Source organism: Erpetoichthys calabaricus, chromosome 2 (genome assembly GCF_900747795.2).
Source record: "Erpetoichthys calabaricus chromosome 2, fErpCal1.3, whole genome shotgun sequence".
In the NCBI taxonomy this organism is placed as follows: domain Eukaryota; kingdom Metazoa; phylum Chordata; class Cladistia; order Polypteriformes; family Polypteridae; genus Erpetoichthys; species Erpetoichthys calabaricus.
In genome coordinates, this window is record NC_041395.2 from 341,224,430 (window position 1) to 341,368,608 (window position 144,179).

Below are 144,179 nucleotides of genomic sequence, written 5' to 3' on the forward strand. Positions count from 1 at the left end.
CTTGGCACTTTGCACTGCAATTTCACTTCACACATATACTTCAGTACAGGTCATCTATCTGAAGCTAAGCCTGTTCAGGCCCCGCAAAGTAATTAGACGGGAGACCATCTAGGAAAAGCTTGGGTTGCTGCTTGAAGAGGTTTTGGTGAGGCCAGCTCACCCTCTGGGCTGTGTGTGGATCTCAATGCCCCAGTGTAGTGACAGGGACACTGTGCTGTAAAAATGGTACCGTCCTTCAGAAGAGATGTAAAATCAAAGCCCTGACTCTCTGAGGTCATTAAAGATCCCTGGGCATCCTTCGTAAACAGTAGGGTGTATCCTGATGTCCTGGCTAAATTACCCACTGTGGCTCAGTTATTCTGGCCCCCTAATCATCCCTTATGTCTAATTGGCTATCTCCCTCACCACTTCACCACCTAACAGCTCATGTGTGGTGAGTGTACTGGCGCAAACATTGCTGCCGTTGCATAGTCCAGGTGGATGCTGAACATTGGTGGTGGTTGAAGTGGCTTCCCACTCCCTATGAAAAGTGCTTTGAGTAGTGAGAAAGCGCTATATAAATGTAAAGAATTATTATTATTATTATTATCCATCCATCCATTTTCCAACCCGCTGAATCCGAACACAGGGTCACGGGGGTCTGCCGGAGCCAATCCCAGCCAACACAGGGCACAAGGCAGGGAACCAATCCTGGGCAGGGTGCCAACCCACCACATATTATTATTATTTGACGTGAAAAGGTATAAACTACATGAGTATTGGAATCATGAACAAAGAAATTAATATACCATATACTGTATACTCACATTTAAGTTGTCCCGCAGATAAGTCGGGGCTTAATTGTATTTTATAATGTCAGTCGTTTAAGTCAAATGCGGAAAACTCAAGCTATTGGTCCAAGAGATTATGATATGCTAATGCCCACCTGAGAGAGTAACCGTGGAGCATACAGCCTTTTTTCTCCAGCCGGGCAGCATGGTAATCAGCTGTGAAAATGCACAGTGATACTTTGGAAATTTGATACTGTGCCGTGAAGTTGAGGGTACATCTTTTGAATAATTGCGTTCAAAATTCAATCTCCCAGCTACACATTTCTTTCACTATCTTCAAATTAGAAATTTTGTTAAACAGAAATTACCCGATTTCCCCCACCTCGCACCCTCCACAACGCTGGAAAAAATACTGCTCAATTTCGAGGAATTAAACACCATTTCCACATTATATAAAATCTTATTAGAGTCCCTACCTTTCAAAGATCCAAGAGGACATTGGGAAGAAGATCTCTTAATCAATATATCAGAAAAGGAGTGGAAGGTAGCAAAGCAGAGAATTCATTCGAGTTCCATATGCGCAAAGCATAGAATTATTCAACTAAAAATTATATATCGAGCTCATCTGTCTCGCTTAAAACTGTCCAAAATGTTTCCAGGGCAAGATCCAACCTGCGAGCGCTGCAACCAAGCTCCTGCCTCACTAGGTCACATGTTCTGGGCCTGCACCAAACTAACATCGTTTTGGACCAAAATTTTTAAGTGCCTTGCAGACAGCCTTGGGGTCACAATCCCTCCTAACCCACTAACAGCTGTGTTTGGTGTTCTTCCAGACGGACTTGAATTGGAGAAGGACAAGCAAACTGTGATTGCATTCACTACACTTTTGGCACGCAGACTTATTCTGTTAAATTGGAAGAATCCTAATTCTCCTCTGATAAGTCAGTGGGAAACCGATGTTTTATATTATTTGAAATTGGAAAAAATCAAATTCTCAGTTAGAGGATCTGTACAAAATTTTTTCAAAACCTGGCAGGATTTAATCAATATTACTTTAGAATAAGAGAAATAACTATTACCGCATTTAATCCCCTTCTCCATCTCTTATTTACATAGATATTTATTTCTCCCTTTCTTTTGTTTATTGTTGTCTTATTAAAAAGCCCTAAGCAATTGTCCTTCGGCTAAGCTCTCCTTCTCAGGGGTGGGGTTTGATTTGTCTTCAATTTTGTTGGGTTATAAATTGATCTATTTGTATGGAATGACTACAATGAAAATTAATAAAATAAAATAAACAATGAGGGTAGTCAAGTTACAATAGCTATCATCTGTAATCCCTAGTCATGTAATGTTGCCTCTCGTCACCTTGAGGATGTCGCTTCTGCAGTCGTTAAACGTGACATGCTCTCCAACTGGAAATTGTGTAGTGTGATGCCCGTCATGGTTTCCTAATTTTTGTGAATATGAAGAATGGAGAAGAAGATTACCGTATATACTCGCGGATACGTACTCCCGTGGATAAGTCAGGACTTGATTTTACCATATCATTTCTGGTATTATAATGTTGGTCGTATAAGTCGAATGCGGAAAACTCATGTTATTGGTCCAAGAGATTATGACATGCTAACGCGCCCCTGATAGAGTAACCAAGGAGCACATGGCCTTTTTATCTATGTATTGTGCCTACGTGACCACACGGTAATACCTGAACTATTCGAAAGGAACGTTTGCACTGTTTTGTATCTCACCCCCTCATACACCTTTATCGTCAGAGCATCCCTAAATCTACGATGGAGTGTTCGATCAGAAGAAAATATGAAGCTGGTTTTAAATTAAAAGTCGTTGAAGTAGCGAAAGAAATTGGTAACTGCGGTCCTGCAACAAAATTCGATGTGTCTGAGAAACTGATGCGAATTTGGAGGAAGCAAGATGATGTAAAAAAAAAAATTTTGAATTCAGGGTCTGATTTTATGATCAATTTTTCGGGTTTCAAGATCTGACTTGTACGCGAGTGTATACAGTATTTACCATCCGGGACGTCATATTACTTTTAATTTAAGTTGCACTTTTCTTCTTATGTTTCCAGAGTTCAATTCCAGGTATTTAATTGTCCTACTTCATAAAACCTTTAACTTAACAAATGCAGGCAATCAGCCTACGCAGGTTTGTCAAGTGAAAATGATTCCACAAAGGGAAAATGAAAATGGCCACGGTATGGTATACTTGTATATTTATTTGTCATTCTTATGCAGTGGATTCAGAAACTCCTCAGGCTCCTTCCTTTTCTGCACACTTCATTTTAAATGGAGAAATGTGAACTAATCTGCACTGAAACACCCAGAATATGTTTTCAAAAAAGTTTGTAAATTCTTTAAAAATCAAAAACTGAACTCTGTCCTTTCCTAGAAGTTGTCACACTTAAGGATATTTGGTGATGGGAATTACCCACCGGACCAGGGGTTGGCGCTGTGTACTAATGCCTCTTCTTCTCCTCCCCACTCTGCAGAATGGAAGATTGACAGCCACTCCATCTATGATGTCACTCTCGTGTCCGTCTGCCTGGATCCTCCCCTTCCTGCCTCTTGAATTTGTAACCCGGAAATTGGCCATTTTGTTTCAGTTCCATTGAGAACTCCTGTCTGAAAAGATGACTTCACGTTTATTGTGTGGTTACGTTTCATCTAATTATACAGGGTCACCATGGTGGTGCCCCAACTCCTTATTTTTGTTTGTGTCCTCTTTTCACACCCTTATCTGTGGCACTCCAAATTGCGCTCAGGTGGTATTGTTTGCTTTAATTCTCCTGGAGATGTTTCTAGAACTTGACTGGAATTGAATGGAAAGGCCTTTGTTCAGAAAGGCACATATGTACCTGTGCACAGAAGGTCCAACAATTCACCCTGCATGTCAGGACATAAGCCAAGTCCAAGGAACTCTCTGTAGACCTCTGCGACCAAATATTTGGTGATGCGTCAATCAGGGCAAGGAGGGGATCAAACCATTTCTAAAGCTTTCAATGATCCCAGCATCACGGTGGCCTTAAAACAGTAGATGGAAAATGAAAGAAGTTTAGAACCTAGCTAGAGGTATCCATCTGACCACACTAAGAAACCAGGTCAAGAAGGCCTTTGGTTGGGTAGGTTGACCAAGAACTTCATGGTGTGGAAGAAATTTATGGACAAACTGGAATTCCCCAGTTTAGGCAATAAAACACAAAGCATCCATCATGACATGTGAGCAAGCCACGGTACAACTGTGAGACACGCAGCACTCGCCGGCTACAACATAACAATAATAATTTCCGGAACGTGCTGTTACGTTGTCATTCATTTTACCCACTGTCTTTCTTTCATTCATATGTTACGTAGGCACGTACCTTTTATCTTCGGCAATCTCATTCTCTAACCAGGCCTCAGGAGCTAACCAGCGTAACACTGTCCACCACCCCTTTCGTTATTCCAGCACATTGTTGACATCCGTGAGTAACAACAACGTACTAAACTGGAAGGTGGTCTACGCATGCGTGGAATTTGCGGACAAACAAAGATCAAGATCCAAATGAAGATTATATATAAAGATTAGTTAATTTAAAGCACAACAATTTGTTTAGTTTGAATGTCTGTGTTTTGAGGTGTGACTGGAGTACTACAGTCTTCAGTAGTGTAAGCCTGGAGGAGATTCTTAATGCAATGCCTATGTTTTAGCTCTCTCTCTACTGCCATCTAGTGCTTCTTCTTCTAATTCATTCGAGGACAAACAAAGATCAAGATCCAAATGAAGATTATATATAGAGATAGTTTCAGGTTGCTTAAGGTGCCACAATTACAAAACAAATGTATTTCCAGGGAGCTAGCGACTCCTAGTGGAAAACAGTCACTAAATAGTGAATAATAAAATAACAGCTTCAGCCTTTAAACATAACTTCAGAAGATAAAATGTGAAAACTTGAGCACAAACTCAGCAGATAATAAAGCTGGGCTCCTTTTAACAATTACCTGGTCACCTGCCAGGTGCAATTCGAACCTGTGTGAAAATTCAAGTCTTTCGGAGGTCCCTCTCACAGAGCTTCAGATATCCTCTACTGAGATATGGGAACCTATTGGAAGGACGACCATCCTGGTGGCACTCCATTAATCAGCCATTTATGACAGAAGATACTCTTCAGTAATAGGCATATGGCAGCATTCTATGGTGTAATTGCACTCCTAACCAGGAGCTGGCGCTGTTGCCTAATGTCTTTTCTCTTCCTCCTTCTACAGAAGCAGTGATTGACGGTCACATCTCCAATGATGTCACTTCCGGTTCACAACCAGATAAACCCGACTCTTCCGGTAATCCCAAATGAAAACCGTCTCCGAGGCCATCTTTGATGGATGAAGAACATTTCAAGTCTTCATAAAACAATTATTTTTGATTTTGTATTTAATTTACAGACTGCCAATTATAACCATTTTTTTTTATTATTACACTGATCTGAGGAGAAAAAAATTAAATTCCTTGGACAGAATTTCAAGCTCTATGTTTGGTAAAGATCACGCAGTGCCTGATACCATTTCTACAGTGAAGCATGGTGGTGGCAACATCATGTTATGAGAGGTTCTTCTCAGTGGCAGATACAGAACTGAGGGATGGATGAATGCAGGCAAATATAGAGAAGTCCTTGAAGAAAACCGTGCAGAAAGACGGGGGGCGAAACTTCACCTCAAAGCATGACGATGACCCAAACCGTCGCTGAAGTGCCTTCTGGGCATTGTTTTTAATGTTATGTTTTTTTCCCCCAATCTTGGGTTGGCATGCTTTGCGGTGCCATACGTCGCCCATACGTTGGGCTTGCACTGTACCGGATTGGGTACTTCATGTAGGGTTGAAATACAGTCTTATGAAAAAGTTTGGGAACCCCTCTCAGCCTGCAAAATAATTGACTCTCCTTTCAACAAAAAAGATAACAGTGGTATGTCTTTCATTTCCTAGGAACATCTGAGTACTGCTGTGTTTTCTGAACAAAGATTTTTAGTGACACAGTATTTAGTTGTATGAAATTAAATCAAATGTGAAAAACTGTCTGTGCAAAAATGTGGGTCCCCTTGTCATTGTGCTGATTTGAATGCCTGTCACTGCTCAATGCTGATTACTTGCAGCACCAAATTGGTTGGATGAGCTCGTTAAGCCTTGAACTTCATAGACAGGTGTGTCCCATCATGAGATATAAAGGTATTTAAGGTAGTCAACTGCAAGTTGTGTTTCCTTCCCTTTGACTCTCCTCTGAAGAGTGACAGCATGGGATCCTTAAAGCAACTCTTCAAAGATCTGAAAATAATGATTGTTCAGTCTCCTGGTTTAGGAGAAGGTCTACAAAAAGCCATCTCAGAGGTTTAAACTGTCAGTTTCAACTGTAAGGAATGCAATCAGGAAATGGAAGGCCACAGGCACAGTTGATGTTAAACCCAGCAGGTCTGGCAGGCCAAGAAAAATACAGGAGCGGCATATGAGCAGGATTGTGAGAATGGTGACAGACAACCCACAGATCACCTCCAAAGACCTGCAAGAACATCTTGCTGCAGATGGTGTACCTGTACATCGTTCCACAATTCAGAGCAATTTGCACAAAGAACATCTGTATGGCAGGGTGATGAGAAAGAAGCCCTTTCTGCACTCACACCACAAACAGAGTTGCTTGTTTTATGCAAATGCTCATTTAGACGAGCCAGATTCATTTTGGAACAAAGTGCTTTGGACTGATGAGACAAAAATGAAGTTATTTGGTCAGAACAAAAAGCACTTTGCATGACAGAAGAAGAACACCGCATTCCAATAAAAACACCTGCTACCTACTGTCAAATTTGGTGGAGGTTCCATCATGCTGTGGGGCTGTGTGGCTAGTTCAGGGACTGGGACCCTTGTTAAAGTTGAGGGTCGGATGAATTCAACCCAATATCAACAAATTCTTCAGGATAATGTTCAAGCATCAGTCACAAAGTTGAAGTTACGCATGCAGGGGTATGGATATTCCAACAAGACAATGACCCAAAACACAGTTCAAAATCTACAAAGGCATTCATGCAAAGGGAGAAGTACAATGTTCTGGAATGGCCGTCACAGTCCCCTGACTTGAATATCATCGAAAATCTATGGGATGATTTGAAGCAGGCTGTCCATCAAATTGAACTGAACTGGAGAGATTTTGTATGAAGAATGGTCAACAATACCTCCATCCAGAATCCAGACACTCATCAAAGGCTATAGGAGGACAACGTCTAGAGACTGTTATATTTACAAAAGGAGGCTCAACTAAGTATTGATGTCATATCTCTGTTGGGGTGCCCACATTTATGCACCTGTCTAATTTTGTTATGATGCATATTACATATTTTCTGTTAATCCAATAAACTTAATAACACTGCTGAAATACTACTGTTTCCATAAGTCATGTCAGATATTAAAAGGAAGTTGCTACTTTGAAAGCTCAGCCAATGATAAACAACAATCCAAAGAATTAAGAGGGGGTCCCAAACTTTTTCATATGACTGTATCATAGGTCTTGAGACCGAAGAACGGAGAAGGTTCAGGGAGAGTTTAATTGTTGTTTTCCTGCTTATTCCTGCACTGTTAGGTTCACCCACAAGGCAAGAATCAACCGTGAATGGGATGTCAGACCATTTCTGGGTGTAGTCACCTATAGCAGGACCCTATAAAATTACCATTCAATGAAACATTTGGATTGTGAGAGGAGAATCGGAGGAAAGAAAAAACAAAAATGGGCACACTGAGAACATGCAGACTCTCACATTGATCCCAGAGCTGACAGGCAACAGTGCCAACCACTGTGCCACTCCTAGATGGCGCGCTCAGTGACCTGTGATGTGTTGAATTGCACGAACACATAAAATCTCCTAAGTAGTGCCAGGGATTCACCGAGAAGGAATAAAACCAGGAAGTTGACACAAGTTAAGGATTTGTGCTTTGAAATCCGCTGTATCCCCGGTAAATCGTTTTGTGCTCTTTGAAGTATTTCTTAGCCTTAGGCAACCATTCAAAACCAAGCTTTTAAATTATAAAACCTGGCATGAAGCTGAAGCTTGGAAATACAGCTGGATGAATCGGCTGACTTACTTCACGGCAACACTTACATGCCCTCCAAAGTTTTCCACCATTAATTTCATTCCACTATTGGATGTCTGGCGCTGTGTTCCTTCTCTTGTCAGAGCAGTAATAAAAATAACTATCATCGTGGCTTCCTGCCATCATAATGATGCAGGGGTTAGTGCTGATGGATCCCCTCTACAAATCCCAGGTTTGGTCATGTAGACTTCAGGAAGCAGGATCAGGACCCACTTCAATTTATATTTGCGGAGATGCTGTTGAGAGGGTGGAGTGGTGACCATCACTGAACACCTGAACAGGGCACAGCACATCGTCAAGAAGGATCACCAAAGCTTTTAACTCCTTGGATGTCCAAGGAAAAGTCTGGATGCCTCCAGAAAAAGAGAGACTGTAAGACAGAGAGTGGGGGAAAGAGATAGAGAGGGTGAGTAATTGGGAATGAGGGGCAAGTAAGAGAGAGTGAGAGGGGGAGCAAGAGTGATAGGGGCAGGTGAGATGGAGAGAGAGAGAGAGAGAGAAATAGAGGGGCAAGAAATACAGAACAAGACAGAGAGAGAGAGTATGGAGGGAACAAATGAGAGACTGGCGGATGAGTAAGAGAGAAAGAGGATGAGAAAGAGAGAGAGAGAGCGAGAGAGAGAGATAGAGAGAGGAGGCGAGCAATAGAGAAAGAGGCAGAGAGAGAGAGACACAGGGGCAAGTAAAGAGGTGGAGAGGGAGAGAAATAGAGGAGAAGAGCAGTTAGAGAAAGAGGAAGAGAGAGCTAGCGAGAGGTAGGGAGGGAGAGGGGGAGAGTGAGACAGAGAAAGAGAAAGGGAGAAGAATAGAGGGGGTCAGTAAGAGAGAAAGAGGATGAGAGAGAGAAAGAGGGAGAGAAAGGGGTGAGTGAGATGGAACGAGAGAGAGAGAGTGAGAGAGAGAGAGATCAAAAGCAGGTGAGAGGGCAAGTGAGAGAGAAAGTGGGGCAAATGAGAGAGGAAATGGGGCAAGTGAGAGGCTGGGGGGGTGAGTAAGAGAAGAAGAGGCTGAGAGACAGAGAAAGAGAGTGGGGGGGGCAGGTGAGAGATAAAGAGGGTGATAGAGAGTGGGAGAGAGGGATAGTGGTAAGTGAGAGACTGGGGGGTGAGTTACAGAGAATAAAGTTGAGAAAGAGAGAGAGGGTAGAGAGAGAGAGAGAGATAGTGTGAGCGAGAGACAGGGGGAGAAGAAAGAGGGACAAGTTAGAGATGAGAGAGAGAGAGGGGGTGAGTAAGAGATAAAGAGGCTGAATCAGAGGGCGAGAGAAAGAGCGCAGGGATGGGCAAGTGAGAGGCTGAGGGGTTGAGTAAGAAAAAAGACAGAGAGAGAGAGAGAAAGAGAGATGGGGAGAGTAAGAGACAAAGAGGATGAGAGAGAGGGAGAGAGAGACACACAGTAACTCTAACCAGGATGAATCAGAGAGGCTATCAGTTCTCGCAGCCTACTCACCAGAGCTTTAAAGATGATTTTATAGACTATGTAGAGCAGAGTCATGGGCCTCCACTTCTTTATGTCACATAAGTCTCCAGGCTTAGGCAAAAGTGTGACCACTGCTCTCTGACAACTTATGGGCATCAGTCCCATGACCTGACTCTCCTGAAACACAGGTCAGATCCAAAAATATTCCAAACTGTTTGATAAAATTTGATAGAAATGCCATGCACTCTTGGAGACGTCCATTTATTTAAACTCTCCATGGCCACCATAAGCTCCTGAAAAGATATATTGTCTCCCTGTAGCAGGATTCATTAAGTTCAGATCCCTGATGCTGCCACCTGCGTATTTGGAGACACTTGTGAGGTGCTCTGCTCCTTCATGCCCACTCAGGTGTATCAGGGAACAGCGTCTGGTGATACCACCTCTGTGTGGTATCAAGTCTCAATCCAGACTCTTCTCCTATGTCTTTACTAGTTGGTGGTACGAGCTGCCCACTTCCATCCATACTGCTGACTCCCTCATTGTATTCAAGAAGTGATTGAAAACCCATCTGCTCTGAGAATATCTGTCTAATTGATTGGAAAAAAAACTTTTCTCCGTGAAATTTTATATTGTTGGTTAATATGTTGTGTGGCGTGCGATCAGGGTCCTTGTCCGACCAGGACGCCACTATGATGTAAGGACCATGGGAGAGGACATATCCAGGACAATACCACCTCTTGAACACGAGAAGTCACCCCCTGGCAGTGGCCATGGGCCCCAGCAGGTTTGAGCTTCTAAGCTCCAAACCTGTGGCCCTGATGTAAGCCAGGGGTTTTGCCCTCACGTGTTCTGGGTGAGGAAATATCCTTTCCCGGCCACCCGCCACATTTGTTAGATTCAAATTTAGTTGCTTTATTGATTGTAACCTATGATTGTAAATGTATGAGATATTATATCTTTACATTTGTGGCAATCAGCTTTTGTTACCTGTCCTTCTACACTTGCTGAACAAACTGGCCCCAGTGCTTGGTTGGACCCCCTTTTGCCTTCAGAACTTACCTCATTTGTAAGTCGCTTTGGATAAAACAGTCGGCTAACCAAATAAATGTAAATGTAAATATTGTGGCCACCAGAGGGCGTTTCAGCCGCCCAAACCCAGACACGGACAGACGCAGGCACAAGTCTTGTTACCCAACACTGTTTTATTACTATGGGGAAATGCATTTGTCTCGTTCCCCACTGCACACAGCACAGTACAAGCACCAATTACACAACACATTGTCCTGCACAGTCCTCTGGCAAGCTTCGTCCCTCTTCCTCCTGACTCTGGCTCCCCGAGTGAAGTGAGGCTTTTATGATGCTCCAGGTGGCTCGATAGCCAGATCTGGCATCACTCGCAGGTGTGGTGGAAGCCCAGTGTAAGGCTCCCCATGCGGTTCTCCCTGGTGGCCCCCACGAAACCCAACAGGGCTGTCCCAAATTCCAACACCCATGAAGCCTTGCTGGAATCCATGGAGCCACTGCAAGCCCGGATGGGGTTGATTGCCCTCTAGTGCTCCGGGGGAGGCAGTGTCCTGTGCACATCCACTCCCCCAGTCCTTCCCATATACAGTCATATGAAAAAGTTTGGGAACCCCTCTCAGCCTGCATAATAATTGACTCTCCTTTCAAAAAAAAAGATAACAGTGGTATGACTTTCATTTCCTAGGAACATCTGAGTTCTGGGGTGTTTTCCGAACAAAGATTTTTAGTGACGCAGTATTTAGTTGTATGAAATTAAATCAAATGTGAAAAACTGGCTGTGCAATAATGTGGGTCCCCTTGTAATTTTGCTGATTTGAATGCCTGTCACTGCTCAATGCTGATTACTTGCAACAGCAAATTGTTTGGATGAGCTCATTAAGCCTTGAACTTCATAGACAGGCGTGTCCAATCATGAGATATACTGTAATCCCTCCTCCATTGCGGGGGTTGCGTTCCAGAGCCACCCGCGAAATAAGAAAATCCGCGAAGTAGAAACCATATGTTTATATGGTTATTTTTATATTGTCATGCTTGGGTCACAGATTTGCGCAGAAACACAGGAGGTTGTAGAAAGACAGGAACGTTATTCAAACACTGCAAACAAACATTTGTCTCTTTTTCAAAAGTTTAAACTGTGCTCCATAACAAGACAGAGATGACAGTTCCGTCTCACAATTAAAAGAATGCAAACATATCTTCCTCTTCAAAGGAGTGCGTTTCAGGAGCACAGGCTGTCAGAGAGATAGAGAGAAAAGCAAACAAATCAATAGGGCTGTTTGGCTTTTAAGTATGCGAAGCACCGCGGCACAAAGCTATTGTAGGCGGCAGCTCACACCCCCTCCGTCAGGAGCAGACAAAGAGAGAGAGAGAGAGACAGAGTTTGTTTTTCAATCAAAAATCAATACGTGCCCTTCGAGCTTTTAAGTATGCGAAGCACCGTGCAGCATGTCGTTTCAGGAAGCAGCTGCACAAAAGATAGCAACGTGAAGATAATCTTTCAGCATTTTTAGACGAGCGTCCGTATCGTCTAGGTGTGCGAACAGCCCCCCTGCTCAATCCCCATACGTCAGGATCACAGATAGTCAGCGCAAGAGAGAGAGAAAGAAAAGTAAGTTGGGTAGCTTCTCAGCCATCTGCCAATAGCGTCCCTTGTATGAAATCAACTGGGCAAACCAACTGAGGAAGCATGTACCAGAAATTAAAAGACTCATTGTCCGCAGAAACTCGCGAAGCAGCGAAAAATCCGCGATATACATTTAACCCTTTAACCGCCAACTCCCTAAATATTCCCCACGCCAGGCGAAATCTGAACAATTTTTGTTTTTTTTACTTTTTTACATTTATTCAAGCAGTATTGACCACTAAATGTTGTGCAAGTTCTAGAAATGGGCAAACACATACAACTGGAGTACCAGTTATCCATCCAAATGGTGTACCCATTGTCCAATAGTGGTAGGGCAAGGTACACAACAATTTTCTCTGAAAGTCCAAAGTCCTTACATTCATCTGGCAACACTGCTGAAATACTACTCATAGGATCCTCTTTGCCAGTGTATACACGAAATCTATAAATGTAACCTGAATTCTCAGCTAAGCAAAACATCTTGATACCAAACCGTGCCCTTTTCAATGGTAGATTTGAAATGTTTCAAATAAATGGTCAATCAAAGGACGTAGCTTGAACAAGCGGTCGCGGTTTGGATCTTTCTTATCTGGCTCATTTCTGTTGTCATTCAAATGAAAGAATTTCAGCAGCAAAGAGAATCGGTTACGTTTCGTGATAGCTGCAAAAATATGTGTTGCATACATAGGATCTGTAGACCAGTACATCTCAATATCTGGTTTTCTGATTATTCCCATCAACATCAAAATCCCAATGAATTTTTTCATTTCGTTTTCATCAGTGTCTACCCAAGCACGAACACGGGAATGTGGAGGTAAATTGGGATTTTTCTCAATAAACTGTGCTGCATACAGATTTGTCTGATGAACAAAATGTCTGATCAAATCAGGTGACACAAACAGCTCATAAAACTGCTCAGCAGTGTAATTGTTTACATCAACAGTAAAGCCACACGTTGCCTCAAACGGATGCAGAAAAGGTAGTTCACCTCGGGCAGCAGTCCAGTTGAGATGCTGGGGATACACCCACTCATCGCCGTCATCCGATGCGCCTTCATTCACAGTATCATGCAGCGCACGTTGCTGCTCATCACTGTCGCTAAAATCTTCTTCAGAACTGCTACAATCATGATCAGAATTATCCAAAATCGCCTGCAAAGCCTCACTTGAAGTCAGTTTACGTTTCGCCATATTCACAGCTGTCACTTCCGAATCACGTCACATAACCGGCCAAAACAACCACAGAGTTGTCGAAATACAATGTAGTAATAATACCCACGCCAAACCGTCAGTTATACTACGCGCCAGGCATTCATATAACCATAGGCAAATGTGCCGGATAATTCCGGCAGTATGGCGTTAGCAATAAAACAACGATGCCGGATATATCCGGCAGAGGGCGGTTAAGGGGTTAAATATGCTTACATATAAAATCCGCGATGGAGTGAAGCCGCGAAAGGCAAAGCGCGATATAGCGAGGGATTACTGTAAAGGTATTTAAGGTGGTCAATTACAAGTTGTGCTTCCTTCCCTTTGACTCTCCTCTGAAGAGTGACAGCATGGGATCCTCAAAGCAACTCTCCAAAGATCTGAAAACAAAGATTGTTGAGTCTCATGGTTTAGGTGAAGGCTACAAAAAGCCATCTCGGAGGTTTAAACTGTCAGTTTCAACTGTAAGGAATGGAATCAGGAAACGGAAGGCCACAGGCACAGTTGATATTAAACCCAGCAGGTCTGGCAGGCCAAGACAAATACAGGAGCAGCATATGAGCAGGATTATGAGAATGGTGACAGACAACCCACAGATCACCTCCAAAGACCTGCAAGAACATCTTGCTGCAGATGGTGTATCTGGACATCGTTGTACAATTCAGTGCAATTTGCACAAAGAACATCTGTATGGCAGGGTGATGAGAAAGAAGCCCTTTCTGCACTCACACCACAAACAGAGTCGCTTGTTGTATGCAAATACTCATTTAGACAAGCCAGATTCATTTTGGAACAAAGTGCTTTGGACTGATGAGACACAAATGGAGTTATTTGGTCAGAACAAAAAGCGCTTTGCATGGCAGAAGAAGAACAACGCATTCCAAGAAAAACACCTGCTACCTACTGTCGAATTTGGTGGCGGTTCCATCATGCTGTGGGGCTGTGTGGCTAGTTCAGGGACTGGGGCCTTTGTTAAAGTGGAGGTTCGCATGAATTCAACCCAATATCAACAATTTCTTCAGGATAATGTTCAAGCATCAGTCACAAAGTTGAAGTTACGCAGGGGTTGGATATTCCAACAAGACAATGACCCAAAACACAGTTCAAAATCTACAAAGGCATTCATGCAGAGGAGAAGTACAATGTTCTGGAATGGCTGTCACAGTCCCCTGACTTGATTATCATTGAAAATCTATGGAAAGATTTGAAGCAGGTTGTCCATGCTCAGAAGCCATCAAATTGAACTGAACTGGAGAGATTTTGTATGAAGAATGGTCAACAATACCTCCATCCAGAATCCAGACACTCATCAGAAGCTATAGAAGGACAACTTCTAGAGGCTGTTAGATTTGCAAAAGGTGGCTCCACTAAGTATTGATGTCATATCTCTGTTGGGGTGCCCACATTTATGCACCTGTCTAATTTTATTATGATGCATATTGCATATTTTCTGTTAATCCAATAAACTTAATGTCACTGCTGAAATCCTACTGTGTCCATAAGGCATGTCAGATATTAAAAGGAAGTTGCTACTTTGAAAGCTCAGCCAATGAGAAACAAAAATCCAAAGAATTAAGAGGGGTTCCCAAACTTTTTCATATGACTGTACCACCCTCCCAGCTGGAAAAAGTACACGGCCATCCATTTCATCTGGTATATGAGCGATATGGAGGAGAGACAGACAGGTGGATATGAAAGACACTTCAGGGCTGATGTCAACTTTTGTCGAAATTCAGGGGTAGAGGATGGTATTCAGCTGCAAACTGTGACCAAACTCGCCATTACATTTTAAGTTTGACTTTCTTTGCTAGAAGGAAAATTAAGTAGCTTTGTTGATTTAACCTCGATTCCCTGTTTGAGTAGCGAACAGCTAACAACCTCAAAAATGACATTGAGATCAGGCGAGAGTCTAAATACGTCATAGAAGTTTTACGTATTTTTGCTGAATCGGACTCTGACTTGTCAGACTTGGAATTTGATGCAAGTGATCAGGAGATGGACATTGAATACGAAAGTGAGGTACCAACATCAGCTGACCGGTCCTAGTTGATCGTGATGTTGAACACGTTTGTGTAGCTGATGCGCCTACGGTAGCGTTTGCCTAGGAGGACCACCACTTATGATGACAAGACCATATTGCATCACACTGCAACTGCCACCACCGCCCACCGGCTGTGTGAAGGCAGCCAGCCCAATGTGCATTCCAGCTGGCCATTGAGGTGCCCCCGTGCAGCCACTGCCTCCAGAGATGCCGAACATGTGCCAACAGCAACCACAGCATGCAGCAGCAGATGTTTTATGTTGCTTTCTGTGTGAAACCATTACTTTGTGTGCGTTTCAGTCCTCAAAGAGTTAAAATAGGAGGCACCATATACAGCCTTGGCCAAAAGTTTTGAGAAGGACCCAAGTGTTGGTTCTGGCAAAGTTTGCTGCTTCAGTGTTTTTAGATCTTTTTGTCAGATGTTTCTGTCGTAGACTGAAGTAGAATTACAAGCATTTCAGAAGTGTCAAGGGCTTTTATTGACAATGACACGAAGTTTATGTGCAGAGTGAATATTTGAAATGTTGGCCCTATTTTGTTTTTCATGACCTCTGCAATTTGTCCTGGCAGGCTGTCAATCAACAAGGGAAGGTCTACAGGACGGTAGTGAGGCCAGCTATGTTATATGGGTTGGAGACGGTGGCACTGACCAGAAAGCAGGAGACAGAGCTGGAGGTGGCGGAGTTAAAGATGCTAAGATTTGCAATGGGTGTGATGAGGATGGACAGGATTAGAAATGAGGACATTAGAGGGTCAGCTCAAGTGGGACGGTTGGGAGACAAAGTCAGAGAGGCGAGATTGCGTTGGTTTGGACATGTGCAGAGGAGAGATGCTGAGTATATTGGGAGAAGGATGTTAAGGATGGGGCGGCACGGTGGCGCAGTGGTAGCGCTGCTGCCTCGCAGTTAGGAGACCTGGGTTCGCTTCCCAGGTCCTCCCTGCGTGGAGTTTGCATGTTCTCCCCGTGTCTACATGGGTTTCCTCCGGGCGCTCCGGTTTCATCCCACAGTCCAAAGACATGCAGGTTAGGTCGATTGGCGATTCTAAATTGGGCCTAGTGTTTGCTTGGTGTTGGTGGGTGTGTGTGTGTGTGTGTCCTGTGGTGGGTTGGCGCCCTGCCCGGGATTGGTTCCCTGCCTCGCACCCTGTGTTGGCTGGGATTGGCTCCAGCAGACCCCCGTGACCCTGTTTTCGGATTCAGCCTGTTGGAAAATGGATGGATGGATGTTAAGGATAGAGCTGCCAGGGAAGAGGAACAGAGGAAGGCCTAAGAGGAGATTTATGGATGTGGTGAGAGAGGACATGCAGGTGATGGGTGTAACAGAACAAAATGCAGAAGACAGAATGATATGGAAGAAGATGATCCGCTGTGACAACCTCTAACGGGACCAGCTGAAAGAAGAAGAAGAAGGCTGTCAATCGACTTCTGGGTCAAATCTTGACTGATGGCAGTCCATACTTGCATAATCAATGCTTGGAGTTTGTCAGAATTGGTGGGTTTTTGTTTGTCCACCTGCCTCTTGAGGATTGACCACAAGTTCTCAATGGGATTAAGGTCTAGGGAGTTTCTTGGCTGTGGACCCCAAAATTTCAATGTTTTTTTCCCCAAGCCTCTTAGTTCTCACTTTTGCCTTATGGCCCGGTGCTCCATCATGCTGGATTGTTCATTGTTGGTCACCAAACTGTTCTTGGATGGTTGGGAGAAGTTGCTCTCAGAGGATGTTTTGGCCCCATTCTTCATTTATGACTTTTACATTCTTTTGGCACTTTGCATGCACCTCACTTCTCACTACAAAAGACTCTTGTGTAGCAAACGGCGGTGAGCAACACTAATGACACAGGTGAAGACATCGAAATGAAGCAAACACCATGACTCCGCAATGTGCAAGTGAAACACCTCAGCAACGGAGGGTGAGGCTTGAAGTTTTCACTAAAATCATTGTCTATCTGGTGGTATTTTCTCAAGACAAAGATTAATGGGACAAATATGCCAGCAATACGGCTAAGATGGGGTATTACCAGTATCTTCTTATGAAACCCAGTGGGGCAGCAAGCACAGGTGGGTCCACATCCTCTGAACTGGGTCATTCTTAAGGTTTAGCTGATGCCACTCCATGTTCACCAATACAGTAAAACTGGTAGGGAGTCTTTGGGTTGTTTTGTCCCAAAAACCACACACAGCTAGTGTATTACATATTTAACGCTATCCACCACTAACGGGGTGAGGTCATGAGGTGGAGCCTATAATGGTGATGATCTGTCAATATTATTCCATCCATTCATTTTCTAGTCGATTTATCCACTTCAGGCGTTTATTCCGGCAGCACCGTGCAAAAGGTGGAATTGCTCATTAATCCATCCATCAATCAGTTTTCTACTGCATATCAAAGTCTGAGTTTTGGGGGGCAGCAATCTAAGTAGATGTCCCACTTTTGGCTTCCTATAACTCATCTGGTGGGATACCAAGGTGTTTAATCTCTCCAGCATAATCTGGCTCCGCCCCAAGGTTTCTTTTCCCAGTTGGGTATCCCTAAAATACCTCTACAGGAGAGGTGTCATCCTAATCAAATGCCCGGATCACCTCACATAGTTTCTTTTGATGTGGAGGAGTAGCATCTCTTCTTTGAGGTCCTCCCGAATGGCAGTGCTCCTCACCCTGTCTTGTCTCTAAGGTTGAGCACAGGTGCCTTGAGAAAGATGCCACTTGTATCCACAATCTAGTTCTTTCAGTCTCTACCGGTGGTGGTTCCTACTGGTAGGGACCAGAAAGGACACAAATCTGTGAATACGGAAACATCTTATAAATAACCCTGACAGCATTAATTTTTTCATTCCATGCCATAGTTATAAGTTTATAAGGTTACTAATTGTGCTACCCGTCCAAGATGGGTTGCAATCTCAGTACTCAATGTAGACTTCAGCATTAACATTTGCAGGTCACTATCTATTGGAATGTATTTTGCAAAGCATGTTGCGATAAAATGCTTTGCACTTGACATTCCAGCAGATGGCGCATCACAAACATTCCAACATCTGTTGGAATGACAAATGCAATGCATGTCTTTGTTATATGGCATTTGGTATGGGATTCGTAAAGGCAGTGATAATGTTTGTGATGCACCATTTGTTGGAATGCATTTTGTCACTACGATTATTTGTGATGTTTGATCTGTTGGAATGATGGTGACTTAGCAACTGGACAGACACACAGATAAACAGGTGGATTAGAGTTACTTGTACAGTGTGCAACAAAACTACCACACGAAAAGCAATACACATGTGCAGCACCTCATTGTGACTGGGACAGCCAAGTCAGAAGTTTTCTTTCTTTCTTTTTTTAAATTTCTGTTTTTTTACTCATTATCTATCTATCTATCTATCTATCTATCTATCTATCTATCTATCTATCTATCTATCTATCTATCTATCTATCTATCTATCTATCTATCTATCTATCTATCTATTATTTAATGCCTTACACATCTATCTATCTATCTATCTATCTATCTATCTATCTATCTATCTATCTATCTATCTATCTATCTATCTATCTATCTATCTATCTATCTATCTATCTATCTATCTATCTATCTATTATATAATGCCTTACACATCTATCTATCTATCTATCTATCTATCTATCTATCTATCTATCTATCTATCTATCTATCTATCTATCTTAAACTCTTGCTTAGTTGTGCTAATCAATGATAATTCTTTGTCATTGTGATCTGTAAGCATATTTGATTATTAATTTTGTTATTAAATAAAATGTATTTTTCTTATTATAAAATAATGTTGAAATAACCAAAACTATCCATCCATCCATTTTCCAACCCGCTGAATCCGAACACAGGGTCACGAGGGTCTGCTGGAGCCAATCCCAGCCAACACAGGGCACAAGGCAGGAACCAATCCTGGGCAGGGTGCCAACCCACCGCAGGACACACACAAACACACCCACACACCAAGCACACACTAGGGCCAATTTAGAATCGCCAATCCACCTAACCTGCATGTCTTTGGACTGTGGGAGGAAACCGGAGCGCCCGGAGGAAACCCACGCAGACACGGGGAGAACATGCAAACTCCACGCAGGGAGGACCCGGGAAGTGAACCCAGGTCCCCAGATCACCCAACTGCGAGGCAGCAGCGCTACCCACTGCGCCACCGTGCCGCCCATAACCAAAACTAGATTTTAGAAAAACATGACAGAAACTTCCGGAGATCACCATAAGTCCGAGAGTGTCCCTGCTGGATCATTGGTCCTGATGTACAGTAAGTGTAGGGTCATGTGGGTGTATCAACATCCATGAGCAAAAAGCCCACCTTGGGTGGGCTAGCAGGTCATCATGCACACGCTCTCACACAAACCCACAATTTCTGCTTTGGAATAAGTTGGTGGGAATGGCAACTAACCTCCAGGGTTCATCTTTGCAATATGGGAGCAAAACTGAAGACCTTTGAAAATATTATCACCTTGAAAAACTCCAGTCTGACCTGACTTTATGTACTCAGCATTTGCTGACTACTCTCCTCTCTAAACTGGATGGGGCAACTTCTGGAAATGGATGGACAAACGGAACACTAGAGCAGGCAGAGGAGGAGGAGGAAAAGCTGGGATTTTTCAAGACCCTCGCTTCCTTTTGAACACCGCATCATAAATAACAGTCTGTGGATCCTTCAGCTCTCCTACACATTCCGTCAGAGTGAAATATGTGCTGCAGATTTATTAGCTGAAAGCTTGGGGCCCAGCAGGTTTTTCTTTACTTTACCTTTTTGTTTTATTTTTTTTGCACGTGTTCTGCTCTCTCTGTTAAGGTCTTATGCTGCAACCAAATCACCCCCTGGGCTTATGATAAAATTCAACCGAACTATACACTCACAGGCCACTTTATTAGGCACCCCATGCTAGTCCTGGGTTGGACTCCCTTTTGCCTTCAGAACTGCCGTAATTGTTCATGGCGTTGATTCAACAAGGTGCTTGTGATATTCCTCAGGGATTTTGTGTCCATATTGACATAACAGCATCACGCAGTTGTTTCAGATTTGTCAGCTGCACATCCACAATGCGGCTCTCCTGTTCCACCACATCTTAAAGGTGCTCTACTGGATTGAGATCTGGTGACTGTGGAGGCCATTTGAGTCCAGTGACCTCATTGTCATGTCCAAGAAACCAGTCTGAGATGATTTAAGCTTTGTGACACAGCATGTTAAGGAGCCATCAGAAAATGGGGACACTGCGGACATAAAGGGATGGACATGGTCAGTGATAGTACTCAGGTAGGCTGTGGCATTTAAACTATGATCAGTGGGTACTAAAGGGGGCCAAAGTGTCCAAAAAAATATCGACCCCAAAACATTACACCACAAGCAGCCTGGACCATTGATACAAGGCAGGATGGATCCCGGCTTTCATGCTGTTGACACCAAATTTTGACCCTACCATCAGAATGATGCAGCAGAAATTGAGACTCATCAGACCAGGGAACACTTTTCCAATCTTCTATTGTCTAATTTTGGTGAGCCCATACCAATTGTAGCCTCAATTGCCTGTTCTTAGCTGACAGGAGTGGTACCCGCTATGGTCTCCTGCTGCTGTAGCCCACCTGCTTCAAGGTTTGACGTGCTGTGTGTTCAGAGATGCTCTTCTGCACACCTCACTTGTAACGAGTGCTTATATGAGTTCCTGTTGCCTTTCTATCAGCTCAAACCAGTCTGGCCATTCTCCTCTCACCTCTGGCATCAATGAGGCATTTTCACCCAAAGAACTGACGCTCGCTGGACATTTTTCTCTTTTTCGGACCATTCTCTGTAAACCCTAGAGATGGTTACGTTTGAAAATCCCAGTAGGTCAGCAGTTTCTGAAATACTCAGACCAGCCTGTCTGGCAACTGCAACCATGCCACGTTCAAAGTCTCTTCAATCACCTTTCTTCCTCATTCTGGTGCTCTTTTTGAACTTCAGCAGGTGGTCTTGACAAGGTCTACAGGCCTGAATGGACTGAGTCACTGCCATGTGATTGGCTGATCTGATATTTGCGTTAACAAGCAGTTTAGCAGGTGTACCTAATAAAGTGGCCAGTGAGTGAATATAAAGAATGTTATTTTTTTTTTCTGTGTGTGCATTTGTATCTTTTAGAATGGAAGACTATTTGGGGCTAAATGAAATGAAATCTGAGGTGCATTATACATTAATGTTGGCATACAAGAGTGGCGTTTGAGTGTGGCAAGCGGGGCAACCGCTCCAGGCCCTGCTCTAATAAGTCTATATGTTTAACCTTTTAACCGACAACTCCCTAAATATTCCCCATGCCAGGAGAAATCTGAACAATTTTCGTTTTTTTACTTTACATTTATTCAAGCAGTATTTACCTGCTGAAATACCTGCTGAAATGTTTCAAATAAATGGTCAATCAAAGGACGTAGCTTGAACAAGCAGTCACGGTTTGGATCTTTCATATCTGGCTCAGATAACGGGCAGCAGTCCAGTTGAGATGCTGGGGATACACCCACTCATCGCCATCATCCGATGCGTCGTCATTCACAGTATCATGCAGCACACGTTGCTGATCATCATTGTCGCTAAAATCTTCTTCAGAACTGCTACAATAATGATCAGAATTATTGTCCAAAATCGCCTGCAAAACCTCACTTGAAGTCAGTTTACGTTTCGCCATATTCACAGCTTTCACTTTCGAATCACATCACGTGATTGGCCAATACAAGCGCAGAGTTGTCGAAATACAACGTAGTAATAATACCCACACCAAACTGTCAGTTATACTACGCGCCAGGCATTCACATAACCACAGGCAAATGTGCCGGATAATTCCGGCAGTAAGGCGTCAGCAATAAAGCTACGATGCTGGATATATCCGGCAGAGGGCGGTTAAGGGGTTAATATGTCACTATGCTTTGTATAAATATTTTATAAATCTGCTTTTCTTTCTACTCACATGCACAGCACAGGGGTTCATCATTTAGAACTGCTAGGCAAGCATTAGAAGACAAGAAAGGGACAACTGCGAAAATGGGCATTGCATACTATTTTTGTGTGTCAAAGTCAGCATGAAACTGTATCCTTTTTGCCTTGTTTGGAATGGCATGATTCACCAAAGTGGGGGACTGCACATGAAGAAAGAGTATAAAGACTTGGCACATTGCCCGGTACACCTTTGAAGCCGACGGACGAATGGGAAATAACAATCCGGAAAATCCTTCCAACGCAGTGATGAAAATGGCAGACTGTATACATCGAGCTCCCACTCCTGAACTGGGTACTTGCCATTGGCTTTCTTCGTCTGTTATGCCGCGTAAGCCGTCGTTAAAGAAAGCTAAGTTATTTCTCCTATATGATTTCTTACCACCGTATCACAAAAAGAGGGGTATCACCTTTTTATATCATTTCTATATACATTTGGGTTATGTAACACACTGCAATTACAAAACAACTCATTCCAACAAGGGAGCCAGCCCCCTCTGCTGCATACACCTACACCTAAGGGAGCCCCGCTTTTGAGGTCCATGCGTCCCGTTCGAGAGGATTTGTCATGTTATATTCTCCAGTATATTGTGGGAAACAGCCCGGATACAGACAGGTTGACATTGTTTTAATCACCACACACATTTATTTACAACTAATATTTACAAATATGACACACACAACCCAGTGCCACAGCACCAATAACCCCAAAGTCCAGGTCTCTTTCCTTCACCGCCTCCACTCCTCTCATCCGATCTCCATCCTTCTTCCACCCGACTCCAGCCCTCAAATGGAGGGAGACGGCCCCTTTTAAGTTCACCCGGACGTGCTCCAGGTGCCTCCTGATGAACTTCCGCCGGCACTTCCTGGTGTGGCGGAAATACCGGCTGCGCACCTGGAAGCACTCCGGGTGTCCCTGGTCTTCTTCCCCCCAGCACTTCTGGAAGTGCTGAGGGTCAGGGCTCCATAGGCATTGGCGTGTCCCCTGGCGGTGACCAAGGGCCCCTATAGGGTTGAGCTTCTAAACTCTGTTCCCGTGGTCCCCAAAGACACCAGGACGGTCACCCCTTCATGGTCTGGAGGGGGCGCAGTAACAGCGTTTGACATCCATCCATCCATTCTTCTTCCAAGCCTGCTATATACTAACATTATTAAAAACTCAGCCATGTTTCGGGTCACAGCGGTCTTGATGGCAAATCTAAAGATACCAGTAACAGCGGACTACACGATAACGTGCCGTGAATACACTTGACTTATAGTTTTCCTCCTCTTTCTCTGTACGTTTAGCCTTCATTTGCTCAGAGGTTGATGTGCTTGTTCCTTCCTGAGCAGCTCTTCTTTAATCCACCCTAACAGGACGCTTCTTCTCTTCTTTCGTCGGCAATTTTTCGTGTTAAAACTGATTAAGTTAGTTGTTGTGTTGCAATTACTTAGTACGTTTTTCTTAATTTTTCACATAAGCCGGCACTTAAGTCTTCAATCTGCCTGAAGAATGATTTAAGATATGGTGGTAGGGAATGAGAACGGTGCCCATATGCATGCGCTGCATGGCCGCCCTGCTGCCTGCTGCCAAGAGTGGATTCTACAATAGAATAAAATAAAAATACAAAGAGTAATAAAAATCATCACCCCGAAAGCCATAGTAGATGTCACGTAGTATATGTGTACCAAATTTCAGGTCAATACAGTAGTTCAAACAGTTTACGAGCTACAGGTGATTTAAAATCCTGGGCAGATAAACGAACAGCCACGGTAGTGTATTATATAAGAAGATCACCGAGCACATAACAACCTGAAAGGAATTTCAACTGATTTGTACCTACAGACGTTGTTTTTTTACTTAGGAACAAAACCAATTAGATGGATAGTGCTGCAGAGTACAGACTTTGTCACCATTGTCAATCATTTTGTGCTTAGGCATGCACACATCACCGATCGGGAGCTGACCCTTTATCCCAGCATTCCAAATACGTGTCAAAGCCGTGTAGTCTCCAGGAGTACACTGCGTGATCCTCTTGGAAATCCTTCAATAAAGACAGCATGTCTCTGCTGAGGGATCAGTCACCAGTTAGCAGTGGATTTTTGTGCCATCATTACACATTTTCCAGCTCTATAAGGTGTGATCAACAGGAGGTGCCGTCGAGCCACAAAGACAGCTATGGGATAAAATTATAAACTTTTTTTTAGACAAATAATCTCTGCACAGCAATACACTCCTGTCTTCTTCTTTATGCTACTCCTCTCAGACGAGTCTATCCCATCACCTCTCTAGGTTCCCTTTTATTTTAGACCTGAGAGTACCCCTGGTGCGAAGGCACTGCTTGTTGGAAGCACTTCATAAGGAAGTCTCATAAAGTAGGGAGTTTAACTCTGTGAACAAGCCATAACCCTCACAAGCTAATTAAGGTCTGAGACCTTGGGAGATGTTATCTAAGACCATAGATATCTTGGGGTGCCCAAACTTTTGCTCAGTGCCCCTTTCCTTTTTGCGCTGTACAATTGTACAAAATAAGAACAATACAATACAATTCAAGAACATGCTAAAAATGTGTCATCTTTAACTTTATGCCTTTTGGTGATCAGTTCATCTTCTGCTCATTTAACTATTCACAGTAACAGACATTTTAAGCAAAGGGGGCCAAAACGTTTGCATGCCACTGTATTATGTGTGTGGTCTCATATAGCGAAGGTAGGTGTTAAGGCCAGCTGGGTTATCACTTTTCCTTCTTTTCTATAAACATATTTCATAGAGTCAGACAAAGAAGGTGACATTAGTTCGTAAGGAGGTTAGCGAGTACAGATAGAAACCCTTGACGCATATTTTTAGGAAGTCACCGCACACTGAAGAAATTCCAAAGGAGTGGAAAATAGCAAAAATTATTCTATTATATAAAAAGGGTGACCGGCAGATCTAAGAACAGTAAGCTTAATGTGCATCTCTTGAAAATGAATGCAAGCAATTATAAAGGATAAGACTGAGTAGCACATGGCAAGCACAGTTAATCAGCAGCTCTAGTCAGGGTGTGCCAGACTAAAGTCATGAGTCTTCAGCCTGAGATTGAAGGTGAACCTCTTATGTTAGCAGGCAGACCATTCCACAGCTTCGGGGTCCTGTAACTAAAAGCTCAACCTCACACTGTTATTTTATTAATCTTTGGAGACTTAAATAGGCTGGAATCTTAAGATCTTAATGTGCGCTCTGGTTTGTAACTAATGATAAGCTCGGAAAAGCAAGCAGGACCTCGTCCATTTAAGGTTTTGTAAGCTAAAAGGAGGATTTCGAAATCAGCCCTAAACTTAACTGGAAGCCAATGCAAGGACTTGAGAACTGGAGTTATGCGTTAATATTTTCTGCTTTGTATAACAGTTCTTGCAACAACAGATTAATAAGAGAGATTGATTTTTCTTTCTATTTTCCATTTCCTTGTACTGAGAAGTCAAGCAAAATGACCCCTTTTATTGGTTAACTAAAAAGATTACAATATGCAAGCTTTCGTCTGGAAAGTTGTCAAAGGGGCCTGAGTTGCATATTGTAATCTTCTACTTAAGATTCCAAGGATTAATAAATTAACAGTGGGAGGTTAAGCTTGTAGTTACAGGGCCCCAAAGCTGTGGAATGGTCTCAGGCAGAAGACTCAAGACTTTATTCTGGAACACCCTGACTAGAGCTGCTGATTAACTGTGCATACTGCATTTCTGTTTGTCATTTGTACGGAAATATAAGTAATACAATATTTATAAACTGTCACTGATCCTCTGTTCTGTTTCTTTTCTCGGTGTCTGGATATGGCAATTGGTGCAACTGCTCTACTGAATTTGGAAGAGTCATCTCGGACAATGGAGCATTGGAATCGATGGATGGAGAGATCCTTTAATCAGATTGGCTGGAAAGGGGCGGTTGAAGGAAAGGGGCGGATTAGAACCATGAACTAACTTTTTACTTACTCGTATGCAAAGTATCGGGAAAATAGTTGTAATCGTTCAAAAATTTGACTTCGAGATTTTAATGAATCTCAACATTTTAGACCTCCCTGAGTCCGAAAATAACATTTTTGGAATTATGTATGTGTGTGTGTGTGTGTGTAAACACGATAACTTAAGTACGCTTTCACTTATGTCAACCAAATTTTATTAGGTTCAAAACGTAGATTTGTAACAACTTTTGAGCTATTTCCGCTACTTTACCTTTTATTTATTCATTCTGCTGAAGCAGTGGTCCATGTCGACTCCTATATGACTGCATGCCATTCTACTGAAACCCAGAATTACCCAACTCCTACTGTATATGACTGCATGGCATTCTGCTCGGGCAGTGGTCCATGCCGACTCCTATATGACTGCATGGTATTCTGCTCAGGCAGTGGTCCATACCAACTTCTGTATGACTGCATTGCATTCTGCTCAGGCATTGGTCCATGCCAACTCCTATATGACTGCATGGTATTCTGCTCAGGCAGTGGTCCATGCCAACTCCTACTGTATATGACTGCATGGCATTCTGCTCAGGCAGTGGTACATGCCAACTCCTTGTTGACTGCATGGTATTCTGCTCAGGCAGTGGTCCATACCTACTTCTGTATGACTACATTGCATTCTGCTCAGGCAGTGGTCCATGCCAACTCCTGTATGACTGCATGGTACTTTGCAGAAGCAGTGGTCTAGGCCAACTCCTACTGTATATGACTGCATGGCATTCTGCTCAGGCAGTGGTCCATGCCAAACTCCTATATGACTGCATAGTATTCTGCTCAGGCAGTGGTCCATACCAACTTCTGTATGACTGCATTGCATTCTGCTCAGGCAGTGGTCCATGCCAACTCCTATATGACTGCATGGCATTCTGCTCAGGCAGTGGTCTATGCCAAACTCCTATATGACGGCTTGGTATTCTGCTCAGGCTGTTGTCTATGCCAACTCCTTGTTGACTGCATGGCATTCTGCTTAGGCAGTGGTCCATACCAACTTCTGTATGATTGCATTGCATTCTGCTCAGGCAGTGGTCCATGCCAACTCCTATATGACTGCATGGTATTCTGCTCAGGCAGTGGTCCATGCCAACTCCTATATGACTGCATGGTATTCTGCTCAGGAAGTGGTCCATGCCAACTCCTTGTTGATGGCATGGCATTCTGCTTAGGCAGTGGTCCATACCAGCTTCTGTATGACTGCATGGCATTCTGCTCAGGCAGTGGTCCATGCCAACTCCTATATGACTGCATGGTTTTCTGTTCAGGCAGTGGTCCATGCCAACTCCTATATGACTGCATGGTATTCTGCTCAGGCAGTGGTCCATGCCAACTCCTTGTTGATGGCATGGCATTCTGCTTAGGCAGTGGTCCATACCAGCTTCTGTATGACTGCATGGCATTCTGCTCAGGCAGTGGTCCATGCCAACTCCTATATGACTGCATGGTATTCTGCTCAGCAAGTGGTCCATGCCAACTCCTATATGACTGCATGGTATTCTGCTCAGACAGTGGTCCATGCCAACTCCTTGTTGACTGCATAGCATTCTGCTTAGGCTGTGGTCCATACCAACTTCTGTATGACTGCATGGTATTCTGCTTAGGCAGTGGTCCATGCCAACTCCTTGTTGACTGCATGGCATCCTACTCAGGCAGTGGTCCATACCAACTCCTGTATGACTGCATGGCATTTTGCAGAAGCAATGGTCTATGCCAACTCCTATATGACTGCACGGTATTCTTCTCAGGCAGTAGTCCATGCCATCTCCTTTTTGACTGCATGGCATTCTGCTCAGGCAGTGGTCCATGCCAACTCCTGAATGACTTGATGGCATTCTGCTCAGGGAGTGGTATATGCCAACTTCTATATGACAACATGGCATTCTGCACAGGCAGTGGACCATGCCAACTCCTGGATGGAAAGGAAAACCCTTTGCAACAAGCTCCAACTCTCTGCTGTCCTCGTGAATTAAGTACATCGACTGGGGGTCCGTTTGTTGGGATGCCAGACAAAAATGCACTTCGCCTCAGGCAGTATTATTCAACGCGCCGGCTCAGGGTTTTAGAATTTTTGTCATTTTCCTCAATACTCCAATTTGAGGTACTGAAATCAGATATTTTTTCCCGTTCTTCACTTTTCTCTAATATAAGATACAGTCCTCCATTTTATTTTTCCTCTCCTCCCAAAAGGTTCCATCCCAAAGTGAGATAAAGCAGGTGACATTAGTGGAATACTACAAGGTGTAAATCTTTGTAGTTTTTTCTCCCCATTTTTTCTCTTTTCCTCCCCAGTCTGAGGTGCAGGCCTCCGATTTTGTTTTCCCATTAATGTCTCCTCTCCGAGGTTCTATCCCAGAGCAATTTCAGACTGCTACTTAAGCAATTGCTCCAGCTAATATTTAAGTTTACCGCACAGCAGGCTGTCTAATCCCGGAGGATAATTACCACAGCGCTCTGTCAAGGCTGAGATGTGCATGGAAGCACAGGGCCTGCATGAGAGTCAGAGCTCTGCGGTCTCAGCCTGAGTGGATGCCTGTTTTCTTTAATGGTTAGCATTTATGGGAAACTTCGACTCTGTGCCCATATGGAGTCTGCTGGAGAGGAGCTGGCTGAAAAAGCAACGCTGCTTATGGTGCCAAGTCTCAAATCAAAGGCAAAAAAATATTCATTTCCCCATGAGGGAGGTAAGTGGGATTTTTGCGAGGGCCAACAAGACCCTTCCTTGAGGTTCGTGAACAACAGGGAATAAAGCAGTTCCATCACAAACTCCATTTTTTTTAAATTTTTGTTCTTGGAGGGTCTGTTTGCCAGCTGCTGAAAATAGAAGTTAGTAAATCTTGATGATTTAATTCCATTTTTTCTTTTCTTTTCGAAAGTCTTCTCACAGAAATGCTGAAAAAATTGTGAGGGGCTTCTTCCTGGTGTGGGATAGGAAAGCCTCTTTGAGTTTCACATGAGGGTTTTGACGGTCAATCCCGACTCGATTTCACCCTGACATTCCAGGTTTGCACCTGTCACTCAACTAACTACATGCAGATAAAAACGAGAGGCCATCACATTTGTGCCGTCAGCTAATGCAAACATCTCCTGGTGTTCTATGTGAACCTTTTTTTGAAAGTCATCCGGGTGTCCACTCCAACCACTTGGTGCCCTGCTTTCTTTCACTTGTCACTGACACTATGGCCTGGCTGGCACCCCGGATGGGACTAATGATTCCTTACATAGCCAAGATACCTTCATAATGGAAGGACATGGACAGTCGGACATCCCGGCTAATTTAAGCAGGTTACAAAATTATTAATATACAGTATCTCACAAAAGTGAGTATATCCATCCATCCATTATCCAACGTGTTATACAGTATCCTAACTACAGGGTCACGGGGGGGGTCTGCCGGAGCCAATCCCAGCCAACACAGGGCATTTAGGAAAGAAGTCAGGAAGCACATCTTTAGGCAAAGCATTTTGGGAATCTGCAACAAATTACCAAGTCATGGAGATGAAGCAGAAACCTTGACAACCTTGAAGAAGTTTGTGGATGAAATATTGGGACAGCTTAGCTATTAGCTGAACAAACAAGCTTGATGGACTGAATGGTCTTTTTCATTCAGTTCTTCATTCATTCATTCATTCATCCATCTATCCATTCATTATCCAACCCGCTATATCCTAAAACAGGGTCACGGAGGTAAGCTGGAGCCAACCCCAGCCAACACAGGGCGCAAGGCAGGAACAAACCCTGGGCAGGGCGCCAGCCCATCACAGGACACACACACACAACCACACACCAAGCACTCACTAGGGAAAATTTAGGACCGCCAATACACCTAACCTGCATGTCTTTGGACTGTGGGAGGAAACCAGAGCACCCGGAGGAAACCCACTCAGATACGGGAAGAACATGCAAACTCCACGCAGGAAGAACCTGGGAAGCAAACACAGGGCTCCTTACTGTGAGGCAGCAGCGCTACCACTGCGCCACCGTGCTGCCCATGGTCATCTCTCATTTGTCAAATGTCATATGTTCTAATCTAAGGTAATTTACTATTAAATCCACCAGCATGCACCTTACAGTGATGGTGACAACACCATTATAATTTTGCTTTGCATCCCCATAAACTGTAACCAAATGTATTTATTTTTAGGTTATTGAACTAAACTGATCAGCTCACAGAGTTCAAGGAAATTAAAGTTTAATAATTAGCTCTGAATATGTATATGGATGAAATCTTGGAACAGCTTATTTATTAGCTAAACAAGCAAGCTTGATGGACTGAATGGTCTTCCTCTCATCTGTCAAATTCTAAATGTTCTGGCTTCTACGTGGGCAACAAACATGGTGATTAACAAGAATATTTGGGTTTTGCTTATTGATTGTGTTATTTTCATTTTTAAATTGCTATTTTTAAAGCAGCACAGTTGCAACCATTTTCTGACATCTCACATGTGTCATCATGTGTTTTACTGTTTCTAGGAGCAGTTGCCATTCATGACACAGAAGTTACACAATGTGTTACTGATCCATGTGAAATCCCCACTGAGATGGCTCTGCTCACTGTTGTCGACATGTCAGGTTCAGGCACTGAGAGACTGCTTTGGAACTACAGACTGGGATATCCTGCAGGGATCACATAGTGAGAATATTGAGGAGGTTGTTGACTGCACTACTGACTACATCAACTTCTGTATGGACAGTGTAGTTCCAGTAAGAACTGTACGCTGCTATGCTAACAACAAGCCATGGATTACAAGTGACATCAAGGGCCATTTGAACCAAAAGAAAAGGGCTTTTAAAAGCAGTGATCAGCATGAGCTCAAGCGCGTGCAGAAGGAACTCCGAGTACAGCTCAGGGCAGCGAAGGAGCAGTACAGGAGAAAGCTGGAGCAGAAGTTGCAGAATAACAGCATGAAGGAAGTGTGGGATGGGATGAAGATCATCACTGACTGCAGCTCGAAGTGGGGTGCCACCATCGAGAGAGACGTGAAGAGAGAAAACCAAATGAACAACTTCTTGAATAGGTTTGACCACCCTAAATCACTCACCTCGGAGTACTGCACCTTCCACCCATCCTTCTGCTGATACCAGCATAGGAGAGACATCCCCACCCACAATTACAGCAGCGCAGGTGAGCAGAGAGCTGAAGAGACTTCATGCCAGCAAAGCAGCGGGTCCAGATGGAGTATCGCCATGACTGCTGAAGGTCTGTGCGTCGGAGCTGGGGAGTCCTCTACAGTGCATCTTCAACCTGAGCCTGGAACAGGGGAGAGTCCCGAGGCTTTGGAAAACATCTTGCATCACCCCAGTCCCAAAGGTATCACATCCTAGTGAGCTGAATGACTTCCGGCCTGTCGCCCTAACGTCACGTGTGATGAAGACCATGGAGCAGCTGCTGCTTCACCACCTGAGGCCACAGGTTTGCCACACCCTCGACCGTCTGCAGTTCGCATACCAGGAGAAGGTGGGAGCGGAGGATGCCATCATCTATATGCTACACCGATCCCTCTCCCACTTGGACAGAGGAAGTGGTGCTGTAAGAATTATGTTTCTAGACTTCTCTAGCGCCTTCAACACCATCCAACCTCTGCTCCTTAGGTACAAGCTGACAGAGATGGGAGTAGATTCATACCTGGTGGCATGGATCGTCAACTATCTTACAAACAGACCTCAGTATGTGCATCTCGAGAACTGCAGGTCTGATATTATGGTCAGCAACACAGGAGCGCCACAGGGGACTGCACTTTCTCCGGTCCTGTTCAGCCTATATACATCGGACTTCCAATACAACTCGGAGTCCTGCCACGTGCAAAAGTTCGCTGACGACACTGCTATCATGGGCTGCATCAAGAGTGGGCAGGAGGAGGAGTATAGGAACCTCATCAAGGACTTTGTTAAATGGTGTGACTCAAACCACCTACACGTGAACACCAGCAAAACCAAGGAGCTGGTGGTGGATTTAGGGAGGCCCAGACCCCTCATGGACCCCGTGATCATCAGAGGTGACTGTGTGCAGAGGGTGCAGACCTATAAATACCTGGGAGTGCAGCTGGATGATAAACTGGACTGGACTGCCAATATTGATGCTCTGTGCAAGAAAGGACAGAGCCGGCTATACTTCCTTAGAAGGCTGGCGTCCTTCAACATCTGCAATAAGATGCTGCAGATGTTCTATCAGACGGTTGTGGCAAGCGCCCTCTTCTATGCAGTGGTGTGCTGGGGAGGCAGCATAATGAAGAGGGACGCCTCACACCTGGACAAACTGGTGAGGAAGGCAGGCTCTATTGTAGGCACGGAGCTGGACAGTTTAACCATCTGTGGCAGAGCAACGGGCGCTGAGCAGACTCCTGTCAATCATGGAGAATCCACTGCATCCACTGAACAGGATCATCTCCAGACAGAGGAGCAGCTTCAGCGACAGACTGAGGAGATCGTTCCCTTCCCCACACTATGCGACTCTTCAATTCCACCCCGGGGGGTAAACGTTAACATTATTCAAAGTTATTGTCTGTTTTTACCTGCATTGTTATTACTCTTTAATTTAATATTGTTTTTGTATCAGTATGCTGCTACTGGAGAATGTGAATTTCCCCTTGGGATTAATAAAGTATCTATCTATCTATCTATCTATCTATCTATCTATCTATCTATCTATCTATCTATCTATCTATCTATCTATCTATCTATCTATCTATCTATCTATCTATCTATCTATCTACCGTCTTTTTCCGAAATTAAGACATCCCCCGAAAATAAGCCCTATCGAGATTTTCGGAACTTTTTGTAATATAAGCCCTCCCCCGAAAATAAGCCCTAGTTAAAATAATGTGAAAAAAAGAATTCGTTAAAAAATGCTGTTGATTTATTAAGTATGTTTAGCTTCCCTAATACTCGTATTTCAGAGAAATGTTTGAAATAAAATATTCCGAGAAATTCATTGTTTACCTCTACAGTTCGTTTCAAATTAATTCTTGGAATTTATCTTAAAAATACAACATAAGGCAGCATGAATACATAAATATTGTGTCCGCTCTGCTCTGCTGTGTTGTACTGCGTCGCGCGTATCGCAGAGTATGGTCGAATGAGGTGGGGAGGGGGTGGAGGGGGGCATGTATATGCGGAATGCGACGGAACGTGTCGTTGGCGCACACTATAAATAATTGTTCGTTAAGGCAGCAGTCTACATTAAGCGACAGTGCAGATACAGTGTTTGTGCATTTCAGTCTTGTAAGTCTGATTATTTCCTCATACGTAATTTTATTTTTTATAAAGTGAATAATTTTTAACCGCAGTTAAAATGAGTACAAAACGAAAGAGCTATTCCGTCGAGTACAAAAAGGGAATTGTGGAAGACTCCAGGGGTGTAAATCTTGATTTATGACGATGTTCCAGAAGAAGATGACATGACTGTAATTGAATCAATTTTAATTTCTGTATTCTGTGTAAAATAAATAAATATTAAATAAAAATATATAAATATACTTTTATTTTTGTCCTCCCCCGAAAATAAGCCCTAGTGCGTATTTTGGACCAAAAAAGAAAGTAAGACAGTGTCTTATTTTCGGAAAAAGACGGTATCTATTCACATTTTTATAATTCCTGAAATATGTCAAAAACATTTTTTGAGTCTTAATATATTTTAACTGTGCTATTAATAATATATTTTTAACTTTGCTATTAATCTTTTTTATAATATTTTTCACCGTTTCATTTTTGTGTTTAAGTCTATCTTTAAAGTGTGTACATATACTGTATATATATGCATTTTAATTGTTTTATAGTTTGTTTGATTTTTAAACTGTTTTCTCTTCCATTTTTAAATGTAAAATTATTTTGCAGTTGTTAAAATATATTTTATTGCATGCCTTCCTTTTCAAATTTATATGGTTTGCGGTCTTTCTTGATATTTTATTTATTTTTAAGCTGTTTTTTGAAAAATTCTTACTACTCACTTTTTTGATGAAAGTTATCTTTGATGTATTTATTTATTCATTTATTTTTAGTTGTTGATTTTATTGAAATATGCTTTAACCTTTTGTTTGTTTTTGGACTTTTAAAAATTTTTCTGAATTTTTAAAAAATATGATTTCTTTTTTATTTTTATTGTTTTCCGTTCATGTTGAAAAATTTTACGCTTTTTTTAAAATTTCATTGCTTTGGAAGTTTTTAAAAATATTTTTTAATCTTCCTTTTTATTTTTTTATTATTTTGGGACTTTTTAACTATATTTAAACCCTATATCTTCTTTCTTTCTTTTTTTAGTTTTTCTAGTATGTGTTCATACCATTGTGTGCATATACATGAGGGACGCTCAAAATGTTTCTGCACTTTTTGCATTTTCACTGGAAACAGTGAAGGCGGGAGGAGTAGTAATCGGGCATTAAGAATTTGTATGATGCTAGGAAGATTGCATCGCAAACGAAGGTGACTATGTAGAAAAGTGATGTAGTTTGTTTTTTAAATCCTTAATAAATAGTTAAAAAAAGTGCAGAAACTTTTAGAATGTCCCTCATATATTTATTTATGAGCTTCTGTAAAATCCAAATTTCCCCCTAAGACAAATGATCAATATATCTTTTATTAGTGCCTTTCCTATCTATCTATCTATCTATCTATCTATCTATCTATCTATCTATCTATCTATCTATCTATCTATCTATCTATCTATCTATCTTTTTCCCTGATTCTGCATGTTGCTGCTCTCCATTTAAGTTTGTGATTTGCACCTCAGATTCCTTACCAGCAATGACGATTCTTCCTGTAAGTGACAACATTTACATTTACATCATTTAGCAGACGCTCTTATCCAGAGCAACTTACAACAGTGTTTGTTAGTTTTTTCGCATACCCCTTGGGGTTAGAGCGCAGGGTCAGCCATTGTACAGCGCCCCCTGGAGCAATTACAGGTTAAGGGCCTTGCTCAAGGGCCCAGCAGAGTAGGATCTCTTTTGGCAGTGACGGGGATTCGAACCGGCAACCAGTGCAGATCCTTAGCCTGAGAGCCACCACTCCGCCCGGTCTTCATTGTCGTCTTCTTCATTGATCCTGTTGTCCCTCAGGGATTCAGAGCACACAAGTTCCTGATAAGCCTTCTGCTAAGACCTGATGATGAGCCTCAGAACTGGAAACCTAGTTGTCCCTTTGACGTGTCATACTAATAAGCACCTGACTGGTACTTTGACGTCTCTTCACTGGAGCTCATCAATGTTCTAAAATGTGCAAGTAAGTAATCTGGCATCCAACTTTCATGTTCTCACCCACCAAACAAACTTGGCCTCACCATGGAAAGCGTGCCCCTTTCTCTAGCAGGTAAATTTTATTGGGTTGCACTCCAGATCCCGCTCATGACCGCTCATCCACTTCACATTCTCCTCTTCTCATGTGTAATGGCCGGGACGCCAACAGAGTGGAAGGACCAGGGGAGAGGGCATTGGCGAGGCACTACCTCCCCAAATCACAAGAGGGTGGCTGTGACACTATGGATTCCCGCCTGGCATGTTGGGAGCTGGAGTTTGGTGAAGCCCTGTTGGGGCCGTCAGGGGAGCCACAGAGCCCTATAGAGGACCTCCAGCACACCTGGGAGTGATTCCAGGTAAAACTGATGAGCCACCTGGAACACTCTTGGGACCTGAATAAGAGGAGCTGCCTCACTCCATTGAAGGGCCAGAGTTGGGAGGAAGAAGACAAAGCCTGAGGAGAAGTGGAGGCAGTAAGAAGAGACTGTGTATTATAATAATAATAATAATAATAATGCATTTTATTTATAGGGGCACTTTACATTAGCAGTAAATCTCAAAGTGCAAAAGTGTATTGGTGTGTTGGTGCTGGTGATTGTGTACTTTAAACTGTAATAAACCAGGTGTTGTGTTAAACCTGTGTCCTGCCTGTGTGTGTCCGGGTTAGGGTAGCTGTACGCCCCCTGGTGGCTTCACACATGTTATAACCCTCCTGTAGAACAGAAAACTCTGGATTTATGAATCTGATGCTTTACGGCTCACCACAGACTTTAACACCGACTGCCTTATTGGCATTAAAGTGGCTGCTATTAAAAATGGGTGTGCCCTGTGCTGAACTCGTGTCCCATATAGGATCAGGCCTGCCGAAATAGATGAGCCGTCACTAAACAAATGTTTGCAGACAAACAGCCTTCCCTTAGAGGAAAAGATTTAACAGCTCGTCATGAAGACTTCAACATGCACACAGCCTTCTGCCAGACGTACCCGCTTTGAAATTGCGGGCATCCCGAGCCAATTAGATTGTGGTTCCCTTCTAAAGTGGAGGCGACATGTTTCAGGCTCTTTCTCGACTGTTGTACTCTTAATAAATTAGCCAACAGCTTGTTGTCACGCTCTGGAGTGTGGGCAGAAACAAAGCGCTCTCCTCGCCACACAGCGTAGGCGGGACGGGACGGGGCGGTCGTGAAATGACTTGAAGATGTTGTGGTTGTGAAAAGACTCTAAAAACTGAGAATTTCTGAACATTAAAGATCTTCATTGGGTGTGGAGAAGGAGCAAAGCCTTCTGGCAAACAAATGGCAGGCAAGAGGCAGCAAAAGCACAGCCAGCAAGATGTGGGCACGGCCACCTACAGTGGTACAATGGGGCTGCCAGCAGGCCTTCTTCTTGTCACATTCTAAAAAACAGGAGTACCAAAGGAGGACAATTCTGGAATGGAACTCTAAAGAAGCAGCTAAAAATATGAGGTACATTAGTGAGTATTAAGGTCGTGTGCACCTTTAACATATCAGGGTTCCTCTACATTGGACCGCAAGTCCCATTAGGGTTGCCAACTGGCTCAAGAAATCTCCATCCTGCTACCTCATATTGAGATACCTACATTGTATTCAGAGAATATCAATTATTATTATTATTATTATTATTATTATTATTATTATTATTATTATTATTACTGTGGCATGCAAAAGTATTCAATCCCCTTGAAAGTCATCCTAATTTTCTGCCTGACAAAAGATTTGTACACATCTTTATCCATTCATTATTTTAATGTGAAGTCTTCTGCCGTAACAATACCTTTCCAAAGTCCAAGTAAGTCCAAGTCCAAGTCCATTTTCTGAAGATATCTCTCTATTATTAAAAAAAAACTTGGGACGATATGATACTTTTTTTCCTGCGATGAGACGTGATCTTTTGAAGAGAGACAAAGAAACACTTTCACGTCCTGCGAGACGGTCAAGTCACATCATACTTACAACCTTTGGAAGCAAGTCCCGCGAGACGGTGACTTTTGCAAGTCACGCCCAACTTTCAACCATTTTCAAACAAGACCACGGTCATCTGGATATTCAGAACGGTTCTTTATACAGCCTCCAGTATTATTAAAAGAACAAGAAAATATGAACACATAACATCAGTTCTTAAATCCTTACACTGGCTACCAGTTAAGTTTAGGGCAGATTTCAAAATCCTCCTTTTAACATATAAAGCATTAAATGGCCGAGGTCCGGCTTACTTGTCTGAACTTATCATGACTTACAAACCAGAGCACACATTAAGATCTCAAGATGACAGTCTGCTTATGATTCCAAGAATTAATAAAATAACAATGGGAACTTTTAGTTACAGGGCCCCTAAACTGTGGACTGGTCTGCCTGCTACTATAAAAGATGCCCCTTCAGTCTTAGCTTTCAAATTCCGGCAGAAGACTCACTACTTCAGTTTAGCACACCCTGACTAGAGCTGCTGATTAACTGTACATACTGCATCTCTGTTGTTAGTCATTAGCACTAAAACATAAGTAAGGTGATAGTTAGAATTGGATACTAACCCTCACCTATTCTGTTTCTCTTCTCGGTACTCAAATGTGGCACTTGGTGCCACGGCCCACCTGTCAAGTTGTTTTGCCTGCCTAAGGAAAAGTCATCCCAGATGGAGGATCGCAGGAATCGTGGGAAAGAGGGGTCCTGTCATCGGATTAGCGCTATTTCAGCTGTGGAATGGCCAAATGGGGGAGGCAGCTTGATGGCTGAGGTCTCCAGGACTCTAAACAAATCCAAGTCATATTATGTGATATCATCTACTGTTAAATTCTACTCCGTACTGGTAAAATGTTTATTTTTATACTGTATTGAGGATCTGTTCTGTTCTGTGTATTGTATTGTATTGACCCCCTTCTTTTTGACACCCACTGCACGCCCAACCTACCTGGAAAGGGCTCTCTCTTTGAACTGCCTTTCCCAAGGTTTCTTCCATTTTTTCCCTATAAGGGTTTTTTTTGGGAGTTTTTCCTTGTCTTCTTAGAGAGTCAAAGCTGGGGGGCTGTCAAGAGGCAGGGCCTGTTAAAGCCCACTGCGACACTTCTTGTGTGATTTTGGGCTATACAAAAATAAATTGTATTGTAATGTATCTAACCTCTCAGTTGTTGGAAAGCTTTTGTACTTCCTGTACTCTCAGCTCTTACAAATGTTATAAAGTAGAACGTCATAAAGAATTCAAAAACGTTGGCGCGAGTGATACACATGCAGAGTAGATTAGAGATAATGGAAGTCGGAAAATTCAAAAGTCTCAAAAAATAATAGTAAAGATTGCATTAGATAGATAGATAGATAGATAGATAGATAGATAGATAGATAGACAGACAGACAGACAGACAGACAGACAGACAGACAGACAGACAGGCAGGCAGGCAGGCAGGCAGGCAGGCAGGCAGGCAGGCAGATAGATAGATAGATAGATAGATAGATAGATAGATAGATAGATAGATAGATAGATAGATAGATAGATAGATAGATAGATAGATAGATAGATAGATAGATAGATAGATAGATAGATAGATAGATAGATAGATAGATAGATAGATAGATAGATACTTTATTAATCCCAAGGGGAAATTCACATACTCCAGCAGCAGCATACTGATACAAAAAACAATATTAAATTAAAGAGTAATAAAAATGCAGGTAAAAACAGACAATAACTTTGAATAATGTTAATGTTTACCCCCCCGGGTGGAACTGAAGAGTCGCATAATTTGGGGAAGGAACGATCTCCTCAGTCTGTCAGTGGAGCAGGACGGTGACAGCAGTCTGTCGCTGAAGCAGCTCCTCTGTCTGGAGATGATACTATTTAGTGGATGCAGTGGATTCTCCATGATTGACAGGAGTCTGCTCAGTGCCCGTTGCTCTGCCACGGATGTCAAACTGTCCAGCTCCATGCCAACAACAGAGCCTGCCTTCCTCACCAGTTTGTCCAGGCGTGAGGCGTCCTTCTTCTTAATGCTGCCTCCCCAGCACACCACCGCGTAGAAGAGGGCGCTTACCACAACCGTCTGATAGAACATATGCAGCACCTTATTGCAGATGTTGAACGACGCCAGTCTTCTAAGAAAGTATACTCAGCTCTGTCCTCTCTTGCACAGAGCATCAGTATTGGCAGTCCAGTCCAATTTATCATCCAGCTGCACTTCCAGGTATTTATAGGTCTGCACCATCTGCGCACACTCACCTCTGACGATCACGGGGTCCATGAGGGGTCTGGGCCTCCTAAAATCCACCACCAGCTCCTTGGTTTTGCTGGTGTTCAGGTGTAGGTGGTTTGAGTCGCACCATTTAACAAAGTCCTTGATTAGGTTCCTATAGTCCTCCTCCTGCCCACTCCTGATGCAGCCCACGATAGCAGTGTTGTCAGCGAAGTTTTGCACGTGGCAGGACTCCGAGTTGTATTGGAAGTCCGATGTATATAGGCTGAACAGGACCGGAGAAAGTACAGTCCCCTGCAGCGCTCCTGTGTTGCTGATCACAATGTCAGACCTGCAGTTCCTGAGACGCACATACTGAGGTCTGTTTGTAAGATAGTCCACGATCCATGCCACTAGGTATGAATCTACTCCCATCTCTGTCAGCTTGTCACTAAGGAGCAGAGGTTGGATAGTGTTGAAGGCGCTAGAGACGTCCAGAAACATAATTCCTACTGCACCACTGCCTCTGTCCAAGTGGGAGAGGGATCGGTGTAGCATGTAGATGATGGCATCCTCCGCTCCCACCTTCTCCTGGTATGCAAACTGCAGAGGGTCAAGAGTGTGTTGGACCTGTGGCCTCAGGTGGTGAAGCAGCAGCCTCTCCATGGTCTTCATCACGTGTGATGTCAGAGCGACAGGCCGGAAGTTGTTCAGCTCACTAGGACATGATACCTTTGGGACTGGGGTGATGCAAGATGTTTTCCAAAGCCTCGGGACTCTCCCCTGTTCCAGGCTCAAGTTGAAGATGCGCTGTAGAGGACTCCCCAGCTCCGACGCACAGACCTTCAGCAGTCGTGGCGATACTCCATCTGGACCCGCTGCTTTGCTGGCACGAAGTCTTCTCAGCTCTCTGCTTACCTGGGCTGCTGTAATTGTGGGTGGGGATGTCTCTCCTCTGCGGTAGGTTGGCACCCTGCCCAGGTCTGGTTCCTGCCTTGTGCCCTGTGTTGGATGGGATTGGCTCCAGCAGACCCCCGTGACCCTGTGTTTGGATTCAGTGGGTTGGAAAATGGATGGATGGATGGATTTCTCTCCTATGCTGGTATCAGCAGAAGGATGGGTGGAGGGTGCAGTACTCCAAGGTGAGAGTGGGTTAGGGTGGTCAAACCTGTTAAAGAAGTTACATTAGCGCAAACACACGGAAATTATTACTCTGTAAAATAACACAACAGCGAAAAAAGATCAAATAGTGTTTGAGCATGTCTGGGGGAGAAGAGAGACAAGGCAGTGAGACAAAAGGGCAGCTGCTGTACAGGCTTTTAAAAACCGTCGCCCGAGATGCAGATCACGTGGCATGGCAGCAGCAGCAAGCCAGCAGCTGATTGAGCAAAGAGGAGGTAAAAAAATGTGTTTGTTCCCCATTGTATCACCGTTTAAGAGGGGGTTTTGGAAGAGCGACCAAGTCTCCTTAGGGTGCGTTCAGCCCCCCTCTTCACAACGGTGCATAGTGCTGGCTGCGGAGGGAGAGGAGCAGAGCCAGCCCTAGACAATTTCGGGCCCGAAGCAAACTGATACCGCGGCCCGACCCATGCAGCTAGGGGGTCCATGACAGAGCTCTGGCCGTCAAGCGATTTCCTGCATTCTGAGCTGCAGAAATGCGTTTCCCCAGCATGTACAACCATCACTTTTTGACGATTTCTATTTGACACTGACAACCGTAACCGTAACACACTGACAGGAGCCAAATTTGCAGGCTGTCAGTGCAGACTGTCGTACAAGGCCCTGAGTGAAGGGTATGCGTGATGGAGGTCGGAGCGGGCCCGCATAAATGTCTTTAGTGATGATACATTAACAGATAAAGCTACATTTTAGCCAGCTTTTGCTGTTTCCACCAGGCAGCACATGGAGGTAAATAGCTAGGCCAAGCAGTTTTTTTTTGCTTTTTATATTTTTTATATATTTTTTTTATTTTATGAAGAAAAGATCCACATTATTTTGTTTTTACATTTTTTATTCGGTTTTAAAGCTTGTTTTCATACTTTCGAGATATTCAGATTTCCGTGTAAAATAACTTACCAGCAGATATTGAAATCTATTTCACACAAAAGACACTTTTCAAACCTTGGCACTGGCAAACTCATGAATAAGTTCAGAATAATCAAGAGATTCGACTATCTCTTGCTCAATTGAAATCAATGCCAGACTATTCAGACGTTTGAGGCGTCATCGGCTTCTTACTGCTCGGAATCGGATACAGGTTTGTGGGGCTTGGACGGCGTTGCGGTATCTTGGACTAATGGAAGTTCAGTCCTGGTGCTAGTGCTGCTGCTGCTGCTAGAGCTAACCATTTTCGCCCTCCGCAGCAGCGTTGTATCACAAGAAAAAAAAAAAACCTTGGGCGCAGTGGGCCCCCTCCAGCTGTGGGCCTGAAGCGGTCGCTTCGTTCGCTTCGCCCTAAGGCCGGCTCTGGGAGGAGCAGGGGTTTGTGAGCGAAGCAAGCAGGGGCCAAAGTCCCCTAGTTTAACTGAAGAAGAAAAACTCCAAAGTGAGTGTTTGCCTAAGTATTCAAGGCCTACATATTCCTTCTTTGCCGAGAAGCCTTTTGCTGCATTAACAGCCTTCATTCTTTTGGGGTATGTAAGTATGTCCCAGTTATGCACATTGTTATCCCATTCTTCTTTCTAGAGATGCTCTCAGTTGGTGTGATGGCACCTCTGGGCAGCGGTTTCCAAAGAATGCCCCAGATTCTCAATAGGGTTAAGATCAGGGGCCTCATGCAAAATGCTGTGCGTAGAATTGACACTAAAACATGGCGTAAGGACAAAAGCGGAAATGTGCGTAAGCACAAAAAAATCCAGATGCATAAATCTGTGCATTCGCCAACTTCCACGTTCTTCTGCTCCATAAATCCCGACCAGCGTGAAAAGTAACGCACATGCACGTGCCTGCTGCCACTCCCCAAACTCCTCCCAGAATTATGCCTCTTTGAATATGTAAATCAATATGAATAGCCCTTAATCTCAGCGTTCTTTGAAAAGGCAATGGCAAAAGCATGGGGGGAATAAAAGAATTTCAGCGAATACCAAGTGGAGGCAAATAAAAACTTACTATTTGTTGTTTTAAACAGTGATATAAGCAACAAAAGGAAGTTGATCGAGTGACATAGAGTGTCGGAGAAACTCGAGAGCTCAAGTACACAAACTCGCGCAGTATCGACTGTATTGTTACAGCATAAGAGTTCACATTACAAATACTGAATGGATAAATATGTGAACAAATGTTTTGTCACAGAAAGTCTTTCATGGGGATTGAATACTTTTGCATCCCACTGCATTATAATTCATTTACTAGGAAACACACTGGCCTCCAGTCCTCAAATGAAGGTGCTTCATATCTTTGTTCCTCTCATTTTTGCATTCTGTGTCCTATACTAAGCACCTTTAGATGACGAGCAGATGTTGCTGTTCTTCTTTATCCTTCTTCCTATAACAGAGTTTTTCATCATGGTCGATGACCAATGAACACAATACTTACACTTGATTATATCTTCAGAAGATGTTGGTAGCATTTTGTGGGACATATCAATAGACGGAGCGCTGTCACTACCGGTCTTGTCTGCTTTTGTTTTCCCAGCAGAACCAAGAAGACGCCCAATGATGGCGAATGAGACAGAGAAGCTCCTACCCTTCCAGCCTGAGTGTCCCTGAAAAGGTAGCATCGCTTTCCAGACCTGAGCAAAGACCAGTGCAGAGCTCCCTAACGTCCTCACCCTATCTTTAAAGAGAGCCGTTACCAGGCTGTGTTGTCAATGCGATGCCTGCCTGCATTTCATTCTCTCGTGCCCTCGAGCGCCGATTTCTTTCATTTCAATCTGTTTTTTGTTCTGAACTTTATTAAAAGTGGGCAGCCAAACTTTTCTTCTGGACTGTTGTCAAATTTCTCTCAAATTTCACAGATGGTTTCAGCAGAAGAAAAAGTGAAGGAGTCTGAATAGTTTCTGAAAATGCTGTTGTTCCAGCACCCTAGGAAAGGTGCAAATATGTGGTACGTTAAAGATTATGACAGATATGTGCACCTTTAATATGTGCGGCCCCTCAGTCATGATTGTCCATCGATCTGATGATGACGCTGTCCATTCATTGGTCCGTCTCAAACATGCGGAAGAAAGAGCTTAGACAAAGGAGTTGTTGATGTCAGTGGCAGTGAGGGGGCACAAGCATCCATCACACTGCATCACTTCTGGTTGAGACTCCACTTGTCCAGCCGTGTACAAGTAGATGGGGGATGGCAGGAAGTTGCGCCACTTTGGATGGATCTTTGGTGAAACGTTGAATAGACCCTTGGTGAAATGGGATGGTGGCCGAGTCAGTCTTAGTCAGGATCTCACGTCTGACTGGGCCGCCATGGATGGACCTATAAAGAGTGCACAACTCCAGATGTCATCTCTCAGGGGATCAATGTTGTCACAAAACATTAAGGCACTGACTGACACAGTTGGAGGGACTGCAGCCTTTTAATTTAAGGCTTAAACAACCTCACCCTCAGCACAGACAAGACGAAGGAGATGATAGTGGACATGAGGAAGGAGAGGAGACCTCACCGGCCACTGTTCATCCAAGGGCTTGAAGTGGAGAGGGTGAGCAGCATTAAATACCTGGGCATCTACATCAGTGAGGACCTCACTTGGACACTTAACACCACACAGCTGGTCAAGAGGGCTCAACAGAAGCTGTACTTTCTGAGGAGGCTGAGGAAGTTTGGTATGTCAACTAAGATCCTTGGCAACTTTTACAGCTGCATTGTTGAGAGCATCTTGACCAGCTGCATCACCGTGTGGTATGGCAACACTACTTCTATGGACCGCAAACGCAAATGAGAGTGGTAAAGACTGCTGAGAAGATCACCAGGAACCCCACTGCCCTCTCTGCAGAGCATCTACAATGATCCTCAGGGACCCCACCCACACCCCCACCCACCCCCAACACGAACTGTTCACTCTTCCACCCTCAGGCAGGAGGTATAGACGTATGAAATGCAGGACTTCCAGGCTAAAGAACTCTTTCTTTCCCAAGGCCATTAGACTCCTAAATAACTGACTGGAGTTTATAACCGTTGGCCACCTCATTCTAGCTACCTCACACAACTGTATTTGACTTGTCCATTACACACCTACCTGCACATTACACTTTATATTTCTATTCTGTTTTTATATTTTACGCTGCCTCTGTTACTTATTATCTGTCTGCTACTTATTATTTCTGTTTATCTTTATACGTTGGTTTTGTCATTTGGTGTGGACAGCAAAGAATTTCATTGTACAGGAAAACGTGTTTCCTTACTGTGCACATGACAATAAACTTTGAACTTGAACTTAAAGTCCCTTTGGGGTATCCAGATGGCTCAAGTAATCTGAGATCAGTTGCCTTATATTGGGCTACCTGAACCCCTTGCCACCTGAGGGCATTTTCCAGCAATTTCCATCTGAGAGGAGAACACCATAATAAAGCATTATTATCCAATAAATAAAGGAAGGACAGTCATTTCTTCACTGAAACTTGACATTTGACTTCTCAAATGTGATAGAAATTGTGTTTGTGTCAAATTTAAATATTCCGTTTTACAAATAAATGATACCAAAATAGCAATAAAAAAAATAGGTGGAAATTGTTTTGGAAAAGGTTGTTTTGGTTCAGCTTCAGGATCACCTCAAAAAATTCAATCTGTTTGAAAAATTTCAATCTGGTTTCTGAACTTCTCACAGTACAGAGACAGCCCTGGTCAGAGTCACCAATGACCTCCTGATGGCTGATGACCAGGGCTCTCCATCACTCCTTATCCTCCTGGACCTTACAGCTGCATTTGATACGGTAGATCATAATATTCTCCTTCATCATCTTCACTATACAATTGGACTTTCTGGCATTGCTCTGGAGTGGTTTGTGTCCTATCTTACAGACAGGACTGAGTATGTGGCCTTGGGGGACGCTAAATCTCATATCCACACTGTCACCTGTGGAGTCCCACAAGGATCAGCCCTTGGGCCGACCCTCTTTAATATCTATATACTACCTCTGGGACACATCATCCGCAAGCATGGAGTTTCATTCCATTGCTATGCCGATGACACGCAGCTCTATGTGAGACTGGATTCGACTTCTCTTACACCTCCATCAACTTTTTCCTCTTGCTTGGATGAGATTGAGGCCTGGATGTCCAAGAAGCTCTTTTAATTGGCACCCCCCGTCAACTTCGTTCCTCTGTAAATTGTTCCTTTTCTGATCGTACCATTACTCTCTCCCCTTCTGTTCTAGATCTGGGTGTCAAGTTAGACTCCCATCTCTCATTTGATATACATGTCCATCACCTTTATAAAATTGCATTCCTTCATCTCCGAAACATAGCCAAACTCCGTCCCTACCTCTCCCTCTGTGATGCTGAAAAGCGGGTTCATGCCTTTGTCTCATCCAGACTGGATTATTGTAATGCACTCCTCATCGGGATACCCAACAAGAGCCTTCAAAAGCTCCAACACATTCAAAATAGTGCTGCAAGAATCCTGATGAGGGTGCGGAAATATGAACATATCTCACCAATCCTTCGATCACTTCATTGGCTCCCTATCCACCTCCGTATCGAATACAATCTCTGTCTGCTCACTTACCAGTGTATCCATGGAAATGCTCCACAATATCTTAAAGAACTCCTTATATTACAATCCAGTACAAGAAATCTCCGTTTTACAAATACGTACTGCCTTCTCCCCCTTGTGACCAAACTTCTTACAATGGGTGACCGAGCCTTTGCAGCCGCTGTTCCATGGCTCTGGAATGTTCTACCAGAGAGCCTGAGAACACAGCAGATTGTAGGCTGTTTTAAAAAACAGCTAAAGACTTTTCTATTTAGGAAAGCTTATTAACAAGAATGCTGTAATTATTGTTGTTTTATCTCTATTTTTATCTTGGTTTGCCTTTGTTTATGTTGCACTTTGAGATTTACTGCTAATGTAAAGTGCCCTATAAATAAAATGCATTATCATTATTATTATTGTAATTTTTCCCAATTTTTGTTATAAAATACAGAATATTTCAAGATTAAACAGTGCCCAGTCGTTTTTTTTTCACCTCTGAGATGTTCCCAGACATGTCAATTGTATCGGTTAAAAGATGATAACACAAACAAAAAAATTGGCACCATGGGCACTCCTGCCACCTCCTGAGCCTTTCCAGACAGTGATGATGAAAATATAAATATTGTCACACACATGCTTTTGGGAGACAGTTTACAGGCTCAAATAGAGGCAGTTACCCACTGAATCAGGGTTGGCGCTGCCCTCTAACTCTTATTCTTCTCTCCTGGCAGAACAACTGACGAATCCACACAGTAACATCACCATCCAACCCTCAAGACCCCACCTCTTCATGATTTTCATTCCGGTTCCAATCCTCAAGACCCCACCTCTTCATCATGGCGTCACATCCGCTCCCAACCCTCAAGACCCCACCTCTTCATGGTGTCACTTCCAGTCCCAACCCTCAAGATCCCACCCTCTTCATAATTTTCATTCTGGTTCCAATCTGCAAGACCTCACTTCTTAATGATGTCACTTCCAGTTCCAACCCTCAAGATCCCACCTCTTCATGATGTCACTTCCGGTTCCGATCCTCAAGACCCCACCTCTTCATGATGTCACTTCCAGTCCCAATCCTCAAGACTCCACCTCTTCATAATTTTCATTCTGGTTCCAACCCTCAAGATCCCACCTCTTCATGATGTCACTTCCGGTTCCGATCCTCAAGACCCCACCTCTTCATGACGTCACTTCCAGTTCCAACCCTAAAGACCCCACCTCTTCATGATGTCACTTCCAGTCCCAACCCTCAAGATCCCACCCTCTTCATAATTTTCATTCTGGTTCCAATCTGCAAGACCTCACCTCTTAATGATGTCACTTCCAGTTCCAACCATCATGAGTCCACCTCTTCATGACATCAATTCCAGTTCCAACCCTCAAGATCCCACCTCTTCATGATGTCACTTCCGGTTCCGATCCTCAAGACCCCACCTCTTCATGATGTCACTTCCAGTCCCAACCCTCAAGATCCCACCTCTTCATGATGTCACTTCCGGTTCCGATCCTCAAGACCCCACCTCTTCATGACGTCACTTCCAGTTCCAACCCTCAAGACCCCACCTCTTCATGACATCAGTTCCGGTTCCAACATTCAAGATTCCACCTCTGGTTCCGATCCTCAAGACCCCACCTCTTTATGATTTTCATTCTCATATTTTCGTTTATTTTTCTCATCTTTGGGACTATCCTTTTTTCAAATGTGGACATGTTATATGTTGTTGGCAAACATCTTAGTCTCAGCTATAAAATGGTAGAAACCTTGTCATGGTACGACACACTGGGCCAGAGCCACTCAACTGGAACCACCTGGCATACCCACCTGCTCTTTAATGGTGAATATCTCGCTAACACTTCATCCCACAGTTATGTGCTTGGGCTAGTTTTATTTAGCAGAGGTTGCTGTAAATTGTGATATATAATATGTTTATACTTGCTGTTGCTTTATGTGTGCGACAACACATAAAAATTCACGCTCGAACTTTGAGCTCAGTGAGTCATTTTGCAAGGTCAGGGTAAGCCCATTATTCAAACAGGCCACGTCACCATCTGAGTTATCCCAGGTTGTGAGTTTTGTGATGGCCACTAACCAATCTCCAAATCGCCAGGTGGTTCAAGCCCATAATGGTGGCTGTGTTTATAGATTGTGTTGTTTTTCTCAAGAATCCTTCATCAGAGATACACATGTGAGGGCTCGTTTTGCTCAGGAGAACCTGCTGTACCTGTAAGTGTTGATATGTCACTTGTGTATTTTTGCTGTTGCTTTGTGGAGCTTTATGTAAAAGAATGTGAAAATGCAGGTGTAAAGTATGATGTTTTTTCCGGTTTTTGGCACGTGGTTGCTGATTGCTCAGTCATAGCAGTTGAAATCTACTGCTTGAGACCTTTTGATTGATGTAGAACACTTGAGTACTCCTTCTACAGAACAATTACTAGGCTGGTTTTAATTTTTTCTGATGATGTTGTATGACGCGCCACATGTGTGATTTCATGCCAGGATAACAACAACAACATTTATTTCATTCACACGTTTTCATACAATGATGGAGCTCAAAGTGCTTAACAGGATGAAGAAAGAAAAAAAGAAAAAATATATAAAAATTAGGTAATACTAATTAACAAAGAATAAAGTAAGGTCCGATGGCAAGGAGGACAGAAAACAACTCCAGAGGGTTGGAGAAAAAAAAAAAACAAAATCTGAAGCCACGAGACCACTCAGCCCCCACTAGGCATTTTACCTAACATAATTGATCTCAGTCAGTCTTCAGGGTTTTCAGGCTTCACATGGAAGAATTAGATGATAACGGTCATCTGGACCTCTGGCCTTCAATCCATCAATGTAGGGACTGCATGGTACCCTGATCAGGTGGTGAGGGGCGCAGATTGCCACCACAGAAAACTGAAAAAAGAACAGCAGAGAATGTAGGGGTTAGTACGGAATGCAGATATATGATAAAAATGATAATTAAATGCATATACAGAGTATCAGGGTTAAACTAAGATGAAGCTATGAGAAAGCCATGTTAAAGTAATGTGTTTTCAGCAGTTTTTTTAAAGTGCTCCACCGTATTAGCCTGGCGAATTTCTATTGGTCAGCTATTTCAGATTTTAAGTGCATAACAGCAGAAGGCCACCTCACCACTTCTTTTAAGTTTAGCTCTTGGAATTCTAAGCAGACCCTCAGTTGAAGATCTAAGGTTACAATTTGGAGTGTAAGGTGTCAGACATTCCGAAATTTAAGATGGAGCAGATTATTTAAGGCTTTGTAAACCATAAGCAGTATTTTAAAGTCAATTCTAAATGGCGCAAGTAACCAGTGTAGTGACATCAAAACTGGGGTGATGTGCTCAGATTTTCTTTTCCCTGTTAAGATTCAGGCCGCTGTATTCTGCACTCGTTGCAATTGATTGATGTCTTTTTTGGGTGGTCCTGAGAGGAGTGTGTTGCAGTAATCTTGTCAAATAAAAACAAAAGTGTGAACTCATTTCTCAGCATCTTGCAATATTATGAGGTCTAACTTTTGTTATATTCCTTAAGTGAAGAAATGCTGTCCTAGTAATCTGATTAATATGCGATTTAAAATTCAGGTCACAGTCAATAGTTACCCCTAAATTCTTTAACTCCATCTTGACTTGTAATCCTAATGCATCGTTTATTTCTAATAACCTCATTATATCCATTTTTGCCAATCACTAAAATTTCTATTTTCTCCTTATTTAGTTTGAGAAGCTTACTACTCATCCATTCAGAAACACAAGTAAGACATTGTGTCAGTGAATCAAGAGAGTCAGGGTCATCAGGCGCTACTGAGAAATACAGTTGTGTGTCATCAGCATAGCTGTGGTAGCTCACGTTATGCCTTGAGATAATCTGACCTAACGGAAGCATGTAAATCGAAAAGAGCAGTGGACTCAGGATAGAGCCTTGTGGACCACCATATAGAATATCAGGTGTCTGAAGTATAATCACCACAACTAACAAAGAATTTTCTACCTGCCAGGTAGGACTCAAACCAATTTAAGACACTGCCAGAGAGGCCCACCCATTGACTAAGGTGATTTCTAAGAATATTGTGATCAATGGTATTAGATCTAAGAGGATGAGGACAGATAAATGGTCTCTGTCTGCATTTACCCGCAAGTCATTTACTACTTTAACAAGTACAGTTTCTGTACTGTGATTTGTTCTGAAACCCGACTGAAACTTATCAAGAATGGTGTGTTTATTGAGGTGATCATTTAGCTGCATAATGACTGCCTTCTCTAAGATTTTACTTAAGAAAGGCAGGTTAGAAATGGGTCTAAAATTTTCAAAAGCAGAGGAGTCCAGATTATTTTTCTTGAATAGGGGTTTAACTACAGCAGTCTTAAGACAGTCTGGGAAGACCCCCGTATCTAATGACGAGTTTACTATATCAAGAATACTATCAATTAGCACGCCCGATACTTCTTTGAAAAAACTTGTTGGTATTGGGTCAAGGATGCAGGTGCAGGGTCTCAGTTGAGAAATTATCTATATATATAATTCACTAAGCAGCTGCCAGCGCAAGCAAGACACCCATGAAGTACACAGGACGGAGCCATGCCCACCAACTCTAAGACTATTGGATACGACGACAACTTGCAGAGACACGCCCACCAACTTGGACGCAGCAACTCACAAAACACGGCGTCATTGGATACGACAACAACTCGCAGAGCCACGCCCACCAACTCAGACGCAGCAACTCACAGAACAGGGCATCATTTGCGTTCATCTCTGTTACACTCCAAATGCACCTCTGAGCCATGTTGACTTTTCATTATTCTTTTCGGTTATGACGCACGACTGCTTCCACCATCGCAAACTGTTTTACACAGCAAGGTCTTAGAGATGATGGGCGGGTCTCCGTGAGTTGGTCTTTGGGAGTGGGCACATGACCAGGCGGTGTGTATGCTTCAAGAACGAGGGTGGATGCGGCAGGATCATCTAAGAAGAGGCACGTTTGTCACAGATGTGAATCGCTGTATGCAGCATGTAAAACAGTTTGCGAGGGGTATCCCATGGTCTTACAGTTGGTGGGCGGGTCTCTGTCAGTTGCTCTGCGAGTGGGCACATGACCAGGCAGTGTGTATGCTTTGAGAACGAGGGTGGACACAGAAGGACCATCAAAGAAGAAGCATGTTTGTCACAGATGTGAATCGCTGTATGCAGCGTGTAAAATAGTTTGCGAGAGGTATCCCATGGTCTTAGACTTGGTGGGTGGGTCTCCATGAGTTGCTCTTGCAACCGGGCACATGACCAGGCAGTGTGTATGCTTCGATGTGAATCACTGTATGCAGCGTGTAAAACAGTTTGTTTGTCATGGATGTGAATCTCTGAATGAGCATGTAAAACAGTTTGCGAGACGTATCCCATGGTTTTACAGTTGGTGGGTGGGTCTCTGTGAGTTGCTCTTGCGAGCGGGCACATGACCAGGCAGTGTGTATGCTTCGAGTGCGAGGGTGGACGCGACAGGACCATCTAAGAAAAATCATGTTTGTCGCGGATGTGAATAGCTGTATGCAGCGTGCAACAGCGGTCCTCCAATTGTCAGTCACAGACAATTGTATGTTGCCCTCTCCAGAGTTCCATCTTTTCATTCACCTACAGTCGTATCCTCAAACCCACCCCATTTGGACAACTGTGTCTTTCAGGAAGTGTTCACTCATCAATACATAATTATGCGGCGTATGCTACACTGCGGGTTGGCTAGTTTTATATAAATCAGGTAAATCTATCCTGGTGAAAGAATTTAATTTGTTTATAATGGAGTACTGGGGTTTAAGAGGATCAGTATTGGGGAGATGTACTATATTATTTCTAATATCATTAATTTTTTGATTAAAAAATACAGCAAAAGCCTCACAAGTTTCACTGGAAGTTTTTTGGAAGCATTCCATTGAGTGACCTGGACTTAGCAAACGCTCAATAGTAGAGAATAAAACTTTGGGATTACTAGCATTGTTATTTATAATTCTAGAGAAATCACACTGCCTCTCAAGATGAACTATGTTGTTGTAACACTATCGTATAAGGTGAGCATCCGTTGGATCAGGGCAGGACGGTATGGACTCTGGTGAGCTTGCGATCGCTCGGGCGCTGAAGAAAGCAAGCGTAGGGCACCTGGATCACCAGATGAGCCAAGTTCCCGTTGACCATGGAGCAGATGGACTTGGAGTCCAGTGAGCTTGTGATTACTCAGGCAGTGGTGGAGGTGAGCATAGGTGAGCTAGATCACCATATGGCTATGGGGCAGGATGATCAGAGGTCTGGTGATCTTGTAATCTCTTGAGCAACAATAACAACAATTTATTTCTTGTATATCCCAAAATCACACATGAAGTGCCGCAGTGGGCTTTAATAGGCCCTGTTTTTGAGAGCCAACCAGTCCTTGACTACCTAAGAATACAAGAAAAAACTCCCAAAAATACCCTTGTAGAGAAAAAAAATGGAAGAAATCTTGCGAAAGACAATTCAGAGAAACGTGAGTATATCGCTAATGCACGCAAACTATGATTCTTATCACGATGAGAGAAGTCGCAAAATCAACTGGAATGTTCAAGCAAATTCTTGAAAAAAAAAAGATCTAAATCCGTTAAGTAGTTCTCCCGTTTGCTAGCTAAGCAGATGTAAGATACACCCTGAGGCTGGCACGTGAGTGAGAAGGGCTCCGTCCCCTTCCCTTGGCCGCTCACGCAAATAAATCGGTACTGCAAGCGAACTATGATACTATGATAGAAGTTGCAAAATCAACCGGAATGTTCAAGCAAATTCTAGAATAAAACCTGATCTATATCCATCAAGAAGTTCTCTGGTGAAAAGCGGACAGACAGATGTTGGGTTTCATATATATCATTATATATTATTATATTATTATTATTTATTACTAGGGGGCTTTGTCCCCTGCTCACTTCGCTTGCCAACCCCCCCCGGCCTGCACTTTGCACCAGCCACTTCACGTCTCTGCTGCTCGCGTATGTGGATTTCACTTTCACCAAACAACAAATCTTTTAATTCTCACAGATACGCCTCCTCATTAGAAAGAAAACACTAATGAAAAAACACTGATGGCAACATGAATTGGACAATCTATGAGTCTCCGACTTAAAGTTTAAATCTGAACAATATATTCGATCGCTTTTCGCTGTTCTGTTATTTCACCGAGTAATAATTTCTGTTTGTTTGCACTAATGCGATCGTTACTATCCTTTTTTTGAGACTTTCAAATTTTAGTACTTTTTTTTTTACCTCTAACCTGCTCTGCATGTGTACCGCGCCAACATTTTAGAATTCTTTACGATGTTCTACTTTGTCATCTACTCTTTGTCTTTTATTTCCGGCCCCGGGTGTGGTTAAATCTCTTGGAGCAAAGTCTCGTCTCGTGGGATGTGAAAGTGTCTCTCTGAAAAAGTCACATCTCGTCCCAGGCTAAAAAGTCATGACTCGTCCCTTATTATGTGGAGACCACATCTTTATCCAAATCCTGTCTTTATTTTCCTTTTCTACAACACAACACAGTCCCACACAACAACACAGTGCCTCTAGCCCCAGTCTCCCTTCTCCTGGGCCTTCTCTCTCCTCATCCCTGGGCCACCTGTCCTCTCTCTCCAGGATCTTCGTCCTGCTCCTGCTCCCGACTCCAGCTTGGTGATTGGAGGGAGGCGGCCCCTCTTATCCTCACCCGGATGAGCTCCAGGTGCTCTACCTGACATCACGTCCTGGTGTGGCAGAAGCATCAGGAGAGCACCCGGAAGCACTCCGGGTGACGTGACCCTGGAAGGATCATCCTCCATGGGTGTGGCAGAAGTAAATAAACCCCCGGGCTCCATGAGGTTCGGGCGCTCCCTGGCGGTGGATACGGGCCTCCATGGACTTGAGCCTCCCTGCTCCCCTTCCGTGGCCCTCTTCTGCTCCAGGGCGGTTGCCACCTCATGGCCCGGAGGACAAATATGCCACCTCTCGGTCCCTCTAGGCGTCCCGGCCGGGTCTGACCCCCAGCCATGTACGACATATATTATATTACTAGACAAAGAGCCCGTTTCGACAACGTAAGATGAAACGGGCACGAGTGGAATAGTAATAAGTATAAGCACCACAAACCTGATATAGGTGTATTGAATGAATGCGTAATTAGGCCTTGAGCTGTAGTCGAAATCGCCTTTCAGGCCTCTAGAGCTTTAATCGAAGTCGCCTTTCTCTTTGAATTTTCACGGCCGTAAATCTGCCGCCTGCCGCAATGTCGGTCTCGTAAGGTTTTTCGGGTAGCTGCGCAGAAGGTGACTGCGCATTCGGCTTCGGACATGCGCAGAAGGCGACTGCACATCACGGGACGGAAGGACAATCCAGTAACGGCGCACTGCACGATAACATGTAGTCAATACACTTGACTTGAGCATTCCTAGTATTCATCCTCTTTCTCTGTATGTTTAGCATTCGTTTGCTCAGAGGTTGATGCGCTTGCTTCTTCCTGAGCAGCTCTTCTTTACTCCACCCTAGCGGCCCTCTGCTTCTCTTTTTTCATCTTTTCACGTTAAAACTGATTAAGTAAGCTTTAGTGTTGCAATTACTTAGTACGTTTTCTTTAATTTTTCACTTAATCTGGCACTTAAGTCTTCAATCTGCCTCAAGAATGATTAGCGAAGGTGGTAGGGAATGAGAATGGAGCCCGTATGCATGCACTGCGCGGCCACCCTGCTGCGCGCTGCCGAGAGTTGATTCTACAATAAAATAAAATAAAAAGAGTAATAAAATCATCACCCCGAAAGCGGATAGTAGAATGTCACGTAGTATATGTGTACCAAATTTCAAGTCAATAGGTGAAACAGTTTGCGAGCTACAAGTGATTTAAAATCCTGGACAGACAAACGAACAGCCACGGTAACGTATTATAGAAGAAGATAGAGAGATTATTTATTTGTCATTTATCCTCCTTTTAAACATCTGTTGTTTATTGCGGATTATTTATTGATTAAAGAGCACTGCACTTTGGGGTTTTGAACCCCTATTGGAATTTTGTGTTAAGAAAGAAAAGCACTATTACACTTGGCGCCATACTGTTGCTATTTGTGTGTCCTCATTGTCCTTGTTCATCTCCATACATGATTATCAACTGTCCTGGGTTCAAGAGTGTTAAAGGATGCTGCAGTCAACCCTGACCATCACACATGGATATTGGTTTGGGTTGTCTCAAGTTGGACAGAACAGAGAGAAGTGTCATCACTAACATGGTTGCTGTTCCCTCTAGAGATTGGGAGGAGAAGCAGCTGGAAGATGAATGGCATCATTGAATCTTCGCAAGACTTGCTACTTCCAGTCTCCTGGGTATATTGATCACTTCTCAACCAGAGGGTGGCACACATTTGGTGCTTGTTTTGGATGAGGATGGAGCTCCACCTCTGAAGCATTGCTGTTTCAGGATAATTGAGTTACTACGACCACGAGGATCACCTTAGTCATTTTCCTTAGCTTTTGTTTTAGTTTAGGACATTGATCATGGTGTCCAGATGGAGCCCCAATTCTTCCTCCTTTTTTGTTTTTGCTTTGGATTTAGAGCCACATTTTTTCAGTGGGCTAAATCTGATCTAAAATGTTCTAATTCCATGTGGCTGTTTGGTGTTTACACTTCTCTAAAAAGACTGGATCTGTGTCACATCTGAGTGAAAAAATTGGAATTGGGCTTCAGTGTGAACAAAGCAATAACATGGAGACTGGCCAAAATTTTCCCTCTCGTTCTCAATAAAATTATTCTTTAAGACAGCATATTAAGTTGCCCCCAAGGTCTTTTTATAAACGCTGAGGGCTCTTGTTGTAATATGCACCCCTCTGGTGACTCTTAAGGTGACAGCAGCATCCCAGGTATGCGAAATGAGGGTTCTGCCAAACTAAGCCTTCTCTTCTCCAGGTAACAGGGACCCAAGGCCTCAGAGTTAGAGGCTCATTATTCCCTGCATTCCTCTCCACCCTGACCCATTTAAAGTCCTCTGGGATAAAGCTGGAGCCATCTGTGCTGCACACCAAGGCAAAGCCGTGCTCCTTTGCTGAAAAGAAAAGTGATGGCAAATCACACAGGAAAAATGTTCAACACACTCATTACGCTGCAGTGATAAATCGTAAGGATCCTTTTGTGGTGCAAGAACGTTAATGGATAGCATTCTTCAAAAAAAAAAAAAATGAAAAGCTAAATGGCAGTGATCCCATTCCAAGTACGCAGATCAGCACCTTATCTGTTTGAACTTCTCTCATCGCCTTCCAAAACACTGCTGGAAGCACTCATGTCTGCTTGAAAGAATTTCCAGGAGAGGAAAGCAACACTAAACAGACTGACGTGCAGAGCGCTGCCGACTACGCTGTCTGCTTATTTACAGCTAAAGGCTTATGTCAGCACAGAGACGCTCGTTACTGTGCATCCTGCGTGCCAAGACACAAGGTGCTGCCAGATGGGAAGTAGAAACAAATCGTAATGAAACTGAGGATAACTTGACATGAAATCATATGATGTCATGTTGCATAAAGCAAAAGAGCATAAAATAACATATCTATCTACTGTGGCGGACGGCTGGGACCCATGCCCGGCCAGGGCGCCCCTCTGAAACTGGGACCAGGGGAGTAGCCATGGGATGCACACTACGTCACCTGGAATGCCTGGTGGCAGCCCTCCTGGGTTACATCGGGGTCACAGGTGTGGGACGTCAGGGCTGCAAAGCTTAATAAGCCCGTGTGATGGAATGCAGCCACACCTGGAAGTGCAGTCTAATTAGGCCAATTACCACCTGGAGCACTTCTGGGAGGGCTTTAAAGGGAGCCTGCAGCCACTACTTAGGGCGCCAGAGTCGGGAGGAGACGGACAAAGCTGCCCTGGGAGGAGTGGAGGAAGAAGAGTGTGTTGTGGTGTTTTTGCTTTTGTGTGCTTTGGGACTGTGTTGTGTCTGTGGGTACGAGGAAGGGAAGCCAACTGATGAAGAAAAATTAAAACCTTTTTATTTATTTCTACACGTGCCTCTGTTGTCAGTCTGTGTCGGGTCGATGCCTATATAGTGCCTTTGCCACTCTATCTATCTATCTAAATCAGCATCAGTGGCGTAGCGTAGGGCGGCACTTTTAGGGGGCGGCAAAATTTCACAATAAAATAATAATATCTTGTAAAAATTTGAACCATACCTAAATAAGGGGGCGGCGGAATTTTCCTCCGCCCCGGGCAGCTGACACCCACGCTACACTACTGATCAGCAGCAAAAATAGATACAAAATTAAAGTTGCATACAGATGAATCAAGCCCCCCTTCAACTACTAAAAAGGTATCGTATCGGCATTCAGCAAATAATTTGTACTTCAGTATAGACAGCAGCCTGTCAAAGTCCAGATCCCAAGCAAGCAGCCTGTTGAGGGACTGTAGTTACTAACAGATTCTAAAAAACAGATGTTTGTTGTAAATATCCTGAGATTAGAGAGCACTAGAGGTCTAGGTATGAGTGCATATCTATCTATCTTGTAAAGTGGCGTTCATATTTATCTATCCTTTCTTATATAGTGTCTTTCATATCTATCTATCTATCTATCTATCTATCTATCTATCTATCTATCTATCTATCTATCTATCTATCTATCTATCTATCTATCTATCTATCTATCTATCTATCTATCTATCTATCTATCTATCTATCTATCTATCTATCGCCTTTCATATCTGTCTATATATTTATCTTATATAGTGTCTTTCATATCTATCTATCTATCTATCTATCTATCTATCTATCTATCTATCTATCTATCTATCTATCTATCTATCTATCTATCTATCTATCTATCTATCTATCGCCTTTCATATCTGTCTATATATTTATCTTATATAGTGTCTTTCATATATCTATCTATCTATCTATCTATCTATCTATCTATCTATCTATCTATCTATCTATCTATCTATCTATCTATCGCCTTTCATATCTGTCTATATATTTATCTTATATAGTGTCTTTCATATCTATCTATCTATCTATCTATCTATCTATCTATCTATCTATCTATCTATCTATCTATCTATCTATCTATCTATCGCCTTTCATATCTGTCTATATATTTATCTTATATAGTGTCTTTCATATCTATCTATCTTACAGCGCATCCGGAAAGTATTCACAATGCATCACTGTTTCCACATTTTGTTATGTTACAGCCTTATTCCAAAATGGATTAAATTCATTTTTTTCCTCAGAATTCTACACACAACACCCCATAATGACAACGTGAAAAAAGTTTACTTGAGATTTTTGCAAATTTATTAAAAATAAAAAAATTGAGAAAGCACATGTACATAAGTATTCACAGCCTTTGCCATGAAGCTCCAAATTGAGCTCAGGTGCATCCTGTTTCCCTTGATCATCCTTGAGATGTTTCTGCAGCTTAATTGGAGTCCACCTGTGGTAAATTCAGTTGACTGGACATGATTTGGAAAGGCACACACCTGTCTATAGAAGGTCCCACAGTGGACAGTTCATGTCAGAGCACAAACCAAGCATGAAGTCAAAGGAATTGTCTGTAGACCTCCGAGACAGGATTGTCTCGAGGCACAAATCTGGGGAAGGTTACAGAAATATTTCTGCTGCTTTGAAGGTCCCAATGAGCACAGTGGCCTCCATCATCCGTAAGTGGAAGAAGTTCGAAACTACCAGGACTCTTCTTAGAGCTGGCCAGCCATCTAAACTGAGTGATAGGGGGAGAAGGGCCTTAGTCAGGGAGGTGACCAAGAACCCGATGGTCACTCTGTCAGAGCTCCAGAGGTCCTCTGTGGAGAGAGGAGAACCTTCCAGAAGGACAACCATCTCTGCAGCAATCCACCAATCAGGCCTGTATGGTAGAGTGGCCAGACGGAAGCCACTCCTTAGTAAAAGGCACATGGCAGCCTGCCTGGAGTTTGCCAAAAGGCACCTGAAGGACTCTCAGACCATGAGAAAGAAAATTCTCTGGTCTGATGAGACAAAGATTGAACTCTTTGGTGTGAATGCCAGGCGTCATGTTTGGAGGAAACCAGGCACCGCTCATCACCAGGCCAATACCATCCCTATAGTGAAGCATTGTGGTGGCAGCATCATGCTGTGGGGATGTTTTTCAGCAGCAGGGACTGGGAGACTAGTCAGGATAAAGGGAAAGATGACTGCAGCAATGTACAGAGACATCGTGGATGAAAACCTGCTCCAGAGCGTTCTTGACCTCAGACTGGGGTGACGGTTCATCTTTCAGCAGGACAATAACCCTAAGCACACAGCCAAGATATCAAAGGAGTGGCTTCAGGACAACTCTGTGAATGTCCTTGAGTGGCCCAGCCAGAGCCCAGACTTGAATCCGATTGAACATCTCTGGAGAGATCTTAAAATGGCTGTGCACCGACGCTTCCCATCCAACCTGATGGAGCTTGAGAGGTGCTGCAAAGAGGAATGGGCGAAACTGGCCAAGGATAGGTGTGCCAAGCTTGTGGCATCATATTCAAAAAGACTTGAGGCTGGAATTGCTGCCAAAGGTGCATCGACAAAGTATTGAGCAAAGGCTGTGAATACTTATGGACATGGGATTTCTCAGTTTTTTTATTTTTAATAAATTTGCAAAAACCTCAAGTAAACTCTTTTCATGTTGTCATTATGGGGTGTTGTGTGCAGAATTCTGAAGAAAAAAAAGGAATTTAATCCATTTTGGAATAAGGCTGTAACATAACAAAATGTGGAAAAAGTGATGCGCTGGAATACTTTTAGGATGCACTGTATATAGTGCTTTTCACTCTATCTATCTATCTTTCTTATATATTGCCTTTCATATCATAACATAACATAATATAGGACAGGACAGTTCCCTGAGGTGCTCCATTATTATACACCACCACTTCTGACACACCTTTTGTAAAGTCATGAGACATAATATAATATAACATAACGTAATGTCATGTGACATGACATGACATAAACTCACATGACATAACATAAAGTAATGTCAATGATATAACATTTGGTAATGTCATATAACATAACATAAAGTAGCGTTATGTGACATAACATAAAATAACAAAACATACATTAACAAAATAATGTAAAATAACCCTGGGTTTGCTTCCAGGTCCTCCCTGCATGGAGTTTGCATGTTCTCCCCGTGTCTGCGTGGGTTTCCTCCGGGCGCCCCGGTTTCCTCCCACAGTCCAAAGACATGCAGGTTAGGTGGATTGGTGTGTGGGTGTTTTGTGTGTGTCCTGCGGTGGGTTGGCACCCTGCCCGGGATTGGTTCCCTGCCTTGTGCCCTGTGTTGGCTGGGATTGGCTCCAGCTGACCCCCGTGACCCTGTGTTCGGATTCAGCGGGTTGGAAAATGGATGGATGGATGTAAAATAACAGCATTTGATAATGTCTTGTAAAATAACATAACATATAGTAAATTCATGTAACATAATATAAAATAAAACAAAGTCATTTAACATAACATAGTAATGTCATGTAAGATAACATAATATAACACATAGTAAAGTTATGTAACATAACAAAACATAAAGTAATGGTATGTGACATAATGTAATATAAAATAACACAACATACCAAAACATAAAGTTGCATAATGTAATATAACATACGGTAATGTCTTGTAACATAACCTAATATAACATATATTATATTGATAGACAGATATTTTTTAACCAACCAAACTACCATCTAGGTTTTTGTCAAGCATTGGCGGGTGTGGAAAACGGGGGGAACGAGGGGTCGAGGACTGAGTATTTTTTAATGCCTATATATCCTTCAAACATTGTCCACTTCCCTCGCGGGTGGTGAACTGTGGCGATCGCGCCCATTTTGGGCGATTGTTACAAGATTTGTCCCCCGGAATTTCTTCGTGAATTGCTTAATTTCTTTCCTTAAATGGCCCCCAAAGAGAAATGAAATGTGAAGTGAGTGAGCCAACAGGAAACCAACTACGTCAGATCCTCAAACTCCCACTGGTTGCTAAATTAGGCACTGATTCTTGTCGTTAATTAAACTTGTTCTTTAATTCCATGGCTTACTGCACTCTCATTCTGCAATAGCAGACATTTCCAAAATTGTTGATCTTCTCTTTTCTAAGACCACTGGTCAAATGTTTTGGGGACCTGAGCAGATCAACATTCCCGAGACCCTCATCTTTCTTTATTTTCAGATTTGTATGATGGACGCAGTTTACTGGTCATGTTTTGGCTCGTTTTGTATCTCGTGATTGTTTGGCTGCTGTGGCAGACAACCAGGGACCTTGCCCCACCGGGACACCTGGAGAAGGGAACAGCCGGGAGAGGGGCAATATCTTCCCTGGACGCAAGAGGGCAGCGCCCCTGGTTTTCATCTGGGACCATGGGTACGGAGCTGGCCACCACCAGGGGGCTCCTGGACAGTCCTAGAGCCCTGCAGGACTGCACTTCCGCCACACTAGGAAGTGCTGCCGAACCAGGAACTGTGTATGCCCGGAGTGCTTCCCGGTGAAAGGGCAGCATTTTCACCACACTAGGAAGTGCTGCCGGAAGACGATCACTGAGCACCTGGAGCACATTCGGGGCAGGATAAAAGGGGCCGCCTCACTCCATTCAAGGAGCAAGAGTCAGGAGGAGGAAGACGGAGCTTGCAGTGAGAGGAGTAGTGGAGACGGCTGAAGAGAGGAAAAGACTGAGTTTAGTGTGGTGATTGTGCACTGTAGATGTCTTTGTGTGATGGGATATTGTAATAAATCGTGCATGTTGTGGACATCTGGAGTTGTGTCTGTCTGTGGCCAGGCTATCTTTTGCACTGCTAATTAACTCTTCAAGGGCTGAATATTTTTTCCCAAAAAATGCAGTTTTCTGAAAAGCACACAAAGCAATGGTTTCAGACATAAATCAACATAAAATGTCTGTTGCTGTGTGTTGTGGCTGCTGTCTGTGCCTGCTCGCCATCTCTGACAGTATTGGCTGCCTGGCTGGTCATCACTGGGCAGGTGGGTGGTGGTGACAGTCACAGTGCGACATAATCTGGTTTGTAACCTCTTGTCATTGTAAGTGATGGTCGTCCCAGGCAAACGGTGCTGTGGGTACATCAGCTACACACAAATGTGTTCAGCACCAAGATCAGCTGGTACTGATGGTACCTCACGTTCACTGTCAAACTGTGTCTTCCAGATCACTTGCATCAAAATTGGAGTATGACAAGTCAGGAAATTGAGGTCAAATCAATGAAGCTGAAACTTCCTTCTAGCAATGAGAACCAAACTAAAAATAGTGAGTTTTATCACAGTTTACAGTGGATTATCATCCTCTACCCCTGAATTTGGACAAAAGTCAACATCCGCCTTGAAAGAGTTAACAGTAGAATTACCAGAGCCTACAAAAAAACTCATAAATCCGTCCCACCTTAAATCCCTTCGCACCTTTCCGTCAGCGTCTTTTGTCTTGTAAATGTGTCGATAAGCAGCAAGTAGCCTGCTATCACATCCCCCAAAATGCCGCACAAGGTTTTCTCAGCTCAAGTCTGTTTACCTGCATGTCAGTTGCTTAGAGATGTATAGAGTAAATACTATATTGTTATTTGGAACACATGCATTTCAAAAATGCGACATGCGTTCTTTTTCCAATGTAGAACCCTTGTCATCATCTGAGTTCACCATCTTTATGTGAAAACAGCAGTGTCAGATCGGGGGGGAGTGTGAATGTAACTGGGGGAATAAAACGGAATTAAAAAAAGAAACGCTAACCTTCATAAGTACCATACATTTACACCAGCTGTTATAGACTCAAATCAAATGTATGTTTTTATTCTAAAATGGTAAGAATATGAGCAGATCACTTATCAAAATGGAGTCATGCGTAGTGGAACTCGTGACCTTTTGATTACCAGTCGGCAGTTCTTACCGCTGTGCCACCAAAGCAGTCGTATTAAAGATGTGTCAATGTCACACCCTAACGCGGGTTCTTTTTCTGCAGTTATACTCTTGAATAAAAGCGCACTTGTTTTGTTATACTTGTACTTTTTGTGAAAGTGTTTATTTGATATTTGGACTTCAGGCTTCACACATTATACACTTCATATCTACATTTTGTCAATTATTACTAAAACATGAAAAACGTTTACATAGATTGTTGCAGACACGGAACACACATGAAATGCATGTGTTTCAAATAACAATATAGTATTTACTCTATACAACTCTAAGCAACTGACACGCAGGTAAACAGACTGAGAAAACTTTGTGTGGTGATGGGGGGATGTGAGAGCAGGCTGCTTGCTGCTTATCGACACATTTACAAGACAAAAGACGCTGACGGAGAGGTGTGAAGGGATTTAAGGTGGGCGGAGTTGCAAGTTTTTTCGTAGGCTTTGGTAATTCTAGTGTTAAGGAAAATAAGAAGCAATTAAGAGGTCTGTATCTTCAAGAGGAAGTCAATTAACATGAATGGAAATGGAGTTAATTAGCAGCAAAAACTGGTCACTAATTAAGAAAAGGGTTAGAATGAAAACCTGCAGCCACTGCAGCCATCAAGGACCAGAGTTGGGGACCCCTGTTGTAGATCTTCAATGGGATTGCACCATTAGGCATCGTAGCCAGCAGGTGTCGCTGTCTCACCTGTGGTGGGTGCCGCTCATCAGGCTCTTTTTAATTTTTTTTTGGACTGTAAGACTGCATTGTTTCACACGATTAATGATGTCAGCTCCCCATTAAAAGTAAATCTGCTCTGATCACATCAATGGCTTTTACATGTGTCTTCGGCCATAACTCATTCTCACAGCTAAATCATCACCATATGCCTAAAGCTGTGAGCGCTCAACCACTCGTGACCTGCAGCACCCAAAGCCGGAGCAGGCCCACCGACTCCCTCGTTAAAAGTGAGGAGCGCCCCCACAGGGGTGTGTGAGGGTGTGTGTGCGTGTGTGTGTGTGTGTGTGTAACCTTCTTCTCTTGAAGAGTATTTTTTACGAGGTCAGTCCTCCTCATGCAGTGCAGACTCGAAGAAGAAGGTGTGGAATCTCGGGACCTTGAGGGTTCCTGGCGCACCAGTTAGTGATAAATACATCAAAGAGGCTGCAAACGGTGCAGAACTCTCTCTTCATTCAGTGAGGAACCTACGGTTCAGGTCGACTCAACTTAAATCCATTTGGTTTGAGCGTTTGTAGCCCACTTGTCCAGTTCAATTCATATCAGTGAATCCGTCCATCCATTTGCTAATCCGGCTCACAAATATCCATCTTCATTCCTGACTGGTGTTTGCCTCTTTCTTCTGCCTGATCACGTGCTTGACTAAATAGTGGAAATGGAGGATGAGTAATATTAAACCAGGACCACCCCATAGTCTGAAAAGACGAGCATGGGCAGAGAGACCACAAGTCCCGTAGCAGTGTAGAGCAGGGGTCCCCAGTATCGGTCCTAGAGGCCGCAGGTTTTCATTCTAACCCTTTTTCTTAACTGGTGACCAGTTTTTGCTGCTAATTAACTCCTTTCCATTCATTTTAGTTGACTTGCTTTTTTAAGATTTTAGCAAACCAGCATACCACTAAGAGCGTGTTGGCTTTCTGGACTGGCCGCCACTGTATTAAACAATGCAATAAAATACAATTTATTTTTGTATAGCCCAAAATCACACAACAACAACAACAACATTTATTTATATAGCACATTTTCAAACAAATAATGTTGCTCAAAGTGCTTTACAAGATGAAGAAAAGAGAAAAAAAGACAAAGTAAGAATTAAAATAAGACAACACTAATTAACATAGAATAAGAGTAAGGTCCGATGGCCAGGGAGGACAGAAAAAACAAAAAAAACTCCAGACGGCTGGAGAAAAAAATAAAATCTGCAGGGGTTCCAGACCATGAGACCACCCAGCCCCCTCTGGGCATTCTCCCTAACATAAATGAACAGTCCTCTTTGTATTTAGGATTCTCATGGAAGGACTTGATGATGACGGTCATGTAGACTTCTGGCTTTTAATCCATCAGTGTAGGAACATCATGGTGCTTTGAGTAGATGGTGGTGGCGCAAGTCGCCACCACAGAAAACCGGGAAAAACAAAACAAAAGGAGTGGCACAATGGGCTTCAACAGGCCCTGCCTCTTGACAGCCCCCCGCCTTGACTCTCTAAGAAGACAAGGAAAAACTCCCTTGTAGGAACAAAATGCCAAGAAACCTCAGGAAAGGCAGTTCAAAAAGAGACCCCATTTCAGATAGGTTGGGCGTGCAATGGGAGTCAAAAAGAAGGGGATCAATACAATACAATACACAGAACAGAACAAATCCTCAATACAGTATAAAAATATAAATTTTACAAGTGCGGACTAGAATTTAACAGTAGATGATGAAACAGCACTGGGCCAGCCAATACGATGAGAGGACCCCTCTACCCCACGATTCCTGCAATTCCTCCATCAGGGATGACTTTACCTTAAGCAGGCAAAACAACTTGGCAGGTGGGCCATGGCACCAAGTGCCACATTTGAGTACCAAGAAGAGAAACAGAATAGGTGAGGGTTAGTAACAAATTATAACTATCATCTTAATTATGTTTAAGTGCTAATGACTAACAACAGAGATGCAGTCTGTACAGTTAATCAGCAGCTCTAGTCAGGGTGTGCTAACTGAAGTTGGGAGTCTTCAGCCGGGATTTGAAAGCTGAGACTGAAGGGGCATCTCTTATAGTAGCAGGCAGACCATTCCACAGTTTAGGGGGGTCCTGTAACTAAAAGCTTGACCTCCCACTGTTATTTTATTAATCCTTGGAATCATAAGCAGACCGGCATCTTGAGATCTTAATATGCGCTCTGGTTTGTAAGTCATGATAAGTTCAGACAAGTAAGCCGGACCTCGACCATTTAATGCTTTATATGTTAAAAGGAGGATTTTGAAATCTGCCCTAAACTTAACTGGAAGCCAGTGTAAGAATTTAAGAACTGGAGTTATATGTTTGTGTTTTCTTGTTCTTGTAGTAATTCTTGCAGCAGCATTTTGGATTAACTGGAGGCTGTATAAAGAACAGTTTGAACATCCAGTGAACACCGCATTGCAGTCAATTCTACTAGAAATAAATGCAGGAATTAATTTCTCAGAATCCTGTTTATTTAGAAAGCACCTTAATTTCCCAACATTTTTAAGATGGAAGAAACATGATTAGACAACTTTGTGATATGCGCTTTAAATGACCTGCTAGAGTCAAAGATAACTCTGAGATTGTGGGCTGATTCAGTAAAATTAATGGGGATTCCAACTGAGTTAAATGACGATAAAGTATTGTGATCAGCGTCATTCCCTCCAACAATTAACATCTCTGTTTTATCGGTGTTTAAAGACAAGTAGTTCTCATCCATTCACGCCTTTAATTCACTAACACAACTAATTAAAGACAACATTGGACAAACTTAATTTGATTTAAATGAAAGGTATAACTGGGTGTCATCTGCATACGAGTGAAAATTAACATGATGTTTCCTAATGATAGATCTCAGTGGAAGCATGTAAAGTGAAAACAGTAAAGGTCCCAGTACTGAGTCCTGCGGGACACCATATCTCACTTCTGTGTATAATGACGGAGTACTGTCAGCACATTTCTGTACGTATTGGAATCGATTTGATAAACAAGAAATAAACCAAGTGAGCACAGAGCCTGTAAGCCCAACATCATTTTCTAGCCTATTATATGGTCTGGAGGTTGACAAAGAAATATCCCTTCAGGCGTTATTGTGGACGACCAAGTCTGGTAGGACCCCTGCCGGTAAGGATGCTAGCTGCTTAGTAGAGATGACAACTAAGCAGGAAGTGGGCATTTCTGCGTGAAACGTTTCTTTTTAAGGGGAACTGCGGACTGAAAAAAAGAAGAAAGGGAGAGAAGCAGAAGTAGAATACAGCAAGATCAGATTTCACTCGGCCCACTTGTCCAGTTCAATTCAAATCAGTGAATCCATCCATCCATTTGCTAATCCGGCTCACGCTTACATGGCAAATCAACTGAATTCAATTTGTTATTATCATTCTCATCCAGATTCTCCTGAAGAAGGTCGAAGGCTTCCCTTTGCCCGAGAACTTCCTCTGGACTACCTTCGGGCAAAAACAGACTCCTTGTCCATGTTACCTCCATAGCACCACCACCATGTCTCACTCTAAGGATGGCATTAGGCAGGTGGTGAGCAGCGCTTGGTCTTTTCCAGACACAATTCTTGGACTTCTGGCCAAGGAGTTCCATATGTGTCTTTTCTGACCAGACCCTCAGAGTCTTTAAAATGCCACTGGGCAAACTCCACGTGGGCTGTCATATGCCTTCTACTCAAGCACAGCTTCCCTCTCCATCATAAACACCCGATAGATAAAGTGGTGCTGAGTTGGCCATTCTTCAGACAGGCTTTCCCTCTGCAGAGGACTTCTGAAGCTCTGGATTTTTGGTCACCTCCCTGACCAGTTTGGCTTAACGGCCAACTCTAGGAGGAGTCCTGGTGGTTCCAAACTTCTTCACTTTCACAATTCTCATGGCCATTGTACTACAGGGATCAATCAAAGCTTTAGAAATGATTTGAGCCCCTTGCCCTGATCGGTGCCTCACCATAATCTGATCACAGAGGTCTACAGAGAGTTGTATGAACTTCATGGCCTTTTTTTTTTTGTCCCGACATGAAATGTGAACTGTGGGACCTTCTCTGCAAAGCTACACGTGTGCTTTTTTGAATGATGTACAATCAATTTGGTTTAGCAGACATAGTGGACTGAAGCGAGTTTACACCTCAGACTTTAGATACAACACTGAATCAAATCATAGAAATCTCCTGATGTGACACTGACAGCCATGGCTGAAAGTATCAGCAGTGGGCAGGAAAATAAATGCAAGACACTAGTGAAGAACATGATGTGCATTTGTGCCATTAATAGTCTGCTGCAGCAAGCCTACAATTTCTTTAAGGGTTAATAAAGTTTCTGTCTATTGTGGAAAATGGCTGGGGCCCATGGCCGGCCAGAATGCCTTTACTGTAGAAGGACTGGGGGAGACACGATACCTCCCCCAGAACATGAGAGGGCAGCCCCCTTGGGTTGGGCCATGGGCTTGGAGCTTGGAAGCTCAACCCTTCTGGGACACCTGGGGCCTCATGTATAAACAGTGCGTACGCACAGAAATGTTGCGTATGAACGTTTCCACGCTCAAATTGCGATGTATAAAACCTAAACTTGGCGTAAAGCCACGCACTTTTCCATGGTACCTCATGCCCTGGTGTACGCAATTTCTCCGCTCAGCTTTGCAGACTGGCGGCACCCAGCGTCAAAGCAGTGCTACTGTTCCTGTGTGGTCACCCTTTCTTTCTTAGATCCACATTCCTGACGCGGCTTTATAAATACACTGAAACTAACTGCATATTGCTTATTAGTGTAATGCATCTGATTGTAATTAACCTGCAGCAATATAATAGTCCAGGGAATAGCCATAGTATTCCAAATATCATAACTGCTTTAGCGTTGTTACTCTCAATGCATCTTCTTCATCTTTCAGCTGCTCCCGTTAAGGGTGGCCACAGCAGATCATCTTCTTCCATATTACTCTCACTGCACCACTCGGAGTATTTATATCACTGTATCTGAGTGCGGAATCACAGCAGCAGCTGATCGGAAAGAGAATTATCGGTACACAGAATGAAGCAGACGCTGCCTGAGCCATGGCAAAACGCTTCAGAGACTTCCCTGTACGGACTTTGCGGTTTAGAAAAAGTTTCATCCCAAGAACTCTAAACGCACTCAATCAGTCCATTAAGTGCTCCTTGTAGAACTGTTTGGACTTATAAGTACAATCACCTCACTGTAAACTTGGGATACAGTTATAACATTGCACAACCTGCGCCACTTTATAAAGCGCGTATTTACATATGATGATTATATCATTTTTAAGATGAAATGCAGCAAAATATGTTGATTATACAGATAAAACTTTAACTTCATTTAAATAATCTGTATTGTTAATAATTAAACATGTGAGGACACGGTGCTGCAGCGCTAGCTAGTTCACGGATTGTTCCTGCATTGCGTTGTATTCTTGCTCGTGCTGACGTGACACTGGAAGGATAGACGGATAGAATAATTAAACATGTACTACGACAATATTTCAATATTCCCTAAAAGTTTTGAAGAATCTGCGTTCTAAGCTTACAGATGGCTTCACGTCTATTACAGAGCTGATTGTGTGGCGATTGGGTATTTGGAGAAAGAAAAGTAAGGACAGGAATTGGAGGTTAGTACGTTTGAAAGAGACAGTACTGTTGCAATAAGTTATTTCATCAAAGGTCATGCATGGCGCAGCAAGCATCTTGCGTGAGACATGAACAAGCACTGCGCCACCATGTTCCCATATTTAATAACATGCTTTAACTCCTATCATCATGAAAAAGATAGCACGTTGTGATGGACGACCGGCTATGGACTCCGGTCGCCACCCCCAGGCCACTAGGAGGAGCCCTCCGGACAGCATATTTGTGCCCTGAGTTCCAGCAGGGCCTCATGGACTTTGTAGTGTTGTGACACAGCCCTGCTGGATACCTTGGGGGCCGCCAGGAGTCGCTGTAGGGGGGCTAGTGGGCTCTTGCATGCCCTATAACCCGGGAGTGCGTCACAGTCACGTGACTGGAGGAAGCGGCGTGCTCCCTGGATGAAAAGGACTGTTTACCTGACCCGGAAGGGATAAGGACTTGGGGGTTTGGCCAGGAGCCACTTCCGGGTCAGGGGCTATAAAAGGACTCTGGGTAAGACCAGACATTTGAGCTGAGCTGGGAGGAAGGTGGGCTAAGTGTCTGGGCGAGGAGGTATTGGTTTATAGAGAGAGTTTATTGTTTATATGAGTGTGGAGTGGAGGGTGCTTGGTGCACTGTACGACAACAAAATAAATAGTGGTTGTACTTTTACCTCGTGTCTCGAGTGGTACCTGAGGGTGTTAGAGGTGGCTCCACGCCTCAACTGCTACACTGGCGTAGTCGGCAGGAGTCTCTGGCCGTCCGTTGGCAGAGGATCTGCAAGAAAAATAAATTTTGTAGTAGCAGAGAACCCTGAGAAGGTCCCTCTTGAAACAACGGAGGTGCAAACACCCCCCACTACAGAGAAGGCTGTGACGCTGCTGAATCTCACCTCGTACCTGGTCGAGATGGGGAAGAAGTCGGGGAAAAAGAAGGACAACACTGACTGGGTAAAGAACATGACCAACGACGAGTTGGCCTGGACTCGTCTGACTGGGTGTGCCGGCGACAGGGAGCTGGTAAAGGCTGAAGAAGCCCGAAGGGTGCAACAGCAGGAACGCTGCCAGCCAGGGGCCACGCCGAAAACCCTGAATAAAGTGGGGACACCGCTGACAAATCTGGAGGTATGTGCTGGGAAAAAACCCGAAGTTTCGGGCAGTTTTTCATCCTATTTTGCAGAAACTTACCTCCAGAGAGTGGACGGCGCGTCAGATGCCTGCCACATACCTCCCCAAGATGGCCGCGGTACACAGAAGGCAGGCCAGGCTAGGAGTTGTCAATCTACCAGCCCATTCGAGGACAACGACCACGTGACCTCGCGCGATGAAGGCTGGGATAGAGAAGGTCAACAGCGGTCCTTCGGTGAGGTCAGTTTTCCTCCGACGGTTCAGTGCTCCCTGAAAGGGAAGGGGGTGGCGAGCGAAGCAGCGCCAGCATTTAACCAAGGTAAAGAGGGCCGGGAAGTGACTGTAGGGTCTGCAGACAAAGCTAAAAAGGCAGACCGCAGCCAGCCGCGGGAGGCTATCCGTTCCTCTAAGGACTCCATGTCCCAGGAGCCCTTGCGCTCATCAGCAGAACACGTGCCAGATGCGGACATGTCCATTGGCTCCCGGCTGGAAGGTAAGGGGAACGCGGAAGCTACCTTGCCTCCAGCCAAATTAATGAACTATATGACTGTACAGGATCTCGAAGAGGTACTCGACCCTGTAATGGGTTTCTTTCAGGGGATCGAGGACCTGAGGAGACGGTTGGAGGAGCTGGGAGCCACGGTCGAAGCGCCACTGAGGAGACTGCATGAATACCTGCGGCGATTAGGCCATGAAGCCCCGGCCTCGATTAATGCGGCGGTGCAGGTAGGTGCCCTCTGTACCGTATATAATAAGGGGACACAGTGTGAACCGGCACCGCGTTTAATAAGTAGCGGCTGCCAAAGCACTGTGAATCCGACAGTTGAGTGTGGCACAATGACGGAGTGGTCGGCCAACGATCCGATAGAACCGGGGCGGCGGTATCAGACGCCGCTCCGGGATAATGCGGACCGTAAGAGCCCGACCCGCGTGAAGAGGGGGTTGTCGCTTGTTACTGAAGGGGCGGGGGAAGTACCGATCACCCCGGTGCAGCTGAATAGTGCTGTTACCCGGAGCGATATGGTACTAATGACACCGCCTCCGAGTTTGCATAGGGCAACGGGTGTGCAAACAGCAAAGAGGCTCGCTCTTTCCCATAGAGAGCCTCACGCTGTGCACAAGCCCCAGAGAAAGCAGGAGGTCCCCGAATTAAAATGAGGGTCTCCTGACAGACTGAAGAAAAGGGCGGAGAGCGGCAAAGCGGCCGTTAAACCCTCCTTGGCAGAGGACAGGGTGGAGCTAACGGAATTCCCGAGGTGTTTCCGGTCTCGGGAAGAGAAGCCAACAGGAGGACGTCGGCGGTGCTACAACTGCCGGAAACCGGGCCACGTGTGGCGTAGTTGTCCCCGGAGGACAGGGGAGCGGTGGAATTGCAGATACACCGTTCCCCCAAGGTTCGCTGGGGGATCTAGACAACGGAACCACGGCCCGGATCTCGCGTCCTCCTGGAGGAGGATGTCCCTCGCGGGAATCAACGCTTCGCCCCACTGGTCGTCGCTAAGGGGGAGGGACTGTGATGGACGACCGGCTATGGACTCCGGTCGCCACCCCCAGGCCGCTAGGAGGAGCCCTCCGGACAGCATATTCGTGCCCCGAGTTCCAGCAGGGCCTCATGGACTTTGTAGTGTTGTGACACAGCCCTGCTGGATACCTTGGGGGCCGCCAGGAGTCGCTGTAGGGGGACTAGTGGGCTCTTGCATGCCCTATAACCCGGGAGTGCGTCACAGTCACGTGACTGGAGGAAGCGGCGTGCTCCCTGGATGAAAAGGACTGTTTACCTGACCCGGAAGGGATAAGGACTTGGGGGTTTGGCCAGGAGCCACTTCCGGGTCAGGGGCTATAAAAGGACTCTGGGTAAGCCCAGACATTTGAGCTGAGCTGGGAGGAAGGTGGGCTAAGTGTCTGGGCGAGGAGGTATTGGTTTATAGAGAGAGTTTATTGTTTATATGAATGTGGAGTGGAGGGTGCTTGGTGCACTGTACGACAACAAAATAAATAGTGGTTGTACTTTTACCTCGTGTCTCGAGTGGTACCTGAGGGTGTTAGAGGTGGCTCCACGCCTGAACTGCTACAACGTATACATCTCAATATTTTAATTATTCAGAGAGCTGTAATATCACGAATGTAATGGCTTATGTGTCCTGTCAGAGAAAAAGAAAGCCCTTTTAAGAAGCAGGTAGTGATTCACACACAGAGCACAAAGAAGATCAAATACAGAACAAAGCACTTAATGTGCTACTTTAGTTACAATGGGATTTGAGAAACTAGTAAATTAAATGATTTTAAGATGAAGTTTATGATGTTCTTCTTTAATGGCAAAATAAACTACGTGATTAAAGTGGAAATTTCGAGATTAAAGTTGACATTTCGTGCTTTTTTCCCACTGTGTGCCTATTTTTTTTGTCTGTACCCTAATAAGCTTTCATATGACACTCAGATGGTGGGCTACGACTTGCCTTTTCACGGCGACTTTGATATGTGATTTCTTTTTTATTTCGGGCACTCTGCTACTTTGTGAACTTGAGCTTTCGAGTTTCTGCGACACTCTGTCACTCGATCAACTTCATTTTGTTGATTATACCACTGTTTAAACCAACAAATAGTACGTTTTTCCTTTGCCTCCATTTGGTATTCGCTGAAATTCTTATATTTTCCCCCGTGCTTTTCCGATTGTCTTTTCACAGAAGGCTGAGCTTAAGGGCTATTTATATTGATTTGCATATTCAAAGAGGCGTAATTCTGGGAGGAGTTGGGGCGGGACAGAAGGCGCGTGCACGTGCGTTACTTGCTGATTGCCGGAGAACACCTGGAGCACTTCTGGGTGCAGAATAAAAGGGGCCGCCTCACTCCGTTCAAGGAGCCAGTCGGGAGGTGCAGGACAAAGCTTGTTAGGAGAGGAGTAGAGGAGGCAGAGGAGGAGAAAGAAAGAAAGAAAGAAAGAAAGAAAGAAAGAAAGAAAGAAAGAAAGAAAGAAAGAAAGAAAGAAAGAAAGAAAGAAAGAAGTATAGGGACTGAAAAGTAGGCATGAGCTACAGAGTGTTGTGTTGTGCAAGGAAAAGGAAAATAAAGCGTGTGCTTATGGACTTGTGTCTTGGAGCCTGTTTGTGTCTGGGTTTAGGGGGCTGTACTCTCCAGAATTCCACACTATCTATATAGTGCCTTTCCTATCTATCTATCTATCTATCTATCTATCTATCTATCTATCTATCTATCTATCTATCTATCTATCTATCTATCTATCTATCTATCTATCTATCTATCTATCTATCTATCTATCTATGATATAGTACCTTTCACATCTATCTACAGCACCCTGCACAATTATTGGCACCCCTGGTTAAGATATGTTCTTAGGCTTCTAATACATTTTTTTTTCCCAAAAAATATAGGCTCACAAGACAAAAAAGAGAAAAATCCAACCTTTAATTGAAGTACATTTATTCATTTGGAAAAAATCCCCCATTAAGAAATACATTTTTTACATGAAATCATGTGAGCCACAATTATTGGCACCGCTGCTGTTAATATTTCGTACAGCCCCCTTTTGCCAAAAAGACAGCACTTAATCTTCTCCTATAACATTTCACAAGGAGAATCCAGAGACAGGAATTTTTGACCATTCCTCTTTGCACAATCTTTCTAGAGTCCTGGGTCCTCTCTTATGCACTCTCCTCTTCAGCTCACCCCACAGCTTTTCAATGGGGTTGAGGTCTGGAGACTGAGATGGCCACGGGAGGAGCTTGATTTTATGTCTGCTGAGCCATTTTTGTGTACATTTTGCCATATGTTTAGGGTCATTATCCTGCTGGAAGACCAAATGACGACCAATCTTCAGCTTTCTGGCAGAGGCCACCAGATTTTGATTTAAAATGTCCTGGTATTTCAAGGAGTTCAAGATGCCATGCACTCTATCAAGGTTCCCAGGGCCTTTGGAAGAGAAACAGCCCCACAGCATCACAGATCCTCCACCATACTTTACAGTGGGCATGAGGTGCTTTTGTGCATACTCATTATTGGATTCACGCCAGACCCACTTAGAATATTTGTTGCCAGAAAGCTCAATTTTAGTCTCATCTGACCAAAGCACACGGTCCCAGTTGAAGCCCCAGTACTGCTTAGCAAACCCCAGACATTTACACTTGTGATTGTAGGTGAGAATAGGATTTTTCCTTGCATGTCTCCCAAACAGCTTGTTGGCATGGAGATAGCATCTTATGGTTGTCATGGAGACTTTGTTACCCCCCAAGATACCACTCTTTGGTGCAGTTCTCTAATAGTGAGCGTTGGAGAATTTTTTTACTTCTCTTACCATCCTCCTCACTGTGTGTGGTGGCAAGATAAACTTGGGTCCTCGTCCAGCCTTCTTTGTCACTGTTCCCGTTGTTTTACACTTCTTTATTATTCCTCTGACTGTAGATACAGGCAGCTTTAGGCGAGGAGCCATTATCTGACTTATGAAGGTCGACACACATCTGCCTTACTTGAAGGGCATGTTCTCTTGTCTTTCCCATGTTGAAGAGTGGCTAAGAGCAATAGGACTCTGTGTCACGTCATATTTATATCCCAGGGACACAGGAAGTCATTAATTACTAATTAAAAGTTCCAATTTACTCTGAAATTACAAAAATTCTTCAATTACATTTATTTTATAGGAATTATAAGGGATGCCAATAATAGATCTATCTATCTATCTATCTATCTATCTATCTATCTATCTATCTATCTATCTATCTATCTATCTATCTATCTATTATATAGTGCCTTTCACATCTATCTATCTATCTATCTATCTATCTATCTATCTATCTATCTATCTATCTATCTATTATATAGTGCCTTTCACATCTATCTATCTATCTATCTATCTATCTATCTATCTATCTATCTATCTATCTATCTATCTATCTATCTATCTATCTATTATATAGTGCCTTTCAAATCTATCTGTTTAACTGTTATATAGTGCCTTTTACATCTATCTATCTGTTATATAGTGCCTTTTACATCTATCTATTTAACTGTTATATAGTGCCTTTTACATCTATCTATCTGTTATATAGTGCCTTTCACATCTATTTAACTGTTATATAGTGCCTTTTACATCTATCTATTTGTTATATAGTGCCTTTCACATCTATCTATTTAACTGTTATATAGTGCCTTTCACATCTATCTATTTAACTGTTATATAGTGCCTTTCATATCTATCTATTTAACTGTTATATGGTGCCTTTCACATTTATCTATTTAACTGTTATATAGTGCCTTTTACATCTATCTATCTGTTATATAGTGCCTTTTACATCTATCTATTTAACTGTTATATAGTGCCTTTTACATCTATCTATCTGTTATATAGTGCCTTTCACATCTATTTAACTGTTATATAGTGCCTTTTACATCTATCTATCTGTTATATAGTGCCTTTCACATCTATTTATTTAACTGTTATATGGTGCCTTTCACATTTATCTATTTAACTGTTATATAGTGCCTTTTACATCTATCTATCTGTTATATAGTGCCTTTCACATCTATTTAACTGTTATATAGTGCCTTTTACATCAATCTATTTGTTATATAGTGCCTTTCACATCTATCTATTTAACTGTTATATAGTGCCTTTCACATCTATCTATTTAACTGTTATATAGTGCCTTTCATATCTATCTATTTAACTGTTATGTGGTGCCTTTCACATTTATCTATTTAACTGTTATATAGTGCCTTTTACATCTATCTATCTGTTATATAGTGCCTTTCACATCTATTTAACTGTTATATAGTGCCTTTTACATCTATCTGTCTGTTATATAGTGCCTTTCACATCTATCTATTTAACTGTTATATAGTGCCTTTCACATCTATCTATCTATCTATCTATCTATCTATCTATCTATCTATCTATCTATCTATCTATCTATCTATCTATCTATCACCTTTCATATCTATTTAAGAATTAATTATATTATTTGTCCTGTGAATCTGTGTCTTTGTTTTGTCTGTTTCTTTTTTTATTAATTATTTTAAAAGCAAGTAACATTCCACACAATCAAATCAGGCTTACCAACACTAAATTCAGCAGAATAATCTTACAACGTTGTAGGATTGCATAAGTGTCTCCATGTATATACTGTAGTATATACAAATGTCTGTATATCTCTGTAGGCAAACATCAAGGATTAGGAACTACAGGATGCCAATGTCGTGACATGAAGGGAGCGCTGACATGTGTCCATTGCAACTGGTTAAGCACCAGACATGTTGTATTTTGAGTCATTTGCAGTGGCTTGGTGACACGTGTTGGTATTCCTGCCAGCAGAGAATTGCAGCAGTCTAGACACGACAAGACCAAAGCCTGAACCAGGGGTTGTGCTGCATATACCATCAGATACGGTCTGATCTTGTGTATGTTGTATGGAGTGCAGCTGCATGATTGAGACACCATAGCAACGTCATTGAGAAAGGTTGAAAAATAATGAAAGCAGTTGTGGGCATTCATTGTTTGAGTGCCAAACTGAGAGATCCAAAACAAATTAATACACATACCCAGAGGAAGTAGGGGAAAACCAGAAAATATGGAGAACATCCAATCCCTAGGTGGTCTCTTGGAGTCACCCATGAGATCAGATTCAAACATTTATGACGGAAGCAAAGGTATTCATCTCCGTCAGGTTCGATAAAACGGAAATGCGTGCGTCTCATTTACAACAAGAGAAGACAAAGGGGCAAAGGAATTTCCTCCAAATATTTGTCACACTGACTCGTCTGCTTTGTGGTAATCTTTAAAAGCAAATGATTTGCATTCCATTATATTTCATTGTTTTCAAAACCTCATGAAACAATGAATCAGAACATGCAGTCACCATATTCCCATAAGTCTCCTTTTGCTGTCATTTTGTAGTGCAACACACATAAAAAAGTCAAATTTCCCCATGGTGACAAAAATCTATCTATCTATCTATCTATCTATCTATCTATCTATCTATCTATCTATCTATCTATCTGTCTGTCTGTCTGTCTGTCTGTCTGTCTGTCTGTCTGTCTGTCTGTGTTATATAGTGCCTTTCTATCTATCTTTAATTTTATAGTGCCTTTCACATCTATCTATCTATCTATCTATCTATCTATCTATCTATCTATCTATCTATCTATCTATCTATCTATCTATCTATCTATCTATCTATCTATCTATCTATCTATCTATCTGTCTGTGTTATATAGTGCCTTTCTATCTATCTTTAATTTTATAGTGCCTTTCACATCTATCTATCTATCTATCTATCTATCTATCTATCTATCTATCTATCTATCTATCTATCTATCTATCTATCTATCTATCTATCTATCTATCTATCTATCTATCATTTGTGAACCCTTTCCTGTGGCACTCCACATTGACCTTAGGTTGTCCTGTTTGCTTTATTGAGATGTTTTTAGAACTTGCTTGGAGTCCATCTGTGGTACATTAAATGGAATAAACATCATTTAGGAAGGCCTACATGTACCTGTGTATAGAAGGTCCCACAGTTCACACTGCACGTCAGGACCAAAACCAAGTCCAAGAAAAACTCTCTAAACCTCCATAATCAAACTGTGGTGAGGCACAGATCAGGGCAAAGAGATGAAATAATTTCTAAAGCTTTGAGTGATCCCAGGAGTATAATGGCCTCGAGAACTGTGAAAGTGAAGAGGTTAGGAACCACCAGGACTCTTCCTCAAACTGATGTGATGATCCACTTTTTTGGTACAACAATAACACAAAGCACCGGGACTCTTCCATCTGGCCAAACTGAACAACTGAGCAAGAAGGACCTTGGTCATGGAGGGGACATAGAAGCCAATGGTTGTTATAACTGAGCTTCAGATGTCCTCTGCTGAGACGGGAGAACCTGTGGGAGGGATGACCATCTCGACAGCACTCTGTCTGTCAGGGGTTTATAGTAGACTGGCTTAATGGAAGACACCTTTGAGGAAAAGTTTTATTATACTTGAGGTTTTAGGCAGTGGTGTAGCTAGGGGGAGGCAAGGGGGGACATCTGTCCCTGGGCGTAGCATCCAGGGGGCACCAAATTGATGTTTCTTTCCTTTCCCCATTGCATTTTGGCAAACAGGATGGGGCGCGAAATCTTCAGTTGTCCCCGGGCGCTGAAAACCCTAGCTATGCCTCTGGTTTTAGGTAGACTTTATTATCCCAGAGGAAAATTTGTTTGCAGCAGGAAAGTCCAAAAACAGAAGAAATTGTTCCAGAGATCCAATAGATAAATAAAGACACAACATTTGACAGCCAATGCACACTCAAGATCAATACAAAAAAGAATAATTACTTTCAACAGTCCACAAAATAATAATACAGAATTTAACATTTAGTAGAATCCCTACAAGTAACAAAATTTAAAATACTTATAGCTCTAGGAATAAAGGAGTCTTTAAACCTGTTTGATCTTTACTTTTGGAAAACCTAAATCTGCAGCCTGATGGCAACAGCTGGAATTTCGAGCAAAGAGGATGACGTCTACCTGGCAGAATTGAGTCGGCATTCTTTCTGTTTGCAGTACATTTCAGGGATAGATGTCTGCTGTGAACCAATAATTGAACTGCTAATTACTTTCTCATATTTGAAGTATAGGGAAGGTATTGTAATCGTCCAAAAATACTGTTTCATTGAGATTTTGATGAATCTCAACATTTTAGACCTCCCTGAATCTGATTTACTTTCTCGATGGAAAGTATTGTAATCGTCCAAAAATTCAACGTCAAGATTTTGATGAACCGTGACATTTTAGACCTCCTAAGGCCTATTTACTTTCCTGTAGGGAATGTATTGTATTTGTCCAAAAATTCGATTTCGAGATTTTAATGAATCTCGACGTATTAGACCTCCCTGAGTCCAATTTACTTTCTTGTAGGGAAATGTATTGTAATCGTTCAAAAATTCGATTTTGAGATTTTAATTAATCTCGATGTTTTAGACCTTCCTGAGTCTAATTAACTTTCTCGTAGGGAACGTATTGTGATCGTCCAAAAAATTTGATTTTGAGATTTTAATGAATCTTGACATTTTAGACTTCCCCGAGGCCAATTTACTTTCCTGTAGGGAATGTATTGTAATTGTCCAAAAATTTTATTTTGAGATTTTGATGAATCTCGACGTATTAGACCTTCCTGAGTCTGATTTACTTTCTCGTAGTGAATGTATTGTAATCGTCCAAAAATTCAACCTCAAGATTTTGATGAATCGTGACATTTTAGACCTCCCCGAGGCCAATTTACTTTCCCGTAGAGAATGTATTGTAATCGTCCAAAAATCTGATGTTGAGATTTTGATGAATCTCAACATATTAGACCTCCCTGTGTCCAATTTACTTTCTCTCATAGGGAAAGTATTGTAATCATTCAAAAATTTGATTTTGAGATTTTAATGAATCTTGATGTTTTAGACTTTCCTGAGTCTGATTTACTTTCTCGTAGGGAACGTATTATAATCATCCAAAAATTCAACCTCAACATTTTGATGACTTGTGACATTTTAGACCTCCCTGGGGCCAATTTACTTTCCTGTAGGGAATGTATTGTAATCGTCCAAAAATTTGAATTCGAGATTCTGATGAATCTCGATGTATTAGACCCCTGTGAGTCCGATTTATTTTCTCGTACGGAAAGTATTGTAATCATCCAAAAATCTGATTTTGAGATTTTGGTGAATCTCGACATTTTAGACCTCCCCAAGTCTGATTTACTTTCTCGTAGGGAAAGTATTGTAATCTTTCAAAAATTAGATTTTGAGATTTTGATTTCATTTTAGACCTCCTTGAGTCCAAAAATACTATTTTTGGAATTATGTCTGTATGTCTGTCTGTGTGTGTGTATGTAAACACAATAACTTGAGGTCCTTTCACTTAGGTCAACTAAATTTTGCATACAAGTATAGTAATCCCTCGCTACTTCGTGGTTCACTTTTCGCGGATTCACGACTTTGCGGATTTTATATGTAAGCATATCTAAATATATAACGCGGATTTTTCGCTGCTTCGCGGGTTTCTGCAGACAATGCGTCTTTTTACTTCTGGTATTTGCTTCCTCAGTTGGTTTGCCCAGTTGATTTCATACAAGAGATGCTATTGGCGGATGGCTGAGAAGCTACCCAATCAGAGCACGCAGTTAAGTTCCTGTGTGCTGCTGATTGGGTCAGCGACGGAGTGCTGCATTAACCAGGAAGTCTCATCTCACTCATTCAACATTAACGTGCTCTTGCTACTGCATTCAGGGGATTATCACCTTTAATCGTCATCATTTTTACTGCGCAGCATATTCATCACCATCATCACGTCATATATAGCTACGTGTACTTCGCTATACAGTAAGTGTAAACTTATCTACCGATTTCATATTGCTTAGCAGTTGTCCCTGTTATTAATAGAGTAAAGGGTGGGTTGTAAACAATACAGGGAGGGTTTAAAAACGTCCAAATACACGTTAAATAATTAAATAAATATGGTGTCCCTACTTCGCGGAAATTCAGTTATCGCGGTCGGCCTTGGAACCTATCTCCCGCGATAAGTGAGGGATTACTGTATTATGTGCAAAGTGTAGATTTCTATCAACTTTTGGCCTATTTCCGCTAACTGGAAGTGGTACTTTGCCTCTTATTCATGCAGCTGCAGAGTCCAATTTATTCAACTTTACTTTGATAATAATTGTTCAATATATTATTAATTTGATTTGATTTATTGTTGATGGCTCTTTAATGTACATTATATAAAAATATAATCATTGTCTTTCGGTTTACTCCTCAAATATCCATCCCCATATCTGAGAATAAGCAAGAAAGTCGAAGGGAGACCACTCCCGATTTTTATTTATAATGTTGTTAAGATGGTGCATATTCTTGTTTCTGAGGTTTCTAAACCAACAGATTAAAGCAAATGTGACAATGGATTCGATAAAGGACCTATAAAAAAGTGTCATTATGGTTTTGTCCAGTTGAAAATGGTTGAGTTTCCTAAGAAAGAAAAGTCGTGACTGTCCCCTTTTTTACCGATTTCAACCAAGATCAAAGTTTAGTTTGTTATCAATGAACGTTCCCAGATATTTGTGTTGCTCTACCATCTCCACAGTCTTCCCTTTAATTAATTAAAGATGAGACAGTGAATGGTGGGGAGCACCTAAAATCTACAATCATATCTTTTGTCTTGGAAATATTAAGTCATAAATTTGAGCGATCACTTCATTGTGCAGACTCATTGACAGTAGGGCCATGGCTGTCTTCCTTATCTTTTAGAAGACTTACAATGACAGAATCATCTGCAGATTTCAGGATATGTCTGTCCTTGTGTAAACTGAGTTGTATGTAAGATAAACAAAAGAGGAAAGAGGCAACACCCTTGTGGAGTGCCAACAGATGTACTTAGGCTATCAGAGAAACAGCCATTAACACTCACTCTGTGTGTTCTGTATGTTAAAAAGTCCAAAATCCACCCCACCCCAAGTTAGATTCCAATCAGTGTGTCAACCAAAAGGGGAGCCTCCATCTGACGACTGCCTTTGATTCACCACCCCCTCGAGGTTGCTGGATATCATGGCCAGCCTGTAAACTGGTACTGTGAGTGCTGTGCAGAGTGGAGGCAGAACCACTACGTTTTTCCCAGTTAATTCTGGGGTTTGACAAGCGGTGTGTTTTTGCTCCTACTCTCTTCAATGCTGGCATGGACTGGGTGTTGGGCAGGGTTGTGGGGTTCGGTGGCTGTGGGGCATCTGTTGGCGAAGAGAGATTCACGGATCTTGACTTTGCTGACGATGCTGTGATCTTTGTGGAGTCAATGGAGGCTCGGATGGGGGCTCTCAAAGAGACTGAGTGAGGAGTCTGAGTGTCTGGGCTTGCAAGGGTCCTGATAAAAGCCAAAGATCAGGCCTTTAATGACCTCTTAGGCACGGTCATCAGCAGTGTGTCTGTCTGCTGAGAGAGTGTCAACTTCATCAAGAGGTTTACTTACCCCGGCAGTGACATTCAAGTCTCTGATGACTCTTCATAAGAAGTCAGTAGACGAATTGGGAGAGCATGGGGGATCATGATGTTGCTGGAAAGGGGTGTGTGGTGCTCCTGATGTCTCTGCGAAAGGACGAAGGTCCAAGTCTTTAAAGTTCTGGTGCTACCTGTTTGCCGGACATGGATGCCATCTAGTGACCCGAGACAAAGACTGGACTCCTTCATGTGTGTGTCTCTCCGGAAAATCCTTCGGTACTGCTGGTTTGACTTTGTGTTGCTCATGGAGTCCCGAATGAGGCACATGACCTGCATTGTGAGGGAGCGTCAGTTACGGCACTACAGCCATGTGGTGTGTTTCCCTGAGGGTGATCCAGCTTGTAGGATCCTCATTGTTGAGGACCCGAGTGGCTGGACCAGGCCGGGGGGTTGCCCATGTAACACCTGGCTGCGGCAGATAGAATGTCATTTCTGGAGGGTGGGACTGGACCACGTGTCTGCCTGGGACATTGCCAACCGGGATCCCAAGCTGTTTCATCGTATGGTGGGTGCAGCAACGCACTGTAACAGTGCATGCCCCCCAACTTGACTTGCTCTAATGACCATCTGTTCCCACCCCGTTCTGACAATATTCACCAAGGGGAAACCCCCCCTCCCAACCAAGTGTGTCCTGCAGTCAATAACTTTTAAAAAAGTGGGTCACCACGCCAAAAATGTTGGGAAACATCACATTAGTTGACCATAATTAGAATGTCATTGCTAAACAAAAAACTGCGTTGTTCTGTGTAGATTCATTGTATGTTGTCTCTTAAGGATGTTATGTCCCTCACTATGTAGCACAGATCAGGTAGTGACGGGACAGCCCTCCTGAGTATATAACACCGATCCCTTGCATCACAGGCCCTGTGGTTGTTAGTTAGTCTTAGTGATAGGAGCTTGGGAGACACCAAGTGTGATAATGGACTTGGAGTATTATGGACTTGGAGGGATTCACGATGGCGTAGTGGTTAGCACAGATCACATTCTTGGCCACGATAATCTGCCCAGCATAGTTGGCAGACGCTTCTCTAGTGGCCAGGGACAATACACCATTACGATCCTTTCAAAGCTAGTCCAGCTTCACCTTCAATGCATTTTTATGAGTTTGCCGAAATGCCCAACCATTTCTACATTTTTGCTCGTCACCATGTGCTACCCTTAATGTGTTCCTGTTCCGTGGACACGTTCTCTGAGTATGAATCCTCATCTGACATCCATATTCCTAACTGAATTATTCATTAAGCAACCCTCCTCTGCAGCAGTGTGCTAAAAACTTCAAAATGTCAAAAGCAATCCTCATCTGGCACTTTATCATTGTGTACGCGGTTTCGTCGGATGTCGCAGCCGCACATCGCTTTTTATTTCCCGGTGCCTGACGATTTGAGATGGGTGGCATGAGAAGACCAGCGCCAGTGCAGACATCAAAGGAAACTGCGTCTCCAAAAGCCCATCTTTTACGTTTAGATTTAACTGAAGCAAAACTAATGGCGGCATTAACTTCAGAGGATATCCCACAATTGGACAGCTGCCCGGTCCTCAGGAGAGAAAACGATCTCTACGATTTTAATTTGCTGACTTAAGGACAAGAAGCGGTGGCTTCTAATGTTACCTTTGATTGCAGTCTTTTCATACTGTGGTCTGTAGCCCTCAAGCATCTGACGCATCCTTGTGCCCAGTGCATTTATTTTGACTGCCACGTCCCATCCTTTGGTTCTCTGAGGGTGGCACAGTGGTTAACTTCTTCTGTTGAGACTTGAGTTCGATTCCAGGGTGAAGTTACTGTCTGCGTGGCGCTTACTTCTGCTCATCATCTCCACACAGCCTTCTGTTTCTGAGCTCCTAAGACAGGAAATACAGTTTGAGTGGACCTAATAGAAGTGAATGAGGTGTGCCACCCAGAATGACATCCTGGGAATGGATGAAAAGGTGGGCAATAATCTCTAGTTAAGTTTCATTTTTGGCTCATATGCAACTGTGAGGCCCATTCATTCATACGGAATAAGCAAAGTGCTTGGAGGTTGGATGCTCAGCTTCTGCAGCAAATCGACTTCTAGAGTGGAGAGTGGAGAGCGTGTGGGCAAATGATTGGCTGCATGGGATGTTCAGCTCAGCCGGACATTGAGACATTGTGGTTTTGTCTGCTGGCAGGACAGTGGGCTCTTCTGGCTTGGAAATAGCGATGTGTGCTGAACTCTATGGCAGGCTGTTTTAATATTTAATCCATTTTCCTTGATATCAGCATTTACAATACTGATATTCTCAGTTTTGAATATGACATCAAGAGTTCAACATCTAAGATTTTGAAATTTGGCATCACTTGTTTAAAATCTGATATCAGTTTTTCCAATTTTGATATCTGCGTATAGAAGCTTGATATCATAAAAGAGAGCTTAAATGGTAACAAACAACATATGCTGATTTTAAACTCTTGTATCATTTTTTGTTGTTTTGATATCATAATTGGTCCGTGTACTTTTTGGTATTTGAAATTTCATTTTAGAAGCAAAAACGGAAAAACGAAAATGAAAGGAATTTTCAGATTTTGATTTTTGATCAAAGAATGAAATGAGGGAAAATAAGGTATTTTTTAATTCTGTGGTAACAAATAGCAGTCATAAACTTAAAATTACACATACTTTTCATTGATTTACAGTATTTGTGATTCAAATAATTAAAGTGTTATAGCTCAAAAACAGCAAAATAGACGCATTTTCATTGTGTGAAAGCACAATGAAAGCATGCTAGCACTATAAAAATTGCCAGACTTAGTTTTAGTAAATGAAATCACCAAATGTTAGCTGTTTCACAGTAAGTAATAACAATAACGTTCATAAAAGAACTGCCACATCAATGAAGCAAAGTTTGCAAAGTTTGTATTTTTTACCTGAAAGATGCGACTCAGTTTTTCTGCAGTCATGTCCTCGTCCCGGAGTGTCACTCTTTTACTGTTCCGAAAAACAACGCAATGGTCCATCCTCTGCTGATGCCATGCAGTGTAACTTTAAGGCTGTCGGTCGATGTGTTGTGAGGAGGACTGTTCGCACGTGTCGTCAAAAATCGCGCAGAAGAAGAAGTACCTCCGGTTTCAGACAACGAAAATGCGTCTGTTTTGTTGTTTTTAAGCTATAACACTTTCATTATTTGAATCACAAATAAATCCAGAAAAGTATGTGTAATTTTAAGTTTATGACTGCTATTAGTTAACCATAGAATTAAAAAATACCTTATTTTCCCTCATTTTATTCTTTGATCAAAAATCAAAATCTGAAAATTCCTTTCATTTTCGTTTTTCCGTTTTTGCTTCTAAAATGAAATTTCAAATACCAAAAAGTACACGGACCATAATTGTGGAATTTGATATCAGGCTTATAACATTTGATAACATGCTTTTAAGATCTGCTAAAAAGTTTTTAAAATTGTATTTTTTTTGCTTTTGAAAACTGATATCAAGCTTTTAAAATCTGATATTGTGCTGCTGAAATTTGATATCAAGTTTTTAAAATTTTATATGGTGCTTTTGAAAACTGATATCACACTTTAAAAATCTGATCTTGTATTTTTGAAATTGGACATCACATTAGTGAAATTTACTCTCATGCTTACGAAGTCTGATATTACACTTTTAAAATTTCATATCAAGCTTTTGAATATTGATATCGCATTTTTGAAATCTGATCAAAATTCAAAAGCTTGATATCAAATTTTAAAAGTGTAATATCAGACTTCGTATGCATGAGAGTAAATTTCATTAATGTGATGTCCAATTTCAAAAATACAAGATCAGATTTTTAAAGTGTATCATTTTTGAGATCTGGCAAAAAATATACAAGATCAGATTTTAAAAGTGTGATCTCAGTTTTGAGATTTTGCAAAAAAAATACAAGATCAGATTTTAAAAGTGTGATATCAAGTTCAAGATCTGACAATGCTATTTGCCTAACGATGACCAGTACTACTTTTAAAGCACACGATATGTCATTTTAAAAAAGCGATATCAACATTTGTAAACTTGATATCAAATTTGAAAGGCCTGATATTAGATTTCAAAATCGTGATATTAAATGTTTAAAAAGTGATATTGAATTTGAAAAGCTTGATAACAAATTTAATAACCTCAATATCCCATTTAAAAGCTTGGTATCAAACATTGCAATATTGGCATTCATTTTTAAAACCTTGATATCAAATTTAGGAACAATGTTATCAGATTTCATAATCGTGATTTCAAATTTCAATGGTTTCCTATAGTATTAGGGTGTTATACCGTGTTAGCCATTATGAATGTAAAAAGATTACAATATGCAAGCTTGCCTGAAGAAGGGTTCTGAGTTTGCATCGAAGGGTTTGATATCAAATTTCATAAACCTGATATCTAAATTAAAAAACATTGATATGAAAGGTATGACAATTTATATAAAAATCTTTAAACGTCATATATGCAGCAAGCCATTTTAGCTTTTACTGACTCTCTTTTGCTATCAAATTTCCAAAAACAGATAAAGATAAAACAGTCGATATCAAATTTCCAAACCTCAATATCAAATTTCTAGGAGTTGATTTCCAATAGTAAAAAGCCAGTATCAAATATTAAAATTTCTAAGTGCGGATATCCAATTTAAAACTCAGGGTATCATCATTTTGAAAGCAGGTATCAAATTAAAAGAATTAAATGTTAAAATGGCTTTCCATAGATCTCCTGTGGTACAATCACCTGGAAATAAAATAACCAAGAATGTCTGAACTGGAACCAAAAATGAAACGCGTTTATTTAGACACCTGCATGCATTTACAAAGAAAATAAAATCTTATATATAAAGAAGACTCTAACAGTCTTGTATTTTATCATCCTGTTGATGCTTAGTAACCACAAGGGGGCGCCAGAGAGCCCCAGACACAGCAATACAGTCCACAATAAAAGAATATAAATTCAATAAAGAGTTTTTATTCCACAAAGCACCTTCCAATGAACACTTCTTCAACAATTAGTCACAATCTTACATATAAAGCAGACTGTAACAATCTTGCTGTCTTGTATGTACTGTATGTTATCATTCGCAACGTTTCGGGTGTGTTCCATAATTATATTTTTCTCAAACAATTTAAAAAAAGCTTTATTTTCCTCCCGGGCAATGTCAGGTATTTCAGCTATTATATATATATATATATATATATATATATATATATATATATATATATATATATATATATATATATATATATATGTATATTGTAAGACACAGACAGACAGACGCTTAGGACACAAAGTAAAAGCAATAAGAAGATATTTAATTATTTTCTTCTCAATGATAGTAACTCGAAGCACCACAGCCACCATAAACACAAGTAAATATAATACAGCACACAATTCTCTTTCCTCCACACCTCCCAGCAAGCTCTGTCCTACTCCCCCCGACTCTGGCTCGGCTGCTGGGTTTCCAGTAATCCTTTAAATAGTCCTTGACCCGGAAGTGCTTCTGCTCTTCCTCCCACGTGACTTGCCAGAACTTCCAAGTCAGCTGGAGCATTCAAGTTCTTTAGTCATCCCGGAAGTACTTCGGGGCTTCCATCCTCATGACTTCCTAGTACTTCCGGGCTGCAAGGGAACCATGGCTTGCCCGGTCTTTTCACAGCTCCCCCTGGCAGCACCCAACAGGGTTGAGAAACAGGACTGCAGTTCCAGGATGCCCTGTGGGAATCCTGGGCACCACTACACTCCAGCGGAGCTGCCATCTAGTGTTTTAGTGTTTTGGGGGGGGAGGCAGTGTCCACAAGTAGAACTCCAGAACCGCCCTGGCCGAGCTCAGCTGCCAGCCGTGTCTCACAATATATATATATATATATATATATATATATATAGTCACAGGTGTCTGGGGGTGCTACCCAGGCGGGATGTCCCGGAGGACCGGAGGAGGGCTTATGCCTCCCCCAGACCACGTGGGGGTGACCACCCTGGTGGCTTGGGGGACCACGGGTACAGAGCTTTGAAGCTAAGCTCAACCCTGTAGGAGCCCATGGTCACTGCCAGGGGGCGCCCCGATGCCTACGGAGCCCTGGACTTCAGCACTTCGGAAGTGCTGGGGGGAAGAGGACCAGGGACACCCGGAGTGCTTCCAGGTGCGCAGATTGTCAGGAGGCACCTGAAGCACATCCAGGTGGTCATAAAAGGAGTCGTCTCCCTCCGTTCATCAGCTGGAGTCGGGAAATCGAGAGATGAGGTCTTGGAGGAGGAAAGGAGGTGGCCTGAAGAGTGAAAGAGGCATTGTGTTGTTAGCCAGGACTTTTGGGTTGGGAGTTTGGGTTGTGTGTGCACCTGTAAATAATAGCTGTGTAAATAAACGTGTGTTGGGTTGTACAGAACGATGTCTGCCTGTCTGTGTCCTGGCCGAGCTCCACAATATATATATATATAGCTAGACAGGAGGCCCTAGTAATTTATAGGATGACTGACCACCCAGCCGTCATCACAGTAACATTGCACGTGTTCTCGTTCTGCATCTGTGCAGTATACTCAGAAGGTCTTCAGACCTTCCACTTCTTTCACATTTTTCTCTGCAGAAAATCATTGAAATGGTTTTGTTTTTCCTTATTACTCAATACCCCAGGATAACAAAGCAAAAATGAGATTTTTAGGATTTTTACAAATTTATTTAAAGTAAAAAAACTGAACTATAACATTGACACAAGCATTCAGACCCCTGTTGATTCGAGCCTGGACTCTTCTTTGGTTGTGACACAAACAAGCCCCCCACACCCAGATCTGTCAGATTTTCTCGTCATTCTTCTCTGCAGGTCCTCACCAGCTCTATGCGTTTGGATGGAGACCATTGGTGGGTGGCTCTTTTCAGGGCTGTCCATGGGATGTTTGATTCGGTTCAAGTCTGGGACACAGTAAGTAATTTTGTTGTAAGAAGGTGTCACGCACGTGCGCATGGAAGGCAGCTTAAGGGTTCAAAAAAGGATAATTCCATGCCGGACCAGGGGGTGGCAGAGTGCACTGATCCTTTTTTCTTTTTCCTCCTCAGCCCAACCATGGGAAATTCCATCTGGGCTCGATGACATCACTTCCAGTTTCCGGGCCCAATGACATCACTTCCGGTTCTGGGACAGGAAAAATCACTTCCTGTTCCCACCCAGATGATGTCATTTCCCTTTTAAAACTGCCATGTTTCGTCTGTCTCACCAGTTCTGTTTTGGACTAAACTCTGTTAAGACCCTTTTTTTGAACAAACCCATTTCAAGTATATGGGTGGCTGCCCCCAAACCTTTATTCCTGTGTTGTTTAAATTATGTCAGAAAGGTTATTTTGTTAATAATAATCTGTGAAATTTATTACAAAACCATGCACGTTCAACTGGGAGAGAGAGAGAGAGAGAACACCAGAGAGATGAACAAACGACAACTGGATGGGCAGGAAACATGCAAAGGACACACGAGTCGGCCATTTTGAGAGTGTTGATGCCTGCTAGGCCGAAACAGAGAAACAGTCTGCAGAAGCCATTAATGGTGAGAACGTGGGAGGAGGTTATTGGCACACAGCCCGGCTGGTAGTCGCCCGTATCTGACAAGAATTCTGTGAATATGTAAATAGGTGAGGGGTTATAATGCCGAGGATCCAGCACGATGTCAGAAGCAACCTCTCATGCCGTAGACATTCCCGCTGGATGGGACATCAGGTTGTCAGCATTCCCCCACTTGGTTGTGATGTCCCTTGGCTTCTTCCAATTAATTTTACTGAATCAGCTCGCAATCTAGGAGTTATCTTTGACTCTAGCAGGTCATTTAAAGCGCATATTACAAAGTTGTCCAAAACATGTTTCTTCCATCTTAAAAATGTTAGGAAATTAAGGCGCTTTTTAAATAAACAGGATTCTGAGAAACTAATTCATGCATTTATCTCTAGTAGGATTGACTACTGCAATGCGGTGTTCACTGGATGTTCAAACTGTTCTTTATACAGCCTCCAGTTAATCCAAAATGCGGCTGCAAGAATTATTACAAGAACAAGAAAATACGAACACATAACTCCAGTTCTTAAATCCTTACACTGGCTCCCGGTTAAGTTTAGGGCAGATTTCAAAATCCTTCTTTTAACATATAAAGCATTAAAAGGTCGAGGTCCGGCTTACTTGTCTGAACTTATCATGACTTACAAACCTGAGCGCACATTAAGATCTCAAGATGCCGGTCTGCTTATGATTCCAAGGATTAATAAAATAACAGTGGGAGATCGAGCTTTTAGTTACAGGGCCCCTAAACTGTGGAGTGGTCTGCCTGCTACTATAAGAGATGCCCCTTCGGTCTCAGCTTTTAAATCCCGGCTGAAGACTCACTACTTCAGTTTAGCACACCCTGACTAGAGCTGCTGATTAACTGTACAGACTGCATCTTTGTTGTTAGTCATTAGCACTTAAACATAAGTAACATGACAGTTATAATTGTATACTAACCCTCACTTATTCTGTTTTTCTTCTCGGTACTCAAATGTGGCACTTGGTGCAACGGCCCACCTGCCAAGTTGTTTTGCCTGCCTAAGGAAAAGTCATCCCAGATGGAGGATCGCAGGAATCGTGGGAAAGAGGGGTCCTTTCATCGGATTGGCTGGCCCAGCACTGTTTCAGCCGTGGAATGGCCAAACGGGGGAGGCAGCTTGAAGGATGAGGTCTCCAGGACTCTACACAAATCCAAATCTTATTATGGGATATATCATCTACTGTTAAATTCTGCTATGTAATTCTAAAATTTATATTTTTTATTTCTTACTATATTGAGAAATTGTTCTGTTCTGTGTACTGTATTGTATTGTATTGACCCCCTTCTTTTGACACCCACTGCACGCCCAACCTACCTGGAAAGGGGTCTCTCTTTGAACTGCCTTTCCCAAGGTTTCTTCCATTTTTTCCCTACAAGGTTTTTTTGGGAGTTTTTCCTTGTCTTCTTAGAGAGTCAAGGCTGGGGGGCTGTCAAGAGGCAGGGCCTGTTAAAGCCCATTGCGGCACTTCCTGTGTGATTTTGGGCTATACAAAAATAAATTGTATTGTATTGTATTGTATTCTGTCCGGTCTGAATATGTATGTACACCTGATTATCCATTGTATTATTGGGAATGAACGTTATCTTTTAAACAAATGTAAATACCGTGTACAGTGATCCCTCGCTATATCACGCTTCGACTTTCGAGGCTTCACTCTATCGCGATTTTTTCTCATACACGCTTACGTCACTACGCATGTGCTTTCTGAGAACTTTTATCTAAGCCCCACGATGGCTCCTAAACGTGCTGCTTTTTCTAAGCCTTCTGACAATGAAACTAAGCGCCGGAGGAAGATGCTTACCATCCAGGAGAAGGTGAAACTCTTGGATATGATCAAAGATGGCAATACCCTACAAAAGCCTCCTCACGCATATGAAAAGACAGCGCCAGCAACTGCCTATCAAGATGTTCTTCAGCCGCACACCCAGACACCCACTGCCTACTCCTAGTACTCCTTCAGCGGAAGAAGACAACGACGAACCTGCTGAAGATACTGCACCACCTGAAGACTCACCTACCGAGCGCGTGCCTTCATAGGTTAGTGGTTGTGAGTAAGAACTGTGTGTGTGTGTAATTAAATAATTAAATGCACAGTACAATAATAATAATATGATATTTGTAATGTCTAATATGTCTTATTTTCTCTTATTTTGTCTAATATATTGGGTAATACGAGTGTAATGGTGACTAAAGTGTGTTATTTCATGCCTAGAGGGCTCTAATAATGTTAAAAAAACGTATTTAGAAAGGTCGTAAACAGGTTTTCTATACTCTAAATGCGAAAATATTAGATTTATACGTAAATAAAGAATCCTACTTCGCGAAAATTCATTTATCGCGGTAGAGTCTGGAACGGATTAACCGTGACAAACGAGGGTTCACTGTATACTTGCCTTTAAGTTCTCCCACAGATACAGTAAGTCTGTGTTTGATTTTATCGTGTAATTTCCGGTATTTTGTAATGTCGGTCGTATAAGTCAAATGCGGAAAGCTCATGCTATTGGTCCAAGAGATTATGATATGTTAACGCCCACCTGAGAGATTAACCACAGAGCACATGGCCTTTTTTTACTATGCATTGTGCCTACGTAACCACACGGTAATACCGAACTATTCTGAAGCAACGTGTATTGTGTTTTTTGTATCTCACTCTATCATACACCTTTATCGTAAGAGCATCCCTTATCTACGATGGAGTGTTCGATCAGAAGAAAATATGAAGCTGGTTTTAAATTAAAAGTTGTTCAAGTGGTGAAAGAAATTGGTAAGTGCAGTGCTGTAACAAAATTCGATGTGTCTGAGAAACTGATGCGAGATTGAAGGAAGCAAGAAAATGAAAAAAAAATGTATTTTTGAACGGGTGTATAAGTTGGGGTCTGATTTTATGATCGATTTTTCAGGTTTCAAGACCCGACTTATACGCCAGTATATATGGTACATACAGTATATCTTTTTTTTCTCTCTTGTAATTATTTCTGCCATGGCTACAAAAAGGATGGTATTGGCTCTCATCTGTTCTGCATCAAGAAACACATCTCAGGGTAAGAAAGATCACCCCCTGCTGGGTACACCTTCCATGTTGTCTTTGCTTTGTCCTGTTGGTCCCATCGGATATCTCGGTAGCTTTCCCTCAACCCTTTTTAGTATACCAATCTCTGATGCTGCCAAGACTATACTTGGTGTTGCACAAGTGATGAGCTGGGCTTGGTTTCCTCCTACATAATACAACTCTTGCTTTCATTAGGCCTGAGAGTCTTATTTTTTAATAGATGGAGAGTCCTTGACGTTCCATTTTGCAAACTTCAAGCACATTTCTTTTATTGAAGACTTCTTGTCTGGTCACTAATCCCAAATCAGTGGAGTTCTGCAATGATGGTTGTCCTTCCGGAAGGTTCTCCCATCTCCCCGCAGGTTCTTTTGGAGCTCAGCCAGAGTGACCATTGGGTTTTTGGTTACCTCTTCTTACCGAGTTGCTCCTTCAATGATTGCTCAGTTTGGCTACGTGGCGAGCTCTAGGAAGAGTCCGGGGTGATCCAAATTTCTTCCATTTAAGAATTATGGAGGCCACTGTGCTCTTGGGAAACTCCAGTGGTGAAGTCTTTCCTAGATCTGTGCCTCAATGTACAGTAATTCTGACTCAAATTTCCTCTGGCCATTGCTCACCTGTGGGATGTTCTGTAGGCAGGTGTGTGCTTTACATACTCATGTCTAGTCAATTGAATTGACCACGGGAGAGCAACAAACATCTCAATGTAGAATGGGATGCAATTGAGCCAAAGCAAAGGGTCTGATTACCTGTGCCAACGTGATATTTCTGTTTTTTACTTTCTTGTAAACAAAGTATAGGGAAAGTATTGTAATTGTCCAAAAATTCAACCTCGAGATTATGATGAATCTCAACGTTTTAGACCTCCCCAAGTTTCGATTTACTTTCTCGTAGGAAAAATATTGTAATCATCCAAAAACTCGATTTTGAAATTTTGATTAATCTCAATGTTTTAGACCTCCCCGAGTCTGAAAATACTATTTTTGGAATAATGTCCTTGTATGTCTGTGTGTGTTTGTGTGTGTGTGTGTATAAATACGATAACTTGAGTACACTTTCACTTAGGTCAACCAAATTTTGCATACAAGTATAGGTACAAAACGTAGATATCTATCAACTTTTGGGCTATTTCCGCTAACCAGCTGCAGAGTCTGATTTATTCAACTTTACTTTAATAATAATTGTTCAACAACAACAACATTTATTTATATAGCACATTTTCATACAAAAAGTAGCTCAAAGTGCTTTACATAATGAAGAAAAGAAAAATAAAAGACAAAGTAAGAAATTAAAATAAGACAACATTAGTTAACATAGAAAAGGAGTAAGGTCCGATGGCCAGGGTGGACAGAAAAAACAAAAAAAAACTCCAGAAGGCTGGAGAAAAAAATAAAATCTGTAGGGGTTCCAGGCCACGAGACCGCCCAGTCCCCTCTGTGCATTCTACCTAACATAAATGAAATAGTCCTCTTTGTAGTTAGGGTTCTCACTGAGTCACTTGATGCTGATGGTCATACAGACTTCTTGCTTTTAATCCATCCATCAGTGTTGGAACATCATGGTGCTTTGGGTAGATGGTGGTGGAGCAAGCCACCACCAAAAGGACACCGGAAAAGGAAACAGAAGAGAGAGTAGGGGTCAGTACAGATTTTGAATGAATAGTTATTATAATGAATTAGATATACAGAGTATCAGGATTAAATTACAGTGAAGTTATGAGAAGGCCATGTTAAAATAATGTGTTTTCAGCAGTTTTTTAAAGTGCTCCACTGTATTAGCCTGGAGAATTCCTACTGGCAGGCTATTCCAGATTTTAGGTGCATAACAGCAGAAGGCCGCCTCACCACTTCTTTTAAGTTTTGCTCTTGGAATTCTAAGGAGACACTCAGTTGAGGATCTGAGGTTACGATTTGGAATATAAGGTGTCAGACATTCAGATATATAAGATGGGGCGAGATTATTTAAGGCTTTATAAACCATTAGCAGAATTTTAAAGTCAATTCTGAATGACACAGGTAACCAGTATAGTGACATCAAAACTGGAGAAATGTGTTCAGATTTTCTTTTCCTGGTAAGGATTCTAGCAGCTGCATTCTGCACTAGTTGCAAACGATTGATGTCTTTTTTTGGGTAGTCCTGAGTGGAGTGCATTACAGTAATCTAGCCGACTGAAAACAAACGCATGAATTAATTTCTCTGCATCTTTCGATGATATAAGAGGTCTAACTTTTGCTATGTTTCTTAGGTGAAAAAATGCTGTCCTAGTGATCTGATTAATATGCGATTTAAAATTCAGATTGCAATCAACGGTTACCCCTAAGCTTTTTACATCCGTTTTGACTTTTAATCCTAATGCATCCAGTTTATTTCTAATAGCCTCATTGTATCCATTATTGCCAATCACTAAGATTTCGGTTTTCTCTTTATTTAATTTGAGAAAGTTACTATTCATCCATTCTGAGATACAGGTTAGACATTGTGTTAGCGAATCAAGAGATTCGGGGTCATCAGGTGCTATTGATACATACAGCTGTGTGTCATCAGCATAGCTGTGGTAGCTCATGTTATGTCCCGAGATAATCTGACCTAATGGAAGCATGTAGATCGAGAAGAGCAGCGGACCCAGGATAGAGCCTTGTGGAACACCATATAGAATATCATGTGTCTTTGAAGTATAATTACCACAACTAACAAAGAATTTTCTCCCTGCCAGGTAGGATTCAAACCAATTTAAGACACTGCCAGAGAGGCCCACCCATTGACTAAGGCGATTCTTAAGAATATTATGATCAATGGTGTCAAATGCGGCACTCAGATCTAAGAGGATGAGAACAGATAAATATATTAGATTCAATATATTACTAATTTAATTTGATTTGTTGTTGATGGTTCTTTAATGTACATAATATCTTTATATATAATACTCTACCATGGCTGTTCGGTTGTCTGTTCAGGATTTTAAATCACTTGTAGCTCTCAAACTGTTTGACCTATTGACCTGAAATTTGGTACACATATACTACATGACATCTACTTTCCAATTTTTTAAGGTTATTCCTCTTTTTATTTTAATTTTATTTGATTGTAGAATCAACTCTCGGCAGCGGCCAGCAGGGCACCATTCTCATTCCCTACCACCTTTGCCGTTACTTCCCCTACCTCTTCATATCTTAAATCATTCTTGAGGCAGATTTGAAGACTTAAGTGCCAGCTTAATTGAATAATTAAGGAAAAATACTAAGTGATTGCAACACAAACACTGACTTAATCAGTTTTAACGCAAAAAGATGCTGACAAAAGAAGAGAAGAAGCGGGCTGCTAGGGTGGAGAGAAGAGGAACTGCTCAGGAAGCAGCAAGCGCATCAACCTCTGAGCAAATGCATGCTAAATGTACAGAGAAAGAGGATGAAAACTAGGAGTCAAGTGTATTCACCAAACGTTATCATGCAGTGCACCGTTACCGGTAAAAATATAATCAACGTCGTAAGGTTTACTCCAAAAACTATCCATCCTCATATCTGAGAATAGACAAGAAAGTCGAGGGTAGACTACTCCCGATTTTTTTTATAATGTTGTTAAGATGGTGCATATTCTTGTTTCCGAGGTTTCCAAACCAACAGATTAAAGCAAATGTGACAATGGATTTGATAAAGGACTTATAAAAAGGTGGTCATTATGGTTTTGTCCACTTGAAATCGGCTGAGTTTCCAAAGAAAGAAAAGTCGTGACTGTCCCCTATTTTACCGATTTGCACCAAAGGAGTTAACATCAAAGTTTAGTTTGTTATCAATGATCGTTCCCAGGTATTTGTGTTGCTCTACCATCTTGACAGACTCCTCTTTAATTAAGTAAAGATGAGACAGTGGATGGTGGGGAGCACCAGGATGAAGGCAAATCAACTCCACCTTTTAATCATCCCAGCCCGACCTTCTATTCACAGCTTCATCTCTGTTCAGCTTGCCTCACTATGACTAACACCTGCCAAATCAGCACACAACCTTGGGGTGGTGATCAGTGACCAGCTGTCCTTCAGGTACCATGTTGCCACAGTCTCTTGGTAGATTCACTCGATACAGACACTCTTAAGATTAGAACGCGTCTAACAGAGTATGCAGCACAACTCCTGCTCCAGGCTTTGGTCTTGTCACGTCTGGACCATTGCAACTCCTCACTGGTGGGAGTACCGGTATGTGCCACCAAGCCACTGCGGAGGATTCAAACTGCAGCAGCAGGTCTGGGGCCTCATGCATAACACCGTGCATAGAATTAGGGTTAGGGTTAGCCGAAAAGCCGAAATGTGCTTACACACAGAAAAATCCAGATGCAGGAATCTGTCTGTTCAACAACTTCCACGTTCTTCCACTACATAAATCCCGCTCAGCGTGGAAATAAACGCACGTGCACGCGCTTGCTGTCCCGCCCCAACTCCTCCCAGAATTATGCCTGTTTGAATATGCAAATCAATATAAATAGCCCTTAAGCCCAGCGTTCTGTGAAAAGGCAATGGCAAAAGTACGAGGAAAAATAGAGGAATTTCAGCGAATACCAAATGGAGGCAAAGAAAAACGTACTATTTGTTGGTTTAAACAGTTATATAAGCAACAAAAGGAAGTTGATCGAGTGACATAGCATGTCGGAGAAACTCGAAAGCTCAAGTTCACAAAGTCGCACAGTGCCCGAAATAAAAAAGAAGTTGTCAAATATCAAAGTCGCCGTGAAAAGGAGAGTCATAGTCCACCGTCTGAGTGTCATATGAAAGCTTATTAGGGTACAGTGGAAAAAAAGGCACACAGTGTGAAAAAAGCACGAAATGTCAACTTTAATCTCAAAATTTTCACTTTAATCACGTAGTTTATTTTGCCATTAAAGTAGAACATCATAAACTTCATCTTAAAATCGTTTAATTTACTAGTTTCTCAAATCCCATCGTAACTAAAGTAGCACATTAAATGCTTTGTTTTGTATTTGATCTTCTATGTGCTCTATGTGCCTGAATCACTACGTGCTCTTCCTCCGACAGGACACAGAATCCATTACATTCGTGATATTACAGCTCTCTGAGTAATTAAAATACTGAGAAGTATACGTGATATCATTTTCATGATGATAGGAGTTAAAGCGTGTTATTAAACATGGGAACACGATGGAGCAGTGATTGTTCATGTCTTACAGCAAGATGCTTGCTGCGTCATGTGCGACCTTCAGTGAAATGCTTTATTACAGAAGTACTGTCTCTTTCAAACGTACTAACCTCCAATTCCTGACCTTATTTTTCTTTCTCCAAATACCCAATCGCCACACAATCAGCTCTGTAATAGACATTAAGCCATCTGTAAGCTTAGAACGGCGATTCTTCAAAACGTTTAAGGAACATCGAAATATCTTCGTAATGTTTAATTATTCTATCCATCTATCCTTCCAGTGTCACGCCAGCCACAGCATGAAAACAGCGTGAGGTAGGAACAATCCATGAACGAAGGTCAAGCTCGCTAGCGCTGCGGCACCGTGTAGTTAAAATTTTATCTGTATAATATAATCAAGATATTTTGCTGCATTTCATCTTAAAAATGATATCATCATCATATGTAAATACGCGCTATATAAAGTGGCTCAGGTTGTGCAATATTATAACTGTATCATAAGTACAATTACCTCACGGTAACTTGCAAGTACAAACAGTTCTACAAGGAGCACTTAATGGACTGATTGAGTGCGTTTAGAGTTCTTGGGATGAAACTGTTTGTGAACCGCAAGGTCCAAACAGGAAAGGCTGTGAAGCGTTGGTCGGATGAGAGCAGTTCGAATGGCTGAGGCAGCGAGTGCTGTATACCGATAATTCTCTTTCCGATCAGCTGCTGTAGATCTGTGATTCACACTCAGATACAGTGATATAAATACTCCGAGTGGTGCAGTGAGAGTAATATGGAAAAAGATGATCCTCTGTGGCAACCCTTAACGGGAGCAGCTGACAGAAGAAGAAGAAGAAGAAGGTGCAGTGAGAGTAACAACGCTAAAGCAGTTATGGTATTTAGAACATTTTGACCATTCTGTAGACCATTATATTTTTACAGGTTAATTACAATCAGATGCATTAAATTTGTGAACGATATGCGGTTAATTTCAGTGTATTTGATAAAGCCGCCGTCGTGGATGTGGATCTAAGAATGGGTAACCACACAGGAACAGCAGCACTGTTTTGACGCTGGGTGCCGCTAGTCTGCAAAACCAAGCGGAGAAATTGCGTAGGGCAGGGTATGAGGTACCGTGGAAAAGTGCATGGCTTTACACCGGTTTTATACATCGCGATTTGAACATGGAAACGTTCTTACACAACATTTCTGTGCGTACGCACCATTTATACATGAGGCCCCTAGTGTTCAATGTTACGCATGTTGTTCCTCACTTTGTTGGGTCAGAGCCGGCCCTAGACAATTTCGGGCCCTAAACAAACTGATACCGGTTACGGGGCCCGACCCCTGCAGCTAGGGGGTCCGGGGCAGAGCTCCGGCCGCCAAGCGATTTCCTGCATTCTGAGCTGCAGAAATGTGTTTTCCCAGCATCTACAACCATCACTTTTTGATGATTTCCGTTTCATCACTGACAGGACTGACAGGAGCCAAATTTGCAGGCTCTCAGTGCAGACTGTCATACAAGGCCCTGAGTGAAGGGTATGAGTGATGGAGGTCGGAGCGGGCCCGCATAAATGTCTTTAGTGACGATACATTAACAGATAAAGCTACATTTTAGCCAGCTTTTGCTGTTTCCACCAGGCAGCACGTGGAGGTAAATAGCTAGGCCAAGCAGTTTTTTTTTTTGCTTTTTATATTTTTTATATATTTTTTTTATTTTATGAAGATGAGATCCACATTATTTTGTTTTTACATTTTTATTCGATTTTAAAGCTTGTTTTCATACTTTCGAGATATTCAGATTTCCGTGTAAAATAACTTACCGCCGTGGAGGCGACAACAGGCGCACGGGCCTGAGTGATGCGTAATGAAGATTGGAGTGCCGAGTGGAGATGTCCACGTGGAGTAATTAGGTGATGGAATATGTTGCCCGTGAATTATATATACTGTATATATAAAAAAATTAGTAATAGAGGTTAGAGTGAAGGAGTCTGTTGCTCCATTGGGCCCTCCGCAGCAGCGTCGCGCATCACAGAAAAAAAAAAAACCTTGGGCGCAGTGGGCCCCCTCCAGCTGTGGGCCCGAAGCGGTCGCTTCGTTCGCTTCGTCCTAAGGCCGGCACTGGTTGGGTCCCCCTAGTGGCAGGTCTTAAGTTTAAATCCCTGATGTTTGGCTACAGAGTCATTAATGGAAATGAGGTGGGCGCAGCAAAACTCAGCTATTATTTGTCAAAGTCGTCAGTCTTGCAGTTAACAATCCATCCATCCATTTTCCAACCCGCTGAATCCGAACACAGGGTCACGGGGGTCTGCTGGAGCCAATCCCAGCCAACACAGGGCACAAGGCAGGAACCAATCCTGGGCAGGGTGCCAACCCACCGCAGGACACACACAAACACACCCACACACCAAGCACACACTAGGGCCAATTTAGAATCGCCAGTCCACCTAACCTGCATGTCTTTGGACTGTGGGAGGAAACCGGAGCGCTCGGAGGAAACCCACGCAGACACGGGGAGAACATGCAAACTCCACGCAGGGAGGACCCGGGAAGCGAACCTCAGGTCTCCTACCTGCGAGGCAGCAGTGCTACCCACTGCGCCGCAGTTAACAATAAATAAGTAAATTGGTTTGCCAGGCTGTCTGAATGAATAGCTGGCTGGCAAACTTCGGTATCATGCACCTACCGGCTGCATATTTTTGTTGATTTTTAACATTTTCACATTAACTGTGGCCTTAAAAAAAATTACAAGAAAAAATAAACCTTATTAGAGATATGATCTGTTTGTTTGTTGAAGAAGCGGAGTTAAAAATAAAAATTAAAACAGCCAAAGATAAACACACACGGATCGGTCGATTCCAAGCCGCACCCCTGCGTGTGTCACCCGCAATTATAACTCGTCGTTTCGCGTGCACGCGCCTTTTAAAGTTCAGCGCTCAGCTGTGGTGAAAACTGCGCTTCGCCATGGAGGTTAAATAAACAGCCGAGAAATTGGAGGCAGGTGTTAGCTGACCGGTGTTGATTTAACACGCGGCGATTTGTAAAGCACCTCTTATCAGCTCTCATCGCTTTGTCTCGGCGTCTTCAATGAGGCGTTTAAAGAAAAAAAAGAAATGACAGTATGAAAAGACAAATAATACACATGAAAGGAGCTATATCGACAAATGTGGTAAGAGGCGCAGCTTGGGGAATCCACTTTAGAAAAATTATTGTTTAATAGTACAGCTAAACATTCTCAAACTTGCTTAACATGTAATCATTACAGAAATCACTTTGCAACAGGACTTCATGTGCAAGGCACTATACACAGTACACACTTTTTTTTCTTATATATACTTAAATGCTCTATAACTTCTTTTAAAACGTACATATTTTATTTTATATGGCTTGTCTATTTTTAACTTGTAATTTTTTTTAATTATTTTTTAGCTTTATTAGATCTAGACTGAGTGACTTGTTTTTCTCGTCATACACATTTCATTGTATGTTGACCCTGTGTTAACCTATATATGACAAATAAAGCTAAATGTAATTGGTACTGAAATCAATTCATGATTAGATTCACTAAGTAAGGCACTTTATAGTTAACATTCTCAAATATCCTTAAATCTTTAAAGGTGCTCAGATGTCTGGTTTAGAGCAGAAGTAAATTGTTATTGAAATCACTTTACTCTGAAAGGCACCACATATGTAGTATTCTCCGATATTCTTAAAAGTTATTGTGATAGCAATCACTTTTTGATTAGATTCCCCATGAAAGGCACTATATACATAACAAAACATTCTCAAATCTTCTAATTGGACAGTGAAAGGTGCTACTTGCATAGCGTAACATTCTCTAACCCACTTAAATGAAATTGTCACAGAAATCATGGGATTGGACTCGCTACTAAAGGCGCTATATATCTTCAAGAAGAAATATTTATAAAGTGCTCAGTGATGTGGTTTAGAGTAGACAGCTCGATATAAAGCTGAGTTTTATTGCTCTCTGGCTACTTTTTCAAATCTACTCTATAAATTCAGGACTAAAAGTTTAATAAAGTGCCTTTTGTGATGTGGTGTAGTGAGCAAGCCTGTATACGGAACCCATTTGATTGTTTTGGGGATCAGGCTGGCTATCAAAGGTGCAATGTTTGGTAAATTTAACGCTGATTTCTTTTTATGGTGGCTTAGTGTGAAGGTCTCAAAAATTAACCTTTAATTCTGATTGCTGTGTAAAACTCATTATATTAAAAAAAAAATTAGCAATTGGGTAGCATGGTGGTGCAGCGGTTAGTGCTACTGCTTCCCAGCTCCGAGTCCCTGAGTGTGAATCCTGGGCCCAGAGAGCTCAAGCACTGAATGTTAGGTTAACGGGTGACTTAATCTTGGTCCACTTTCAGTGACGGTGGATCACGGTGGCCATAGGTGACCAGGAACCTGACAAGATGTGCCCTGTACAGAAAATTAAACTTGATTGTTCCAAAAGATGGGCACTATAAAAAGGCACTATATTAGTTCAAGGACGGATGCTTCCTAATTTATGATATTGATTAGAAGTAAGGTCTCTATATGAAATGTAACTGCAGCGTGAAACGTTTTGTAATAGGATCCTCTGTGAGAGGTGCTAGAAATCATTTCATTCAGTATTTCAATTTGAAATTGTGATGCTTTGAAATGTGGAGAACCACTGAAATTTCTAATCCCATACCCAGTTGTGTTCTGTGTGGAGTTTTCATGTTCTCCCCGCTTGATACTCCAGTTTTCCTTCCACATCCATAAAGATTTGTGGGTTACATTAATTAGGCACTCTAAATTGGTCCTGTGGGATTGTGCATGTGCTGGATTTGCATGGCCAACTCTCCCCCTCACTGCTACATCTACTTTTTAAAGGCAATTTTAAGGAAATAATGACAGGATGAATAGGGTTGGCATTTCTATTCACCTTACTGATTATACTAACGAGTTATTTTATTGTTTAATTCATCAATAGGGTCCAGGGCTATTGATGGCACTGAAGATGAAACACTTTCATAACCCCCTTTGAATGCATATATATAAATATATAAAATCATAATTCATATATTATTATTTAAATGCCAAATTATATATTAAACATGCTGATAATTCATACTCTTTGACATGGTCCTGTTTAAAAGCACAAGGCATGAGAATCAGAAGTAAATGAGAATTGTGAAACCTCATTCTCGGGTAATGTTTTAGCTCAAGAGTCAAATGAGCAAAAATTGTGGAGCTCCTTAATTCGATAATTCATATCACTAATGTGATAATTGATAGTACATCACATGATCCTCAATGAAAGCACAAGGCATGAGAATGAAGAGTAAATCAGAGTCATCCACCTCGTTCTTGGGTAATGACTCAGTTTGAGAGTCAAATGAATAAGACATGTGCACCTCATTAATTTAATAATTCATATTGTTAATATGGTGGGCGGCACGGTGGCGCAGTGGGTAGCGCTGCTGCCTCGCAGTTGGGAGATCTGGGGACCTGGGTTTGCTTCCCGGGTCCTCCCTGCGTGGAGTTTGCATGTTCTCCCCGTGTCTGCGTGGGTTTCCTCCGGGTGCTCCCGTTTCCTCCCACAGTCCAAAGACATGCAGGTTAGGTGGATTGGCGATTCTAAATTGGCCCTAGTGTGTGCTTGGTGTGTGAGTGTGTTTGTGTGTGTCCTGCGGTGGGTTGGCACCCTGCCCGGGATTGGTTCCTGCCTTGTGCCCTGTGTTGGCTGGGATTGGCTCCAGCAGACCCCCGTGACCCTGTGTTCGGATTCAGCGGGTTGGAAAATGGATGGATATTGTTAATATGATCATTCATATTGTATAACACTGTATGGTTCTCAGGTAGCAATTCAGTTAAAGAGTCAAATGAAAATGAATCGTGCAGTCTCCTTAACTGGATAATTCGTATCATTAATATGATAATTGATACTACATAACATGATCCTATCTGAACACACAAAGTACCAGAATCAGAAGTAAATAATAATAATTCATTACATTTATATAGCGCTTTTCTCAGTACTCAAAGCGCTATCCACACAGGGAGGAACCGGGAAGCGAACCCACAATCTTCCACAGTCTCCTTACTGCAAAGCAGCAGCACTACCACTGCACCACCTGTGAGGACATGAGAATCGTGTTCCTCATTCTCAGGTAACATTTGAACTCAAGAGGCAAATTATGGAGAATCGTGAACCTCTGGAATTTGATAATTCATATAGTTAATGTAATAATTGATAGCATATGACATGATCTTCTCTGAAGGCACAAAGGATGAAATTCATAAGCAAACAAGAGTCAAGTAGTTCTTTCGAGGGTAATGATTCAGTCCGAGAGTGAAATGAATAACAGGTGTATTTATTTATTCGGTAATTCATATCATTTATATGGTCATTCATATAAAATAGCATGGTCCAATTAGAAAGGCACTATATAATACATAATATAATAGGAGGTCAAGTGCATCAGAAATAGTAAAGAGGAATTAAAAGATACAGACAGTGAAATAGTGGATGCCCTAAACTTACATTTCTCTGAGGTGTTTAGAATTGAGCAAGTGGATAACCTCAGAGCAGTAACAGGGACTACTAAGGAGGTGCTGAGGGATTTGGAAATTGTAGAGGGAGAAGTGCTGCTCAGATTAAATAAGCTGAAATCAAACAAATCACCAGGACCAAATAATATTTACCCTCGAGTTCTTAAGGAGGCTTGCGAGTACAAATAGAAACCCTTGAGACATATTTTTAGGAAGTCACTGCGCACTGGAGAGATTCTGAAGGACTGGAAAATGGAAATATCATCCCATTATATAAAAAGGGTGACAGGGCAGATCCAAGCAACTATAGGCAAGTAAGCTTAACATGCATCACAGGAAAATTAATGTAAGGAATTATTAAGGATAAGATCGAGCAACACCTGGCAGGGACAGGAGTTATTAGGAACAGTCAGCATGGGGTCAGAAGAGGGAGGTTGTGTTTTACTAACAGGCTGGAATTCTATGAGGAGGCAACAAAAGGATACGACCAAAGTGGAGCAGATGAGATTATTTATCTGGACTTTCAGAAAGCATTAGATAAGGTGCCACATGAGAGGGTGGGCATCAAATTAAAAGAAATGGGAGTTCAGGGTGATGTTTTTAGATGGGTGCAGAATTGGCTGAGACACAGGAAGCAGAGGGTGATGGTGTGAGGAACCTCATCAGAACTGGCCGATGTTAAGAGTGGTGACCAGCAGGGGGCAGTGCTACGGCTGCTGCTATTTTTAATATATATAAATGATTTAGATAGGAATATAAGTAACAAGCTGGTTAAGTTTGCAGATGATACCAAGACAGGTGGATTAGCAGATAATTTGGTATCCGTTATATCATCACAGAAGGTCTTGGATAGCAGACAGGCTTGGGCAGATTTGTGGCAGATGAAATTTAATGTCATTAAATATAAAGAATTACACATAGGAAGTAAAAATGTTAGGTTTGAATACACAACGGGCGGTCTGAAAATCGAGAGTACACCTTATGAGAAGGATTTAGGAGTCATAGTGGACTCTAAGCTATCGACTTCCAGACAGTGTTCAGAAGCCATTAAGCAGACTAACAGAATGTCAGGTTATATAGCGCCTTGATGTGTGGAGTACAAGTCACAGGAGGTTCTGCTCAAGCTTTATAACACACTGGTGAGGCCTCATCTGGAGTCCTGTGTGCAGTTTTGGTCTCCAGGCTACAAAAAGGACATAGCAGCACAAGAAAATGTCCAGAGAAGAGCAACTAGGCTGAGTCCAGGGCTACAGGGGATGAGTTATGAGGAAAGATTAAAAGAGCTGAGCCTTTACAGTTTAAGCAAAAGAAGATTTAAGAGGTGACACGACTGAAGTGTTTAAAATTTATGAAGGGAATTAGTCCAGTGCATCGAGACTGTTATTTTAAAATGAGTTCATCAAGAACACAGGGACACAGTTGGAAACTTGTTAAGGGTAAATTTCACACAAACATTAGGAAGTTTTTCTTTACACAAAGAACGATAGACACTTGGAATATGCAACCAAGCAGTTTGGTAGACAGTAAGATGTTGGGGACTTTCAAAACACGACTTGATGTTTTTTTGGAAGAAATAAGTGGACAGGACTGGCGAGCTTTGTTGGGCTGAATGGCCTGTTCTCATCTAGAGTGTTCTAATGTTCTAATACGACAGATAGATAGATAGCGTAGTTGGCAGAACTACATAGATAGATAGATAGATAGATAGATAGATAGATAGATAGATAGATAGATAGATAGATAGATAGATAGATAGATAGATAGATAGATAATGAAAGGCACTACACAATCCGATAGATAGGAGTTTTATTTCTTTTTAGTATTTCTAGTCTAACTTGGCAGTCCCAGTCCCGGTGAGGCGTTGTACCCGTATTGCCATTTATTTGAAGAATCCTTACTAGCGTTTCTTGACACCCTTCTGATTAATAATTCATAACTTAAGAGTCATTTGATGTAAAAGATTTCCTATTATCAGAATTCACCAGGTCAAACTTGTAAGCATGCAACCACGTGGATGCATTAAATAAAAGTTATTTAAAAGAAGGCAACTGGCTGATTGATTTATTGGAGCATTTTTTTTTTTCTGAACAATCCTCATGGACTGAATGGTCGTTGATAAAATGTCTTATGATATCAGAAATGCAGCCAGGAAGTATTAACTAAAGTCGGGTCCTTTGAAACAAAGCCAGAGTTCTTGGGTGCACTATCACCAATGGCCACCAGAGGGCAGTGATGCATGCTTTCCTTTGACCAGTTAAGGGCAGTCCCTTAATTTTGGAAATGGCCCAGCATTGACTCCATTATGGCGTATCTGCCAGGAGCTTAAGAGCTTAGAAGTGAGGTATGGGCTCTCTGTCAGGGAGGCCGGTTCGGGTTTATGATTTGTATTTGATTCAGACCACCAAGATGGCAAGTTTCTCCACCTGAAGGTGAATAGTAAAGGCCACCAGGATACATTGTTATGTTCCATTAGCTCTCTTTGTTGACCTCAATGACTGTCCCTCCTTGCCAGTATGTCACTATATATAACAATTATCTGGCACGTCGTTAGGCCTAGCAGACATTATGGACTTAGCCACCCTCTCTGATTTTCTCGGGAGTCACACATGGAGGTCCGAATGAAGAGCCAGGATAGACTGGAGCTTCATGCAGGTCGTGTGGTGTCTAACATCAGGGGCTGAAGTCCACAGATTATGGGGTAAAGCCCCAGAAGCCCCCCCTCTCAATGACACCACTGACAATTATCCACCCATTAAACCTGATTATTCCAGCTTAGGGTCAAACCCTACATGGGGGTATCATTCAAGGGGCACACACCTAAAAGGCCGGTTCATAGTGCCCCATGCCAATAATGAATGACAAGCAAACTCTTTGTGGAGAGGTCCCAGGCTGGGATCTGAACACAAGTCTCTAGCAGCAGAGCTAGTTCCTTGATAATTTATAGTTGGTATTTAATCAAATAAGCGCTTAAGCCCAAAACTCTCGGCCCTTAGAGAAAAAGTTCTGGTGCTGTGGTGAAGCCATGCCAGCTGCTGTGCCACTCTGCCATCCACATACGAAAAAACATGTCATATATTGTATTGCCTGTAGGGGGCACCGATATTTCATATCTCATCCACAAATCCACCCCGTCTTTCTTTGTTATGTTCAGTGCGTGGGCAGATAATTTAACCTGATGGCTCATTTATGAATGTTTAGGGCACGGCCAACAACGGGCTCACACCAGCAGATGTGGCTCATCAAGATTCTTTAAAGAAACTACAGTGGCATTTGGGGACAGTTGCAGAAATAAGTAAAGGGAAAAACAAATAAATAAACAAAAGGTGTCCTCATGTGGGACGTTTATGAGGACTAATTTCTATGGTAGGGCCGCTCTCTGAGTGGCAGCGCGATACTCAATCCCTCCATGACGTCTCTCCGGTTGTGTAGTCTGGGCAACTTTCAGCTACCCCGATCTGGCGTCTGCTGTAATTACCTCAGCAGGAGACTTCAATAACATAGCTGATCCTAATTAAATCAAAAGTACCTTCTTGTTATTATAAATAATCTTTCTTCTTTTTTTTGATGTAAGGCACCCCCCCCCCCCCCACACACACACACACCCAAGTCTTTAGTCCCGGTCAGCGTATGTCAGAGTGTCAGATTTTCCAGATAAAGACGGAGATATGAATGTCAGATGTCATCACAGAGGCCCCGTGCACAAACTCCGAGGTCACCTTTAATATTCAGACAAATGGCTGGGCTGGCGGCCCACCGGCAGGTTTAACCCTTGCTGAGATAGCGATGACTGGAGGAACTCTAAGGTGGGACAACCAAGTGAAGTGATAAGAGTGAAAGGGAGCCGAAGAAAAAGTGACGAAAAAGAGCAGAGGCATCAGGTTACGGGGGCGTCATACAGTGATACAAGGGTCCCATTCCTGCATTGATTCCAAAAATTGTATGGATGGGCTCAGCCCTCCAGCTCTGAAATGGATGGATAGATGGATGGATGAGTTTTTAACAGACCTTTGTCAAGTAACTTTCAGCTGGATTGAACAGGTTCATTAATGCATATATTATGCATACAGTATATTAATGCAGGATCAATTCAAATGTCATTTTTATGCAGAATTGGTCTGATTAATGGATTGTATTATACATTTATCCAGTAAAATTGAACTGAATGAAGTATGTTCATTGATGGGTGGAAGTATGTATCATTTATATATACTGTATACGTAAGTTTATACTGTATATATACATATGTAAATATATCCATCCATCCATCCATTTTCCAACCTGCTGAATCCGAACACAGGGTCACGGGGGTCTGCTGGAGCCAATCCCAGCCAACACAGGGCGCAAGGCAGGAAACAAACCCCGGGCAGGGCGCCAGCCCACCGCAGGGCACACCCACACACCAAGCACACACTAAGGCCAATTTAGGATCGCCAATCCACCTAACCTGCATGTCTTTGGACCGTGGGAGGAAACCCACGCAGACACGAGGAGAACATGCAAACTCTACACAGGGAGGACCCAGGAAGCGAACCCGGGTCTCCTAACTGCAAGGCAGCAGCGCTACCCATTGCACCACCGTGCCGCCCCTATATCTATATCTTTTAGAAGCTCAACTCTATAGGGGCCTGTGGTCACCGCCAGGGGGTGCCCCGATTCCTGAGGAGCCCTGGCCCTCAGCACTCCCGCCACACCTGGAAGTGCTGGGGGGAAGAAGACCAGGGACACCCGGAGTGCTTCTGGGTGCACAGCTGGCACTTCCGCCAGACCGGGGAGGCACCTGGGGCACATCTGGGTGGGGATAAAAGGGGCCGCCTCCCTCCATTTGATGGCTGGAGTCGGGTGGAAAAGGACAGAGCTCGGTGGAGATGGAGTGGAGGTGGTCAGGAAGAGAGGCATAGAGGAACGAGGCCTGGACTGAGGGGGATTGGTGCTGAGGCACTGGGTTGTGTGTCGGTTTACTTTGTTATTGTAAATATTGTAAATAAACCGTGTGTGGTGACTTACAACAATGTCTGCCTGTCTGTGTCCGGGCTGTTCCCCACAATAGATATATATATACATTGATATATATATATATATATATATATATATATATATACATTGTGGTGGACAACCGGGGCACATGCCCAGCCGGGATGCCCCTTCAGTATATGTTCCGGAGGAGCAAGCATGGGCTACCCAATACCTCCCCAGGGACGCTAGATGGCGTGTCAGCGGAAGATTTGCTGAGAACCACCTGGAGCACATCCGGGTGACTATAAAAGGGGCCGCCTCCCTTCAATCAAGGCTGGAGTCGAGTGGAAGAGGACGAGGTCTGAGAGTGAGAGAGATAGAGGAGAGAAGGAGGCGGCCTGAAGGCATATTGTGGACAGAGGCCTGGACTTTTGGGGTGATTGGTGCTGCGACACTGGGTTGTGCAATTGAGTGACATTGTAAATAGTGTATAAAATAAACGAGTGTTGGGTGACCTAATGATGTCCGTCTGTCTGTGTCCGGGCTATTTCCCACAATATATATATATATATATATATATATATATATATATATATATATATATATATATATATAGCATAGTTTACTGTCAAATAATGCAAAGAGTACACGACACGTGTTTCGCGCTTATTTGGGCTCATCAGGCGTACACACTCTACTGCTCCCCTTGAGAGGATCGAACCTTGGATGTCAGTGTCAGAGACGAAAACCCTTTACGCTGTGCCACAGCGTGTAGTTCGTTTTTATTTGAAAGCCTGTAGATCGGAGTAATTACATTCATTGCATTCATAGTCTGAGTCCTGACCTGTTACCTGGTAGGTAACCACCCATACAATCCCCCCGACCAGTTGGAGCACAGGCAGATTGAATGACTTGCACTTGGTCACACAGTGCCAGTAGCGGGATTTGAACCCACAACCTCATGATTTGAAGTCCAAAACCTTAATCCCTACTCCACACTGCCTGCTTTAAAATCTAGTTATATATACTTATACAGTCACACATGTGTGCCAGAGGGTCAGCTTCCAGGCTCATCCAAGGTGTGTGCCGTACCACCCCTGAACAGGAGGGGGCGCTGTCAATAACGGTCTTGCTTCCTTTTTTCCCCTCAGAGCAAGGAGAAACCACCCATTGAAGGCAACACAGCCTGAGAAGCCCCACACCTTCTGGTCTAGATGATGTAAACGTGGATATCCCCAGAATGAGGCATCATATTTTGGAGTTGAGCACCCAGCAGACTGGAGCTTCCCCAAAGCTTGACAAGTACTTTTCTTTAAGTGCCACTAGAGGGCGATAGTGAAGTGATTGCCCAATATATTTTTGTTTGAGAACTGTTGAGGATCTGGGTGCTTTACTTTCTGTTGTGATAAATGGGATTGGCTCTGTTGGCAACCCATGTTTTCTTGGTATTCATTCCACCTTTTGTCACTCGCCTCCCACACATGTATAATATATATATATATATATATATATATATATATATATATATATATATATATATATTTATATGTATATATGTATATATATGTTACGAACAAAGCCCGAAGTTCAGCCAGTTTCCGGCCGTTTGCATTTTGGCCAAGAGTTGTAGCCAAAATGCGAATTACTAGTAATGACCAATATAAATGCTACTTTGGCCAGTCATTTCGCGAAGTGGCAAGAACTCCCTGGCCAAAATCCAATGCGCTGATTTCAAGACTGTCCGCTCAAGGTGCGAAGATGCTTAAAAACTTTCAGATGCAGATTCAGAAGTGAGTTTTCCATTCTGCACGAATGTTCAGAAACTGGATGCCACTTTAGACGGCCTTCTCCTCACCCCAAACACTAACCTTAAAGTCAATAAAATAGGTCCCTGATGTTAAGTCACTATTTTAAGGCTAAAATGATAACGGAAACGTGAAACCTACTTGTATACCTAATCTTAATTATTGTTAAACAACCAAGTGGCGTCCGCTTTCTGAACAAGAGCCGCCAAGGCTACACTCGATGCAATTGCACTACTAAAGTGTGCAACAAATCGCTGCTCGTGACTTTTTTCTTCCGATTTTGGCTGATCGCCCCATGCCATTTCGCAAAACTGGCTGGCCAAATCCTGAAATTGAGGAAAAGATCGGACATTTACTGGTCAATTTACAGCGACATTGGCCATTTCCTGATTTGGCCAGCCACTTCCCACTTTGGCCGATTTCGGGTTTTGGGTGTAACATACGAGGGTTGTCTGGGTTCCGCACGGAATTTTATCGTTTGTCGAGTGTCAGCCTTTCGAAACCTGTTCTGCTGTGTAGAGGAATTATTCAAGTGGTTGCATGTTTTTGTTCAGATGTTTTGCTCCCTCTCTTCCTTCAGAATGAACACGAGAAGCAAACAAACTGAGAGTGCACAGCCGGCGCTAGCGGCAAAGCTCCCGACTCCGTGCGTGCGTGACTTTCGAGTGATGATTTTTTACGACTTTTCTGATGATTTAATCCGCTCGGTGGAATGCACCATGTTTGCCATCTTTTTCAACATCTATGGCATTGTCGCATCAATTCCGCTGATGGAGAGGAAAACTGTGACCTCTGAGTGGTACACCACTCAGTGCCTGCCTGACATTTTTTCTGCGATGGCTAGAGGCCGGTCCAAGAACTTGCGATGGCACTTTTTGCATCATGACAATGCGCCAGCCCACACGGCTAATACGACAAAGCATTTCATTGAAGACAGTGGTGTCAACGTTTTGAACCCGCCACCCTACTCAACTGATCTTGCACCATGTGACTTTTGGCTCTTCCCGAAGGTGACAGAACCCCTGCGAGGCCACAACTTCGAAACTCGAGAGGAACTGATTGCAGCTGTTCTGACAGCTGGACAACCTCCCAAAGACAGCCTTTCGCGAGTGTTTTGCGGCGTGGGTCAGAAGAGCCCAAAAGTGCATTGATGTTGGCAGTGAATACTTGGAAAAAGTTTAAAAAGGATTGAAGTACATGAGAAAAATAGAAAAAAAAATCCTTGGCTACTTATTTCGAGTGATTCTGCGCGGAACCCAGACAACCCTCGTATATATACAGTGCATCCGGAAAGTATTCACAGCGCATCACTTTTTCCACATTTTATTATGTTACAGCCTTATTCCAAAATGGATTCAATACATTTTTTTCCTCAGAATTCTACACACAACACCCCATAATGACAACGTGAAAAAAGTTTACTTGTGGTTTTTGCAAATTTATTAAAAATAAAAAAATTGAGAAAGCACATGTACATAAGTATTCACAGCCTTTGCCATGAAGCTCAAAATTGAGCTCAGGTGCCTCCTGTTTCCCCTGATCATCCTTGAGATGTTTCTGCAGCTTCATTGGAGTCCACCTGTGGTAAATTCAGTTGATTGGACATGATTTGGAAAGGCACACACCTGTCTATATAAGGTCCCACAGTTGACAGTTCATGTCAGAGCACAAACCAAGCATGAAGTCAAAGGAATTGTCTGTAGACCTCCGAGACAGGATTATCTCGAGGCACAAATCTGGGGAAGGTTATAGAAAAATTTCTGCTGCTTTGAAGGTTCCAATGAGCACAGTGGCCTCCATCATCCGTAAGTGGAAGAAGTTCGAAACCACCAGGACTCTTCCTAGAGCTGGCTGGCCATCTAAACTGAGCGATCGGGGGAGAAGGGCCTTAGTCAGGGAGGTGACCAAGAACCCGATGGTCACACTGACAGAGCTCCAGAGGTCTCTCTGTGGAGAGAGGAGAACCTTCCAGAAGGACAACCATCTCTGCAGCAATCCACCAATCAGGCCTGTATGGTAGAGTGGCCAGACGAAAACCACTCCTTAGTAAAAGGCACATGGCAGCCCGCCTGGAGTTTGCCAAAAGGCATCTGAAGGACTCTCAGACCATGAGAAAGAAAATTATCTTCCCCGTGTCCCACAGGCAGTACACAGTCCCAAATCAAAGCCCACTTTCTTCTTCTTCTTGGCACCACCACCACTCCTCCTCCTCCTCCTCAGCAAGCTTTGTCTTCCTCCCACCCAACTCTGGCCATGAGTGGTGGTCGCTGGCTCCCTTTTATTGGGTACCCGGAAGTGCTCCAGGTGGTTGATTATCGACATCCAACTGTACTTCCGGGTAAGGCGATACCAGCCGCTCCTGTTGCAGCACCCCCATGGTGGCACATGCGGAACCCCACAGAGCTGCACAGAACTCCAATCCCCATGAAGCCTTGGGGGAGTCAGAGGCACCGCTGCAACCCAGGGAGGCTGCCATCTAGCATCCAGGGGCAGATTCTGGGCTTCTCACTTTTGTCCCCCTGGCAGATGTGATAAAGGGGTGTCCCAGCCAGGCATGGGCCCCGGCCATCTGTCACAATGGATAAAACTTGATTTTACCTGGGTAATGCTAGGTTTACCCAGGTCTTTTGGATAATGCAAGCTTTACCCAGGTAATGCCAAGCCTATCCAATTTCGGGCTCTATTCAAAGTATATAATCTTATATATAAACATCTACACGTGGAAGTGTGTGTTTCTGTTTGTCTGTCCGGCCCGGAAGTGCGAGGCTACAGCATGAAGCTCAAAGAAAGCGCCTCTGTCACCAAAGTGAAACCGCCAAGGATATAGAGCCTGACTTAGCCACTAATGCACAACTGATGCGATTGATTGATTGATTGAAGTGCCAGAAGTGGTTTCTAGGAGCCCGGGCTTTTTACAGTATATATATATAATTATGCATGTGCAATTTGGACTCACCTTCCCGGCTCAACTAAGGTATTCACAATGTGTTCACAAAAGCCACTTTTAACCTCTAAGGTTCTTTTTATATGGGTAGACAAGTTAATGCTGGAAATGTTTAAACTGTTAGCCTCGATTTGCACGAATGTCCTGCAATGCTCATCTGTTAACATTCACTGGGCACAGATTAAGACTATATACATATTTACATATGTATATATACAGTATAGACTTATACAGTATATATAAATGATACATACAGTGGGTACGGAAAGTATTCAGACCCCCTTCAATTTTTCACTCTTTGTTATATTGCAGCCATTTACTAAAATCATTTAAATTAATTTTTTCCCTCATTAATGTACACACAGCACCCCATATTGACAGACAAAAAAAAAGAATTTTTGAAATTGTTGCAGATTTATTAAAAAAGAAAAACTGAAATATCACATGGTCCTAAGTATTCAGACCCTTTGCTCAGTATTTAGTAGAAGCACCCTTTTGAGCTAATACAGCCATGAGTCTTCTTGGGAAAGATGCAACAAGTTTTTCACACCTGGATTTGGGGATCCTCTGCCATTCCTCCTTGTAGATCCTCTCCAGTTCTGTCAGGTTAGATGGTAAACGTTGGTGGACAGCCATTTTTAGGTCTCCCCAGAGATGCTCAATTGGGTTTAAGTCGGGGCTCTGGCTGGGCCATTCAAGAACAGTCACAGAGTTGTTGTGAAGCCACTCCTTTGTTATTTTAGCTGTGTGCTTAGGGTCATTGTCTTGTTGGAAGGTAAACCTTCGGCCCAGTCTGAGGTCCTTAGCACTCTGGAGAAGGTTTTTGTCCAGGATATCCCTGTACTTGGCCGAATTCATCTTTCCCTCAATTGCAACCAGTCGTCCTGTCCCTGCAGCTGAAAAACACCCCCACAGCATGATGCTGCCACCGCCATGCTTCACTGTGGGGACTGTATTGGACAAGTGATGAGCACACAGCTAAAATAACGAAGGAGTGGCTTCACAACAACTCTGTGACTGTTCTTGAATGGCCCAGCCAGAGCCCTGACTTAAACCCAATTGAGCATCTCTGGAGAGACCTAAAAATGGCTGTCCACCAACGTTTACCATCCAACCTGACAGAACTGGAGAGGATCTGCAAGGAGGAATGGCAGAGGATCCCCAAATCCAGGTGTGAAAAACTTGTTGCATCTTTCCCAAGAAGACTCATGGCTGTATTAGCTCAAAAGGGTGCTTCTACTAAATACTGAGCAAAGGGTCTGAATACTTAGGACCATGTGATATTTCATTTTTTCTTTTTTAATAAATCTGCAACAATTTCAAAAATCTGCGGTGGGTTGGCACCCTGCCCAGGATTGGTTCCTGCCTTGTGCCCTGTGTTAGCTGGGATTGGCTCCAGCAGACCCCCGTGACCCTGTGTTCGGATTCAGCGGGTTGGAAAATGGATGGATGGATGGATTTCAAAAATTCTTTTTTTTGTCTGTCAATATGGGGTGCTGTGTGTACATTAATGAGGGAAAAAATTAATTTAAATGATTTTAGCAGATGGCTGCAATATGACAAAGTGTGAAAAATTGAATTGGTTCTGAATACTTTCCGTACCCACTGTACTTCCACCCATCAATGAACGTATTTCTTTCAGTTCAATTTTACTGGATAAATGTATGATACAATCCATTAATCAGACCAATTCTGCATAAAAATTAAATTTGAATTGATCCTGCATTATATATGCATTAATAAACCTGTTCAATCCAAGACTCGCACAGCACTGGCTGAGGCTGGCCATCTCCGCTTTGATTCCTTTCCAGGGGGCTAGAAGCTGCACATGGGATTCATGGACATGTTGCTCGAGACTGAGTTGATCTGTCTTCGGTTTGTTTCACGTCGGAAAACACCTTAGCAAAGGGCAAGAGGGGCAAAGTCACAGCCTGATCTACCATCAGGGCAGTATGGGTGCAAGCCCATTGGCCCGTGATGGCAATGGACCTTTTCACGAAGACGCAAAGCTCGATGAAATGATTTTAGTATCTGTAAGTCATAATGATCAAGGTTTGTGTAAAGTTAACAAGTCTCGCATGGAAATAAAAAATGAGAAACACCATGCTGCATTAAATGACCCGGTGTCTGAACATTATGTTATTAAAAGATAAAATCTGGCCTGCCTTCTATTTTACTTGTTACAAGCACATACACACTGGTTAGTTTATCTGTCTTTAAGCTTACTCATTCTAATAAACACTGACACCCTTTAACATTTTTATACGTTGTCACATACGTGTGCATAGGAGGCAGCTGAAGGGCTTAAAGATAAAGGATAATACGTCTGCCCGGGGGGGACAGGGTGCACTAATGCTCTTTCTGAGTTCCCTGCAGGCCTTTCCCGGGAAATCCCACCAGGAGGCACCGCCTCGACTCAACACACATCACTTCTGGTCCCGGCCCTGAGGACGACATCACTTCCGATCCCGGCCCTGAGGATGACATCACTTCTGGTCCTGGCCCCGAGGACGACACCACTTCTGGTCCTGGCCCCGAGGACGACATCACTTCCGGTCCCGGGCCCGAGGACAACATCACTTCCGGCCCCGGCCTCGAGGACGACATCACTTCCGGTCTCGGCCCCGAGGACGACATCACTTCCAGCCCTGGCCCCGAGGACGACATCACTTCCGGTCCCGGGCCCGAGGATGACATCACTTCCGGCCCGGCCTCGAGGACGACATCACTTCCGGTCCCAGGCCCGAGGACGACATCACTTCTGGTCCCGGCCCTGAAGACGACATCACTTCCGGCCCCGGCCCCGAGGACGACATCACTTCCGGCCCCTGCCCCGAGGACGACATCACTTCCGGTCCCGGCCCCAAGGACGACATCACTTCTCCCACACTTCCTATAAAACCTCACACCTTTTCCCTGGAAGTCAGTTCTGTTTTGGAGAAGCATTTACTTTTGCAGCCAGGACACTGAATTATATGGGTGGCTGCCCCAAACCTTGCCATGTCTCGTGTCTCTTCTTCTCACAACGTATTGTCCCAGAATTCTAGTCTATGTCTGTATTGCATGCATCCCAGAATTTTTCACCTACTCCTGAATTCAGCGCTCTTGGACAAACAGATTGTCTGTCCTTCATGGATATTCAGGACCCAATGAGCTCATTTGTACCTGCCTGCTGCTTCAGTTACAGAACATTTTGATCACACAGTTCACCGTGTCTGCTTTCTCAAATGAGCTCTGGGCACATATTTTAAGGGTGAAATACCCTAGAAATCTAGAACTGAAAGCACACTAAAATAAAACACACAAATTAAATATTAGCAACACATCTTTTTAACAGCATTACGAGGGTTGTCTGGTCCTAGGGATCTTTACCTCTGCAGGACCCGAACGCTGTGCTACCCTTTTGACTTCTTTATGAAAGAGCCACAGGCAGGCTGATGTTGGCCCACCTTGTCGTCAAATGCGGCTTTGGCACGTCCAGACCTCTGTGGTTCCACCAAGGGGAAGATAAACGTTCCTTCAATGAATGCACGGTCAGGCTACAGCCCCTAAAAATGAGCTCTAACTGCATAATGAAGATGAGCTGCAGCTCTCTGATGTTAAATGGCAGGCTTGGCTAGGATACTCACTCTCACTCACTCTAACTCACTCACTCACTCACTTTCTTGTTTGCCAGGCAATTGAACCCTTGCTAAAGCAATTAAGAAGAGCAGTGAGAGGATTGTCTGTTCCTGGGTGCCCTCTGCCATTTCGGGCATTGGCATAGGCAGATGACATCATGGAGAGCCAAACAGATGTTGATGCCATGGTCTCTGTTTTGGAAAATTTTCACAGGGTGTCAGCGGCAGGGGTAAACTGGAAGAAGAGCTCAGGAGTATTGATGGGGAAATGGAGTGAGATCCCACCTAAATTGCCCTCAGGACTCCATTGGATGGAAAGAGGTCTGAAATATCTTGGCATTTACCTTGGGGACGGGGCTTTGGAAGAAGTGATGGAAAACGTGAAAAGTCATCTTGAAGGGTTGGCAATGGCTTTCACCGCAGCTCTCATATTACAGAGGACGGGTTTTGATTATTAATAACATTGTAGCCACAGCCATGTGGCATAAGGTGATGTGTCTTGAACCCCCTCTTGAACTTTGGAATGGGAGGCATTGGCTGAGGCGGTGTGTGCTCTGCTTACCTGTTGCTGAAGGAGGGAATGGACTTGTTGATATTTGCAACCAAAGAAATGTCTTCCAGTTGCAAAACTTTTGTACCATCTGACAGATCTGTCAGGAGGCCACTTGTCTGTGTCTTGTTATGGACAGCTGCCAACTTCTGGCCTTCTGCCTTTCTACAGCAGTTTATTCAGAGCGTGGAATCTCCTTGAGTCTCCTGCTGACTGAAGTTCAGCCTGTTCCTTTGGGTTCTAAAGTACCCAGTCGTGGACCTCAAAGTTTTGCCATCTGTAAAAAGATCATTACTAATCAGAGAGTGGAGGAGGAGATTGGGAGCCTGAGCTGACTTCACATTGCCGCACCCACCACACACCGAACTACCTGGATTGGTGATACCTCAGGACCTACTGGGAGGTTTTTTACGATGGCTGAAGTGCCAATCCTGCCACCAATTCCCAAATTTTCCACCTTGTAGTGCGGGATGCAGATTAATGTCATACCCACAGATGGAGCAATTGCAGGTTAAGGGCCTCGCTCAAGGGCCCAACAGAGTAGAGTCACTTTTGGTGTTTATGGGACTTGAACTGGCAACCTTCCAATTGCTGGTACAGATCCACATCTTCTGAGCCACCACTCCACCCATTATTAATCAACTCGGGAATAATTCAGGTCCCCCATCTAATAGAAGTTGGAAAAGCGTCATTGGTGCAGCACTGAGAAGATGGTGGAGGTGTTGAGACTTCACTCACTAGGCTAATCCACTGCTTCTAAAGATCCATGCCAGCCTTTCAGCCGAAGTAAAATCTCTTATTGGAGATTTCCTCATTAGCAGAGACGAACCAATGAAGGCTTTCCTGAGGTGAATGTGGTACTGGCTGGAATTTGAGGATAATGAAGTCATGTATGCACGGCGTCTACAGCATCGAACGACTTCCTTAGATGGTGCTGAGAGAAAGAGTTCTACAGAATATGAGTGCTGACATGTCAGCAGGGACTACTGAGCGCAACACCAGAGACACCATGGAGGAGCAGACCACCAGGGTCAGAAACACCGGGGCCAGCATAGCGGAACTTATATAGACCACCACTGAACAAAAGAACTGCAAGGCATCATTGTTGTTAATTCCTATGTCTCAGTGATTGACAAATGTCTTTTCTGTGGCGACAGACAGAGAGACGGTCCTTCACTGTTTTCTTTTCTGAAGTAGACATTGGCATCTTTTAAGTGTTCTTAACTTTTTACTTTCTCAAATACAAAGTATACATGATTGTAATTGTCCAAAAATTTGATGTCGAGATTTTGAACGAATCTCTGTGTTTTAGATCTCCCTGACTTTCTTGTATACAAAGCATAGGGAAAGTATTGGAATCCTCCAAACATTCCAGTTCGAGATTTTGATGAATCTCAACATTTTGGACATCTTCCAGTCCAAAAATACCATTTTTGGAATTATGTTTGCGTGTCTCTGTGTGTGTGTGTGTGTGTGTGTGTGTGTGTGTGTGTGTGTAAACACAATATCGTGAGTGCACTTTCACTTAGGTCAACCAAATTTTGCATACAAGTATTAGGTACAAAAATGTAGATTTCTATCAACTTTTGAGTTATTTCCGCTAACCGGAAGTGGTACTCTACCGTTTATTCATGCAGCTGCAGAGTCCGATTTATTCAACTTTACTTTTATAATAATTTTTCAATATATTATTAATTTGATTTGATTTGTTGTTGATGGTTCTTTAATGTACAGAATATAAAAATATAATCCTTGTCTTGGGGTTTACTCCTCAAATATCCATCCCCATATCTGAGTATATGAGAAAGTCGAGGGGAGACCACTCATGATTTTTTTTATTTTCAATAAACTACCAAAAAACTGCTAAAATCCTGCTTTCACATTGTCATTCTGAGTGTTGCTGGATGAGGGAAAATAATGAATTTGACCAATTTTGGGTACAGCATAATAAAATGTGAAAGATGTGAAGGAATCTTAACACTTTCTGAATTCACTATGTACATATATATACATCCAACCATCCATCCATCCAACCATCCATTTTCCAACCCGCTGAATCCAAACACAGGGTCAAGGGGTCTGCTGGAGCCAATCCCAGCCAACACAGGGCACAAGGAAGGAACCAATCCCGGGCAGGGTGCCAACCCACCACAGGACACACACAAACACACCCACAAACCAAGCACACACTAGGGCCAATTTAGAATTGCCAATCCACCTAACCTGCATGTCTTTGGACTGTGGGAAGAAACCCACGCAGATACGGGGAGAACATACAAACTCCACGCAGGGAGGACCCGGGAAGCGAACCCAGGTCACCAGGTCTCCCAACTGCGAGGCAGCAGCGCTACCCACTGCACCACCGTGCCGCCCACATATATATACAGTACTGTGCAAAAGTTTTAGGCAGTTGTGAAAAAATGCTGCAAACAAAGAATGCTTTCAGAAATATAAATAATGATTGTTTATTGTTATCAATTTACAAAATGCAAAGTGAGCGAACAAAAGAAAAATCTAAATCAAATCAATATTTCGTGTTCCTACCTTTTGCCTTCAAACCAGCATGAATTCTTATAGGTCCACTTGCACAAAGTCAGGGATTTTGTAGGATTCTAGTCAGGTGTCTGATCAGCCAATTCTACCAAACAGGTGCTAATGATCATCAATGTCACACGTAGGTTTAAACACAGTCATTAACTGAAACAGAAACAGCTTCAAACTGGGTGAGGAACAGCCAAACTCTGCTACCAAGGTGAGGTTGTGGAAGACAGTTTCATGTCATGGAAAGATTGAGCACAGCAACAAGACACAAGGTAGTTCTACTGCATCAGCAAGGTCTCTCCCAGACAAAGATTTCAAAGCAGACTGGGGTTTCAAGATGTGCTGTTCAAGCTCTTTTGAAGAAGCACAAAGAAACGGGCAACGTTGAGGATCGTAGACACAGTGGTCGGCCAAGGAAACTTAGTGCAGCAGATGAAAGACACATCAAGCTTATCACCCTTCAAAATCGGAAGATGTCCAGCAGTGCCATCAGCTCAGAACTGGCAGAAACCAGTGGGACCCAGGTACACCCATCTACTGTCCGGAGAAGTCTGGCCAGAAGTGGTCTTCATGGAAGAGTTGCAGCCAAAAAGCCATACCTCCGATGTGGGAACAAGGCCAAGTGACTCAAGTATGCACGAAAACATAGGAACTGGGGTGCAGAAAAATGGCAGCAGGTACTCTGGACTGATGAGTCAAAATTTGAAATATTTGGCTGTAGCAGAAGGCAGTTTGTTCATCGAAGAGCTGGAGAGCGGTACAATAATGAATGTCTACAAGCAACAGTGAAGCATGGTGGAGGTTCCTTGAACATTTGGGGCTGCATTTCTGCAAATGGAGTTGGAGATTTGGTCAGGATTAATGGTGTTGTCAATGCTGAGAAATACAGGCAGATACTTATCCATCATGCAATACCATCAGGGAGGCGTATGATTGGCCTAAAATTTATTCTGCAGCAGGACAACGTCCCCAAACATACAGCCAACGTCATTAAGAACTATCTTCAGCATAAAGAAGAACAAGAAGTGCTGGAAGTGATGGTATGGCCCCCACAGAGCCCTGATCTCAACATCATCGCGTGTGTCTGGGATTACATGAAGAGACAGAAGGATATGAGGAAGCCTACATCCACAGAAGATCTGTGCTTAGTTCTCCAAGATGTTTGGAACAACCTACCAGCCGAGTTCCTTCAAAAACTGTGTGCAAGTGGACGTAGAAGAATTGATGCTGTTTTGAAGGCAAAGGGTGGTCACACCAAATATTGATTTGATTTAGATTTCTCTTTTGTTCATTCACTGCATTTTGTTGATTGATGAAAATAAATGAATAACACTTCCATTTTTGAAAGCATTCTTTGTTTACAGCATTTTTTCACACCTGCCTAAAACTTTTTCACAGTACTGTGTGTATGTATATATGTATTGTGATGGATTGCCGGCTTCATATTCCGGCCCTCACCCCCAGGCCGCCAGGAGGAGCTCTCCCGACAGCATGGACGTGCCCTGAATTCCAGCAGGGCCTCATGGACTATGTAGTTTTTATACACAGCCCTGCTGGATACCTTGGGGATCACTGGGAGTCGCTGTCGGGAGGCCCGTGGACTCATATGTGCCCTATAACCTGGAAGTACGTCCTGGTCACGTGAACAGGAGAGATGACGTACTTCCAGGTTGAAGAAAAGGACTTCTACACTGACCCGGAAGGAATAAGGACTTGTGGGTAATGGAACAGGAACACCTCCGGGTCAGGGAGTATAAAGGACTCTGGGAAAGCCCAGTACACTGAGCTGAGCTGGGAGGTAGGGTGGCGAAGTGTCTGGGAGTGGAGGATTGTTATTGAGTATTGGTATTGTGATTATATGAGTAGTGTGGAGTGCTTTGTGCACTGTATAATAAGAAAATAAAGAAGTCTTGTGCTTTTACCTGGTGTTTGGAGTGGTACCTGAGGGTTCAAGAGGTGGATCGATACCTTTACTGCTACAGTATATATATGTAATGTATTGTGATATATGGCTGGCAGTTTATCGCAGCCAATACCCCCACACCGCTAGATGGAGTTCTCCCTGCAATATGGAGGGGCCCCGAATTCCCGCAGGGCATTGTGGACATTGGATTTTTACTTCACAGCCCTGCTAGATACTGTGAGGGCCACCAGGGGACGCTGCAGGGAGGCACGGGGATTTGTATTTTCCATATAGGGCTGAAGAAAAAAAAGAAGATTTCATCTGACCCAGAAGTGCTATGAAACCACATGGACTGAGGCATTTCCGGGTCGAGGGATATAAAAGGACTGTGGGAGATCCCAGCAGTGAGCCGAGTTGGGAAGGAGATGGAACAGAGCTGCTGGGAGTGGAGGAATTGTTATTGATTAGAGTATTGATTTATTATTGAGTATTGTGGAGATGGAGGTGCTTTGTGCACAGTATTATTATGATAAATTCATCTTTGGACTTTTACCTGGTGTCTCAGCGTGTTGTCTGAGGGTTCAGGGGTCGACAGCACCCCCTATCTGTCACTATATATATATATATATATATATATATATATATATATATATATATATATATATATATATATATATATATATATATATTGTCACGCACGAGCGCATGGGGAGCAGCATAGGGATCCGACGCGCACAAAGGTAAGCCGTCCCGGGGGACAACAGCAGCATACTAACCTCTCTCTTCTTATTTCCGTAGAAAGAACGAAGCACCGATGTCATAATATCGCTCAGTCGACTAAAAGTGCCGCAACACTTCCGGTCCCTTTCTACCCTCTGGTCCCCGCTTGATGACGTCAACCTCCCATCCACCACCACGCTTTTCCCAGCATCCTACTGTTTAATTTCCGGTCCGACCCTATAAGTTGTCTGTCTACCCATCCCTAAATGTCTGATGATTTTGTTGAACATTTTGACCTTATTTCTTGCACTCCAACCCTTTATGCTTGTTTTTTGTCGTTATTACAATATATAAATATATACTAGCCATCCCCTGTCTGCATAATAGTGAAACAGGACAGTGAGGAGGGCCTGGCCCAGCTCTCTACTCCTGATGTCATGCTTCTCCTTCCCCTCGGTCTGCAGCCTCTGTCTCGGATTAGCGCTAATATATCGCTCCTGCAAGCGAACTATGATTCTTAGTGCAAATAGAGAAGTCGCAAAATAAGCTAGAATGTTCAAGCAAATTATAGAAAAAAAAAGATCTAAATCCGTTAAGTAGTTCTCTCGTTTGCTAAGCGGAGTTAAGGTTACGCCCCGCCCCCCCTCCCCGCAGCCCAATGAGTCTCTCTCTGATTGGTGCTAATAAATCGGTACCGCAAGCGAACTATGATACTTCGCGCGATGAAAGAAGTTGCAAAATCAACCGGAATGTTCAAGCACATTACAGAAAAAAACCTGATCTAAATCCGTTAAGTAGTTATCTTGCAAAAAGCGGACAGACATACAAACGGGTCTAACAAACTATAAGAAATTTCACGTTTGAACCATGAAATTTTTAAAACTGTTTGTTAGCGAGCACCTATGGGCCCAGGATAACCTACATTCCAAATTTCAAGTCCCAAGTCCTCATGGTTTGGGAGATTTCGTGATGAGTGAGTCAGTGGTATTTGGCTTATATATATATACGTATCAGTGGCGACTGCTCTAAGACTACAAGGGAAGCTCCGCTTCCTCTACTATGTCAGAAAATAAAGGCTCATATATGCACTGTCGTATTTATATTGGTTTTAATAAAAGTACGCTAGAACGCATTCAACTTCATGACTAGCTCGTTCAGAATCAGGTATTTATTGTAGATTGTTTGACGTGATTTTCTTGTCATACATTTCCGTGCGGCACAGCGCGTTAAACCCTCATGAAGCCCAGCTTCACTGGAGCTCTATGGGCAAGCACAGAGGAACTTTTTTCACTGCAGAAAAGCTGGACGGTAATTGGATAAATGCACCAAAATCGTCACTTCCAGGGAAGCTCAGCTTCTCTGGGAGTGAATGGAGCAGTGGGCGGGCCAGGACGCTGGGCTGCTGCATGATGATTGGAGGAGCTGTTTAAAGGGCGGAACCCCTTTTTTGATTGACAGCATGTCTTAAGTATACATCAGCACTACAGAGATTCGAGTTCAGTCCCATGCGGATTTGCAGGTGAAGTTGTACGACAAACTGCTGCACTCTGTATTGTTTGCTGGTGATATAAACCATTTTTGTTTGTACAAATCATTCTTTAAATAATAAAAAAAAAATATTATAGCGTTCTTGACTTTGCTCCTTGTTTCAGCATTGTAAAGTTAGTTCGTTCATATAATTAAAGTAGCTTGTGGAAGGGGAAACTAGCCAGCTAGCAAGCTGTGCATAATGGCAGACGCAGACGGTGCTAATATTGTTAACCTGCTTTTGGCAAAACCATTTAGTAGTCTTCCTTACGAGGAGAGACTCAGAATTAAACGGCAGGGCAGACCAACGCCCAAGATTGATCTGATGCAAAAATCAGGAAAAAATAACAGGTCTTTTCAGCTCTCCTGGTATGACAAGGTGAACTGGCTGACTGGAAGTGCTGTGACAAAGAAAATGTACTGTTGGCCATGCCTCTTGACCAAACCTTCTCAGGGAATGGGATGTGTTTGGTCAAACGTGGGTTTTGGGGATCTGGGTAACTTTGACAGGGCATACAAAAGGCATGAAAAGTACAAAGAACATGTGAGTTCATGTGCAAGGTTAAGTTGTCTGGGCAGGGTCAGGGTTGAACATGCAATCAATGAAGGTCTTCGCATTCAGGTGGCAAAACATAATGAAACAGTAAAAAAAAAAACAGGGCCTTCCTAAACCGTCTAATTGATGTGACTTCCTTGCTTGGATGTCAGGAGCTGAAATTCAGGGGGCATGATGAGAGTAGTGAATCAGCAAATAAGGGGAATTACAGGGAATTTACAGAAACATTAGCTAAATATGACTCTGTCTTGGCCACACAATTTCAGTCATCAGCTGTGTTTTCTGGTATGTCCCACTCAATCCAAAATGACTTGATCTCTGCTCTCGCAGCCACTGTTTCTGATCATATAAAAGGTGAAATTCAGACTGCTCCTTTTTTTGCATGGCAGGTGGATGAAGCAACTGACATATCTTGCCATGCCCAACTGTCTGTCATTGTTAGATATGTGGATAGTGCAGGTAAAATTCCAGAGTGCTTCATTGGATTTTTGGATGTGTCAGGAGGTCGAGATGCTCAGTCTGTGTTTGAAGTTTTAAACGAGAACATGCAGGGCTACAGTTTTAGAGAAAAACTTGTGGCACAAACCTACGATGGGGCTGCTGTCTTTGCTTCATCTCTCAATGGCCTACAGGCCAAAGTTAAAGTAATAGCCCCTAGTGCAGTGTTTGTGCATTGCTATGCACACAGACTGAACCTGGTGTTGTCCCAGGGTGCTAAATGCTTGCCTGAGTCAAGAATATTTTTTGCATCTCTCTCTGGGTTCACCACATTTTTTTCAAAGTCCACAAAAAGGATGTCTTTTCTTGAGTCTGCAGGGTCTTCAAGATTGCCCAGAAACGCTCCTACTTGATGGAATTTCACATCACGGATAGTGAGCACTGTGGCAAACAATTATGATGACCTCCTGCAGACTTTTGACAAGATTACCCAGGATGAGAGCATGGATGATGACACATTAGATGCTGCCAAAGGCTTCATAATGAAACTGGAGGATTTTGAGTTTGTGTTCATGTTGTACACATATGAACAAATATTCTCTGAGACAGATGTTGTCTTTGATATTGTCCAGCAAAGGGCTATGGATGTTCTTTACTGCAAAAAAAGAATTGGGTCTCTCCTTGCTTTTGTCAAGGAGAAGAGGTCAGAGGAGGCTTATCAAGCAGTTTATGCAAAAGCAGCAAATCTCACATCAGACCCTCGAGATGAACCTATTAGAAAGCGCCGTCTGTCATGATTACAGGATCCCCAGGACTGCTACAGAAATTTGTACATGGCCATCCTAGACAATCTCATGGAGCAGATTTCTCAGCGTTTTTCAAATTTGGAAAGCATGAGCTTCTTAGAATTAGTCAATCCAGGGAAATTTGAGGAAATGAGACAAGTGTTTCCAGAGGAGGCATTTGAAAGTGTGCTGAAAAGTTATGGCCATTTCTTTGACGCAGGGAGACTGAGATCTGAACTTCAAGTACTATATTCAGATCATGACTTACAGGGGAGCAGGGGGAAGCTGTGTGATTTCTTGGTGTTTTTTAAAGACATGGAGTTGGATAGTGTAATGCCTCAGCTATACAAGCTGTTGTCCTTTGTGGCAACAATTGGCGCTACATCAGCAGGTGTAGAGAGGAGCTTCTCCTGTTTAAAACGGGTCAAGTCATATGTCAGAGGGGGACACTTTTACATTTTTTTGTGCACTGGGTGGTTCCATTAGGCACCCACTGTTGGGACTGGGGGGTGAGAAGTTGAAAGGATATCTGTACTTATTAATGGTATTTGCTGTCCTGCAAGGTAGTCACTGCTTTGAAGTTTGGCCTTAGAAGAATGTCTGTATTTACCTGGCTTGGAAATATTGGTTCCTAATCAGCATATCTGTACTTATTAATGTTTGGTAACCATACATTTTGTTAACTTGTGTTTTTATTAATCGTTAAACCCAGGCGATTTAGATGTGCCATTGATTAAACTGTTTGTCCAGGACTGACAACAGCAGGGGCTGAAGTAAATATAAACTCCTGGCCAGCAGAAGGCAGGAGGGACAGTCCACAGGAAACGCTGCCAAGACACTCGGACAGGGCACAGGGGCTCGCAGGCAGACAAGGGTACCTGGCTGGCACGACGTGAGGCACAAGGACGGCAACATTTACTTCCAGGGAGGAAGAGACAGCTCCACAAGGAGACCCCAGTTGTGGGTCCAGCAAAAGAGGGAAGCCACATGAGAGGACCAAGCGAAGCTGACAGACGAGGAATGAGGCGTGCCTAGGTCCCAGCCACACAAGGAGCCCAGAGTGGAAGAAAAAAAGGAACAACGAAGAGACGCTGACAGGGAGTCAACAATTCGACACAACTTCTGCCGGGGAACAGAGTGCATCCATGAACAATTTAGTGTTGGGGTAACACAGTGCCCAAACCGGACTCTGCACCACTAAAGGTTGTATCCTCCAATTCTTGTTTTTACGGACTTTTAGAGTGTGGACTGTGTATTTTCCTTTTAAAAAAAAGGAAGTTAATTCCTGATATGTTTAGGTTCTGTTATGCTCATTTATCTTTTTCATGTACCTTATATTGTCTTGTACAATAGAACTTACTGTTGCCTTTTTCTGAAATTACTGTTGTGTCTTTCATTGTGTGTTTACTCACCGCCCAATATAAAGAAACCTGTGTGCTATTATTGGTAAATTTCAGGAGTTCCCAGTCTCTTAATAAAACTGGGTGGCATAGTCGGATATTTTAATGGTGTCTAAGTTAGATTACCTATAAGTGTAACCAGACACCTGTGACACATACACCCGCAACACGATGGGCCAAGATTGTTTGAGCAACCTTGCTCTCCTGGCCATTGAGAGGAAATTGGTTGAGTCCCTGGAAAAGACGGCCAATTGGTACGACAGGGTCACAGACCATTTTCTGCAAAAGTAACGGAGGGCAGAATTTATGTACAAATCACATAATGAATTTTATGATGAAGGCCTAATATGAGCTTCCCCTGTTTCAAAAGCTAGCAGCCGCCACTGATACATATATACATATATAACTATCATATCTCGGATCTCTGCGTGTCTCATGAATACTGAAACCAGGATGAAGGCAAATCAATTCCACCTTCTAGTCATCCCCACCTGACCTTCTATTCACAACTCCATCTCTGCTCAGTTCTGCTCACTGTGGTTAACACCTGCCAATTCAACTTTACTTTTATAATAGTTGCTCAATATATTGTTAATTTGATTTGATTGATGATGGTTCTATAATGTACATAGTATTAAAACATAATCATTGTCTTGTGGTTTACTCCTCAAATATCCATCCCCATACCTGAGTATATGAGAAAGTCGAGGGGAGACCACTCCCGAATTTTTTTAGTGTTCTTACCTTGCCTTTTATTTACTGCGTCTTTATTTATGGTGTTCCTGGAAATAGGAATAATCAAGAGGAATGTCAGATTGGGAATTTCCTCACTGGACAGGCCAAGCTAGCCATTTATACATCAAAAAAGGAGAAAGTCAAGTCAAACAGGCCATGTGACCTGATGAGGAGATGTCATGGACTTGAGGAAGCCAGGGTGTGTTTAGTTTGGGCTCTCTGGCTGTGGGTGGAGTTGGCGGCTCTCTGGGTAAAGGGTCTGGGCTGGTAACTCAAAGGTTGCCGGTTCGAATCCTGAAAGAAGGAATGCTACTCTGTTGGGCCCTTAACCTGCAATTGCTCCGGGGATGCTATACAAATAGCTGACTCTACACTCTGACCCCCCAAAACTACATGTGTCTCTGGAGAATAAGCTGAGGTATGTGGAAATTGTATATGGTGAATAAAGAGTCATAAGATTGAATGATTCAATAAAATGAGTTCAGGCCACCGAGCTTTTTCGTTCAGAGAATGGGGTTTAGTATTTCAGCAATTCAGTCAAAACTGTAACAATGGCTGTATAATAAAACACAGTAAAACTGTTTGGCCTCCTTTCAAGTCTCTTTCTCACATGAACTCAACTGGATGCCTCTCGTAAACGTTGTACTCTCCTGATCTCACCTGTCACTTGTGTCCTTTAAATGTCCCCTGGCACTTTTCCCCACTTGTCCTATCATTTCTTCTGTTTGGATGAATGTTTCTCATTGCCCGCCCAATATGTTCTCTGCTAACGTCCCCCCTTTTGCCTGTACTGTATTTCTTCTCCTGGACTTCTCCCCTCTTCCCTTGGCTTATGTACACTGGAGGGGTCATCTTACCAGCATCTTAGCACTGGAGATAACTAATGCACTGTTTTGATATCGGACACATTGTGGCCACCCCACTATGATCCTGTAGCCCCAGGCCAGTGCCCATAAGTTAAGGTGGCCCTGTGACCAGCGGAAGTTCCTCTTCTCTGGCTACCATCTCTGCTAAACTCATTTTAGCCTCTCGCTGGAGATCTCCTTACTCACTCTCTGTAAACTTTTGGAAATCCTCTTTCTTTAATCTAACCTCACCTGAATTTTCAGTGGTGCAGGTCAATGGATCACCTAACTCCAGTATAAAGAAGCGATAAGCGGCTGTGCATCTGGATCGCAGTCAGTTGGTGGGGGGTCCATGCTATGGCGTAGAAATGGATTGTGTAGATTGTGCAGATTGTCCAAAGTACAAAGGCCTACAAGTTTGGGGGGTCTACTTGGGGCTAATAACTTACACACCAACTATGCCAGTGACCGTTGCTGCTTGTGAATGGTCGCCCTCCAAGTTAAAACTCATCAAAAATGACTTCAGAAGCGTCACTTCGCAAGACAGACTTAGTGGCTTGGCTGTGCTCTCAATCGAAAACGAGACAACTTGACGTGTCAAACATCGTTGGGACTTTTGCGCAACAGGAGGCACCCAAGCAAGTATTTTAAGGTACTAGTGATGTTAGAAGTAATATGATTTGTGACTTGTCAGTCAGTTCCATGTTTGTAAACTTTAACAGTTTAACAAATCTGTAATCTGTTTAATTGGGTACCTTAGTATGGCTTACTGTGCATTAGTGTCACTACTGTGAGGATTTGTGAGCGTTACCACTTTATAGATAGATAGATAGATAGATAGATAGATAGATAGATAGATAGATAGATAGATAGATAGATAGATAGATAGATAGATAGATAGATAGATAGATAGATAGATAGATAGATAGATAGATAGATAGATAGATAGATACTTTATTAATCCCAAGGGGAAATTCACAAACTCCAGCAGCAGCATACTGATAAAGAACAATATTAAATTAAAGAGTGATAACAATGCAGGTATAACAGACAATAACTTTGTATAATGTTAACATTTACCCCCCGGGTGGAATTGAAGAGTCACATAGTGTGGTGGAGGAACGATCTCCTCAGTCTGTCAGTGGAGCAGGACAGTGACAGCAGTCTGTCGCTGAAGCTGCTCCTCTGTCTGGAGATGATCCTGTTTACTGGATACGGTGGATTTTCCATAATTGATAGGAGCCTGCTGAGCGCCCGTCGCTCTGCCACAGATGTCAAACTGTCCAGCTCCATGCCAACAATAGAGCCTGCCTTCCTCACCAGTTTGTCCAGGCGTGAGGCGTCTTTCTTCTTAATGCTGCCTCCCCAGCACACCACCGCGTAGAAGAGGGCGCTCACCACAACCGTCTGATAGGACATCTGCAGCATCTTATTGCAGATGTTGAAGGACGCCAGCCTTCTAAGGAAGTATAACAGTATATCAGTATTGGCAGTCCAGTCTAATTTATCATCCAGCTGCACTCCCAGGTATTTATAGGTCTGCACCCTCTGCACACAGTCACCTCTGATGATCGCGGGGTCCATGAGGGGTCTGGGCCTCCTAAAATCCACCACCAGCTCCTTGGTTTTGCTGGTGCTCAGGTGAAGGTGGTTTGAGTTGCACCATTTAACAAAGTCCTTGATGAGGTTCCTATACTCCTCCTCCTGCCCACTCCTGATGCAGCCCACAATAGCAGTGTCGTCAGTGAACTTTTGCACATGGCAGGACTCCGAGTTGTATTGGAAGTCCGATATATACAGGCTGAACAGGATCGGAGAAAGTACAGTCCCCTGTGGCGGTCTTGTGTTGCTGACCACAATGTCAGACGTGCAGTTCCCAAGACGCACATACTGAGGTCTGTCTTTAAGATAGTCCACGATCCATGTCACCAGGTATGAATCTACTCCCATCTCTGTCAGCCTGTCCCTAAGGAGCAGAGGTTGGATTGTGTTGAAGGTGTTTATGACGTCCATTTTCTCAGAACTTGTTGAAAACGGGTCGATTGTGTAGTAGTATCCTGTCAGCCGGTGTTGTCGTTTTCATTTGTTACAAACTGAAATGGCTTCATTTTTTAGCACAGAACAGTTTCTACTTCCTAGTGTGGAAGATGACCCAGACACAGACATGCAGACACGTTTAAATCACCCCACACACATTTATTTACAGTGTCCATATTTACAATTAAATGCCACAAACCCCCAAAGTCCCCAAAAGTCCTGGCCACAACACAATGCCTTCCTTCTTCAGGCCGCCTCCGGGCCTCTCCTCCCGAGCTCCGACCTTCTCGATCTCCCAACTCAAGCCCCCGAACAGAGGGAGGCAGCCCCTTTTATAATCACCCGGATGTGCTCCAGGTGCCTCCTGACAATCTTCCACTGACACTCCCCAGTGTGGCGGAAGTGCCGGCTGCGCACCCAGAAGCACTCCGGGTGTCCCCGCTCCTCTTCCCCACATCACTTCTGGGTGATTATAGGCATTGGGGCACCCCCTGGTGGTGACCACGGGCCCCTACAGGGTTGAGCTTCAAAGCTCTGTACCCGTGGTCCCCATAGCAAACAGGGTGGTCGTCCCCACGTGGTCTGAGGGAGGTGTAAGCCCTCCTCCGGTCCTCCGGGGCATCCCGGCCAGGTCGCCCCCCCAGCCACCTGTGACACTAGCTTACGTTACGTTTTAATCATCTTCCATCACAAAGTTGTCTTGGAAAAGTGAGCAGGTCCACATCTCTCTATTATAAAAAAGAATCTTTGAAGGAGATGAGACGTGATTTTCTCAGAGAAACACTTTCACATCCCGCGAGACGAGACGTTGTGCCAAGAGATTTAACCACACTCAGGGCTGGAAATAAAAGACAAAGAGTAGATGACAAAGTAGAACGTCGTAAAGAATTCAAAAATGTTGCCGCGGTACACATGCAGAGAAGGTTAGAGATAATGGAAGTACAAAAAAAATCGAAAGTCTCAAAAAAAGGATAATAAAGATCGCATTAGCGCAAACAAACAGAAATTATTACTCGGTGAAATAACGGAACAGTGAAAAGAGATCGAATATATTGCTTGGATTTAAACTTTAAGTCGGAGACTTGTAGATCGTCTAATTCGTGTTGCCATCAGGGAAAAAAATAGTAGTGTTTATTCCCAATGAAGAGGCGTATCCACGAGTTTGGTGAAAGTGAAATCCCACAAGAGAAAATTTCAAGCCCCGCGAGACCAGAACTTGTGCAAAGAGATTTGGAAAAGTCCCGCCCACATAACCACGCACACGGTCCAATCATTTCTCATTTGTGCGAATGCTATTGTCAGACACAGTTCTTGTAGAGAGAAAGAAACGATATTCACTCACCGGCAGTTATACGTTGCGTTGTCACGATGTAATTCCAAACACGGAATCAAAATTCAATACGATATTGACAAAAAGATTAAAGTGAAAAGAGATTGAATATATGGACATTGATGATATGTCAGAAGTATGTAGATATTGTTTGGCTTTAAACTTTATGTCAGAGACTTGTAGATCGTCTAATTCGTGTTGCCATCAGGGAAAAGTAGTGTTTCTACCCAATGAAGAGGCGTATCTGTGAGAATTAAAAGTTTTGTTGTTTGGTGAAAGTGAAATCCACATATGCGAGCGGCAGAGACGCGAAGCTGCTGGCGCATAGCGCAGGCGGTGGTGTTGGCGAGCGAAGTGAGCAGGGGGTGAAGCCCCCTAGTTTTACATATATTTATGTACTACTACTACAGGGAGATTCACTCAAAGCGGCCCCAGATATTCTGTTGGAACTCCCGTTAGAATGAAGCAATCTGAACCAAAAAATTTGCTCTATACCTTGACGTAGTTGTAATCAATTACATTACATGCGATGCTGGAAGTGGTTTCTATTTTCTGCCAGACACATTTCGAAGCGGCACTCCATGTTCCTAAACCTATCGGCGAGTGTCTCGGGTGGGATTAGCAGCAATTTCACATTGGATGAAGGCCGGTGGTGTCAGATCCGGCAACCGTGTTGGCCAAAGCCCCTTTTAAAATTACCCTGTTACCGAAGAAGGACTCAATTTCTGCCATGATCCTTGCCGAAGTGTGACACGTTGCACCATCTTGCTGGAAGTAAACTGGAAGTTAACTCACAATCATTCAGTTTATCCTGACATCGCTTAAATGAATTGGTGACCCAATAGGTTCACACCATGAAGACACGCTAGTAAATACTGTTCACCAGGCATGTCAAACTCACTACCATTGGTGGGCCGCTTCAACTGCCATACGTACGTCAGCGGGCCGCACTATAACAAATACTATTATACTATTATACAAAGTTACTGTATCTTTCTTTCCAATACTGAAAACATAAAAAAATGTAACACTTAAAGTTTAAAGTTTAAAGAAAAGCAATTTATTTCCATACAGTCTCCATACAACAGTGTAGAATTAGAGTCTTAGCCTCTTAGCTAGGTCCTTATTATATTATATTCATATTATATTCATCTATACTAATAAAAGGCAAAGCCCTCACTGACTCACTGACTCACTGACTGACTGACTGACTGACTGACTCACTCACTCATCACTAATTCTCCAACTTCCCGTGTAGGTAGAAGTCTGAAATTTGGCAGGCTCATTCCTTACAGCTTACTTACAAAAGTTAGGCAGGTTTTATTTCGAAATTCTACGCGTAATGGTCATAATTGGAACCTGTTTGACTGACTCACTCATCACTAATTCTCCAACTTCCGTGTAGGTAGAAGTCTGAAATTTGGCAGGCTCATTCCGTACAGCTTACTTACAAAAGTTAGCCAGGTTTTATTTCGAAATTCTACGCGTAATGGTCATAACTGGAACTTGTTTGACTGACTCATTCATCACTAATTCTCCAACTTCCCGTGTATGTAGAAGGCTGAAATTTGGCAGGCTCATTCCTTACAGCTTCCTTACAAAAGTTAGGCAGGTTTCATTTCGAAATTCTACGTGTAATGGTCATAACTGGAACCTGTTTTTTGTCCATATACTCTAATGAAGGAGGCGGAGTCACGTATCGCGTCATCACGTATTACGCCTCCTACGTAATCACGTGAACTGAAAACGAGGAAGAGATTTACAGCACAAGTCAAACGCGGGAACCAAGGTAAATGACGTTAATTGTTGACTGTCTTTTAATACTGTGTACTTGTTGCTTATATAGGAGCCTTACAGTGTGAGATTTATTTCTTTTGTCCCGACACTTGGCATCTCTTGTTAGTAACCAGTTCATCAATATCAGGCTTGAAATCTTGTGCAGCTGCACCTTTTATGAGGGATGAAAGGGGTTTTGAGCAATGTGGGGTTTTGGTAGCTTTCATTAACGAAAATAATTGCTCACAAAGGTAAGTGCTTCCGAACATTGACAGTACTCTCGATGCCAACTTACGGATCTGCACATACGAGGGTGGCAGGTAAGCATACAAGCCTGGGACACCAACTTCGTTGTATTTTGCCTTCAGAACAGAATCTGACTGCACTTCACTCAATTCCATTTGGATATTCTCAGGCGCACTCTCAACGTTGTAAGAGAACAGCGTAATGCCCTGTTTGTGCGAACTGAAATCACGAAAATGCTCACTGAATTCATTGCTCAGCAATTCAAGTTGGAAAACAAATCTTCCAAAAATCAAATTTTACTTTACTAAGTTTACTTCAAAGTTTATATTGTAAAATAAGCCGATATGCAAAAAGCCACATGACCTACAATAATTTTACAAACTCAAAATCACAAAAATATGTTAATAAACAACTCACCAACTTCTCGCGTCCACTTCAGATCTTCAGCTATAGTCTGCACTAACTGTTTGTTACAATACTAGCACAAAATTACATGAAACTAGAGCAAAAAAACGTGAAAATATGCGGGCTATTACTACTCGTGATGGTCAGTTCTGCCCAGTGGCCAGTCTCAGCAGCCCAGCTAGTAGTGTAGCCTTAGCAGGGGCGGCTCTAGGCTCGTGGCGGCCCTGGGCAGAGAAAGAATCGGTGGCCCCTTCGCCTGGCAATGTCAATATGGTATCTTATGCACGGCGGATGGCCACGTCTGTTGCGGACACTGCATAGCCGCCTTGTGCTCATGACACGCTTGTATATACGCGTGTCCGTAACTTGAAAACCAAGTGGCGGCCCATGATATTCTCATTACGGCAGAATGTTATAATACTACATATATCTTACTGCTCCGACTCTAGCGACATTTGTAAATACAGCGTACTAATTAACAAGAACCACAATGTTTTTCGGCCACATTGCCTTTAGCTGTGTCGTTATTTTCTCTTTCTGTTTTATATTTAATATATATTGGCATGGCGGCCCCTGGGATTTGGCGGCCCTGTGCAGGTGCACAGTTTGCACTTGCCTAAGGCCGCCCCTGCTGCAGCCTAGCACTTCAGTTGTGACGCTGAGGCTTATTAACTTTGGTCAAGGCTCGTGGCTATACTAGCAGATGACGTTTCCGGTACCGTAATGCCGTGGGAAAACGCGCTTTTGTCAGAAGGCAGAAGTAAGAAAAGTCAATAAGTAACACCGAAGATGCAGAATGATTCAATCACAAACGATACTAATCATTTTGTACAAGTTCAGTGCTCATGTGGGCCGCGTGTTTGACATGCCTGCTGTACACCACCATCCTGAGGAGAAGTCGAGTGACCAAGTGAAAGGGTATGGGTGGTATGCACCCAGAAGTTGCAAACAGAGGTTAAACGTCATGACGGTTGTCCGGCGCCTGCCTTATTGTTCCAACACGGGGGCATCCCGGGTTGTTTGAAGCTCCACTGAGGAGGACATTGCACATTGTTTTGTTCAGATTGCTTTGTCCTAGCGAGAGTTATTACAGAATATCTTTTGAGTGAATCTCCCTGTGCTACCCACACCTCCCACATTTCATTCCCACAAATAATTTTATTTTTGCTAACTTACAGCAGCAGTAATAAACCAATTAAAAAAAGTTATTACAAATTCCATTTAGGGAAGTGGTTTGTTTGTCACCAGCGCCATCACCATCCCTTGGTGTCAGTAGGAACCTCTCAAGTTCTGCTCCTTTCGACTACCACTAGCATGTGTGATCTGATAGTGAGTCGGACACCACTGCCCAGTTGACCCCTAGGATTGAGTTACAAATAAAGTACTAACAGTTATACTAGACAGGAGGGTCCCACCCAATGGTGCTGCACAGGGGCCTTCAGCAAGCTAGCTACGCCACCGGCTATGGCACTAATCTTAATCCTCAATTCTCCACTTTTCTAATTCCGTTCCCCTTCTGGGGCCCGTTGCTATCTTTCAGGATTCTCTTTCCTTCATTTCATGAGCGTTACCAATGATTTCAATGGAGCAAGCGTTTGCATTTGCAATGCAGGAGTTTTCCAAACCACTTGCTAGGTGTTAATGGTGTCATTGAAGATACAGTCGACCCTTGATATACGACCGGCCTGACATGCGAACAACTTGATTTACGAACAAAATTTTGGTTTTGATTTATGACCAACATCTTGCGTTACAACCCGAATGAGGTCACGTGTATCCGCTTGCGCGATTGTAAACAAACAACCGAGAGCGTTAGTAAGCGTCAGTCGGAGCCCAGATACATGTGTTTGTGGACGTAATTTCGGTCATTGCAGTGATTTACCTAGGAAGGAAATTGTGCGGAAATATGAGAGTGGTGTTCGTGTGACCGATCTCGCTAATATGTACAGCATGTTGAAATCCACCATCTCGACAATTTTACAAAGAAAAGATTTGCATAAGGAGGCTCCTTCTAAACAACCACCTTCCGTTTCATTCTCCTCCTCCTCCTTTCCTGCAGCCCAAAGATGTTAAATTAAATGGTGAGTACAGTATGAAATTGTTGTTTCTAGAATAGAATAGAATGCCTTTTATTGTCACTATACACATGTCGAATGAGATTAAAAGCAGCTCCTTCAGTGCAGACATATGTGTAGAACACAACAAGTAAATAAACAAATAAACAAATGGTGCAAAAAGATGCAAGGAAGTTGCAAAAAAAAGTTCTGCATAGGGCTTGTATGGTTGTTTCTTTAGCCTTAGCATAACGCCGGATCTGCAGCCCCGCTTCTGCTTCCTTTCCCTCCTCTGTCTGCGTCGTCTCCTAGACCCGACAACAATCCCCGGAGAGCCCGCTGGTCTCGCTATGTTTGGGATGTTGTGCGTGTGATGAAAAACACTCGAAACAGATGTCTGGCACTGGAGATCGATGTCTATAAGGTTCTGACGGGTGTAGCGGATGTTCGCCGAACCGATCGTGCACAAACAAGCAAGAAAAAAAGGTACAAAAACAACAAAAAAGTGCACTGAAAAGGAGAGCCCTGAGCCGCTGCGACCATGCGCACCGCTATGCTCCTAGCTTAATCTAGCCTACTTCTGGTAGGCTAGGCACTTTTTATATGTAACTTTTTGGTTAGTACATTAGAAATATTATTGGTGTTTTGGTAAATTATGCACATTATACAACCCTTTTTTATAATGAAAAGGTTAAGTAAGTGTTGCAGTGGGAGGATCGGAAAGCATTATGGGTATTTCCTTTATTTCTTATGGGAAAAATAGTCTTGACTTACAACCAACTTGAGTTACAACCGGCCCTCGCGAACGAATTAAGTTTGTAAGTCAAGGGTCCACTGTAATGGCAAATCACTTTTTGAACAGTTTAGGAAAGTTCTGGCCTCCTACTGAAAAGTTAGAAAAACTCAGGTGTTGTGAGTACCATAAGGGAGGGGTGGGTGGCCCCCACCTGTGTGGGGACAGTGAAATGGCAGACGATCTTTTTCTGAGGTCTTCACAAGTGAGGAAGTGGATAAGCTCCCAGAGGTAACAGGGACTACTAAGGACGTATTGAGGGATACAGAAATTGTAGAGAGAGAAGAGCTGCTGAGATTAAACAGGCTGAAATCAAATAAATCACCAGGACCAGATCATATTTAACTTCGAGTTCGTAAGGAGTACAGATATAACTGTGTAACTGTCACTGTGCGCTGGATAGATTCAGAAGGACTGGAAAATGGCAAATATTATCCCATTATATTAAAAGGGTGACAGGGCAGAGTCAAGCCACTATAGGCCAGTAAGCTTAACAGGCATCACAGGAAAATTAATGGAAGGAATGATTGGGCAACACCTGGCAAGGCCAGGAGTTATTAGTAACAGTCAGTGTGGGGTCAGACGAGGGAGGTCATGTTTTACTAACAGGCTGGAATTCTATGAGGAGGCAAGAAAAGGATACGACCAGAGAGGAGCACATGATATTATTTATCTTGACTTTCAGAAAGCATTTGATGAGGTGCCACATGAGAGGGTGGGCATCAAACTAAAAGAAGTGGGAGTTCAAGGTGATGTGTGTAGGTGGGTGCAGAATTGGCTCAGACACAGGGAAGCAGAGGGTGATGGTGTGAGGAGCCCAATCAGAATTAACTGATGTTAAGAGTGGTGACCAGCAGAGGTCAGTGCTGGTCTGCTGCTGTTTTTCCATCCATCCATTTTCTAACCCGCTGAATCCAAACACAGGGTCACGGGGGTCTGCTGGAGCCAATCCCAGCCAACACAGGGCACAAGGCAGGAACCAATCCCGGGCAGGGTGCCATAAGAATATAAATAACAAGCTGGTTAAGTTTGCAGATGATACCAAGATAGGTGGATTGGCAGATAATCTCAGATCTGCTGAATCATCACAGAGGGACTTGGATAGCAGACAGGCTTGAGCAGATTTGTGGCAAATGAGATTTATTGTTAGTAAATGTAAAGAATTACACATAGGAAGTAAAAATGTGAGGTCTAAATACACAATGTGGGGTCAGAAAGTCGAGAGTACACCTCATGAGAAGGATTTAGGAGTCGTAGTGGACTGAACGCTATCAATTTCCATTAACATAATGTGTTGGGGAATTGAAATGGGCTGTGTGTTGCCAGGACGTGAAGATTATGGAAGGACCAGGGGGGTAGATATCATATTCAGGGCATTACCTCCCCCCAGAACAGTAAATGGCAGCACCCCCTTGGTTTCAGCAGTGCCTCGGATTCCTTAGGATCTGGAGTTTGGAGCAGACATGTTGGATTCCATGGTTGCCGCCAGGGGGTGCTGCAGGAATGGCTGCCAGAAAAAGATCACCAGACACCTAGAGCACTACAAAAGGAGCCAGATGCCACTATTCCGGGAGTCGGGAGGGAGGTGGACAAAGTTTGCCGGTGGAGGACTGGAGAGGAAGAAGAGAGTGAGAGAGAAAAGAAGAAGAGGAAAAGTAACGTGTGTTATGTTGTGCTGCTGTGGGGAGTGAGGGAAAGTGTTTCTCCATGTGAATAAAAAAAGGTGCGCTATGCTGGAACTTGTGCCCCGGTGTCTGCTTGTGGTGCTTTTGGGCTGCTGGAGCGCCCCTGTCAGGTCACAGGGTGCAAGGTACTCCTCAAACATCACACAGCTGCACAGAATTAAAGGGAAAATAAAAAAATAACTTTCTGCCAGTTGATGTCAGAGACAACTAAACATTTATAGGAAATGAGGGGGCAACGCCAGCTGTCTGAGCCAAGGGGATACTTGCTTTTTCCTCAGTTGGAAATGGCATATCTGTTTGTCGTTAAATAAATTTTAATTTTTCCTTCAGTTACATCACCTTCGTCTATAGATACTGTAACAACTCCAGGGGGCATGCCAGTCACCCAACACGACACAGGCAGGTGCTAGAGGCGCACTTATAAAACAAACGATACTTTTATTTTCTTCTCCAGGTGGGAAACGCCTTCCCCATTTCCCACAGGCAGAACTCAGTCTCATAAACATAATAGCACACAATGCTTATAATTCTTTTACTCCTCCACTCCTCCTCAGCAAGCTTCGTCCACCTTCCACCCGACTCTTGCTCACCGAGTACTGTCCACTGGTCCCTTATATAAGGCACCTGGAAGTGCTTCAGGTGCTTGTTGCCCTACTTCCAGCTCAGGAACATCTACAGCATCCCCTGGCGGTGCCCTCCAGATCCCAACAAAGCTGTATCGGACTCCCATGAAGCCTTGTGGGAGTCCAAGGTATGGCTGCCACCCAGGAGGGCGGCCATCTAGTGTTTGGGGTAGGTATTGTTCTGTCCACACTGGCTCCCCCGGTCCTTTCATAGCAGATGTGTTTCGGCTGGGCAAGGGTCTCGGTCATCTATGTCAATACAGTCTAAGTCACAGGTGATGAACTTTGGGCCTGGAGGGCCACAGTGGCAAGAGGTTGTCATTCTAACCCTTTTCCTAATCAGATTTCACTGCTAATTAACTCCTTTTCCCTTCATTTTAATAGGTCTATTCTTAACGATTCAGTCCTCTGAATTAATTCCTTTCTTCATTAAATGGCAGACAAACAGAAATGAAATGTGAAACAAGCCAACAGATGACCAGCTAAACTGGGATTTCAAACTCTAACCAATCTCGTAATGAGAATCCGATTCTTGCTATTAATAAAACCTGTTATTTAATTCCATGGCTTGTTGCTGCTCTCAATCTGCTACAGCAGACATTTCCAAAACTGTTGATTTTCTGTTTTTTTCTAAGAACACCATCAAAATGTTTTGGTGACCAGAGAGATCAGCCTTACGGAGACCACCACCTTTCTTTATTTTCATACAGTTAGGTCCATAAATATTTGGAGAGAGACAACTTTTTTCTAATTTTGGTTCTGTACATTACCACAATGAATTTTAAATGAAACAACTCAGATGCAGTTGAAGTGCAGACTTTCAGCTTTAATTCAGTGGGGTGAACAAAACGATTGCATAAAAATGTGAGGCAACTAAAGCATTTTTTGAACACAATCCCTTCATTTCAGGGGCTCAAAAGTAATTGGACAATTGACTCAAAGGCTATTTCATGGGCAGGTGTGGTCAAGTCCGTCGTTATGTCCTTATCAATTAAGCAGATAAAAGGCCTGGAGTTGATTTGAGGTGTGGTGCTTGCATGTGGAAGATTTTGCTGTGAACAGACAACATGCGGTCAAAGGAGCTCTCCATGCAGGTGAAAGAAGCCATCCTTAATCTGCGAAAACAGAAAAAACCCATCCGAGAAATTGCTACAATATAACGAGTGGCCAAATCTACAGTTTGGTACATCCTGAGAAAGAAAGCAAGCACTGGTGAACTCAGCAACGCAAAAAGACCTGGACGTCCAAGGAAGACAACAGGGTGGATGATCGCAGAATCATTTCCATGGTGAAGAGAAACCCCTCACAACAGCCAACCGAGTGAACAACACTCTCCAGGGGGTAGGCGTATCGATATCCAAGTCTACCATAAAAAGAAGACTGCATGAAAGTAAATACAGAGGGTGCACTGCAAGGTGCAAGCCACTCATAAGCCTCAAGAATAGAAAGGCTGGATTGGACTTTGGTAAAGAACATCTAAAAAAGCCAGCACAGTTCTGGAAAAACATTCTTTGGACAAATGAAACCAAGATCAACCTCTACTAGAATGATGGCAAGAAAAAAGTATGGAGAAGGCGTGGAACAGCTCATTATCCAAAGCATAGCACATCATCTGTAACACACGGTGGAGGCAGTGTGATGGCTTGGGTGTGGCTTGGCTGCCAGTGGCACTGGGACACTGGTGTTTACTGATGATGCGACACAGGACAGAAGCAGCCAAATGAATTCTGAGGTGTTCAGAGACATACTGTCTGCTCAAATCCAGCTAAATGCACTCAAATTGATTGGGCGGGGTTTCATGATACAGATGGACAATGACCCAAAACATACAGCCAAAGCAACCCAGGAGTTTATTAAAGCAAAGAAGTGGAAAATTCTTGAATGGCCAAGTCAGTCACCTGATCTTAACCCAATTGAGCAGGCATTTCACTTGTTGAAGACTAAACTTCAGACAGAAAGGCCCAGAAACAAACAGCAACTGAAAGCCGCTGCAGTAAAGGCCTGGCAGAGCATTAAAAAGGAGGAAACCCAACATCTGGTGATGTCCAGGAGTTCAAGACTTCAGGCTGTCATTGCCAGCAAAGGGTTTTCAACCAAGTATTAGAAATGAACATTTTATTTCCAGTTATTTAATTTGTCCAATTACTTCTGAACCCCTGAAATGAAGGGATTGTGTTCAAAAAATGCTTTAGTTGCCTTACATTTTTATGCAATCGTTTTGTTCACCCCACTGAATTAAAGCTGAAAGTCTGCACTTCAACTGCATCTGAGTTGTTTCATTTAAAATTCATTTTGGTAATGTACAGAACCAAACTTAGAAAAAAGTTGTCTCTGTCCAAATATTTATGGACCTAACTGTATATTGTGTGATGGGCAGAGGGGAGCTGGTCATGTTTTGTGTCTCATTATGGAAAAAGAGACAACTAAGGGGCCTGAGTCAAGTTAATTACAACAAAGGCAAAAAAGTTAATTAGCAGCAAAAACTTGTCACTAATTAAGAAAATGGTTAGAATGAAAACCTGTAGCCACTGCGGCCCACCAGGACCTGAGTTTTACACCAGTGGTCTAAGTGAAGCTCAGATGTAGTTATGTCCACATGTTGAAAAAAAAAATTTCATGGGGGCATTTACTTTTTCACACAATTGGTTTTTCACTGTGATTGATTACTTTAATATGATAGACTAAAATAAGACCAATCCATTAATATTTTTTGGAGAGTATCCCATCAAAATCTTTACCAATCTTTACATCAGGACCCAGTGCCATGTAAACGGCGGGTACCCAAATGGCTAAACTTCAGGTTTCTTATGATTTGCTGTGATTGCTGTGGCTGCCACTCCAGGTTAATTCTTTGCTGTTTGAGTCAACATCAGATCCAACCGGAGCTCTGAGACAATCAACCTTAAGACTTTCCACTGGTGTGACCTTCTGTGAGGCACCAGCTGTGACACGGGCTGCCATTCCTCTTCCTCCCGGGCCAAGATGACATAGCGTGCTGCTCGCCACTCTGCTGATTTAAAATTCCCTAAAAGAGAAAACAAGTTGAAACGAGACCCCCGCTTTTGCCGCGTCTGTCGGACACGCCTGAAGGAGCCGC